This window comes from Rhipicephalus microplus, chromosome 7, assembly GCF_043290135.1.
Source record: "Rhipicephalus microplus isolate Deutch F79 chromosome 7, USDA_Rmic, whole genome shotgun sequence".
Lineage (NCBI taxonomy): Eukaryota > Metazoa > Arthropoda > Arachnida > Ixodida > Ixodidae > Rhipicephalus > Rhipicephalus microplus.
Genome location: NC_134706.1, coordinates 122589432 through 122727110, shown reverse-complemented (window position 1 = coordinate 122727110; position 137679 = coordinate 122589432). Strand labels below are relative to the sequence as shown.

At 46.6% G+C, this 137679-nt stretch overlaps 2 protein-coding genes across 4 annotated transcripts; both read left to right on the top strand.

The window, feature by feature from the left end:
• Positions 1 to 47587: 47587 nt before the first annotated feature.
• LOC119179614 (uncharacterized) lies at positions 47588 to 84116 on the top strand. 2 transcript variants are annotated; one of them, XM_037430731.2, is made up of 9 exons: positions 47588 to 47767; positions 52173 to 52544; positions 60653 to 60724; positions 63300 to 63335; positions 73849 to 73926; positions 76885 to 77052; positions 81836 to 81976; positions 82655 to 82784; positions 83432 to 84116. In XM_037430731.2, exons 2-9 carry the CDS (start codon positions 52173 to 52175, stop codon positions 83488 to 83490), a joined length of 1056 nt encoding a protein of 351 aa, XP_037286628.2. In that variant the 5' UTR covers positions 47588 to 47767; the 3' UTR covers positions 83491 to 84116. The 2 variants fall into 2 exon arrangements, with proteins under 2 accessions (XP_037286628.2, XP_037286629.2); XM_037430732.2 differs by lacking the exon at positions 73849 to 73926.
• A 792-nt stretch (positions 84117 to 84908) lies between these two features.
• On the top strand, positions 84909 to 119222 carry LOC119179470 (putative ATP-dependent RNA helicase DDX5). Of its 2 annotated transcripts, none has more exons than XM_037430547.2 (13): positions 84909 to 85065; positions 91328 to 91499; positions 93357 to 93453; positions 94208 to 94341; positions 95062 to 95127; positions 96350 to 96491; positions 100256 to 100416; positions 100897 to 101069; positions 102837 to 102882; positions 104020 to 104146; positions 105106 to 105165; positions 110673 to 110912; positions 115102 to 119222. In XM_037430547.2, the coding sequence occupies exons 1-13, from the start codon at positions 85043 to 85045 to the stop codon at positions 115674 to 115676; spliced, it is 2016 nt and encodes a 671-aa protein (XP_037286444.2). In that variant the 5' UTR covers positions 84909 to 85042; the 3' UTR covers positions 115677 to 119222. The 2 variants fall into 2 exon arrangements, with proteins under 2 accessions (XP_037286444.2, XP_037286445.2); XM_037430548.2 differs by lacking the exon at positions 84909 to 85065 and adding an exon at positions 85133 to 85586.
• The last annotated feature ends 18457 nt before the right edge of the window (positions 119223 to 137679 follow it).

The window sequence follows — 137679 nt, the reverse complement described above, 5'->3', positions numbered from 1 at the left end:
TCCGGCCTGCACTCACGTCAACTCACGCCTTCGTTTTGGCTGTAGCCGTCGCGCGCTAGTGTCGGCTAGTGCCGAGGCGTGGTTGAGGCTGCACCTGCACTTGCTCGACCGGCGCTGCACGCTCACTGCACCGCTTGGCACCGCTTTTTCTGCACCTGCACTTTTCTGAACTAGTGCAAGCCAAATCGAAGATTCCTAGGGTAGCAGGCCTCTGCCAGGTGGGTAGGTAAGCAACTTTATTGATCCACGACATAGGAAACTCTATGATCCACGATAGAATCATGTAAGGGGGGGGGGGGGGGGGGGGCTGGTGAAGTGGAAGCAGTATGACGATGGGCCCTCGGGCCGCTCTAGGTGGCCGGACACTGCTGTGCTTCTGCGACCCTTCCGGGCCAGCTCACTGTCCGGAGCTGTAACCCCGGTTGCAAGCTTTGCAGAGCAGCCTCCCATCGCAGCATCGCTCCTGGTGGTCTGACCCTTGCCACGGAGGCTTGGGTTTGTTCGGACAATTCAGATATACGTGATGGAAGTCGGCTCTGTTGCTAGGACATAACTTGCAATGAGGAGAGGTTTCGCCATGCGTGAAAAGGGAGAGAAGAAAAGGAGTTGTTACTGCCGCCGTTTGAAGTCTGCGCAGGGCGCACAGGGCACACCGTGCCCTGTGTATTTTGTATGTTTTACTTCATTTTACTTACTTCTGTTCTAACTACAGTACTGCATTTTATTCTTTTTTATAGAACGCAGTCTCAGTGCCTTTCCTAAGTTGAGTGTAAAAATTTGCGCATTCCTTGTACTCACTGTATTGATACTTTGGTATTGTATTTCTTTTTTTTTTTTAGTGTACCATGAGTGCCCTTCCTGCAAGGACCGAATTCTGGTCTGCAGTATGTTATAAATAAAAAGAAACCTCGTCGCTTCTGGAAAAAGATTTATGCGGAGGGGGTACATTAGGTGGGAATTTCGGTAAAATAGCGTCAGATCGTGATAGCTGAGGAGTCGATCCCTGGCACCTCGAAGCAGGCAAGTCGCTGTGAGCCCGGTTGGCGAGTTACTGCATTGTGCTGGCTTCGGAACGCAGCTGCATGCACTCCTTGCCAGTGGCGAGCTGTTTCACTACACTGTGTCCCATCACATGTGATAACTGAAAATCCAGGAAAGCGAACAGGCAGATGCACTAACAAAAGACTTAAACGCATCACTCCACCGTCTCTTTGTGCCGTGCCGTGGATCTCCTCAGACTTTTTGAGGCTCACATTGAAAAGGCTGTTGATGCGCTGCCACCCTAACGATCGTGCGAAAAGGGACCTCTTCCTCCTGGTCTGACCTCCAGGTCTCACCAGGAGGAAGAGGGGGAAGAGGTCCCTTCTAAAGCGTTTACGCATTGGCTACTCCTGGCCTGCGTTCCGGAGTCATCGGCTTAATTGTCAGAGCCTCGTCCCCTGCACTGCGCGCGGGTTGGTTGAAACCATATCGAGCACCTGTTGTGTGTTTGCCCTGCGCTTTGTGCACAACGTCCTGCTCGTCGCACTCTGTCACCAGGGTCTGCCCGCGGCTACACAAAGGGACATCCCCTCCACCCACTGACACCCAGGTCTTCAAGGTGGTTCTTCATTTACTGGCGCACACTGGACTGGACAACGGGCTATAGAAGCCGCCCGCCACGTCATTGGTCACAAACGCCATTTCTCTACATCTGAATTCTCTCTTCTCCACATCTTTAATATCCTCTCTGCCAGGGTCGAATCTAGCCATGCACTCATTCTGGGGGGTGGGGGGGGGGGTTGCCTAAGTAAAGTAACAACGGAAAGGGGGCGTGGTCATGACGTTTTTGTGTTTACTATATACTTGGGGACGACTTTCTGCATAGAGGTGCTGAGCCGTGTTCCCAACTGGGGTTGCAGAAGTTTCCTTCATTTCCTTTCCTCATTCATCATCCTCCTCCAGCAAACGAGCGCGATCACCCATGTGTGTCACCTGTACGCACGAGAAATCCAAATGCTAATTGGCACCCAGTCATACGTGCTAACTCAGCGTACCAAATGAGGCGGTGCAGGACGAGGGGGCTGGTCTTCCTTGGAGGCTCGGGAAGCAGCCCAAACTATGAGCGGCGGCAGAGCCAACTACCAGACGGACGTTGGGCGCGTGAGGTGTATGAGTACATCCACCTAAAGTGCATCAATACAAACGGGGTACTGCGCAGAAAACGCCTGGCGTAGCGTTACGAGGTCGCACCATACCGACTTACGGAGAAACCTCAGCGGGACAGGAGGACCAAGGTACGAGAAGCCATCCAAGAGTCCGAAAGTGCCAACTGGCGGAAGATGGCAGCAGGAAAGCCAGCTTTGAGTTTCTACAGTAAAGCAAAACAACCGATCGAGAAAGTACCGCTGTACGAAAACTTAAAGGGAAGTGGTCTGCTATGCGAAGCCAGGTGCGGCATGTTGCGAACCCGACTTCTGCGGGCGATGTACACACCTAACCTCGAGACGACATGCATCCTTTGCACCCTGGAGGAGGAAAGCATTGAGCACATCGTGCTCTGCTGCCCAGCATTAAAACCACAAGTCTCAGCCACTTCACCATCTGCGGCCGCTACGCCACCGGAACAAGAGCAGAAATTGCTGGCAATGGCGCTGGGTTTCCGGGAGTCACAGAGCAACTACAGTGGGAAGCAGTGGAGGCAACGAAGCGTCAATCAGAACACTAGCGGTGTGCGAACTATCTGCGGGATAGAACAGGTCCGGCAGCGAATACACCAAATCAATAACTAGAGACTTATTGTGCCAGATACGCATTTCCCGGTTGAACGCCCGTCACAAAGGGCAGGGCAAAGAGAGGGGGTTTCCTCTCGCGTGTCCTCGCGAGAGGAAACGATAGACAGGAACTCGAAGTGGAGGACTGTTTACTCAACCACAGCTGCCATTCACTTCTTCGCTCTCGTCTTCTACCACCAACACAGCGTGGCATTACCCTCTCCCCAAAGAAAAAAAGAAGAAGAAGCATCGCATGAATACCACGGCTCCGAAAAACAACGAAAGGTAGTCAGAAATGCCTGTGTCCTTTGAAATGAAAAAGAACGAGATGAAAAATGAAGAAGCAAGAAAGTAATACACAATTGTCTTGAAGGCTATTGCCACATCACAAAGTTCTTGACTTGCAGTCAACGCAAATAGTAAGGCTTCATCCTGGATACGTGAACCACATCCGAGGAACGTGGTCTGCGAGAACGGTGTGACGTGTCTGCTGGGACAACTTCATAGTTCACTTCGCCGAGGCGATGAAGAACTCGGTAGGGTCCGAAGTACCGACATAACAATTTTTCTGAGCGTCCCCGTTGACGTATAGGAGTCCAAAGCCAGACTAGGTCAGCGGGTTTGTATATTACTGCTCTGTGGTAGGTGTTGTATCGGCGAGCACCTTGAGTTTGCCGCGATAAAATGCAAAAGCGCGCCAGCTGCCGGGCGTCTTCGGCACGCTGAACAAACACTTTTGCGTCCGGGGTAATCGTGTCCGGCAGAGTTGGTTGCAGCATGGTGTCAAGCATTGTGGTGACGTCGCGGCCGTAAACCAGACGAAAAGGAGCAAAGCCGGTGGTTTCCTGCAAAACCGTATTGTAGGCAAATGTTATATACGGGAGGATTTCATCCCAATTCTTCTGATCCTTGGCGACATACATCGAAAGCATATCTGCAATCGTTTTGTTAAGGCGTTCGGTTAACCCGTTAGTCTGCGGATGGTACGCAGTTGCTGTTCGGTGCGTCGTGCCGCTCAGCAACAGGATCTGTCGGAGCAACTGTGCCGTAAAAGCAGTACCACGATCTGTGATGACGACAGCGGGAGCACCATGGCGGAGAACGATGTTCTTTATGAAAAAGTCAGCCACCTCGGAAGCAGTTGCTCGCTGGGCGGCTTGTGTTTCGCAGTATCTGGTCAAGTAGTCGGTGGCAACCACAATCCAGCGGTTACCAGCCGTAGACTTCGAAAATGGACCGAGTAAATCCATCCCGACCTTTTCAAAAGGTGCGTGAGGGGGTCGCAAAGGCTGAAGCAGACCGGCTGGTTTTGTCGTTGGAGTTTTGCGGCGCTGACAGGCTACATGTGCATGTCTTGACGTACTGCCGGACGGTTTTCGTAAATTTCCGCCAGTAGTATTTGTCTTTGATCCGCGCCAGAGTACGCGCGAAGCCAAGATGCCCTGACGATGGCTCGTCGTGAGAAGCACGCAAAATATCATCGCGGAGAGCAGCAGGAACGACGAGGAGGTAAACAGTTTTCGTCGAATGAAAGTTGCGCTTGTAGAGGATGCCTTGGCGTAGACAGAAAGATGACAAATCATGCATGAACTGACGTGGGGGTTGTGGGCGACGTCCCTCAAGGTATTCGATCAGTGGTGGTAATTCTAAGTCTTCGCGTTGCTGCTCAGCCACGTTTAATGATGCGAGAATAGCAAGGCAGCTGAAGTCATCATCATTGTCTTCTTCAGTGACCTCGACGGGTGCGCGGGAAAGACAGTCAGCGTCGGTGTGTTTCTGACCAGACTTGTAAACCATCGTTATATCGAATTCTTGTAACCGAAGGCTCCATCTTGCGAGACGGCCCGAAGGATCTTTCAGTTTCGCTAGCCAGCAGAGAGAGTGGTGGTCACTGACGATTCGGAAGGGGCGTCCGTACAAGTAGGGCCTGAATTTTGTTATGGCCCATACAACCACCAGACATTCTTTTTCAGTCGTCGAGTAGTTCTTCTCCGCAGATGACAACGTGCGGCTAGCGTAGGCGATGACGCGTTCCATGCCATCTTGATATTGCACGAGAATAGCTCCGAGGCCAAGGTTGCTGGCGTCAGTGCGGACTTCTGTGTCTGCTTCGGTGTCGAAGTGACCTATGATTGGTGGCATTTGTAGGCATTGTTGAAGGTTGTGGAAAGCGCCGGATTGTTTGGGGCCCCAGACGAAGGCGACGTCATCCTTGACGAGTTGTTGTAGAGGGTCGGCGATTTTCGAAAAGTTCGGCACGAAGCGGCAGTAATAAGCACAAAGTCCCAGAAAGCGGCGTACATCATGCTTTGTTTTCGGTATCGGGAACAAAGCAACTGCCATAGCCTTGTCAGGATCGGGGCGAACACCACTGCTGCTGACAATGTGGCCAAGGAATTTCAGTTCCTCATATCCAAAATAACACTTTTCCTGTTTCAGAGAGAGGCCAGCAGTGCGAATAGCCAGAAGAACCGCCTCAAGACGCTCAATGTGCTGTTAAAAAGTCGTAGAAAAAACGACTACGCCGTCTAAATACACTAAACAAGAGTACCACTTCAAGCCACATAAAACTGTGTCCATCATTCGTTGGAACGTGGCTGGAGCGGAGCACAGGCCAAAAGGGAGAACTTTAAATTCATAGAGACCGTCCGGTGTAATAAACGCTGTTTTTTCTCGGTCCCGTTCATCTACTTCAATCTGCCAATATCCGCTACGGAGATTCATGGAAGAGAAGTAACGGGCGTGTCCCAGGCGATCCAAGGAGTCATCAATACGAGGAAGAGGATATACGTCTTTTTTCGTTATGTTGTTCAGTTTGCGGTAGTCGACGCAGAATCGTAATTAACCATCTTTCTTTTTAACCAGAACAACTGGTGACGCCCAAGGACTGGTCGATGGTTGAATTACGTCGTCGTCAAGCATTTGTTTCACTTGATGACGGATAGCATCTTGCTCCTTCTGCGACACGCGGTAAGCATGTTGACGCACGGGTTGCACGTTGGGCTCAGTGATAATTATGTGCTTCATTAGAGGAGTCTGCCGGACTTTCGAAGTAGTGGCGAAACAGTCAATAAAGGATGAGAGGAGACGGAGGAGCCTTGCTTTCTTAGGTTCTTCCAACTGGCGATTGACGTTGAGGCGACTAGTCACGTCAGTATCGCAGCTGTTCTCAGTCGAGATCGTCGTAATCAAAGGGAAGGCGTCCAAATCATCTAATGCCTCCAAGTAAGCTATGGTTGTGCGTTTCGCAAAATGCCTGTGTTCGCCGCCGAAGTTCTTAACTAAAACCGTAGTCTGGCCATTTCGCAGTTGAACAAGACTTCGAGCAATGGCCACTTCCCGATCAAGCAATAACGTCAGGTTACATTCGGCGATGCCCGTAATCGACTGCTCCCGTGGACACTCAACAAGCACGAAGATACTACTGCGAGGTGGCAACGTGACGCAATCATCGACTACGCGTAAGGCCACGCCACGATGTTCGTTCTCGATGTCAGAATCTGGAGAAACACAGTTATCAAAACTGACAAACAAATCACGCATATTAATTATCGCTCCATACTCTTGCAGAAAATTCATGCCCAAAATGACCGGCCGAGAACAATTGGGCAGTACAAGGAATGATGCTAGAAAAGCCGACGAACAAATCTCAAGCCTGGCGGTGCACCTTCCTATAGGGGATACGAGGTGTCCTCCAGCGGTGATTAGTTGAGGGCCGTCCCATGTTGTCAGCACGTTGTGTAGACGGGTGGCCAATGAGGCACTCATCACCGAGTAATCAGCTCCCGTGTCGACAAGCGCAGTCACCGGATAACAGTCGACGGAAACGGTAATGGCAGCGGACGTTCTGTTGGTGGTTTCACAAACAGGCTTTGACGGCACGTCGTAAGGCAGCGGCGGAGGGTATTTGTCGGTTCGCGTCACAGCGGCCTCACCCCCGGAGGTCGCCGTTTTCAGTTTCCCCGGCGTGGGCTTGCGCCACTGACACCAGGGGACCCAAAGGCGCGTTCGGGCGTGGTGCGTTGATGTGGACGGACGGGGTGATGGTGACCGTGACTGTCGTCGCGGCGGGAAAGGAGCGTGATGACTACCTTCCAAGTAATCCGCAATTTCTTGTGGGCGCTCACCATAGCGTGGACAACGCGCATCTGGGTGGAATCCGCGTAGGCCTATTCGTCGGTAGTAATAGTCGCGGTACATGTGTCCAACTTCGCCACAATGGTAGCACAAAGGACGATTGTCGGGTGCACGCCAGACGGTGGACTTCCGCGGGCCAGGACGAAAATCTGCCTGAGAAGGCAGGCGATGGGCTGGACTTGGAAAGCGTCGGGGGGGGGGGTCCCAGTAGGTTGATGAGCAAAATGTGCCGTTGACGGCGTAGATGCGCGTAGGGCATCCGCGTAGGAAAGCGTGGGAGGTTCGACTTGCGATGGTGGTGAGGAGTGAACGAACTGCCTGATTTCGTTACGAACGACGTCCGTAAGAGCAGCGCTACTGGGAGGGGGCGCTGCATGAAATTTCCGAAGTTCTTCGCGTACAGCTTGCCGTATGAGTTCTGTGAGGACGTCCCTGTTATCACCTCCTGGTACAAGCGAGCACGCAGCGGACATGGCCGTCTGACGCTCATACTGCGACACCCGCTGCCGAAGCATGCGCTCCATAATTGTGGCCTCACGTATGAACTCGGACACTGTCGTAGGAGGGTTGCGCAATAGGCCCGCGAAAAGTTGCTCATTCACGCCTCGCATTAGAAGGCGCACTTTCTTGTCTTCTGGCATGTGGGGGTCAACCCGTCGAAACAATCGCGACATTTCTTCGACAAACATGGCGACGCTCTCGTCCGGCATTTGAAATCGCGAAGAAAGTGCCTGTTCCGCTCTCTCTTTCCGTTCGGGGTTACTGAACGCCTCGCGAAGCTGCCGATGGAATTCCTGCCAACTTGTGAATGAAGTTTCGTGGTTCTGATACCACACTCTTGTCGCGTCTAAGAGGGAGATATACACGTTCTTCAACTTACGGCGATTGTCCCAGTCGTTGATGGCAGCGACCCGGTCGAAATGGTCAAGCCACTCTTCGACATCTTCACTGGCATCACCATGGAATGGGTTGGGTGTGCGAGGCGTGTTGATGAGACGCCTCGCACACCCTGAATGTCTGTCGTGTATTGTTGCTTTGCCAACTTGTGACTGCGTCGGTACTTTGTCGATCCCTCGAGCTTTTAGTTCCGTGCTCCTCTACCTATCGAAAGAAAAGAAATGAAGTCTGTGACCACAAGAACTATAGCTAATTTAGGTGAAATAAAATAGCAAATTTCGCACAAGATGCCGGACGTAGAACACAGTGGTCTAATGTGCACAGGAGAGTTTCATGTGATGGCTTATAACGTTGTGGCGAATGTTAAATTTATTTCTCATTGTCACAGAAAGTCGACATATTATTTCACCGGCAACCCTCTCTGAAAAGATATGGTCACTGACCTCAAAAAAAACTACAGTAATTCTGGCAGCTTGCATGTGCAAGCGGACCATAATCGCAGGCATTTGCAGTGTAAAATATTTGCAGTGCAAATAATTTTTGCTCCTTTAACCTTCACAAGGCCCGCAAGAATCGCAACTGTTTATGGAAACATGGACCTTGCTTTTCCAGGTACTGCAAGCTTAATGCTCCGTGACCTGTACTATCAGCAGAAGCAAACTTTATTTTGACAACAGAACTGAAAAATAGCACTACCATGCTGCAGGAACGACTTGCTAACAACTACAACTCGCACAATTTAAGCAGCAGCTATATTTCTACTCGTATAACGATGTCACAGGTCCCGTTAATTAGGGAGGCAATCGCCGGGCTAATTCCAAGGGCCGAAGTATCGGCCCCCGAACCGCACCACGAAAGCGTGGACAATTTAGAAGTGGTCCTTTTTGGCGCGCCAGCGGACGCCGGCTGTGGCCCAAAGAACAAGTCAGAGCCGAGAGTTGATAAACAAACAAAATTATATTCTCAATAATGGCAGACCGAAAACAATACACAAGTATGCACACTCCACAATAGTTGAGTACAATATGTCACCGATCAAACAACGTACTAAACAGTACAATCAGCCACACTCGAAACAACGGACACAGACAACAATACACACTACAATGCAGTCGCATGCATTGAACAACCAATACACTTAAAGACTAAAGAGATAGAAAACCTATTCAGTCCAAAGTTCTTGGAACAAAAGTCTGGATGATACTCTTCCGAGAATCACTCACTCAATGTCCAGCGTTGTTGTCGTTCCGCGCCCTCGAAGTTTCTCTTCCAGGAAACCTCGCCGAAGTTTCTCTTCCAGGAAACCTCACGTCTTCAATAGGCCACTCTCCAAGCCTCAAACTTCTTCGCCGGAAACACGTCGGCTTCACACACGCAGCTGTTGCCACGCGTCTTCGCTCGATAGCGGTAAACACACACTCTTGCCTGTAGCTCGAGTCGTCACCCCTCAGGTGCAAATCATCTTCTTCTCCCGCTTTGTCTCTACGGACAAAACCTTCGCCAACTACACGGCGGTATACCCTACGCGCTCTGGCGCTAACTTCCGTCTTCTCCTGATCTCTCATCTCCGCTGCTCGGTTAAATACCTTCCGCGCGACATTCCAGAAAGTTCTCGTCATTTCGTCGGCGCGATACGCAGCGAAAGCTGGGAAGAGGGCGAGACGATTGGAATGCCCTCCGCGGCCTATGACTCAACTCGGTATGACCACGCCCCCTTCCATCTAGAAAAATCCAGTGCTTGCTCGGCCGCCGTTGTGGGGTGAGGAGGTTCGTCGGCGAAGCCACGCTTCCGTGGGGAGAGGGAGCGTGCCCAGGGAGCTGGTTTTCTTTTTTTCTTTTTCTTTTATCGTTGACTTCGCGGCGTCACTCCGGCGTTATCGCAAGAATTTGGCGGCGCGCCCATTTTTAGCGCTGGTTCTATGACACTGCCCCCCACTTTCAGAATATTATCTCATAATATTCAAAATCACACAAACGAGCGCGAACAGTCACCACACACTCTGAAAGACTGTAACACAAACCGTCGCTTATGACACTTCACATTCACCATAGATCCCTCACTACAATTGTACATTGTAATTCAATTCCACAACACATGAAATATAGCCACAGGTACATGACTACAACACTTCATCACAAATTCCAAACAATACAAACGTACAAAGTTCTCTCATTACAACAATTATACAACACTATACATCACATCACAGCACAGACACTTCGACACTTGTGACACAGGATAACACAACATTAACACAACATATATCACTCAGCACTGCCAAACACATTCTGATTCGACTTCAGCAGTTATCCTGTGTACTTTGAGCGGCGCTTGCGCCCTTTCTTGCGGTGCTCGCTCGATCTCTTCTTGGGTTTCCACGTTCTTTTTCGGCGAGCCCTTTCCAACGACGATATCTGAGGCAGCGTCTCAGCCATCGTTGTCACTTCCGACCCTGCTAACGGGTCATGACGCTCAACCGATCTTGCCCGGTTATTCACCCGCTTGTTCACGTCCCGACATTTGGCCTGGCTGGCCAACTCCGTCTCCTTTACACTGTCGGTCGGTTGAGTTCGTGCCGACGTAAGTCCAGTTGCTCGGCCCGCGAACTCATTCAACACGATCAACTTCTCACTCACTGTCTCTTGCGCCGCGGATTCACCTTGGGCTCTAGTGAGATCCGTCATGGGATGCTCCTCCACTGTATCTCGCGGTCGCTGGGTTGGCGAGGGCTCTATCTTAGGGTCTTCTCCCAAACATTCTGGATCATTCGGCCCTCGCGCCCCGTCGATGTTTCCGATGACAAGGTCGTAAAGGGGGGTCGTCATACATAGAGCGGTAACCTTCCCGCTGAAGTACGGAGTTTCCACCTAAATCTCTGCTTCGGGAAGCATCCGAACCATACGGTCAATTAGGCAAACCGGTTTCATTCTGCCTGTCAACTTGCTTTCCCGTACCAAATTTCTCCGCACGATAACCGTGGAGCTACCGGTGTCTCTTATAACCGTAATCTTCTTGCCTGCAACCTTTCCAGACAGCGTTGGCATTCCCTTCGTAACACCGGTTGGCTGTTTTGACATTGCAGCACCCACAATAGGAATTTTCCCCCCATTCTTCAACTCTACGAATCCATCGGTGACGGCATTATGATCAGACTTCGGTGCCGCTTCCACACAGGATACCTGGTGAGTTTGACTCACTCCGTTTTGACATGCGTCTGCTTTGTGACAAGTCTGACCACACTTAAAACATTTTACTGCCGTAGGGCTCGTAAAGATCGTTCGACAGTTTTTCGCGCGATGACCCACTTGGTTGAACAGAAAACATCGCGGAATGCTCTCTGGTGCACGCTTCTTTTCTTCGGGAGCCAATTTCTTCGAATCATCGGGACAATCCTTCTTGACCTTGGCCAAATCAGTTCCACCTTGCGCTTCCAAGAATTGATCAGCCAATTCAAGCATTCCTTCAAGTGACTCAGCCTTCCTCTCTTTCAAGTACAGCGACAGGCTTGAGTGGCAACTAGTAAGAAATTGTTCTCTGATTAGGAGCTCTCTAAGCTCATTGTGCTCTGGCGCTGTCCCTGAAAGTTCAATCCATCTGTCGAAATAATGGCAAAGTCGGGCAGCATACTGCGTAGCCGTCTCACCATCAGCTGGCTTTCCTGTCCGAAATCTGTCCCGGAAACCTTCTACAGTAAATCTAAATCGCTTCAGCAAAGCAGCTTTCACCTATGCATAGTTGGCTGCATCGGTCGGCGTCAGCCTACCGTACACACTGAGCGCTTCACCACTCAAGCAAGTACTCAAAGCAGTTGCCTATTGGTGTTCCGGCGAATTCTGGCTCTTCGCAATCGTCTCGAATCGGTGAAGGTACGCGTCAAGGTCGCTCTTCCTTTCATCAAACGCCACGAGCAGCTTGCTTGGGTTCAAGCGGAAGCCATGATCTTCCCGTTCGCTGCTTTCAACTCTAGCTTGGACGGGAGTTTCACTTCGCTGTTGCAAACTGAGCCGCTCGAGTTCCATCTCGTGCTGCCGCTGCCGTTCCCTTTCAGCCATCTCCGCTTTTCTTTCTTCTTTCGCCCTCTCAGGTGCCAGTCTTTCTCTCTCCATCTCCAACTTCAAGTGTTGCTCTCTTTCTTCCTTCAGCTGTCGCTCCTTTGCCTCTCTTTCTTCTTTCGCCCTCTCAGCTGCCAGTCTTTCTCTCTCCATCTCCAACTTCAATTGTTGCTCTCTTTCTTCCTTCAGCTGTCGCTTCCTCGCTTCTCTTTCTTCTCTCGCCCTTTCGGCTGCCAACTTCTCTCTCTCCAACTCCAACTTCAATTGTTGCTCTCTTTCTTCCTTCGCCCTTTCAGCGGTCAGCCTTTCTCTCTCCAACTCAGCTGCCTTTTCTTTTTTGGCCCTCTCAGCTGCCAACCTCTCTCTCTCCACCGCCTCTTTATCCTTCTGGCTTACCCATTTCCGTAGTTCGGCGCCAGAAAGACCCATCTTCTCACCAAGAGCAACTAACTTTTCGAGATCCATAGTGTCTCGCAAATAAAACCTTGCCACGTGTAAAAAGTATCTGCCTAAATCAGTCTATCGGAACACTCTACTGCACTCGTTAACCAGAACACAGAGCAACACACAAAATCGTTCCGATAGCACTATCAACAACTCAAGGCTCTTTCTCACTAAATTGGACACACTGTGCACCAAAAGGTCCTGTCGCGGACGCCAGATTAATTGTCACAGGTCCCGTTAATTAGGGCGGCAATCGCCGGGCTAATTCCAAAGGCCGAAGTATCGGCCCCCCGAACCGCACCACGAAAGCGTGGACAATTTAGAAGTGGTCCTTTTTGGCGCGCCAGCGGACGCCGGCTGTGGCCCAAAGAACAAGTCAGAGCCGAGAGTTGATGAACAAACAAAATTATATTCTCAATAATGGCAGACCGAAAACAATACACAAGTATGCACGCTCTACAATTGTTGAGTACAATATGTCAACGATCAAACAACGTACTAAACAGTACAATCAGCCACACTCGAAACAACGGACACAGACAACAATACACACTACAATGCAGTCGCATGCATTGAACAACCAAGACACTTAAAGACTAAAGAGATAGAAAACCTATTCAGTCCAAAGTTCTTGGAACAAAAGTCTGGATGATACTCTTCCGAGAATCACTCACTCAAAGTCCAGCGTTGTGGTCGTTCCGCGCCCTCGAAGTTTCTCTTCCAGGAAACCTCGCCTAAGTTTCTCTTCCAGCAAACCTCACGTCTTCAATAGGCCACTCTCCAAGCCTCAAACTTCTTCGCCGGAAACACGTCGGCTTCACACACGCAGCTGTTGCCACGCGTCTTCGCTCGATAGCGGTAAACACACACTCTTGCCTGTAGCTCGAGTCGTCACCCCTCAGGTGCAAATCATCTTCTTCTCCCGCTTTGTCTCTACGGACAAAACCTTCGCCAACTACACGGCGGTATACCCTACGCGCTCTGGCGCTAACTTCCGTCTTCTCCTGATCTCTCATCTCCGCTGCTCGGTTAAATACCTTCCGCGCGACATTCCAGAAAGTTCTCGTCATTTCGTCGGCGCGATACGCAGCGAAAGCTGGGAAGAGGGCGAGACGATTGGAATGCCCTCCGCGGCCGATGACTCAACTCGGTATGACCACGCCCCCTTCCATCTAGAAAAATCCAGTGCTTGCTCGGCCGCCGTTGTGGGGTGAGGAGGTTCGTCGGTGAAGCCACGCTTTCGTGGGGAGAGGGAGCGTGCCCAGGGAGCTGGTTTTCTTTTTTTTCTTTTTCTTTTATCGTTGACTTCGTGGCGTCACTCCGGCGTTATCGCAAGAATTTGGTGGCGCGCCCATTTATAGCGCTCGTTCTGTGACAAACGAGTGCATCAATTACTAATTGCCGAAGTAACGTGCTATAGCAGTAACCGTGTTACTTGCTGCAGGAACGACTTGCTAACAACTACAACTCGCACAATTTAAGCAGCAGCTATATTTCTACACGTAAAACGAGTGCATCAATTACTAATTGCCGAAGTAACGTGCTATAGCCGTAACGGTGTTACTTATAACGCGCAACCACCAACACTGGAAACAAGGCGGGCATTCTTGCACTCATCACGATTATTGCGAAGTATAAGATTTCTCACAGCATAGCTTGTCACATAATATACAGGGCGACCATCTACCCCTCGGCGGTGTACAATTCATGGGCGACAGAAACTGCTAGTGCATCAGATAGAAGTCTTTCGTAGTCTTCCTAATTTCATTCCATCTCATTCAGCATTGTTTCTACGGACAGACAGACTCTTCCACTAAGTGATCCGCGTTGCCACTCCTGGGTCTCTTGAAGAGGCTGAGCTGAAGCATAAAGTTTTTCGGACAAGCATAATACAGCAACGCTACATCTACTTTTTCTTTTTTGTCCTTGACACCTTCAGGCATTTCAGAGAAACCCAGTGCAATCGCCGATTGACGAAGTACTTGTAAAGCAGCTACCGACTGTGAAAAAAAATCAGCACACCCGAGGCAAACTCTGCGAAGTGCGCCGCTCACAACCCATGGATGGATGGATGGATATGGCTGTACCCTTTAGATCGGGCGGTGGCTAGCGCCGCCAAGCCGTAATACTTAATAAACCAAAAACTAGATTTATTTTTTTCCCTTTGAATAGTGAGGTTGAGGACTCGTACTTTGCACTGAAGGGTTTAATTTTCAATCATGCCTAGACTTTAGCCACCAATCAGATAACGTCGTTCTAGTTAATTCTACCCGCTTAAATTCTATTTTGCCCTCCCTGTACCTAAACTCCAGTGCTTTTAAGAACTCTGCGCCATCCTCCTGGACTATAGGGTGAATCCCTTTACAGAACATTATGAAGTGTCCGGCAGTTTCTTCTTCCTCTCCACACGCACTGCATACCGTGTCTATCCCTTCGTATTTGGCCCGATATGTCTTGGTTCGCAATACTCCACTCCTGGCCTCAAACCGTAGAGAACTACCGCGAGTATTACATTGATCCTTTCCTCGGCAATTTCCTACTTAAAAGTTCGATAGATCTCTATTGCGGACTTCTTAATCATGCCAATTCTCCACATGTCGGTCTCAGCTTCCTTCACCTTCTTATTAACCGATAATTCTTTTTGGTTTGGCCCCCTGCTGTTTTCTAAGTATTTACTAGTCAATTTTCTGGTTCGCTTCCTCCATTTTGTATCGACATTCTTGATATACAAATAGGTGAAAACCTACCTTTCCCCGTGCTCCTCGCCAATTTCTCTCAATCGCTTCTCAAATTTTATCTTGCTGCTAGCTTCCCTGCGCTCAAATGATGTCCATCCCATATCACCTTGTACTCCCTGATTTGGTGTATTCCTGTGAGCTCCTAAGGCAAGCCTGCCTATTCCACGTTGCTTATTTTCTAATTTTCTTTGATTTTCTGACCTCATGCACAAGACTGCATTGCCGAACGTCAGACCAAGAACCATGACCCCTTTCCATATTCCTCTCACAACATCATACATATTGTAATTCCACAGTGCCCTGTTTTTCATTACCACTGCATTCCTGTAAGTTTTAGTCGTCACGTATGTTTCGTGTTTTTTTAGGCACTCGGCCCCATTGCTTATCCATACGCCCAGATATTTGTATTTATCTGTTATCTCTAGCCTGACCTCCTGTATTCTAAGCTCACTACCTTCATTGTCATTAAAATCATGACTGCTGTTTTTTTTACTGAATCTGAAATCTAACCTATCTCCCTCATTACCGCAGATGTCCACCAATCTCTGCAAATCTTCCTTGTTGTCGGCCATTAGCACTATATCATCTGCGTACATCAATGATGGTAGTGCCTGTTCTATGAGTTTTCCTTGTTTGACGAAAGAGAGGTTGAAGCCCAGTCCACAGCCCTCTAATTTGGCCTATAATCCTTGTAGGTACATAATGAATAATAATGGTGACAGGGGACACCCCTGCTCAAGCCCCCGTTTTACCTCTGCAGGCTTGAATACCTGTTTTTCCCACTTCAACATTACCTTGTTACCTTTATAGATATCCTTTAAAAGATTAGTGACTACGAATTCCACGCCTAGTGTGTCCAGTATTCCCCACAATTCCTCTTGAACCACGCTATCGTACGCTCCCTTGATATCCAAAAATGCTAGCCACAGGGGCCTGTGTTCCTTTTCTGCTGTTACGATGCACTGCGTCAGTGAGAACAGATTGTCTTCCAACCACCTGTGTTTCCAAAACCCATTCTGCAGTTCCCCCAGCACCCCTCATCCTCTATCCATGCCTGCAGTCTTTCCTTTATAATCTGCATCGCCAGCCTGTGGACCACTGATGTCACTCTTATAGGACGGTAGCTGTTTATGTCACCTTTGTCCCCCTTTCCTTTATACATAATGCTCACCCTGCTAAGTTTCCATCCATCAGGGACTTCACCATCGATTATTGTTCTGCTCACTGCCTCTCTCAAAGTCTGTTTAGACTTCTGACCCAATGTCTTTATCAGCATAATTGGAATGCCATCTGGGCCTGTTGATGTACTACACGGAACCCTTTTCTCAGCCCTTTCCCACTCTCGTTGTGAAAATAGAGCCATTGCACCACTTGATTCATCCTTGTCTATTGTGGTGCATAAAGCACTTCTTTGTTGAAATTTTTCTGTCACCCTTGTTCTCATATATTCAAAAGCTTCGTCCCCTTCTAGCCTAGCACCTTGAGCTGTAGTTATAAACCTCTGCTCTAGGCTCGTCTTTTTTTTAGGGAGTTTAGATGGTTCCGAAATTTCGCAGCTGCCTTTCTATCTTTTTTATGTACTTCTGCCTGCCACTGAGATCCCTTTCTTCTAATCTTTTTCATTGATCAGAAGGGATGCATCCCTTCTACAGCATAGAAAGATTTCCCATTTTTTTTCAACGTCATCTGTCGGTTGACCCCGCTGCTTAGCATGTCTGTGTTCCCAAGAGGCTTCCTGACATTTTGCTATGGCTCTCTTAACTTTCTCATCCCACCAACTTATGGGTTCGTGCTTCTTTTCCGGGATGACTTGTAACGTGCCTTAGCAAGCTCTAGCTCAAACAGTCTAATTAGATTCGTGTATGTCCACACTTTTTTATTATCCTCAGTGATTACTTTCTCAATTTGTTTAGTAGCAATTTATATTTGCCTTTCTGAATGAAAATTTTTCTGTAGTTGCTCATCTTGTCTCATTTCCACTTTCACTGCTCTTCCAAAACTTAGCTTGATACGTTTGTGATTACTACCCAGACTTCTGGAGCCACCTTTATCTATGCGCATTCCCCTGAGCTTATCTTACATCCTATGGCACATCAGTGCGTAATCTATCGTCGACTGCAGTCTTCCTACCTCCCATGTTATTTGCTCTTCACATTTCTCGGTACTGTTGCAAATGATCAAGTCAAGCCTTTCAGACATATCCATGATCATTTTGACTGTCGGTCGGTATACCCATCTATATATTCTATGTGTGCATTCATATCTCCTGCTATAATTATCTCGCACTCTCCTCCTAACTCCTGAATGTCATTTGATATACACTACTGTTGCCTGGTTTTCCTCTCTGGCCTTTGCTCCCGTCCACAAGTACACGAAACCAAGAAGTGTCATTTGACCTGCCACTTTCCCTTTTAGCCATAAATGTTCCTTGCACTCCTGCTTGACCCTTTAGTACTTAATGAATGAATGCCCCAATACCACCCCCCTTTCGGCTGCCTTTTGTTATCTTACAATATTCCCACACGTAGTCCGCATTGTTAGGAGGTAGTTCCATGTCCCTGAGATGTGTTTCTACAAAACCGTATACCATCGGCCCCTCCTCCCTTAGCTGTTCTATCTCTTCCCACTTCAGCCTGTTCCTACCACCTTGCATGTTAATATACCCTGTGTCTGAATGGGCTCGGCGCTCGTGGCTACGTCTATTTCTGCCCCGGACTCTACCTATCTTAGATACTGGCACCACTTTGGAATTGTATCTGTCCATACCACCTGTCAAAGAGTCTCCCTGGTTGTTTTCCTCGTTTCCTGCACCCTGAAGGGCCCGCTTGCCCCCCCAAAAAAGCTACTGCGCGTCTTGCAGGTCACCAACCCACCTCATGACCTAGCCGCACATCGAAGTGAATTCTGTCTCGTTGAAAACCGCCCCACCTATATATGCACCTCTCTGTTCATTTCCACCACCTCAAAGCCTTCCTCTCGACTCATCCGCCATATCTATTTGTCTGCTTTGGTAACCACTCTTTGCAGGTTGCCATCACGAACCAGTACCTCCGGTATTGTGCATATCACTACCTGTACCTAGGAAGAAGTGGCGCCCGTGTCATCGACCCCTTTCGCCAGTGTGGTCGCTAGTCCGGCCGTATCTTCATTTAAGACATCGTTTAAACCGCCTTAAATTATCACGAGGTTTTGTCTATCAGCTGTAGTTTTGAGTTTTGCGCTCGCTTGCCTCATGACTGCTTCCAGCTTGCGTCCAGGGAACGCCCCTACGTCATCCCTCTTGTCACCTCTTGCCCTCTCTTCGATGGCTTCTGTGCATCGATTTAAATTTGAGTCCCCGGCGATTATCAGATGCTGTGACTTTTCAGCTGGAGCGTCCTGCACCTGGGAGTTACTTGCACCTGTGACGCCGGCTGCTTTGTCTCCTCCCAGCCCCACCCCTACTTCGCTGAAGCTGGGCCTTGCGACAATTGAACCGGCTGAACCTGTTTTTTCCAAACTTGTTTGCTCTTTCTTTTCCGCTGTTCTGGTTGCCGGTGCCTTACTGTTCTCTCCGTTATCCGCTCCTTTGTTCTTCTTGGCTAGTGCTTACTCGGCGGAATTCAGCCTTTCTCCCATTGCCCTCGTTTTCTCTTGCCTCTGCCGCCAACGCAGTCTCTAGCTCGGTGATTCTCATCAGCAGTTCACTCTGGGCAACCATCGTTTCCTCCATTTTTTCCTCAACCTCACATTGCCTACACTTCGCGTCAGCCTCCTGTTCATTTGCTTCTGCACTTGGGTCTGTTTTCCCGCCCACCTCACATTCTGAACACTTTACAGTCTTTTTAACCATGTCTTTTAACCATGTAACCCTATGACTTGTCGGTTTTACCATGGTTTTAACCATGTAACCCTATGACTTGTCGCACTCAATAATTACAAAACTCGAGCTCTGCCGTACGAAAAAGAGAAAGTCTAAGCTCCACAATAAAAATTTGCGTGTTAAACGCACGTGCACCTACCCCGCGGGGTGGCAAAAGAAAAAAAAACCAACAAGAAAACAAAAAAAGCAAACAAACACACACGCACAAACTAATAAATACCTGGTGACTGAGCCCCGAAAAAGTCCTACAACAAAATAAGTGCTACGGGGTTTTTAACTGCTGCCTTATAATTACAAAGACAAGCTCAAAACATGCAAAACCACTTATCTGCCCAGTCGATCGGGAACACTCAAAAACACGTCCATCCACCGTGACAGTCCAAACCGAACTCTGCGAACTCTGAGAGCGCCACAGCGCAATGTAGTGAGCGTTCTGAGTACTAGCCGTGGCAACAACGCCGATGCGGGGCAAGCCTACACCTTAAGGAGCTTCACCCCTAATGTAAGATGTGGTGCAGAAAGCCTATGCCTCCAATACAAGATGTAATGTACTGCAAAGCCGCGTTAGTTACAGAACACGTTCGAAAAGTGGGTGGGAGGTGGGGGCCGGTACATTATACATTTGTCGCACACAAGAAAAAGAAGTTGGCTTTTGCTTTTGGGTAGGCTGAGGTGAATACTTGACCCACCAGGGTTGTCGAGTGGCTAAGCCCCTCGGCTGCTGACCCGAATGTCGCGGGGTCGAATCCCGGCCGTGGAAGTCGCATTTTCGATGGAGGCGAAAATGCTTGAGGCCCGTGTGCTTAGGTTTAGGTGCACTTGAAAGAACCTCAGGTGGCCCAAATTCCCAGAGCCCTCTACTATGGCGTCTCTCATTTGGTGGTTTTGGGACGTTAAAGCCATAATTATTATTATTCAGAGGCAGATGCTTGGGTAACTCTGTAAGTTTTTTTTTTGCAATCTAGAACAAAAAGAAAAGCGCGCACCTTTCCGTCCAGTATCTGGTACCGTATAAAGAAAGAGTGAGCGGCATCGGCGCGCCGAAGGGCCTTCTCCGGCAAGCGAAAAGCGCCGCGCTCATCACACCTCCCCATTCTAGCCACCCTACCCAAGACATGTGGGCACCGCCATCTTGTGCTGTGAAGTTGATGTTCCCTAGTTTTTGGATATTGCATTGTGAACGGGAACTTAGGCAGGGGTGGCCACTGTTACCCTTGTTATTAATGACGTACCTACAAGGATTAGAGGCCAAATTGGAGGGAAGTGGACTTGGCTTCAACCTCTCTAAAGAGAGGTTGAAACAAGAAAAACTCATTGATCAGGCACTACCAGCATTAATGTACGCAGATGATATAGTGCTAAAGGCCAACAACAAGGAAGATTTGCAGAGATTGATGGACACCTGCAGTAATGAGGGCGATAGGTTAGATTTTCGATTCAGTAATAAAAAAATCAGCAGTCATGATTTTTAATGATAACGAAGGTAGTGAGCTTAGAATACAGGAGGTCACGCTAGAGATAACAGTTAAATACAAATATCTGGGCGTATAAATAAGCAATGGGGCCGAGTACCTGAGGGAACACGAAATATACGTGATGACTAAAGGTAACAGGTATGCAGCTGTGATGAAAAATAAGGCACTGTGGAATTACAATAGGTATGATGTTGTGAGAGGAATATGGAAAGGGGTCATGGTTCCTGGGCTGACGTTCGGAAATGCGGTCTTGTAAATGAAATCAGAAGTTAAAGCAAGATTAGAAATTAAGCAACGTGGAATAGGTAGGCTTGCTTTAGGAGCTCACGGGAATACACCAAATAAGGGAGTACAAGGTGATATGGGATGGTGTCACACCTGTCCCGTTAATTAGGGAGGCGATCGCCGGGCTAATTCTGAGAGCCGAAGTATCGGCCCTCCGAACCGCACCACGAAAGCGTGGACAATTTAGGAGTGGTCCTTATTGGCGCGCCAGCAGACGCCGGCTGTGGCCCAAAGAACAAGTCAGGGCCGAGAGTTGATAAACAAACAAAATTATATTCTCAATAATGGCAGATCAGAAACAATACACAAAAATGCACACTCCACAATAGTTGCATACAATATGTCACCAATCAAACCAATCAATCAACGTACTACACAATACAATCAGCCACACTTGAAACAACGGACTCGGACAACAATACGAGCTACAATGCAGTCGCATGCATTGAACAACAAAGACACTTAAAGACTAAAGAGATAGAAAACCTATTCAGTCCAAAGTTCTTGGAACCAAAGTCGAGATGATACTCTTCCGAGAATCACTCACTCAAAATCCAGCGTTGTTGTCGTTCCGCAGCCCTCGAAGTTTCTCTTCCAGGAAACCTCCCGTCTTCAATTGGCCACTCTTCAAACTTCCCTTCTTCGCCGGAACACGTCGGCTTCACACCCACAGCTGTTGCCACGGGTCTTCGCTCGATAGCGGTAAACACACGCTCTTGCCTGTAGCCCGAGCCTTCACTCGTCAGGTGGAAATCCTCTTCATCTCCGGCTTCGTCCCTACGGACCAAAACCTTCGCCGACTACACGGCGGAATCCCTACGCGCTCTGGCGTTAACTTCCGTCTCCTCCTGCTTTCTCGTCTCGGCGGCTCGTCTCCTCCTGCTTTCTCGTCTCGGCGGCTCGATTAAATACCTTCCGCGCCACCTTCCAGAAAGTTCTCCTCATTTCGTCGGCGCGATGCGCAACGAAGGCTGGGGAGAGGTGCGAGACGGTTCGACTGCCCTCCGCGTCGGATGACTCATCTCGGCGTGGCCACGCCTCCTTCGTTCTAGAAAAATCGCGGGCTTGCTCGGCCGCCGTTGTGGGGTGAGGAGGTTCGTCGATGAAGCCACGCTTCTGCGGGGAGAGCGCGCGCCCGGGGAGCCTTGGCCGTTTGTTTTCTTTTTCTTTCCTTTTTTTTTCTTTTGACTTCGCGGCGTTTCTTCCGCGCGTTACCGCAAGAATTTGCGGCGCGCCTATTTTTAGCGCTCGTTCTGTGACACTGCCCCCCACTTTAAGAATATTATCTCATAATATTCAAAACCACACAAACGAGCGCGAACAGTCACCACACACTCTCACAGACTGTAACATAGTCCGTCGCTCTCGACACGTCACATTCACAATAGATCACTTAATACAATTGTACATTGTAATTCAATTACACAACACGTGAAAACACAACCACCAGCACATGAGTACAACACTGCACCACACATTCCCAATAATACAAATGTACAAAGTTCTCTCACTACAACAATAGTACAATACTATACATCACATCACAGCACAACACTTCGACACTTGTGACACAGGATACCACAACATTAACACAACATATGGCACTCAACACTGCCAAACACATTCTGCTTTGACCTAAGCACTTATCCTGCGTATTTCGAGCAGCGCTTGCGCCCCTTTTTGCGGTGCTCGCTCGATCTCTTCTTGTGCTTCCACGTTCTTTTTCGGCGACCCTTTCCAACGACGATATCTGAGGCGTTGTCTCAGCCATCGTTGTCTCTTCCGACACCGTTAACGCGTCATTACATTCGACGGGTCCTGTCTGTTTATTTACCCGCTTGATCATGTCTCTACATTTTGCCCGGCTGGCCAACTCCGTCTCCTTTACACTGTCGGTCGGTTGAGGTCGTGCCGACGTAAGTCCGGTTGCTCGGCCCACGAACTTATTCGACACGATCGTCTTCTCCTTCGCTGTCTCTTGCGCCGCAGCTTCACCTTGGGCTCTAGTGAGATCCGTCACGGGATGTTCCTCCACTGTATCTCGCGGCCGCTGTGTTGGCGAGGGCTCTATCTTCGGGTCTTCTCCCAAACATTCTGGATCACTTGGCTCTCGCGCCCCGTCGATGTTTCCGATGACAAGGTCATACAGGGGGGTCGTCATGCATAAAGCCGTAACCTTCCCGCTGAAGTACGGGGTTTCAACCTCAATTTCTGCTTCGGGAAGCAGCCGAACTGTACGGTCAATTAGGCAAACCGGTTTCGTTCTGCCTGTCAACTCACTTTCCCGTACCAAATTTCTCCGCACGATAACAGTGGAACTGCTGGTATCTCTTAACACCGTAATCTTTTTGCCCGCAACTTTTCCAGGCAGTGTTGGCATTCCTTTCGTAACACCGGTTGGCTGTTTTGACATTACAGCACCCACAATAGGAATTCTTTCCCCATTCTTCAACTCTACGAATCCATCAGTGACGGCATTATTATTATCAGATTTCGGTGCCGTTTGCACACAAGATACCAGGTGAGTTTGACTCACTCCGTTCCGACAAGCGTCTGCTTTGTGCCCAGTCTGACCACACTTGAAACAATTTACTGCCGTAGGGCTCGTAAAGATCGTTCGACAGTTTTTCGCGCGATGACCCACTCGGTCGCACAGAAAACATCGCGGAATGCTCTCTGGTGCACGCTTCTTTTCTTCGGGAGCCAATTTCTTCGAATCATCGGGACAATCCTTCTTGTCCTTGGCCAAATTAGTTCCACCTTGCGCTTCCAAGAATTGATCAGCCAATTCAAGCATTCCTTCGAGTGACTCAGCCTTCCTCTTTTTCAAGTACAGCGACAGGTTCGGGTGGCAACTAGAAAGAAATTGCTCTCTAATTAGGAGCTCTCTAAGGTCATCGTACTCCTGCGCTGTCCCTGAAAGTTCAATCCATCTGTCGAAATAATGACAAAGTCGGGCGGCATACTGTGTAGCCGCCTAACCATCAGCTGGCTTTCCTGTCCGAAATCTGTCCCGGAATCCTTCTACGGTAAATCTAAATCGCTTCAGCAAAGCAGCTTTCACCTTTGCATAGTTGGCTGCATCGGTCGGCGTCAGCCTACCGTACACACTGAGCGCTTCACCACTCAAGCAAGTACTCAAAGCAGTTGCCCATTGATGTTCCGGCCAATTCTGGCTCTTCGCAATCGTCTCAAATTGGTGAAGGTACGCGTCAAGGTCGTCCTTCCTTTCATCAAACGCTACAAGTAGCTTGCTTGGGTTCAAGCGGAAACCATGATCTTCCCGTTCGCTGCTTTCAACTCTAGCTTGGACGGGAGTTTCGCTTCGCTGTTGCAACCGGAGCCGCTCGAGTTCCATCTCGTGCTGCCGCTGCCGCTCCCTTTCCTCTCTTTCTTCTTTCAGCTGTCGCTCCTTTGCCTCTCTTTCTTCCTTCAGCTGTCGCTCCCTCGCTTCTCTTTCTTCTCTCGCCCTTTCGGCTGCCAACTTCTCTCTCTCCAACTCAGCTGCTTTTTCTTCCTTGGCCCTCTCTGCCGCCAACCTCTCTCGTTCCAACTCAGCTGCTTTTTCTTCCCTGGCCCTTTCCGCTGCCTCTTTCTCCTTCTGGCTTACCCACTTCCGTAGTTCGGCACCAGAAAGACCCATCTTCTCACCAAGAGCAACTAACTTTTCGAGATCCATCGTGTCTCGCAAATAAAACCTTGCCGCGTGCAAAAAGTACCTTCCTCACTCAGTCTATCGGAACACTCCACTGCACTCGTCAACGAGAACACTGAACAACACACAAAATCGTTCCGATAGCACTATCAACACTCCAGGCTCTTTCTCACTACTTTGGACACACTGTGCACCAAAAGGCCCTGAGTCGCGGACGCCAGAATAATTGTCACACCTGTCCCGTTAATTAGGGAGGCGATCGCCGGGCTAATTCTAAGAGCCGAAGTATCGGCCCTCCGAACCGCACCACGAAAGCGTGGACAATTTAGGAGTGGTCCTTATTGGCGCGCCAGCAGACGCCGGCTGTGGCCCAAAGAACAAGTCAGAGCCGAGAGTTGATAAACAAACAAAATTATATTCTCAATAATGGCAGATCAGAAACAATACACAAAAATGCACACTCCACAATAGTTGCATACAATATGTCACCAATCAAACCAATCAATCAACTTACTACACAATACAATCAGCCACACTTGAAACAACGGACTCGGACAACAATACGAGCTACAATGCAGTCGCATGCATTGAACAACCAAGACACTTAAAGACTAAAGAGATAGAAAACCTATTCAGTCCAAAGTTCTTGGAACCAAAGTCGAGATGATACTCTTCCGAGAATCACTCACTCAAAGTCCAGCGTTGTTGTCGTTCCGCAGCCCTCGAAGTTTCTCTTCCAGGAAACCTTCCGTCTTCAATTGGCCACTCTTCAAACTTCAACTTCTTCGCCGGAACACGTCGGCTTCACACCCGCAGCTGTTGCCACGGGTCTTCGCTCGATAGCGGTAAACACACGCTCTTGCCTGTAGCCCGAGCCTTCACTCCTCAGGTGGAATCCTCTTCATCTCCGGCTTCGTCCCTACGGACCAAAACCTTCGCCGACTACACGGCGGAATCCCTACGCGCTCTGGCGTTAACTTCCGTCTCCTCCTGCTTTCTCGTCTCGGCGGCTCGATTAAATACCTTCCGCGCCACCTTCCAGAAAGTTCTCCTCATTTCGTCGGCGCGATGCGCAACGAAGGCTGGGGAGAGGTGCGAGACGGTTCGACTGCCCTCCGCGTCGGATGACTCATCTCGGTGTGGCCACGCCTCCTTCGTTCTAGAAAAATCGCGGGCTTGCTCGGCCGCCGTTGTGGGGTGAGGAGGTTCGTCGATGAAGCCACGCTTCTGCGGGGAGAGCGCGCGCCCGGGGAGCCTTGGCCGTTTGTTTTCTTTTTCTTTCCTTTTTTTTCTTTTGACTTCGCGGCGTTTCTTCCGCGCGTTACCGCAAGAATTTGCGGCGCGCCTATTTTTAGCACTCGTTCTGTGACAGATGGACATCAATTGAGGGCAGGAAAGCAAGTAGCAAGATAAAACTTGAGAAGTGACTGAGAGAAACGGGGGGGAAACGTTGTGCTAGGAAGGTTTTCAGCTACTTGTACATGAAGAATGTCGATACAAAATGGAGGAAGCGAACCAGGAAATTGACTGGTAAATACTTAGAAAACAGCAGGTGGTCAAACCAAAAAGAACTATCGGTAAAGAAGAAAGTGAAGGAAACGGAGACCGATATGTGGAGACTTGGCATGATTAAGAAGTCCGCACTAGAGATCTATCGAACTTTTAAGCAGGAAATTGCCAAGGAAACGATCTAGGATAATACTCGGGGTAGTTCTCTACTGTTTGAGGCCAGGACGGGAGTATTGCGAACCAAGACATATCGGGCCGAATACGAAGGGGTAGACACGGTATGCAGTGCGTGTGGAGAGGAAGAAGAAACTGCCGGACACTTCATAATGTTCTGTAAAGGGATTCACGCTATAGTTCAGGAGGATGGCGCAGAGTTCTTAAAAGCACTGGAGTTTAGGGACAGGGAGGGCCAAATAGACATTAAGCGGGTAGAATTAACCAGAAGGAGGTTATCTGATTGGTGGCTAAAGTCAAGGCACGAGTGCAAATTAAACTCTTCACTGCAAAGTACGAATACTCAACCTCACTTAAATGAAAAGAAATCTAGTTTTTGGTTTATTAAGTATTACGGCTTGGTGGCGCTAGCCACCGCCCAATCTAAAGGGTACAGCCATATCCATTCATCCATCTATTTATGCATTTGCGTTCAATTCTTGCCATGTGATTCTTGCGCTCCGCAAGCGCTGCGAAGCTCTGAGCCTTGCGAGGCCAACTATTGTATTTCTGCATTTTCGGAGTGCTTTTTACTTAATGCTTTATTCTGTAAGAACTACTCGATTGATTTCACAGTTCTGGCACTTTGCAATTCCAAATGAAGATCATTTCATGGCATACAATTCGCCATCCGCTACTGCCTTCAAAAAAAAGGCTGATCCACGTAACTTTGGAACCAATGCTATGCAAGGTGACTTTGTTGTAATTTTTATTAAGTAAAACATTATAAAGTGGCGCTAAATTTATGCGAGAAATGGGATAGTCAACACCGGAACCAGCATTGGCGTTTCACGAACATTTGACTCTTCTTGCAAAGCATTTCGAAGACCTGGCGTGGCTCTGTAGTACAATAGTTGGTTTTCACGCAGATTGATTGGCTTCGATTCCTCTGCTGGAACACAAACGTTGATTATTTGCATTGGTAGGGTCAACGTTGTCAATGCCAGCTTAATACTCACGCGTGATAAAAAGATGTGGCGAGAAGGGTTGATGGCTTACGTGACGGGATTGTGAAATTATTCATGTCGGGACGAGCGAGTCATATTCATCAAACCATCTTACCCGCTCACACTAATTTTGGTTTACCCTAAGTTAAGGGGGTGATTGTGAAGGCACCCAGACGTAGGTGATTTGATAGATAGATAGATAGATAGATAGATAGATAGATAGATAGATAGATAGATAGATAGATAGATAGATAGATAGATAGACGGGCAGATGGACGGACGCACGGACAGACAGACAGACAGGCATATAGATAGATAGACAGACATATAGATAGCCAGCCACACAGATAGATATACAGATAGATAGATAGCCAAACAGAGAGACAGACAGATAGATTGATAGATATTGTCGCGGTACAGCGCAGACCAAAGGCAGATAAACGTTGACACAGCGATTCTCAGCAGCCGAACAGCAAGCTCGCCTTCTTTATCATCGATCAGCCAGAGCTCCACTACCTGGTGTCCGCCAAATCCCCTTATCGTCGTTTTTGGTCCACCAGTTGTCACAAAACGAGCGCTCAAAAAAGGGCGCGCCCCGAAATTCTCGCGTTGAAGCGCCGCGAGGTCAACGATAAAATAAAAGAAAACAAGCATCCAAAAACTCCCAGGGAAAGCGTCCCTGTCCCCTTGGAAGCGTAGGTTCGCCGACGAACCTCCTCACCCCACATCGGCGGCCGAGCAAGACCTCGAATGTTCTAGATGGAAAGGGGCGGGGTGATGCCGGGTTGCGTCATCCATCGCGGACAGCCTTCGACCCGTCTCGCTCTCTCCTCAGCCTTCGCTGCGTACCGCGCCGACGAAATGCTGACAACTTTCTGGAATCTCGCGCGGAAGGTATTTAATCTAGCAGCCGAGATGGGAGATCAGGAGAAGACGGATGTTAGCGCCAGAGCGCGTAGGATATTCCGCCGTGTAGTCGGCGAAGGTTTTGTCCGTAGTGACAAAGCAGGAGAAGAAGAGGATTTCCTCCTGAGGGGTGAAGGCTCGAGCTACAGGCAAGAGCGTGTGTCTACCGCTATCGAGCGAAGACGCGTGGCAACAGCTGCGTGTGTAAAGCCGACGTGTTTCCGGCGAAGAAGGTTGAAGCTTGGAGAGTGGCCAAGTGAAGACGCGAGGTTTCCTAGAAGAGAAACTTCGGGGGCCGTCGAGGTTTCCTGGAAGAGAAACTTCGGGGGCAGCGGAATGACAACAACGCTGGACTTTGAGTGAGTGATTCTCGGAAGAATATCATCCAGACTTTTGTTCCAAGAACTTTGGACTGAATAGGTTTTCTATTTCTTTAGTCTTTAAGTGTCTTGGTTGTTCAATGTATGCGACTGCATTGTAGTGCGTATTGTTGTCTGTGTCCGTTGTTTCGAGTGTGGCTGATTGTACTGTGTAGTAAGTTGTTTTATTGGTGACATATTGTACTCAACTATTGTGGAGTGTGCATACTTGTGTATTGTTTTTGATCTGCCATTATTGAGAATATAATTTTGTTTTGTTTATTAACTCTCGACTCTGACTTGTTCTTTGGGCCACAGCCGGCGTCCGCTGGCACGCCAAATAGGACCACTTCTAAATTGTCCACGCTTTCGTGGTGCGGTTTGAGGGGCCGATACTTCGGTCCTTGGAATTAGCCCGGCGATCGCCTCCCTAATTAACGGGACCTGTGACACCAGTGCGCACGCGTCATTTGCCCCCCTCTTAATAAGCATCGCCCCGATGCTAAACCAGTAGTGCAGTTTTTTTGTCTGCTCTTTAAGAAGTGTCTTGCGCAGTCACTACCTTTTATAAGGCTTCATGCGCACAACGTGAACTTGTTCAGGACGGTGCTGGCGAAGCCTTGTAGTATATTAACTGTCGGGGACGACCTCGTAAGTAACATCACTCAGTCGTCGCAGTACTAGATAATACCCAAAGTATCTCCTTTAGAGCTTTTCAGAGAGTCCTCGTTTCTGTATGGGCGTCCAAACCCATACTCTGTCACTGGTCTGGTAAACGACTGTTCTGCGGCGAGAATTGTAGCGGCTCGCGTCGTACTCTTGTTGTTGCTGGATTCGCAGGCGTGCTAGATGCCTTGCTTCTTCTGCTCGTTCTGTAAACATCTCGGCGTCCGGTTCAATGTCGTCGCATTCGTGCGCTAGCATCGCATCTAACATGGTTCGTACTTCCCTACCGTGAATTATCCTGAACGGGGTCATCCGGGTTGTTTCTTGCTTGGCAGTGTTGTATGCAAACGTGATATATGGCAAGATTTCGTTCCAATTTTTGTGTTCGACGTCTACGTACATTGAAAGCATGTCTTCAAGTGTTTTGTTCAGACACTCTGTAAGCCCGTTCGTTTGCGGGTGGTAGGCGGTGGTCTTACGATGGGTTGTTCCACTCAGCATGAGTACTTGTTCCAAGAGAGCTGCCGTAAATGCGGTTCCTCTGTCTGTGATTACGATGCTTGGTGCACCATGCCGCAGGACAACGTTCTCGATGAAAAATTGTGCCACCTCCGCTGCTGTACCTCTCTGGATAGCCTTTGTTTCAGCATAACGGGTAAGGTAATCAGTCGCGACAATAACCCAGCGGTTCCCAGCAGTAGAAGTAGGAAGTGGGCCTAAAATATCCATGCCAATCTGGTCGAATGGTGTTTTTGGGACCTGCACGGGCTGCAGGAGACCAGCCGGTTTAGTCGGCGGTGACTTCCGTCGCTGGCAGTCGAGGCAAGTACGAACATGGTGTTTTACGGCTATGGTCAGTCTTGGCCAGAAGTAGCGCTGCCATACTCTGGCCAACGTTCTTGTGTAACCCGAGTGGCCTGTAGTCACCTTGTTGTGGCATGATTCGAGTACTTCGGAGCGAAGGGCTTCTGAGATGACGAGCAAATACGCAGATCCTGTCGAAGAGAATTAAGTTTTTTTTTGTATAGTACTCCGCCCCGTAAGCAAAATGATGACAGCACTCTTACGAAAACAGTTGGTGCCTTCTGAGATCTTCCCTCCAGGTAAATAATTAGGGCAAGTAACTCAGGGTCGCCACGTTGTTGCTGTGCAATAGCGGCTGAGTCAAGCACACCGAGAAATGCCGTTTCCTCCTCATTGGATAGAGTTGCCGATTCAATGGGTGACCGGGATAGACAGTCGGCGTCCATGTGGTGGTTCCCTGACTTGTGTACGACAGTCATGTCGTACACCTGCAGCCTGAGACTTCAACGTGCTAATCTCCCGGTAGGATCTTTAGGATTTGTCAACCAACACAGTGAATGGTGGTCGCTGATGACTTTGAAAGGGCAGCCGTACAAATACGGGCGAAATTTTGTGACCACCCATACCACGGCGAAGCATTCCTTCTCAGTCGTGGAGTAATTAGTCTCGGCACGTGCTAGTGTTCGGCTTGAATTGGCGATTACTCTTTCTGTGCCCTCTTGCAGCTGCACAAGCACAGCTCCCAAGCCAATATTGCTGGCATCAGTGTGTAGCATCGTTGGGGCTTTCTCATCAAAGTGGGCAAGCACTGGAGGCGTCTGTAGTCGCTGGCGGAGGTTCTTAAAAGCAGCTTCTTATTCGTTGCTCCATTGGAAAGCAACGTCTTCTCTCGTGAGGCGGGTTAACGGTGATGCGATGCGTGCGAAGTCCGCGATGAATCGTCTATAATACGCACATAGTCCTAGGAATCGCCGGACAGCCTTCTTATCAGTCGGCACCGGGAACTGTGCAACAGCTGCGATCTTTTCAGGATCAGGACGAACGCCTGCGTGACTGACAACGTGGCCAAGAAATTGCAGCTCTTCATAGCAAAAAAAGCACTTTTCAGGCTTCAATGTCAAGCCCACAGACCGTATGGCTTGTAAAACTGCCTCAAGTCTTTTAAGGTGCTGGTCAAATGTTGCGGCGAAAACTACGACATCATCAAGGTAGACCAAGCAAGTTTTCCACTTCAACCCAGAAAGTACGGCATCCATAAGCCTTTGAAAGGTAGCAGACGTTGAGCATAAACCAAAGAGCAAGACTTTAAATTCATATAAGCCATCTGGTGTCACAAAAGCAGTCTTCTCGCGGTCTCTTGGGTCTACCTCGATTTGCCAATACCCACTCCTTAAGTCCATCGATGAAAAGTAACGAGCATGTCAAAGTCTGTTGAGAGAGTCATCTATACGAGGAAGTGGATACACATCTCTCTTTGTCACCTGATTAAGTTTTCAGTAATTTACATAGAAGCGCAGGCTGCCGTCTTTTTTTATCGAGGACTACAGGGGACGCCCAGGGGCTTTTTGAGGGCTGAATGACGTCATCTTCTAGCATTTTGTCGACTTGCTCTTGTATCACTTAGCGTTCCTTTGCAGCCACGTGATAGGGGTTTTGGTGAATTGGTCTCACCATGTCCTCGGTAGTTATCCGATGCTTGGCTAGAGGCGTGCGGCCAACTCTTGATGTTGCCGAAAAGCAGTCTTTGAATTCGGCCAGTAGCTCAAGAAGCCTCTTTCGCTCGTTCTTAGGCAAAGTAGTGCTAACGTCGAGAACTGGTGTTGAATCAAGTTTTGGTGCCTCGTCGACTACTACCAAGCAGCCTTCTGCGTCTGTGATATCGTCGAAGTAAGCGACGGCCATGCCTTTTGGAAGGTGCTGGCACTCATCTCTAAAATTTGTCAGAAGCAAGTCCGTGCGTCCAGCGGCGACACTGACGATACCTCTTGCGACGTAAATGCCGTGTGTGAGGAGGAGCGAGGTTATTTGGTCTGCTACTCCTTCGCCGTCAAACTGGACAGCGGCTGCCACAGAAACAAGCGTGCATGACCGAGGAGGGAGAACCACATCGTCATCAGTTAGACGCAATTGGTTTGGTCGCGGCTGTGTACAATCAGGTGCACCCGAACTGTTGCGTAATGTAATCAAATTGTCCGGGATATTGATGACGGTGCCGTACTCTCGTAAGAAGTCCATACCAATAATTAGATCCTTGCAGCACATGGCAAGAACGACGAACGACACAATGAAAGAAGAACCTCCTATGTGAATTCTCGCTGTGCATCTTCCAGAGGGCATCAATAACTGACCACCTGCCGTCCTTATTCGAGGGCCTGTCCACGGCGTTTTCACTTTCTTGAGGCGGATGGCGAGGTCCTGACTGATAATAAAAAAGTCGGCACCGGTGTCGACTAAGGCTGTTACTTTCTGGCCGTTAAGAAAAACACTCAGGTCGGTGGTCACAATGTGGTCGCTCTCACGTCTTGTCGGATTTACAGCGTCGTGTAATGGGGGCTTTTCGTCGTCATCTTCATGGCCTGCAACCTTACCCCCGGAGGTCGCCGCCCTCAGTTTCCCCGGCGCGGGCTGGGTGACCTTCTTGCGTTAAGGTCCGCGGAGGTACGTTGGTGTGACGAAGGTGAATGAGTGGGAGAAGGAGAGCGGGATTGACGTCCCAAACCTGGCTGGCTGGTAGGTATTGCCTCCTCGTCAGAAGTACGGTATTCGTTAAAGTGAGAACGGGCTCCATGGAAAGAGGCGTCCTCCCGGCGTGGTATGTATTCTTCGTTCGCACGTCGATCGTCAGACCATGCTCGAAGAGGGCGGAACGAATCACTGCGGTGCCAGCAATGACGGGCAATATGACCTGCACCTCCACAGTTAAAGCATAGTGGACGTCGATCGATTGTGCACCATGCGTCTGTTCTTCGGAGCGGTGGACGTCTGAGCCTCCCTTCTTGCGACGATGTCTATGGTGCTGTTGTGGACGCCTGGTGGTACGTCGGTTGGCTTGGCGGTCGGCTCAGGGTCTGCTCTTGCGGTGGTGACCAAGGAGAAATCGGCACTGTGTGATATGGCGGCGATGTACCAGATGGTGAACGTCGCAGAGCATCGACATAGCTCATGGGACGGTGCTCGTCACCAGGAGCAGCGGTAGAAAATGCGTGGCGGAGTTAGTCGCGTACAAGTTCAGCGATTAACGCAACGGGGGTTTGAGCAACTGGATTCCGGAACTTTTGCAGTTCTTCGCGAACTATCTCCCTAATGAGGTCTCGCAGGGAGCTTTGATCCTCAGGTATGGCGGCAGCATTGATTGGGGCGCTGCGAGACATTCGTTGATACTGCCTGCATCGTTGATGGAGGGCCCGCTCGATAGCCGTAGCCTCCTTGATGAAGTCAACTACGGTACTTGGAGGGTGGCGCAGTAGCTTGGCGAAAAGTTGCTCCTTAACGCCGCGCATGAGGGAGCTCAACTTCCTATTTTCACTCTTGTTCGGGTCAGCTCGACGAAAAAGACGAGTCATATCTTCAGCAAACATAGTAACGCTTTCATTGCGTTTTTGAAGCCGTAGCTCCAACAACTGCTGCGCAGGGTCGCGTCGATCGATATTGGTGAACGTATCGACAAGCTGCTGTCGAAAGTCGCCCCAAGTTAACAGACTGGCTTCTCTGTTCTCATACCAAATTTTCGCACCGCCGTCAAGGTAGAAATAGGCACGTCAGAGCTTTTGTTCAGGCCACAGATTAATCTTGGCGACGCGCTCATAGTGCTCAGGCCAGTCGTCCACGTCTTCATGGGCGCCGCCACTAAAGTGATCGGGAACCAGCGGTTGAAAGATGGTTACCTGTGAAGGCTGTGTTGGCGGGGGGCCTCGGGGCGCCGGTTGCGGACTGGCGTTGGCCATTTGGAGAGGTAATTGGCACTTGCAAGGTTCCGTGGAAGGAGTGAACTCTGGAGCGAGGCCTATCAGCCGCCGACTGAACCGGTGCACGGGAGTTGCAATGAGTGACAATGCGTCCGAGCTAGATGAACGGCTCCCAGTGGGAGTATGGAGCATTAGGTAGGGTTGCGTCCCAGCACTTCCGCCAGTGTCGCGGTACAGCGCGAACCAAAGGCAGATAAATGTTGACACAGCGACTCTCAGCAGCCGAACATTTGTTTGTTTGTTTGTTTGTTTGTTTGTTTGTTTGTTTGTTTGTTTGTATCCTCTAATCCATGGCTCGTACCCACTCTGGGGGATTGGCCAAGAGAATATGTAGTCTCATATGAACGATAACTGCATTATTGCTTACAACGAAAAAAAAAAGGCGGGGAAAGTTGTATAGTGAAGACAGTATGTTAAAAAAAAGAAAGAAACCAAAGATTTAGATAGTGAGAAAAAAGAATCAACAACAATGTAGACACTAATAGCTACAACTTGATTTTGGAAGCCGACCAGACAGCTTGTTTTGTCAAACCCGATTAATTTCGTAAGTCACGGATTTATCCAGAATCGAAAATTACTTTTCGACCCGGGTTTTTTTAGAGTATCTGGTAACGTGGGCTTTATGTTGAAAAACGTTTAGAGTCGTGAATAAAATTACACACTGCATCGAATGCATCTCTGTGGTCACAGAGATGCATTCAGAGGCACCAAAACTTAGAACATTTTCTGTGGTTAAATTTAAACCTAGCTTCGCAAATGGAATATCTAAAAGTCGTTTCCTAATTAATGCATAGTTACGACATGAGCCAAAATAATGTTCAATAGTTTCTGATTCTTCGCAGAACGGACAAAGGGGGGAAAGTGTCAGACCAGCTCTGTGTAAATAAAAATTTAATGGGGTGACATGGCACCGGAATCTGGAGATTATAATTTCAAGTTTTTTTTTGACGGACTCCACTGGGCTTTCCATGGAAATTTGAGGTGCTGATAATCTGTCCATTATGTGATATTTTCTAAACTATCTGTAAAAAAAGCGAATTTCTTATATCTAACCCCTGATAAATATTCTAACTCGGGAATTACTGAAATTACTGGTCCATCGAGTGATGCTCGTGCCAAAGCATCTGCCAATTCATTTAATTGTAATCCGCAGTGACCTGGGACCCACACTAATTTGAGGAGTTTTAAATGCGGCGGTGCTAATGTGTGGAACGCTGCTAGGGCACGAGATTGTTCAGAGGTTGTCAGAGCTGCACACACCGAAAGTGAGTCTGTTAGGATGATTGCACTGGTCTCGGTCGTAGGAATTTTACGAAGAGCTAAAATAATAGCTACTAGCTCAGCTTCAAATATAGGAGTCAAATCTGGAAGACTTACTGAAAAATACCAGCCGAAGAAATCAGACGCAATTCCTACGCCTGCCTTTTCATTGTTGAGAGAAGCATCTGTAGCTATTAAATTTTTTGTTTCTGCATGTACCAAGTAATCGTTTAATGTAGTGGTAAAAAATCTAAGAGATTGCAACTTGGCTAGTGGGGGGAAGATTTCATCGTACTCTATTCTAATGTTGATGGAGGAATTAGTCTCAATTACTGTGCTAATGTCTACATTTATGCAATCCAGTTTCTTTTTAACGAAAATTATCTGAGGGGTGTGAAATCGAGGCCAATGTGCAAGAAAAAAAGAGTCAGGGTCGCTGATAAATGCGTACTCTGATCTTCGCGCCGGTAAACTGTAGAACTCTAAGAAGGTTTGAACCATTCGAATGCGGAATCGACAGAGAAATGTTGGCAATCGCGCTTCTTGATACAAAACATTATTCGCCACGAACCTGGGAAGTCTCAGGCATATTCGCAAGTCTTCTCGCTCTAACAATACTAGCGGTTTAATTTTATAACCAGCGGCCCCCGAGAATAATACACACCCAATTTACAATATTGGTCACACATACATTTTATATATCATTAACATCTTGTGTCTGCGCAGCCCGTATTTTCTGTTGCTTAACCTGCGTAATAAACCTAACGCCCGTTGTGCCTTTGCTGTTAGATATTCAACGTGTGGGCTACAATTTAGCTTTTAATTATAAATCATTCCTAAGTACTTGACTGAATCTACTTGTGGAATAGGTTCCTGATTATACAATACAGAAATTGAAACTGTATCTGCTATAGGAAACACCAAGAGCGCGCTTTTACTGATGTTCAATGACAATGAAATGCATGGATTGCAACCAAATTTCTAGTGTATTAATCTATCTTTGCAGTTTTTGATGTAGTGAGTAAATGTCGCTCTCTGCAGCGAAGAACGCGATATCATTTGCATAAATGTAGACACTGACATCCTGAACAATTGGAATAGAACTCATCAGTATATTGAATAATGCTGGAGATAGGACGGACCCTTGGGGAACACCACGTTTCTGTTTGAATTTATGCGAACAACAGCCATCCTTCACGCAATACAATTCCCTTGATTTTAGGAATTCTGCTATCCACTCAGTAATATACTGAGGGAACTTTAGACTCTGCAAGGTGGTCAGTAGAATGGAGTGCTCGACACTGTCGTACACTTTAGCTATCTAGAGTTACTAATGCGGCGTACTGTTTCCTTTTACGAGCAAGCTGTATTCGACTCTCTAAATCCGCATGAGCGCACCAAATTGAGCATTCGCAACGAAAACCAATTTGATTTGGCTTTAATATGACCTTATTCGTCATCCAGGAGTTTATTCGGCCCTTTAGAACCCTCTCTATGAGTTTCACCATGTTCGAAGCTAGCGAGATGGGTCTGATATTTTCTAAGGTAAAACCTTGTCACACCGGTCCCGTTAATGAGGGAGGCGATCGCCGGGCTAATTCCAAGGGCCGAAGTATCAGCCCCCCGAACCGCACCACGAAAGCGTGGACAATTTAGAAGTGGTCCTTTTTGGCGCGCCAGCGGACGCCGGCTGTGGCCCAAAGAACAAGTCAGAGCCGAGAGTTGATAAACAAACAAAGTTATATTCTCAATAATGGCAGATCGAAAACAACACACGAGAATGCACACTCCACAATAGTTGCATACAATATGTCACCAATCAAACAACGTACTACACAGTACAATCAGCCACATTCGAACACAACAGACACAGACAACAATACGCACTACAATGCAGTCGCATGCATTGAACAGCCAAGACACTTAAAGACTAAAGAGATAGAAAACCTATTCAGTCCAAAGTTCTTGGAACACAAGTCTAGATGATACTCTTCCGAGAATCACTCACTCAAAGTCCAGTGTTGTTGTCGTTCCGCTGCCCTTGAAGTTTCTCTTCCAGGAAACCTCGCGTCTTCAATTGGCCTCTCTCCAAGTTTCAATCTTCTTCGCCGGAAACACGTCGGCTTCACACACGCAGCTGTTGCCACGCGTCTTCGCTCGATAGCGGTATACACACGCTCTTGCCTGTAGCTCGAGCCACAACCCCTCAGGTGGAAATCCTCTTCATCTCCTGCTTTGTCGCTACGAACAAAACCTTCGCCGACTACACGGCGGGATCCCTTCGCGCTCTGGCGTTCACTTCCGTCTTCTCCTGCTTTCTCATCTCCGCTGCTCGGTTAAATACCTTCCGCGCCACATTCCAGAAAGTTCTCGTCATTTCGTCAGCGCGATACGCAGCGAAGGCTGAAGAGAGGCGCGAGACTGTACGAGGGCCGTCCCCGACCGATGACTCAACCCAGCCGAACACGCCCATTTCCTTCTGGAACGTTCCAGTGCTTGCCCGGCCGCCGCTGTGGGGTGAGGAGGTTCATCGGCGAAGCCACGCTTCCGAGGGGAGAGCGTCGCGCGCCCGGGGAGCCTTTAGATGTTTGTTCTCTTTTTTTTTCGTTGACCTCGCGGCGTCATTCCGGCGCGTTATCGCAAGAATTTGGCGGCGCGCCCATTTTGAGCACTCGTTCTGTGACAAACCTAATCCTTGCTTTTTTATTAATAGGATTACCTTAGCCATTTTCCAGTCATACGGTATCCAGGCATTCTTTAAGGACTAGTTTATAAAATTGAGGACGTCGCCGGGGGATCGCTTGAATAAAATTTTAATCATAGGAACTGTGATTCCATCTGGACCAGGAACTGACGATGGTAGATCTCGAATGACTTTTGATGCTTCAGACAGCGTTACGTTTTCGAAGTCAGTGCTTATGCTAGACTTTTGCCATTTGAAAGCCATATTCGAAGAAAATCTAATTTCGAAACCTCTGCCAATTGACTCTAAAGAGTTCTTCGTTTCTTCCAATGATAGTTTTTCATAATCAGTATTTAATGTAGACGGCAGGATTTTGCGAGATCGCATATATTGAAATAAAGCTTTCTTATTTTTAGATTTCGAGAGAAAATCGAAATGTCTATTATCATATTCTTCTTTAGCTTGGGCCACCGTGTTGTAGCGAAACGTTGGGGTTGTTCAAAGTTAGGCGCATCGGACGACCAGGGAGACGAATAAGTGTGGGTGAAACTCCGCGGAGGCAATCGATGAGACGTCAACACGATGATTTCGGGGAGCACTCATTGGGGGTTTATTTAGCTAACACAACTTCAATTTACAAAGTGCACTGGGTCACAAAGACAAAACATAGAAAATGGTGACATACCCCTCGGCCTGCATGGCCTGGTCTCCCGTGGTGAGATCCGCTGTGTACCCCGACTCCGCTCTCTTTTCAAGTTCAAACATACTCTTTTTAACCCTTGGTCGAACAAAGAGTCTTCACAAAAACCAATCACATGTTGGGACTCGCAGCATCACAACCAATCACAGAAACACTTTCATAAAAAGCACTACAGTTGTAAAAACCTCCTTACCAAATGAAACACGCAAAGGGATAAGTTCTCCGCACGGGACACTCTCTCCCATACCAGGCCGTGCTGCCTCCTTCGGCCGACTACCGTCGGCGGCCGTTCCCACGCTTGGGCCCCGTAAGTTCTTTCATTAACTGTTGCTTCCCAGAAGCGTCCTTAACAGCGATGGGTACACCATTGCTTACCAGGTGTACATGCGACAGCGAGGCGCCCCGACATCCTAACAACAGCGCGAGAGAGTATGGTCGTTTACCTGCCGCCACTATGTCTCGGTCAGGCTAAGTGGTCGCGTCCCCATGTCATTCTCAATGACACGCGTGCCTGTTAACAATGGCTTAGACTCAGACGGTGGCGCTGGACCTGCCTCTTGCTAGACGCTTTTCCGAGTAAGCTTTCCCCTTCTAATCCCGAACGGGGGCGACCTTGACTGCTCCGTTTGTAAGCCGTAAATGCAGCGTGTAGGCGCCTGTCCCAGGCTGGAAAACACGATTTATCCCACATTCCATTAAAGTCAAAAGCCGAAGCTCTGTAATGGCCAGAGAAACAAACCCAAAGGTAGAAGAGTACAAAGAAAGACTTAAAAAAGAAGCAGAGGAGTTGGTTTTGCACAAATTTCCTGAGAAGATACTGGAGCTGGAAACCTTGCTCTCGCGACACCTCCCCCCTACGAAAAAGAGTGCCCCACTCGTTTTATCTGCAAAACACGACAATAAATAGACTAATTATACAAAAAGGTTTTGCATTCAACAAGTGTGTGAGATGCTTATTTAAAGACACTTATGCGTGTGTATAACAGGTGAGAGGCCTTAAAAAATTACATAAAAACAACAGATGAAAAACAAAACAAAATCATTGGACACAGAAATATATGGGTTCACTCGTCGGTACTGCAATACAATTCAGTGTCCGTTTCGTAAGCACTGACATTCTGTTGTGCGTTGTTATTACTTGAAAATGTCTTCCAGTCCGAGTAAAGTTCAGTGTCCGTGTCGTAGCTTTCGCACTGCTGTACTGGAACACTGGTCTGGGTCCCGCGCACACAATGTTGCGAACGGAGTTCCTGACCCACTCGCGAACTGCACTCGCGCACATCACCATTGGAGCCGCACTCGCGCACAACACTTTGATGCAATCCGTGGTCATCTCTCCTTGCACTGCACTCGCGCACAACACTTCGATGCAATCCGTGGTCATCTCTCCTGGCACTTCCCTCGCGCACATCACCACCGAGATCGCGCACCTCATGATTATCATCAGACTCATCGTCCGCTTCGTCGGCATCGGAGCCCAATCGAACGTGGCAGGGCTTTAAACGCGCCACATTCACAACGTCACGTTTTTTCCCAGTTTGGTCTACCACCTCCCCGTTGTTCTCGGCTACCTGGCGCACAAGACGGAAAGGTCCGTGATATTTGTGAAGAAGCTTTGTCGTCTTCCCTTTCGCCCGGGAGGGAGTCCACAAGTACACCAAGTCGCCCTGATGATAAACAACACTTCGTCGCCTAGCATCATAGCTGCGCTTGTTCTTCTCCTGCTGACGCTTCTCCCGTTCATTTACTATTTTTCAAGCCTGCCGCAGCCTGCGGGCCACTTTCATTGCATCCAGGGTGTAGTCGAATCCGCGTTGCGCGCCCGACCCTACATCCACCGGTAGTGTCGGTTCATGTCCGTGAAGAAGAAAGAAGGGAGTGAATCCAGTCGTCTCGTGGGTGGAAGAATTGTATGCAAATAGAACGTACGGTAGGAATTCATCCCAGTCGCGGTGGTGTGAGGAAAGGTACATGCTGAGCATGTCAGCCAACGTGCGGTTAAAACGCTCGCACAAGCCGTTGGCCTGTGGGTGGTATGCTGTTTTGGTGGCATGCTCGCTACCCACGAGCCGGAATATTTCTTCGGTCAAGTTGGCGACAAAGTGCTGCCCACGATCGCTTATTACTTTCTCCGGGGCACCATGATGTAGGACGATTTGTTCGACGAAAGCTCTGGCTGCTTCTGCGGCAGTGGCCGCTGGACACGCGACAGCCTCGACCCATTTCGTATGGTAGTCGGTAATCACGACGATGTAGCGGTTCCCTGCTTTGGATTTAGTGAAAGCCCCAATGAAGTCCATGCCCACCTGCTGAAAAGGTCGACCTGCAGGTGGGATCGGTTGGAGGAAACCGACCGGCCTCCCCGGTGGTTGCTTTCGTGTCTGGCAGTCGGGGCAGGAGAGAACGTACTTGCTTACGTACGAGAACATCTTCGGCCAGAAATATCGGCAACGAACTTTCTCCCATGTGCGCTTGACACCTAAGTGGCCTGCCGTGGTGGCGTCATGGCAGTACCTTAAAATCTCAGATCTCAAGCACTTGGGGACAATGAGCGCAGCACGATCCTCCTGAAACCCTTTCGCCCTTCGATACAGTACACCGTCGATCAACCGAAAGCTCCGTGCCATTCTTTTAGTTTTCCTGACAACGGGCGCATCCGGGTGCTCGAGGTGCTGCATAATTTCTTTCATCCATGGGTCTGCCCTCTGCTTTTTTCCAACATCCACCTGATCCAGAACCAGCAACGGTAAGGGGTTTTCTTCGCTTACAGGCGCGGGATCATGAGGAGGGCGGGAAAGCGTGTCGGCATTTCCATTCTTGAGGCCAGGGCGGTGTCGCAACGTTTCTGTACCGTTGGCTCGTATGGGGACTCTGAGAAGCTGACCTTCCGACAATGTGCCGATGGGGCGGCCGGGCTGGCCCCCTAGGCCCGGCCGTTCTCGTTTCCCGAAGGATTAGGCTGCACATTCTGATTGCTTTGGAGCTCAGCCTGATCGTTCCTGCCGTCTCGGAACCACTGCCAGCACTCTTGTGCTATGTGACCTATGCGGCGGCAAATCTGGCATTGGGGACGCCCGTCGTTGGCACGGGAAGTTCTCTGAGGCCAAGGCACTGGGGGGCGACGCACCTCGTCTTCGATGCTTTTTAGCCGGTCAGACAGCAGGGCAACCGAGTCCGCAATCGTTTTCAGGTGTCTCTCGCGGTCGGCAACCTCCCGCGGGCAACGCAATTCGGCCGCGGCGCAAGTGGCGACACACGTAGGAGGAGGGTGCCCTGTCGCTGCGGCGGGTGCGAACCCTACGGGATGCGCGATGTTTTGCATCCACGACTGCGATCCGGTGGAATACTGGATGCCAATCGGTTGTAGCCCCGACACACGGCTCATCAAAGCTGCCAGATTTATGCGTTGCAAAATTTGGAGGAATGCAGTGCAGCTCTCCGGGTTTGCGATTATCATTTTCTCCTGAACATCCGGACGTAACCCGCGTATAAGGTGCCGCAACCGATCATCTTCCGTCATAGACGGGTTCACTCTTGCACACAGCTGTACTACGTCATAGTAGTACTGCTTGGGGGTTTCGGACGGCAATTGAGTGCGGTTTTGTAGCCGCAAATAGACGATCTCGACTGAGTGGCGACTCGTAAAGGACGTTTTTAGTAGCGTCGCCCATTCTTCCCATGTATCAGGGGCGCCGGTTAGAATTTGAGTATTGTGCCATTTTTTCGCATCTCCGTCTAAGGCCAGATATAGAAATTTCACCTTCGTGGCTTGGTCCCAATTATTAAGTGATGCTACATGTTTGTAGCAAAGTAGCCACTCGGAAATAGATTCCTCCGGCGCACCTCTAAAGACTGGTGGTGCAATGAATGGTTTAGCTTGGGGGGTAGACATAGCAGAGAAGAAGGTATGGGGTTCCGTCATAGTGGAGCTTTCAGAGGTAGGTTCCTTATATTTGTTGTTGACTCGGGGCATAATTTCGGAGCGGGACTATCGTTACCGAGCAACCTCCACCACTTTGTAGCACTTTGTAGCGAAACGTCGGGGTTTTTCAAAGTTAGGCGCATCGGACGACCAGGGAGACGAATAAGTGTGGGTGAAACTCCGCGGAGGCAATCGATGAGACGTCAACACGATGATTTCGGGGAGCACTCATTGGGGGTTTATTTAGCTAACACAACTTCAATTTACAAAATGCACTGGGTCACAAAGACAAAACATAGAAAATGGTGACATACCCCTCGGCCTGCATGGCCTGGTCTCCCGTGGTGAGATCCGCTGTGTACCCCGACTCCGCTATCTTTTCAAGTTCAAACATCCTCTTTTTAACCCTTGGTCGAACAAAGAGTCTTCACAAAAACCAATCACATGTTGGGACTCGCAGCATCACAACCAATCACAGAAACACTTTCATAAAAGGCACTACAGTTGTAAAAACCTCCTTACCAAATGAAACACGCAAAGGGATAAGTTCTCCGCACGGGACACTCTCTCCCATACCAGGCCGTGCTGCCTCCTTCGGCCGACTACCGTCGGCGGCCGTTCCCACGCTCGGGCCCCGTAAGTTCTTTCATTAACTGTTGCTTCCCAGAAGCGTCCTTAACAGCGATGGGTACACCATTGCTTACCAGGTGTACATGCGACAGCGAGGCGCCCCGACATCCTAACAACAGCGCGAGAGAGTATGGTCGTTTACCTGCCGCCACTATGTCTCGGTCAGGCTAAGTGGTCGCGTCCCCATGTCATTCTCAATGACACGCGTGCCTGTTAACAATGGCTTAGACTCAGACGGTGGCGCCGGACCTGCCTCTTGCTAGACGCTTTTCCGAGTAAGCTTTCCCCTTCTAATCCCGAACGGGGGCGACCTTGACTGCTCCGTTTGTAAGCCGTAAATGCAGCGTGTAGGCGCCTGTCCCAGGCTGGAAAACACGATTTATCCCACATTCCATTAAAGTCAAAAGCCGAAGCTCTGTAATGGCCAGAGAAGCAAACCCAAAGGTAGAAGAGTACAAAGAAAGACTTTAAAAAGAAGCAGAGGAGTTGGTTTTGCACAAATTTCCTGAGAAGATATTGGAGCTGGAAACCTTGCTCTCGTGACAGTGTGTTTAAATACAGCGGCAAGAAATTTATAATCTGACCAGTTCTTAGGGGACTGATTATGTATTAGCTTCTTCCAAGCTGCCTGTCTTTGTCTGTGATCTCGTGAACAGTCGGAATTCCACCAGGGGCTATAGGGTACTCTCTTCGCCATTTAACAGCAAATTCAGCGTTTTTGTATGCCCTTTTGATTACTGCGCTTATTTTCATAGCTTTAGTGTCATCTCCATCCTGAGAAGGAGCGTCTAAAGCAGTTTTTAGGTCGTGTTGAAGTTTTGCATAATTTATATAGGTCCGGGCATGAAAGCATGATGGTTTGACGGGGCAAGCGATCTCGAACATTATTGGAAAGTGGTCACTGTTGGAGGCGCAATCAAGGGCTGCCCACGATGTACTAGCAATGGCCGAGCTTACAAAGCTTAAATCTAAGGCGGAGCGGGAATGACCTCGAATAAATGTGGGAGTTCTAGCGTTAAGGCACAATAAGTTGTTGTCTACCGACCAGTCCCACAATCGTTGTCCACACTGATCTGTTCTAAAACCCCAGCAGGTATGGTGAGAGTTGAAGTCGCCAACTATATTTTTTTCTTTACAGCCTGAATTAGCAGCCATATCTAACAATCTCGTGTCTTGAACGCCTACAGGAAAGTAGACGTTTATTAGCGAGAAAGGCAAGTATCCTGGCAAGGTAATATCTAACGCGAAAACTCGCACTCAGAAGACATACATTTGCATGAGTTTTTGACTTTTAAACTAATTTTATTGTTTATAAAGAAAGCTAAACCTCCACCTTTGGATGGACGGTCTAGACGAAAGGTTTGAAAATTGGGCAGGTGAAATAAACGATGTGTGGATAGCCAAGTTTCTTGTAATGCAATAATAGCCGGATCGAATTTGGAAGACAGGTATAACAGATCTGTTATGTCTGAGTGAAGAGATCGGCAATTCCAATGAATAATTTTAAGAGACCCTATGATTTCGTTAAAATGGTTTCGGCAATTACCTTATCTAAAATACTTTTTTTTAGAAAATCGGTTTTTGAAAGGTTGTCTTTCTGGTATTTCTTGCTTTTTACATGTTTCGGTGAGCCAGGTTTTTTCGATACAGGGGATCTAGAACGCTTTAGGCGTTTGATATCTATGTCCATATCTTGTGTGTCCTGAGAAGCTTCCTGTGCACCCTCGCTTTGCCTCTGAACGCCTTCTTCAGAGGGCTCTGCAGACTGTGCATCCGGTGGAGTTATCTGAGATTCTGCCTCACTTGTCGGGTGTGCAGACTCAGCATTTTTTACAGCCGTACTTATATCTATCTGTGCTCCATAGACTTGTGCGATTTGGTTATTCACAATGTGCGACAGCGACTCACATAGGGTGGTAGCAAGGCGTTGCATAGCCTTATCCACAGCCTTTTCGATCATGTCTGCAATTGACAGGGAAAATGATGCTTCCATTGCTACGTTATGGCGGGCAGCTGCTCCTGCATACCCTTGAGTTCGGGCTTGGATTTCAGCAATGGCATCCTTTCGGGAGCATCGCCTGCTGTCTACAATTTCAAGGATTTGGATTTCACGTGCCTTGGCTGAGCAGTTTGGGTTATCAACGCAGTGTGCTTCAAGGCAAAGACAGCACTTTTATTCGTTACTTTTACAGTCGTTTGAGTTGTGCGTCTGACCACAAATTCTGCATCTAGGTACTGACCTGCATCTTTTCACTGTGTGCCCATAACGCCAACACTTAATACACTGTAGGGGACGAGGTGATAGTGGCTCCACTCTGTATATTAAAGGCCACGCTTTGATTTCGGTTGGGCGATTCGACCCGGCAAATGTAGCAATCACGGACTCCGTTGGGACCTTGTTCTTGTCCACAACTCGACTACATCTATAGATAGCTATCACACCTGCTTCTGAAAACATATCTAATATCTCAGTTGGGGTCAAGTTGACATCGACACCCCGAACGAGGCATTTGAGGCAAGCTAGGTGAGGTGGAATGAATGCGCTCACCGGGTTGGTAGCGAATACCGAGCATTTTAGTAGGTCTCGAACACAGAGCTGGTCAGACGAGAAGCAAAGAATGCCACCCTTGCCGAACTGCCTGACCTCTGTGATGCTTTGGTAGTGAGTTGTAGCGGCTCTCAACTCCGTCCGAATCATTTTTGGATTCTTCATCCGTATAATACCATCGTTGCTTGGGACCAATGCCACAGGAACGGATGAGATGCCATTGCGTAAAAACAAGTCCACTGGCAATTCTTGTGAAGGAAGAGAAGCAGACCAGAGGAAAGCCCCTGGTCCAGGTGAGGAAAACGGCATCTGCCTGGTCGTACTATCTGAAAATACACTCGCTAATCAATTAGGACACTATAGAAACGCTTACAAAAAAAAAGAATAAACAAAATCAATCACAACTACTGAATTCTTGGCCAAACCCTCAGAGCAGGCAAACGTCAGTCGCTGATCGAAAGCTCGAGCAGATCGAGCCGAACAGCAAGATCGCCTTCTTTATCTTCGATCAGCCAGAGCTCCACTACCTGGTGTCCGCCAAATCCCCTAATCGTCGTTTTGGTCCACCAGTACACGCACGCCAATATATAGATAGATATGTGCTAAAAGTGGTTGCAGTACTCAAAGAAATTAATTTGAAAAGCCATTGACAGTATATCAACCAGAGTTATTTTTAAAAATGTGCTTTGTTCTTGAGAGCAAGATTTATCACAGAAGACCCAAAAACCTTTACCTCTTAGCCTGCATTCTATTAGGATTCGAGTGAAAACAAAGAATAATAACACGCGAATAAACAATCTGACACTCGCCGCATATGATACTCAAAACGTTGTTGGAAAGAAAGTGACATTAAAATGGGAGAAAAACTGTGTGAATGAAATTTGAAAGGGTATGTTCAATTTTTTGAGATAAATATTGATATTTGAAATTATGCCTAAACAGTGATTTCGTTCCCGACACCGTTCACCCTAATTCGGAAAGATAGTTCGATGGAGTCACTCTCAGAATGCTTTTCTCTCACGACAGCTTTCGGAGTCAGCCTTCTGTTTGCTCTCTTGATCCTACTTTTTTTTTAGGAAACCACGCTGGATCCGTTAGTGCGGGCAACAAGACACCTTTTCCTTGTTCGACCTACAACTTCTTTGACACAGCGGCACAACACACGTCCTTTCTTTGCATTGCCGCTTAGCTCTTAACATCTCAGGATGTTGCAGTGTACATATGGCACCATCGAGCTTCACAGTAAATCAGATGGCAGCTGTCACACACTGATTTTAAACGTGGCGAGGTTCCGGCAGCAACAGGACGAGATGAATTTCGCGCGTTCGTGCACCCTCTCGACACGCAGCGCCGCTTGTGGCATCTGAGTGCAGCCATCACATGCGGGGCAACCTTCTCTCGTGCGGAATGCGCGCGCTGAGCACACTAGCCAGTATATTTCTGGACACTGTACGATAACTTTGGCATAATACACTTTTTGCCACGGAGGAAGGAAAGGTTTCTTTCCTCCGGAAAGGTTACCTTTCCTTCCTCCGTGCGGCTTCACAACAAGTTACATCAGCAGGGCCTCTCTTAGGTCCACGGTGCTTAGGTCCTACTTAGAAGTGTGGCAGCTTGGGCTAGTTGGTATGACATGACGATAGTTATAGCGCGAGAACAAAACGACTTTCGTGTGTCCTTCTTGTCTCTGTGTCGTCGTTTTGTTCTCGCGCTCTGTGTCGTCGTTTTGTTCTCGCGCTATAACTATCGTCGTTAGGTCCTACCTTTTCTTTCTCCGTTTTTTTATTTTGCTAATTTTCCGCACGCTCGATGTGCCCTCAAGTTTACTTGTTTACTTACTTTATCAAGGAACGCTAGTAGAGATTGGTGACCTTACACCCTTTTTCCTTCCTCCGTGCCTTACACCAGTGTATGCCATCAAAAGTAATTTTTCAATGTAGTCAAAATAAACATAAAGAATTACTACCAATAATGAAAAAGTAGCTAACGTGCAAAAAATAACTGTTTCTTGTGGTTTCAATAAAATTTTTAGTAAAACATGTTGAAAGTTTTCATAAATCTTACGCAAATAAACTTTAAAAAAAGCGTTATTTCTCAAAAATACAAACAAAAAGACATAAAATTATATATAAAGAGTTAAAGAACCGGCCGAAGTCGTATCTATAGTCGTATCCAAGGCATTGTTGTAGCCGAAGTACGCCGAAAAAGCAGGGTTGCATCCATCCGCGCGTAGTTGAGTAGTCCTGCCGTATTACGGTTCCCTTTGAGCGCAGAGATTTCGCCGCGACCGCTCGCCCGAGAGGACCGTTGAAGGCTTGACGCCGGCGTCAGGCGCTAAGCTAACCCGCAAGCCGAGGTAAGTTTGCGTACCGCCCTAACTTGGCGGCGCCGCCAGCTCCTCGCCTGCAGCCGCTGTCAGCACCCACCAATTTCACATCAAGCCACGGTCGCTTTTGCTTTTTTTGTTTTAGTATTCTCACAATTCCACGGCACAGTGTTGAACTTCGCAGTGCTAAGAGAAAGTGCTCGTGATTTCGCACGACTAGATTGAAGCCTCGCTTTAAAAAAAAAAGGGGGGGGGGGGGGATGCAAGGACTGCGCCGCATGTGCGGACATCGTGCCGTAATACTACACGAGGTCTTACAAATTTACGACCCGTAAATACAGCTTTTCGTATTGTTCGACTCGGAGTTACTACCGTCTGTATGCTAAGCAAATCGCGTGGCCTTTTCCTCCCCTTTTTTTGCACGTTCTGGCTTTTAAAGGAAACTCCACGACGTGCCACAGTCGTACACAGCTAAGTGCCTATCTTCGTCGATGTGCATTGCGTTGCTTTGATTCCTATTTCGTGCACTCAAACATTACGTTGCGTGCGTTATGACGTTCAAGTAATTGTTTTTCGCGGTTGCAGGCTGTGTGTCAATAACGAGTCAGTTTCATTCAAGAATTTAAGCATTTTACGAAAATGGTCCTTGCGTTGCCAGAGCGCATATAGTTTTCCCCTTCGATGAGCCTAGTGTTTAGTGCGTTATGTCAAGCAGATGGGTACTGCCGTAGTACTTCGTGCAACCGAAAGCCGACTCGCTTGTTAGGAAGCATTCAGACAATTCGGATGCTAGTCCACTGGGCACGGTTTCCTAAGCGGTGGCTTTTTCGGTGATCTTGCCACGACCTTTGATTATTATTATTATTATTATTATTATTATTATTATTATTATTATTATTATTATTATTGCTTCACGAAACAGGTGTGTGTTGTTTTCACCTTTACCAAGACATGGGTTATTGGAGTGGAGGCTATTACCATAAAATTATTTCTCGCATGCCGGGGAACAAATTCGTTATGTTAGCAGGCTGTGCACAACACCGGTAAAAAAAAGGGGGCTTTGAGATTTATGCCTTCAAATTCTCTTTACTATTGGAGGCACTTCGTTGCTGAGCAAGTCAACCTGTATTGGATCCAAATGTGGGATCGGTGTGCAAAATGAATGACGAAGAAGTTTACACTAACTGGGTAAAGCTTGAGAAATAGCGAAGCTCGTTGATCTCAAGGGGCTTACGTGGTCTTCTTGGCCGACACTGGGTCTTTCCAACAGTGTAGAGTCGAACCACAGCCTCTCGCAGACCACGCAGGAATGTCTGAACTCCAGCATCAAAAACTAACGTGCAAACCTGGTTCAAGCACCCCCAGTAAAACCGTAGACCTTTTGTCTTTCGTACTTAACCTGTGCCATGCCGGGCAAACTCGGCATGGCGGCTGTGCAGACTGTCTCCGTCTGTAGACATGACTTAGTGGCGGCTGCTCCTAGGCGCATGTGTGGCTAGGCGTCGTTAAAGCTAGGTGTTGCACATCTGTGGCTTTGTTATTGATTAGCAATGACGTGGAAGGTTATTTGTGGTTTTCTTCAAGCATTAAAAACTTTGCTCTTAAAAATGTTAATGATGTTTCGCTTTGCGAATACAAGAGTGAATAGGTGCGATTACCTTGTGCACTGCTTATAGAATATCTAGGTTAATGAGGATGGCTGTGTGATCCTCAGTGCTGGTGGGGGGCACATCCATCCTTAATTGGTGGCCTGGCTGTTGTTTTTCACTGGGTATGAATATTTGGGGCCCATTGAGCTAAACCATTCATTTCAAACTTTCTTGCATCAGGAACCCGTATGATCTCGTCTCGTTAAAGAGACCGACAACTGATTTTTTTCGACCCAGTTTTTTCCAGCGCAACAGAAAGCTTACCCTTCGTAGTGTCCGTAGATGCATCAGTTAATCCCAAAAGCAGGTAAATATTTTATAACCAGTATTTTTCGATCTGGAAGGCTCCAAACATGGATGTGTTCTTTTGTCCAGCAACACTGAAAACTCATAGCGATGCTGGTAGCCCTTCTAGCGACTTGTGCACGCTGTCATTCTGCTTTTGCAGGAGCTCCTGCAACTATGCTTAACCATGTTTATTTTGAACTTTACCACTATTTCTGAAAATAACAAGGCGTTAGGTTGAGACGATGTGTCTTTATACAGCTTCTCTGTATTTATAGTGTTGCCTGCGCCGAAGGTTATTGCGCTTGTTTCGTGTACGGCCTGTCTCGTCGTCATTGCTCTCTCGACATACGAGCCATGCCAAGTTACTGAAAACATCACTGCACATATGCACGGCCGTGCTGACTAGCAGTACATGTCACTTCTGAGACAAACTGTATATAGAAAAACTACGTCGCTCCAATACCATAGTGACCCTGAAACTGCATGCACGGTTTCATGAGCATGCAGGAAAGTTGCTCAAGACGTGCTGACAAGCTTGGTATGAGTACGTCATGCGAAGGCAGCGCCACTTTAAAGGAGCACTGACATCAAATTTACTCATGCCAAGATTTTTGCGTCAGCGAGTAGCTATAGACCCCGTAGCAGCGATTCGCGTCCTAAAATGCAATTGATGGATGAATAGCTTTTATTGATTTCTATCACTAGTATCCAGCACTATTCAAAACTGACGGCAATCTGGCCATTTTTAGCGCTGGGAGCACCAGCTGTGGCGCTACCACGCGGTCACCTCCAGATCACGCCGCAGCTGACCACTTCTCCACTGAAAAGAGCGACGTCAGACTCAGCTGCTCCGCAAACATTTCGTCTGCTAGGCGAACACATTGTCGTGCCTTGTCACCTGCATTGCTGTCGTCGCCGTACAAAGGGTCAACTCGGGTTCAATACGATAGTCTTGAGCTTGGAATCCCCGCTATTCGCGACGTCGCGAATTATTTTTGCTTCGATCGACCTTTTGCAGAGCAGTGATTCCGAAATGGACGCCGTTGCAAGCAGCACTGCATAGGTGCCCGAGGATGCACGCTTCAGCCTTGTTCCCTCGTGTCTCAGCTATATTGGTGTGTTTTGGCGTGCAAAGCATTGAGGTATACGCAGAGGGTCAATGCAATATAGCTATCGCGATTGAGCATCAGCGGAGAAATAGAATGAGTTTCCTGCTTATCAGGTTCTTTTATGCGCCTCCAGATGGCCCCACCTATCCAGCCTCTCGTGGTTAACACGGTATTACCACTTTTACGTGCACGCAAAGTCTACAGATGAACTGAAATTCAACGATACCTGCATGTTACGTGTTAGCGATGATATCTGACTATACGCTGTTCCACTTTTGATAGTTTGTTGTCGTGCTGATGTGTAACACATATGTGATATGAAAAGACACCTTCATGGCGCTTTTTCCGTGCTTCGAACTAGACGACTGCGACTCAGCTGCAACCCACAATTCCCCGACATGCTGACCAACAAGCACCTGTTTAATCATGCTCTTTTCTTTCACCGTTCTTTTAAAGGTGGTTTTTTCTTGATAATTTCACGAAACCATTCAAACCGGTGCGATGAAGATTAGACTCGACGAGCGAGTGCGTTTCTGCGCTTCGGCGCCAGGCGGCGCCACGATAAGAACCCTCGGATAGTACACCTCATCACTACTAGGGCATCGTCACTCAGGATGGTATTTGTGGAATGTATCGCATCGAACACGTAGCACTAGTGTCGATGTCCCAAAGCAGTCTATTTTCCGTTTTTTCTCCTTAGCTTTTTTACGCTGTTTGACATTGAATGAAAATAACTTCCACGCGACGTATGCCGTTCAAATTTGGCCAAGAAGACCTATGCATACCAAATGATCGAATGATGGGCACATCTCGATCTTGAAATTTGATGTCAGTGCTCCTTTAAAGAAACAACTGGTATTACCGAACTAGTAGCACCAATGTTTTGTTTACTTATTGGTTGCTCCAGTTTGACCAACATGTGTAGAGAAGTATATATTATGCTGAGTGCTACTATTTTATAGTCGCTCAGGTGGTGACATGCTGTGGAGTGCGGGACCGCAAATTATGATTTTATTGGGGACATACTGTGGCGACATAGTGCTTGTATTCCATGGCTTTTGTTAATGCACTCTGTGCTTGCTCTGGCGTAGTCATGGCTGTACCTTCTTTTTTTTTTTCAAGGGTGAGTGAGGGGTCTGTTATCATGCGTGTGTGTGTGAGTAATGTATAACATGCAATGCATGAAAATTAGTTTCAGGAGTTCATGTTTGAACTACCCAATCTTGGCCGTGCCAATGTTCCCCAACATGGCTTGTGAAACAGCTACTGCGGTGCACGATATCTTTCTCACAGGCTTTGAAAGCATTATTCTTGCCAACCTTGAGTTGTAAAGGTGCCTGCCAATATTTGCCCATGCAAGCACTTGAGCGGCTTCCTTTTCTCTTGCAGATGGTCAGCAGCCGTCTGGCAAACCGTCTCGGCGTTGCCGGCGGGCCAAGGCGTCGTCCGGTGACAGACGCTCGAGAGGTTCTCAATGCGCGAGTAGGTCGCGGTGCTGCCGCCTCTACGCTGGCAGCGCGCCGTCTGGGTGTGGCCTCGCGCGGCGCGACTTCACGTGGCAGGGTCGCACGGGGCATCGTCAGAACGGGCATTCGCACGGCCAGAGGTGGCCTTCGCCTCAACACCATGCGAAGCGACCTCATTGCTGGCGGCGGCGGGCTCCGCAGCGACCGTATTTTGGCGGCCACCCGCGCCAACATTGTGCCACAGACGCGGGCCTCGCCGAGGTTCCAGTTGAGGAATCTAAGACAGACAGCACAGGTTTTTCATCCATTTTACTACTTTATATTTGTTTGTACTCTTTGTTCTTTACTTTTGCTGACAGTTCTGCAGACACGCGGAGATCCCTCTGCAAAAAACCCTCGTGGCTGAGGGATTGCGCAGCTAAGCATGGGAGCTAATTTCCTACCCATGTTTGCTCTGTCTTGATCGGGTAAACTGCAGAGACATCCTTGGGCCTATATTTTGAGGCACATTAATGAAACACTAAAGCGAAAAGTGATTTTTGTGGAGTTCGTTATTTGCTCTTTTACAATACAGTAAAAGCTCATCCATTTGGATTTCACGTGACCGAAAGAGCTGTTCTTAATAACCAAATGCGGAATTATCAGAAGTATCAAGCAAGCACTAACAATAACATTGAGCAAAAAATAATGTTTCCAAAATACAGAAGAGCCACTTTTAAATTGTGGCATCACATATAGTGATTTCGATGCTAATTTTTGGAACAAGACTTTGGCCCTGAATCTTCTTTACAACTAAAGCTGCAGTGGTGAAATTGATGGCAATGGATTTTCTGGAGTGTGTAATTCATTAGTTTAAACTGTTTTATTGTATCAGTTCAGTGTCTTTTGAAAGAATCCAGCTGGTCAAAAATAGATCTGGAGTACCTTATTAGGATCTCATATGTGTTTAATACTACCTGATAACAAATAATGTGAGGTCAATAACAATTGTTAAGAAAGCTATGAATCCGTGAAGAAACCACATTAAACACCATTCATCATTGTAACTTCTTTTCTTTTTTAACATACCGCCGCCCACCAATACCTTCACTCAATTCAAGTCTGTACGATTTCTGTACTAGTTTTCTGAAAAACTTTTCGCCTTGAGCTTCCACTCGGCAAGGTTGTATTGTGCCATCTTGTCCAGGGTAAACGTCTGTGATTCGCCCAATGGGCTAAACTCCTCTAGAAATGCCAAGCTCTTCGATGATTACCACATCATCTACTCTAGGGCAGCTGCTGGGATGTGCTGGGTGTAGGTGAAGGGCCCGTCGTTCTAACGGCAGTCTGTCAGTCAGTCAAGGACTTTATTATATGGTCCTTAGGAATTTCAGCCACCAGGGTGTCCACGAGGGACACTCTAGCAGCCACTACTGTAGGCGACGCCCTAGTCGCGGCGGGAAGGTGGTGGCGTTCCGCCAGTCTTGGGCCCTCTGGACTGCCTTTTGTTGGTTTATGAGACTGGGGCTCCTGAGTGCCTCCTTCCAGTCGGACTCACTGGTGAGAGGTCATCGAGGTAACGCGGGACATTGCCAGAGCATGTGTTCGAGTGAACAGTACACTTCTGAGCAGTCTGGGCATTGTGAATCTATGTCCGTGTTGTAACAGCTGAGTTGGCCCCGTGATGGGTACGATCTCATTTGTAGCATGCGAAAAACTACCTCTTGCGTGCGTTCGAGCTTTGCATGTAACAGATACTCTTTTTTCCATCGTATCCACAAGTGGTCTGTGAGTTCCTGCCGGTATCTCAACTACTTGGTGATGTCCCTTTGATTAACCTGAGCGCTAATGGTATCATAGTTTTTGTTGCTCTGCTCCGGAGAAGTTAACAATGAACCTACAATTAGATAATCTGCCAGATGTATCGGAGAAGGCTCTTTGGGATACGTATAGGTCAGTGGTCTTGAATTAACAACTGCTTTTACCTCGAGCAGCATCGTCTTAGTTTGTTTGCTGGTGAGCTTGCTCTTTCCCATCACCTTGCGCAACGATAGCTTGACTGTTCGAACAAGCCTCTCCCACCGACCGCCCACCAAGGTGCATCTGGCACGGTAAACTTCGACTCTATGCGGTAGTTCAGCTGAAAAGATGCGAATGGCGAGCTTTTCATGACACTCCAAATGTTCCTGAGTTCTCGTGACACTCTCTTGAAGACAAGGGCATTATCGGAGTACATTGTTGCAAGTACTCCTCTGCGAGCCAGAAACCTCCAGAATGCCAGCAACAAAGTGCTGGTCGAGATCCCGCTCGTCAGTTCAAGGTGTACTGCTCTCGTCGTCGCATAGGTGAACAGCAGGATGCATGCTTTCGTTGTGTCACCATGAAGCTCCTGTTGCTTTATATACAGTGGACCTGCGAAGGCCAATCCTGCAACATCAAATGGCCGTGACAAGAGAAGGCGGTCTTCAGGCGTCGGTGCGTGTTTCACATTGTACTTTCGGCAGAGAAAGCAGGTGTTGATGATTCGCTTCACTTGTTGTCTAACGCGGATGATTCGATACCGCTGTTGTGTTTGCATGGTAGTGCTTGCCACACTACCATGCAAAGCTCTGCAGTGAGCCTCAGTCACTACCAGAGCCGTGAAAGGATGCCTCTGTTGCAGTACGACCGGATGTGTTTACTCATATGTGGCGTCCACTCTTTCGAGTTGTCCGCCAAGCCGAAGCTGTCCATTTCAGTCCAAGAAATGGTGCAGATCGATCAGCATAGACTCTTCCGGGAGAGTGAATTCAAGCTGCTGCTGTTCTGCGTCTTTCGCGAATGCTTTCAGTTGAACATGTCGTACCCAAAACCTTTCAGCCCCGCTTAGTTTCAGTCTCTAAATCGTTTCAGTGTCGAAGCACAGGAGCTTCTGCAGGTCTCTATGCTTACTCATATCGATCACCGTGTGTAAGTTCCATCATGATGCTTGAAGAAATAGATGTTGCGGGTCAATCTCTGGCTCTCTGTCGATGTGCACTGGTTAGGTTCTGGAGGCCAGCTCGATTTTGGCTGGGACAACCATTCAGGTCCAAACCACCAACAGTGGCATGCACGTAGAGTCCTTATAGGTATACCGCTACTCAGTACATCTGACGAGTTGTCTTTGCCCAGGCAGGAGTGGTTCAGTAACTCGTAGTATTTCAGTCACTTTGTGCTTTACAAACTGACTCCACTTACTAGGGTCTCAGCGGATCCTGCTCAATGGGACCATAGAATCAGTCCACATGACGCAATGGAAATGCTTGAAATCCCACGAAGAGCAAATGTATTTTAGCAATCTTGCTCCCACTACCGAGGCCGTAAGCTCGCGCTTTAGCAGCGTTAGGGCCACTTTCGAGTTCGCTACTATCAGTGAGGTGGCCGAGTTCCTGCCTTCGTCAAATGCTCTGAAATAGGCACACTCTCCATAAGCCTTCAGGCTAGCGACGACGAATACGTGAAGTTAAGCCTCTTCAACTGCTCCATGCGGCTCGTCTCTCATGCAGCACGTAATCTTAATGTGGCCAAGCTGGATCACGTTTGCACACCAGGCGGTGATCTCTGCGGGGAATTCATCATTCCAGGAATGGCCTATAACCCAAAGGCATTGAAATGAAAGCTTTGTAGTGATGGTGAAGAGCAATAGAATGCCGGACAGGTCATAAATTCGAGAAGCAACTTTTAGTAGGGTGCACATAGTGTCAAGCTGGCCAGCGACTAAGCACAGGACCACAGATTTGGAAGGAAACTTGAAGTAGCCATCTCCTACAGCTTACTGCATTCCCATGACAACAGCTGCTTCTCTCCATGCTCCTTCTACTTGCACCTCCTGGTTGTTGAAAATGTTCTGCAGCTGATGGCCATTGCTCATCTACTTTCTGAAATTCATGCCTGCATCTCTCATAATTGCCTACGACTGCTTATAAATGCGCAGACCTTCTTGGAATGTGTCCACACCCACCAATAAATCGTCGACATAAAGTGCCTTTTTAATGTAGAAGCAAGCTCTGTGTCTTGCAAGCATTATCTAAGTGGTAGCGAATAGTTGCAACCAGCAAGAATTGACTTGATGTTGATCCAAGCGGCACCCATGTCATACGCCATTCGACGAGCTTACGGTGTTGACTTATGGAAACAGTCAAACCAGAAAAACCGGAATGCATCTCTGTCCGTCTCTTGTATCTCAATTTGTAGGAATGCCTTTTCGATGTCAGAGTTGATGGCGACAGCGAACCACTGAAAGCAAAGAAGAACTTGTAGTAATTCTGGATTGAAGTTCACTCCTTTCTGCTAGAAATCATTAAGGGATAGTTCATCTTAGGTGTGTGATGATGCGTCAAACACTACGTGCAGTTTGGTAGTTATAGATTCCTCTCTTATGACTTTTTGATGTGGCATATAGCATATGTACTGATCTTGATCCAGAGGAGTATTTTTAGGCCCCACTTCTGCTTGACCCAACTCCAGATATTGTCGATTTAATGTATCATATCGCTGTAACAGTTTTTCCTTCATCAATAGCCTGCATAGTAATGTTTGTAGACGTTACAGCACGATTTCCCCGTTCTTCCCTAGAAGCTGTTTCTTATCTTCTCTCCAAGGCAACACCACGATGTATCTGTCCTTTCTTTACTAATATTTTCATGTAATATTGCAACAGACTCATGGGAGGAAGGTTCTGTCGAATCAGCGATGCCCATTGCCAAAAAGATTGCAAGATCTGTGAGGTTGATTCGTCAGCACCAATTGCTTGCACGTTCAGAATGAGGCTGGAGCTGCAGTCAATCAAGGCTTTTTGGTGACTGGGTCCTTGTAGCGTCCATCCAAACGCTGTATCGATCACAACCAGTCCTGGAAATTCTGCTTTCTTTACGATACGTCCCGACATTATTTGCCAGAGATGGTCAGCACCGATGAACCAGCTGAGGTCATTTTCCATCTTCCCATAGAACGTCTTTTCGTCCGCAGTGACGTTGCCTCAAACATCTCTCGGACATACCTTGTGTTGTTGTTTTGGTGGCAAAGGCGTGAAAAGTCTGTAGGTATAGTACTTCATTGTGATTTGTCGTACCCCCTCTCAGTGAATTCTTGACCCACAGCATAACTGATCGTGACACCATCATTCTTATTGTGCTGTGGGTGGAGTTCAGTGGTCAAGAATGTGTCATCAGGTTCATTCTATAGTAAGGGTCACACATGGTGACAACTCGAGCAGGTGAGTTTGACGTGGTGAGAACGTGCTTAATGGCCTCGGGACATGCATTGATAGCACCGGTTGTCTTTTACTAGCATTTCTTTTTTAGAATCGGAGAGGTTGGCGTCACAGGTGCGTGTGAGGTGTTTCTTTGATTTGTAGAAAAAACACTCACTCAAGCTGCTCGGTGCGTCGCGTAGTACGGAAGCGGTGCTGGTGCTGCCGCTTCGAGTTCTCTGTGCATTGTCATCCACTGGTTCGTCAATAAAGGGCTTACACAGCTCCACAACTTCTAGCTCAATACGTGTAAACGTGTGCAGCTTTTACTCCATACCAGATGTAGCAACTGCTACGACTGGCTCGAAAACGTTTGCAGCAGACTCGTTTTGTCTTAGCGCTTGACTGCACTTTCCTCGTCTATAGACCGAAATGACGTCGTACGGCAAGGCTGTCTGTAAGATGTCAATCAGCATAGCCGAAAAACTGAGCATGGGAACGTTTAGCGCAGTTAGACACCGGATGTTCAGCTGCACAGCATTGTAAAGTCGCCTGAGGCCGCAGACGTCGCTTCCCGACTTTTTACGAGGTACATTGCGAAGCGCTGAAAGGTGTTGTTGCTCGATACGATCACCAAAGCATTCTTTCAAAAACTCAATGGCGTCCACGTAACAGGCTTCGGAAGTCTGAAAACCACATACCGTATTTACTCGACTCTACCGTGCCCTCGATTGTAACGTGCACCCGGTTTCCACGACGAAAAAAAAAAAAAAACATCGATTGCAACGCGCACCCATTTTTCTCATTGGCCCACACGATCACACCACTCGAGAAAAAGACTCCTTTCGGGAGCGTCTTCCGTTTAAATATGATGTACGGCGGAAGCTTGTGCCTATCTGACGTGCAACGGAGCATTGCCGTCACTCTAGTTTTACCGTTGCCCGATGTCAGCACGCGAACTTGCTTCGCCCACTTCTTGTCGACGGTTGTGGTGCCAGGCATGTCGAAGTAAAGAGGCGTCTGATCGGCATTCCCGATTTGCCCAAGCAGGGAGCCATTGTTGTGCCGCAAGTTTAGGACAAACCTCTGAAAACTGAAGCTTTTCTTCGTACACCTCTGGCAACTTTTGGCATATGCCTGTTCGCCTTCAGAGGGAACAGCCTTTCCTCTTCATAAAGTTAGTTAGCCAGCACCTGCTCGCTTCAAACTGGCTCCGCATTAGCCCTTTTTCTTAGGCTAACTGCATAGCCTGCACTTGGAGCAGTTCTGTCGTCACGGGCCGCTGTGCCGCTCACTGCTCAATCACATACTTGCCGAGCAGCTCTTTAATTTGCGGAAACCGACCCTGCTGTGGTCCACTGAAGCCTTTGCGTAAATATTTGCTGTCGACGACATTCTGCTTTTGTTTCCGCCAGTCCCGCATGCCGAACGACCGCGATGCAGCCCGATTTACGTCCGTTTTGGCACACGTGATGACTTTTCTTTTAAAAGCCGCGTCAAGGTGCACTTGTCGAGTTTTTGGAGTCGGCCCTTTCATGCCGTCGATGCTAATGCACACCAAGATGACAAACTTCTCAGCACACGTACGAAGTGCCGCACATGGGAAACACATAGGCAGAAATGGCCGACACGCCATGCCGTCTCACATAGGGGGCGGCCATTTTATTTATATTTTTATTTTTTATTTACAGATTACTGCGGTCAAAAGACCAAGCAGGGGGCATAATAAAAACTGATTCACAATGTAACTTAAATAAAAAGAAAGTTCAAGCAAAAAACATGTTAAGGCAGTAGAACACAGGATAACATTTGAACAAAGTTAAATGGCAGCAAGAAATGACCGTACATGGAATGCCGATGGCAATAGAATGACCGTATTCATTTTTTTTCGTACTCGATTCTAACGCGCATGCGATTTATGAACTCGCTTAACAGGAAAAAAAGGTACGCGTTAGATTCGAGTAATTACGGTATCACCTCTGCCGCTTCAACTGCAAGATAATGGCCCCGCCGCGGTGGTCTAGTGGCTAAGGTACTCGGCTGCTGGCCCGCAGGGCGCGGGTTCAAATCCCGGCTGCGGCGGCTGCATTTCCGATGGAGGCGGAAATGTTGTAGGCCCGTGTGCTCAGATTTGGGTGCACGTTAAGGAACCCCAGGTGGTCTAAATTTCCGGAGCCCTCCACTATGGCGTCTCTCATAATCATATAGTGGTTTTGGGACGTTAAACCCCACATATCAATCAATCAAATCAACTGCAAAATAATGACGTAGATAGAACTTTTTCGTTGTTAACAAAGCGTTGTTCAGGTCGACAGTCTGCTTGAACTGCTCCCACAAAGCTCCCGCCTCGAAATGTTGGCCTGCCAAGGTTCGGCAGTCTTGAGCCAATTTTGATCGGAGCATCAGATTATGGTATAGCGTTCTGAGATGCAGTCGCTGTGGTACTGTCTCCACATCCAAACTCTCTATTTTGCAGTGCATCTCGGTGAGCATGCTAGTTGTTATACTTGACCGCTGCGACATACTCTGCTTCAAGCTCCTCGTCAGCTAAGTGCTCTTCGAGTGCCTCATTGATCTTTGAGAGCTTGTTCTTTGCTAGCTGACCAACAGCCATAAACAGCTAAAAGCTTGGGCTTGTTTGCAGTAGAATCTGTGAGCAGCGACCTTGCTTCCTGCAGAAGCTTCGCGTTTTGGGCTCATCGAGCCGAGCACTTAGTCTTGACGCGATCCACCGGATCCATTGTTTAAGTCGATGAGCTCTGGGTCGATGCCGGTCACGAATGATCCATTGTAGTCCTTGTTGCCCGCAGCACGACGCAGTTAAGTAGATGGTCCTCTCAAGTCATGTGATCAAAGAGACGTGTTCACAAGGGGGGTTTTGGGCGCCACAATGTGAAGAAAGCAATGAATTAACGAAGATACCACACAGAACGCCCTTCATTGTTGCAACTTCGTCTTTTTTTCTGATGTTCCTGACGTTTAACTGTTCCTGACGTTTAACTGCATCTCTAGAAACAGTCACTTGTAGCACAAAGATGGGCACTGCGTGAGAATCGGATGCGTGCATGGCGCCACCATAAATACAGGCCTGTTTTGTCGTATTTCTTTTCGTAACGTTTACGAGGCTGCCCCACGACAGCTTCACTTCACTGAAATGACAACACATGCATTGTACCTGCCTAATTATTCTTTTTTTGTGATACTGTTTCCAGGTTGCTAGTGCGGGATTGGTTAACCAGAGGCGGGGCCTCATCAGTGGCACAAGGCGACTCGCTGCAATGCAGGTAGGTTGTGTGAACTTGTAGCCCAAGCTTTCCTTCACAGCTTCAAGGTGCTTTGCCACACACTTCCATGTAACCGTCTAATGTCTTCGTTAAAAAAGCCATTGCCTTACAAGCCAGCTGCCATAGAAGTGTGTAGGATTCGTCAACTACAGGTGGGTTTGCAGGGATTGGTTGCAAGCTTCAAATGCTTTCTCTTTCCTTTTGTACTAGTGAATACGCTGAAAGCTTTGAAAGAAGGGAATGACCTCGGAGGAAGATGATGCATCCCTTCGTCAGCGCGCGTCATTGCCTTAAGCGCTTACCTTTGTTTTTTCTTTGCACGCGTGGCTTGTACAGAGTATAATCATGGGTGCACATACGGCATGTGGCGCCATCTTGACGCAGTCACGGTAATCATGTATCTCGCGATGTTCACATCAGCCAACGCTCGGGGACTTTGGGTATGTGGCACAGTATGGAGAAAGCGCTTGTCCTCTCTTCCTTTCTGTTTATTCGTGCGCTTGAACTGACAGTTATACCATGCATATCCAACTAGCCCAACTTTCGATTCTGTGGCACAGTAATTTGGGTATATGGCATCGTTTGTGGAGAAAAACAGGAGTGGTGTCTAGCTGTCTTTGGGAAATAATTGTAAATTCCAGAACACATCCTGCGCTATAATGTTTGGCGCTATGATAGGGGGCTACAACTACCGGTCGGTCAACAGCGTATGACCACGCTAAAAAAGTGTTGCAAGGCCCCTTCCACATTCACAACTTCACCCTCTAGACTGTTGGATCTATGAGACAGAGTCAAATGTGTGTTTTCAGCCTCTTTGAACTTGCGTGCTAGAGAATTTTCTATAAAATCTAAAGTAAGCAGATTTATCTCTAAATATCAGTCTTTTACATACCTTTTCTTCCGTGTTAATGTAATGTTCCAGTTTTTCCGGCTCACTGGCATATTCAAGGTCTCAAATCACATGTTGCGTGTTTATGATGTACAAAATCTCTTCAATTTTTGATGCAGTCCTCTCCAGTAGGGTTCTCTCTTTTTTCTTTAGAGCTTATTACGTTGTGTTCTTACAACACCATTGTGAGCTACACATGGAACATGTATTGATTTCACTCAATATTGGCTGATTTATGTGTGAATTGCACAGTTCAGGATTGAAATCTTCTGCCACCTTTTCAGTACCATTACAATTGGTAATAGTATTGCCTGGTTCGTAATAGTGTTGCCTAACTGTGTACACTTGTAGAGAGCTTCCAATTACAGTCAAACCTCGATATATCGAACACGGATATATCGAATTATTGCCTATATCGAACGGTTCCTATATCACGCGGGAAATCGCATGCATTATTGATTTTTTATTTCGAACAAAGTTTCAATTATATAATGGATATATCGAACTCAGCCACCCCAAACCGCCCGCGCTCCATTGACAGGCGGCGAGCTTTCCCGCAACTCTCGAAAGTAGGGGTAGAGCGACGGGCGTTTACAAATGCTGCACACATCGATGGCGCCGGGAGCGCCACTTTAACGTAGCGGCGTACGCGCGCCGCAGCCTCGCGCTGTGGTGCGCGACAGGCCTAACTCTGAACGGCGGAGCTCACGTATGTGGAGATTGTCGCTGAAGCTACTGCTCAGCAGCCAAATGAAGACTCTGCCGAGGTAGATCCTGCAAGCGCTGATGGTGCCTCGCTCCCGATATCAGCTCAGGTCGTAGCTACCTTGGCCCTTGTGCGCCGCCACTGCGGAGCGATTGAAGGTACTGGCCTATCACTTATGGATCGCCTGGACTATATTGAGGACGCAGTCATCAAACACGCCATGGCCAACAAAAAGCAGGCTACTCTCTTTCAATATTTTAAACCAACTCAATAAATACTATGTTTGAATCTTTAAGTGAGTATTTACTGCACCACGCTTGAACGGTTCGTTGGTTGTTTTCAGCAAGCTGTTGACGCATTTTTTTCGTGATTTTTTTATATCGAATTCTGTACATATCGAACTATTTCGCGATCGCCGCGCCGTTCGATATATCGAGGTTCGACTGTAGCTGCTTTTGAATGCTGCCATTTCTGTTTCGTTACTGCTACTTCTATCTTTATGATGTCCGTATTTCTAATCTCACTGACTGTTCCCTTGTTGATAGCATTGACTGTTGAGCAAATTCTATTTTATTTCTTGAGGTAGAAACCTTCGTCTATTGTCGATTCATTAAAGTGGAGCTTTTATGGTTATTTACTTTTGAGTTTGATTTCTGCTTCAGGCAGAAATTAGTTTACCTTATTTATAGTTTTGGTAATTCTCTGTACTGATCATTGTACGGGTCACCATTCAGAGTTGTTTCTAAGTTGACAGAGGCTTTCCCGGAAAGGCTCAGAAACTTGAAATTGACAGTGGAAATGGGGCATTCATTGTAGCTTTATGATGTCTTCTGAGCCTCTTTGAAACTGCTTTGCTGAAATTGAATGTAGGGTTGCAACTCAGTTGTAGTATATGCAAACTGCACAAATTGCTGTGCTTTAAGAAAATTTTTTAATGGGATAACAAAAAGGGGTACCTTTTTTTTCTTTTTCTGCACCAGCAAATACAAGCAGCCCAGGGCGACATAGACGAACGTGTGAGTACTCTCCTTTGTTTGCTTTCATAGTGTCTTGTTATACCCGTGTTTTTTTTTTCATTTTCCCCACCCTTCTGGTTTCTACTAAAGTCTAAAGTGCTTTGCAGGTTAACATTAGTACAGCATTCAACATTTTGGATCCAGTACGTGTATTTTCCCCCTATAGGTTGTATTATCAGCGTCAAATGAAACACGAACAGGGGCAAGCCTTCGCAATGGTATAGTGCTCGCCGTCCACTTATCACAATTGACAGATGCACGCATCCTGTTTTGCAGTTCTGGGCATATATGCGTGCCTGTCCACGGTAATAAGTGGACGGCGTGCACCGTACCATCACGAAGGCTTACCACTGTTCGGGTTTCATTCGATGCAGATAGTACATTCCACGTAAACAAGAAAAATTGCTGAAGACTCACCTCAAAGATATTCGAACGGCAATAAAGTTACACAGCGAAAACATTGAACTGGTTATTTCAAGGAAGACTACACATAACCCAACAGTTTAATTGCAAAAAGAATGTTGTCTTGAAATCGATGTGCCTGTCGGTACGCCTCAGTGTCAACAACCACGCACCGACGGCTGCTTAGATGCCGTTCAGAGGCTACGAACGACGAAGCTTTACCTGCCCTACGACCTTGCCCTGATTAGCTTCAGTGTGGTACGAACTACAGTAGACTCTCAGTAAACGGAACCTGAAGGGGCCGTAAAAAAATGTTTCATTTAAAATGGGAGTTCCATTTACTGAGAGGTGGACAAGGATACACAATACAAGCCCGAAATCGAGCTTTGCAGAGCAATAGTTCCGTTTAAGCAGTAGTTCCGTTTAACAGATTTCCGTTTACTGAGAGTCTACTGTACTAGGTTATATTGAACTTAGAAAATTTCAAATTACCGTATTTACTGGATTCTACCGCTCCCTCGATTGTAACGCGCATCCGATTTCCATGACGAAAAAAAAAAAAAAAAGGCAAGACATCGATAGCAACGCGCACCCATTTTTCCTGCTGGCCCGCACGATCACACCACTCGAAAAAACGACTCCTTTCGGAAGCTTGTGCCCATCTGACGTGTAACAGAGCATTGCCGTCACTGTAGTTTTACCGTGGACCGATGTCAGCACACGAACTTGCTTCGCCCTCTTCTTCTCGACGGTTGTGGTGCCAGGCATGTCAAAGTAAAGAGGCGTCTGATCAGCATTCCCAATTTGCCCAAGCAAGTAGCCGTTGTTGTGCCGCAAGTTTAGGTCGAACCTCTGAAAACTGTGAAGCCTTCCATCGTACTCCTCCGCAAAACTTTTCGCATATGCCCGTTCACCTTCAGAAGGAAAAGCCTTTCCTCTTCATAAAGTTAGTTAGCCAGCACCTGCTCGCTTTAATCTGGCTCCGCATTAGACCTTTTTCTAAGGCTTACTGCATAGCCTGCACTTGGAGCAGTTCTGTCGTCACGGGCTGCTGTGCCGCTTGCTGCTCAAGCACATACTCGCCGAGCAGCTCTTCAATTTGCGGAAACCGACCCTGCTGTGGTCCACTGAAGCATTTGCGTGAAGCTTTGCGTTCGACAATGTTCTGCTTTTGTTTCTGCCAGTCTCGCGCTCACGTTTCAGGAACTCCGAGCGACTGCGATGCGGCCCGATTTCAGCCCGTTTCTGCACACGCGATGACTTTCCTTTTAAAAGCAGCATCGTGGTGCACTCGAGTTTTTGTAATCAACCCTTCCATGCCGTCGATGCTAATGCATTACAAGATGACGAACTCCTCGGCACACGTACGAAGTGCCGCACATGGGAAACACATAGGCAGAAATGGCCGACGCGCCATGCCGACGCACTTAGGGGGCAGCCATTTTGGAATTGCCGGTGGCAATAGAATGACCGTATTCATTTTTTTTTTTCGTACTTGATTCTAACGCGCATGCGATTTATGAACTCGCTTAACCGGAAAAAAGGTGCGCGTTAGATTCGAGTAATTACGGTATGGTAAACTCCCAGCAAACAAAAATTTTTTAAAACAGAACTGCTGTGTAAATGGAACAAATACTTCTAATATGATTGGTTTTTTTTATTTGAATTCAGCCCTTTGTTCGTCTCTCAGCAAGTGTAACTTTCTGCGCGTATAACTTGCATGCTTAGCTTGAAAAAAACATTTGGGAAGTCGCAACTGCACAGTCAGAATGTCGTTTTCAAAAAAACTGTATTTTCACGAAAGAACTTTATTTAGTCCCATCGAAAATCCACGCCTGGCCATGAATCGCTGGACACATTCATGGCTCGCACGAAACTCGCGTGAGACGCTCGCGGGCCAACCTCGGCGCTTCTTTTTGCACCATCTCCATTGACACAGCGTAGCCGCGACTCCTCCACTCCTTAATAAATTTGACTAGCTGCGTCTCAAGAAGGGGCCATGAATGCCGTGAATGAACACCAGTATTCGGGCCATGAATGCTTGCTTCTCCTTGCGTGCACTTTCAAGAGAGGCCTTTTTTTTCTTTGCCAGTCCCGAGTGCAGGACTCATCGACGTCGCGCCTCCTTGGAGCTCTGTTGGCAATTTCTTCCGCAGCAGCTATTATCTCGAGTTTTTCTTTCGCGGTCAAAAATTGCTGCCCAGACCCACTCATGGTGACTCATTAGACGAGGCTGACCAAGGGTGCAAACTGGGCGCACCTGACTTGGAGACAGACGCTGTCAAATCGCTGTTGTGACGCTGTTGACCAAATCAAACAAAGCACGCAAAAATTGAATAAACATACTACGAAGAGAATTTGTTTGTTGCCTGTGTTGGTTTTTATTGGCTTTGCACCGGACAATACCGATAAAGATGCAGACTGCGCCACTGGCCATACGTTGGCGTGAAGCCAACCTCTGCTTCCGGATTATTTGCTGTTAACCCACACCCCCACTTTTCAGGTGATGTTTATTTTCAGTTTTTGGTGCGGGCAATATGCAATAAAATACGGTAGTCAACAGAGCTGTCGCCAATGAGAGCCTCGGAATAAATGTCAACAGCAATGGCATGTAGAATCAGGGGAAGCTGGAATGATTATAAAGCAAATTATCACCCACTTGATGCATTTAACGCTGCAGTGCTTCTGTGCTGGCACGTTGTCACAAGTCCCATCATGAAAGTCGGCAGAGCCGCACTGTCGGCTTTGCTCGCTGCCAACATCGGTGGATCAGCCGAGCTTCAAGCAGAAAGCAGGCTGCTGCAAAGCTTAATGGGATACCTAAGATCTTTTGTCACTGAGATATTCAGCGCTGTTGAAAGCTCGAGTGCTTAAACTGGTTAACTAAATCTTCATTTCAGGCAGAAACTGGAAGAAAATAATAAATTTACTGCGTTTTTCACGAACTTTTGTACCCAGAGGCCACGCTGTGATCTAGAAGAGATGAGTGCTCCGCACCCACTAAGACTACTAGAACCGGTATGAACGGCACTTGCAGGAAGCAGTCCTGTGCGGGGCATGACTCCTTCTCATTGTAGAATGGGGAGAGGGAAATGTAAAGAGGTGGGGGAAGGGAATTAGCAGGACAGAAACGCGTACTAAACCCTGATTATGCCATCAGCCTTGCTTTACGTCACAATAGTGAATGCGCAGCTCGCAATGCACTAGCATGCAGGCACCACTCGCTCAAAATCCTAAAAAAAAATACAGCCAGCTGTTCAGGAATACAGTGAAATCTCGATACAATAAATCTCAAGAGACTGTTAAAAATTATTCATTATTTTGAAAAGTTGTAGTTAAAGTAATAAATATCAACCGCATTGTGCTCTAATAGGCGAGAAGGAACAAACACGAAATGTGACGGAACCAGTGCACGTTTATTTGAGGAAGAGCGCTTATCTCCATGTGGGCAGCTCGACTGCCGAAATACAAACTCTTGAGCGTGCGCATCCTTCTTACGCGCTTCAAAGCATCGGCGTTAAGTGCAGATTCTTCACGTCGGTGCGTGCGCGCTGTTTCAACGTCGTCTTTGCACTCGTTGACGTTTTCTTATCCCGACATATGGTATGGATCATATCGGTCGTCAGCTGCGCTCACGTGCGTGCTTCGTCGTTGCAGTGTGTGCAGTGTTCGAGCATTAGTGAAGCATACACAGGGAATCATCGCAGACTTCATCCCATAGGTCACCATAGGAAGATGCTAAGCTACGCGCCATGGCGGCGTGTATTTTAGCATCTTCTAGTTGTCCGGCTACAGTACTATATGTAAAAGAAACACCCTATAATAGTGCTTGTGTAACATGGCATCCTATAATGTTTGCTTTCTTTGACATTTTTTTTCGTTGCTTTTTTTTACGAGTAAAACATACATTTCACTCGTCAGTGTTTCCCTTGTGCATTAAAACTCGTGCTTTTCGCATACCCAGTGTTGTAAACGTTGTATAATCATTTTGTAATACTTTGGTAGCCGTTTAGCAACGTGTGCATTGTTTCATGATTGACCGCACGCTGTTTTCTTTTGTTTTTTGTTGTTTTTCTCTCTATGTGGTTTGCTTATTTTATGTAAACCTGAAACTGATGTAATTTTGATGCATTTTCTTTTTATTTCCTAATTTATTGAAGTTTTGAAAATCGACGTCAAATTGTTTTTTCATGTTTTGTGCTCTGCTGATTTTGTAATGCCAAGTGAAAAGGGGTAGGAGCCTCGTCAAGCTGCTAATATAGCAGCTTTTTGCTCCTATCCTTGCGTTTTCTTTTTCGCAACTCTGTGAAGAAAATGTTCAATAAAACTGAAACTGAAACTGAAACTCGCGTCGCATTTTTCACTGTCATAGCATTCCTTTTTTGCTGCTTCTGGAGCTCATCTTGAACGTTCGGCCACCAACCAATAGGCTAGAAAAGAGCTATGTGACACGTGTGCAGCTAAAGATGCTTGACAAAAATAATGGTTATAGGGTGAAGCCTGACTACTCTAGCCACAGCAGCCTTATGAGAAAAACAACTGGCAGCCGATGACGATGGTGATAGAGGGCTAACGCACATTTCAATAGGGCAAGCAGATATAAATATATGCGGGCATTCTGATGATGGCGATTATAGGGGCAGGTACGAAGCTGGACATTATTTTTAGAGCTGCAAGTAATTTTTTAAATTCGCTATTATTTGAAGTGTTGTGGAGATATAAAGGGGGATAAAATTCGGTACACTATTCTTAAACATTCGGTATTCTCAAATTTGTAGTAGTGAAATATTTTTACATTAAACTAATGGACATTTGGAGGGGATTCTTCAAGAAAGTCAGCAGTCTGAAAATAATCGTTAATCTGAGGTTCGCTGAAATGAGCTTTCACTGTATGTGGAATAAACTTTTTATTCGAAAGGTCACGTCTTCAGGGTGGACTTTTGATGTTTCCGTCATTTTTTTCTTATTTATTGTAGTATCTCTTTAAAAAAATGTGTGGTATGTTTCAGAGAACTACTTATTTAACTGAAAGCAACGAATGATGGGAAAATTTTGCGTCAAGTTGCTCAATTCCGGAGATTGCAACTTGGTATTTCTAGGCAGAAAAGTTTCCCTGCTGCCCCACAGCTGCTCGACTCACCCATGGTGTTGGCGTCCGCAGCATGGGGTTTTCTATCCTGCCGCCGAACGCAACATTTTTGCTGTAGCCTGAATAATTGCCAGGGTTTTATGTGCCAAAACCTTAATATGATTACAAAAAATGTGGAGCGGAATTGCCCAAAAATTTCGACCAACTGGGGGTTCCTCAACGAGCACCAACATTGCCCAGTACGCATGCCTCCGTCGAAATAGAACCGCTGTAGCCGCTGTAGCGAATAGAAGTGCTGTATCCACTGTACCACAGTGTTCTAGCCTTCAATGTTATCACTCCACATTAGTCAGGAGCTCAAAACCAACTTTCTTGGTTCTACATTACCATGATGAATACAGCATTATAGATTATAGCTGAAGAAAGAAAAATTTTTGGCAGATCCCACTTGCCAAAATCGATATTGTGAGAGGCATGTGGAGGTGGCAAACAACTGTACATAACTGAAGATCTATCCCCGAATGTGCGCACCTTACGAAAGAAACTGTGGGACGTAACTGCCAGTTATCGAGATAGCGGATCCAGAGTAAAACTACGGTATGATGATGCCTATATTGATGACGTGCGCTACATCTGGGACAATAGTACAGATTTCTTAAAGCGTGATCTACTGGCGCCATTAAAGAATTGTTTGCTTCAAAAACTAAAGCACCTTCTCGTTGACTGCCAGGAATTTCTCAAAAACTAAGTATTTTGTATTTAAATGCCAGAAGCATTGTTAAAAAGTTCGTGCCTTTACTTGCCCTTGTTGCGTCGTACTCTCCCCATTTAGTGGCCATAACGGAAACCTGGCTACATGATGGAGTGTTTGATTGTGAATTTACCCCACCCGGTTATGTAGCAGTACGCAATGACCGATCACATGGCAAAGGTGGTGGTGTAGCACTACTAATTCGTTCAGACATTAAATTTTTTGCGCTCCCCGACACACCTGATGTTGAACTAGTTTGGTGTAAACTATGTTTAAATAAACTGTCAATAATTGTTGTTGTATGATATCGTGCACCAGGTTCTTCCTTAGAATATCTACAAAGGCTTAGCACATTTGTGCACAAACATGACTTCGGTGCCTCAGAATTTGTCTTTATGGGCAAATTTAAAGCACCTGGTATTGACTGGCAAACAGAAAGTTGCACTGGGCAAGAAATCTCTATTTGCAGGGAACTCGTATCTATGTCCTTAACTCTGGGCCTCACTCAAATTGTACAATCTCCAACTCGCCATTACGCTCTCCTAGACCTCGTTTTCCTCAGTTCTCATTTAGTTCAAACAGCATTTCAGTGCGACGTCATTGATGGCATTTCTGACCACAAAGCTGTGCACATATCGCTTCCATCCCATCTAATTAAACAGCAGCTTAGCGTTACGCAGTTTCATGATTTCGTTCATGCTGATGACGCCTCTACCACAGATGTGCTAGCTTCGAACTTTGATTCTTTTCAGGCACTTTGTAGTCATGGTCATGTTGACACTTTAGTTAGCGCATTTGAGCATGTCGTGAAGTCATGCATTGATCAATTCGTTCCTCTCAAGACCAAAAAAAGAAATCTGCAGATTCCTTGGATGAATCGCAGCTTGCTGCAAACTTCACGTTGCGTTCGTCGTCTGCGCCAATTGAAAAAGACAGGTAATCCAGACGTTGTCAGTCGCTTTAACACTACTGTGATAGATCTGCGTAAACAAATGGAATGTGCTAGGAACTTTTATTTGCAAATTCAACTTCCAGCATTATTAAAATCTAACCCGCGCAAATTCTGGTCTTCTATTAACCTCGCTAGAACCGATACAGTTTCCTTTATATTAGACAGCAAGGCAGTTTCAGACCCCATTAAGATAGCCAATGCGTTCAATACCTATTTTCAGTCAGTATTCACGAACGACAATAATGCTCTCCCTTCGCTTAGAACTTCAAATCCAGAGCTGTTCATCGACGATCTGGTAATTAGCACAGATGGTATCCTAAACTTGGTTCTCAATTTAGATACGAAGAAGTGCACTGTCCCCGATAATATTCCAAATAGCTTTCTGGTGCGATATGCTCTGTGGTGTTCACATTATTTGACCATCATTTTTAACCAATCTTTGTCTTCAAGTACAGTTCCCGAGTCCTGGAAGTTCGCCAAGGTCCTGCCTCAGCATAAATCAGGAAACAGACAACTCCTCTCCAACTATAGACCCATATCACTTACCTCCAATTCTGGAAAACTGCTCGAACACATCATTCATAAACACATAACTCAGTTTCTTGAAACGAATAATCTTCTGTCCTACACACAACATGGATTTCGTCGCGGCTTCAGCACAATAACGCAACTGGTGGAATTTTCGCATGATATTATCAGTAATTTAGACATTGGTAATCAAATTGATGTATTATTTATAGATTTCTCGAAGGCTTTCGACGCCGTCATACACAGCAAGTTTCTAGGTAAACTACAGGTAATTTTAAATAATCCTCAATTGATTGACTGGTTAGCAAGCTTTCTAAACTCGCGCTCTCAATTCGTCTCATTCAATTCCAAGTCGTCCTATATTCAATTCCAAGTCGGCCGTATAAGTCACATCTGGTGTCCCCTGGGCTCCGTTCTCGGTCCACTTTTATTTCTGATTTTTATAAATGACCTTCTCAGCAATATTAGGTCCTAAGTTTGCCTGTACGCCGATGACTGTACTTTACCAGGTAATTAGTTCTCCTAATGATCATGCCCTACTTCAGGATTCTTTCTCGCAGTTTTGTTCTTGGTGCTAGGACTGGCAGATACGCATAAATTTCCAAAAAACAGTAGTTTTGTCCTTTACTAACAGCCATTCACCATCGCGATATGCATACTCCTTCAACAACATCGCAGTTCCTCGAGCACAGACGTATAAATACCTTGGCGTTATGCTCACACACAACATGCAATGGTCGCATCATATAGACTACATTACGTCTAAAGCATTAAAAAGTTAGGTTACTTAAGACATACATCTTCTGAATCGCCAAAATCGACCAAATTACTAATGTACAAAACACTCATCCGCCCTATATTAGAGTACGCTTCGTGTGTGTGGAATCCATACAAAGTGGGTGACGTGAATAAAATTGAATCTGTCCAAAGGAAGTCTGTTCGCTTCATTTTTCATCGCTATGACCATGATTTTCCGCCCTCATCTGCAATGAAATCTTTGAAGTTATCTCCAATGTGCGCTAGGCGTGATATTGATTCTTTGAAACTTTTGCACTTTTATGTTCACTCATCATGCCGGCTTTCTAATGATAATTACATCGTGTATTCTAATGCTCTGCCAACTAGACGTGGTCACAATCTTAACAAAAGGCCATTCTTCGCGCGTACTATGTTCAAATACAGTTTCTTTCCGAAAATTATTGTCTACTGGAACGAACTACCAGGTTCGGTTCGTGAAATGAATATGTCAGATTTTTTAGAGGCACTGGAATGACATTGTTTTTTTTTTTTTTTACCCGGTTGTGCTTAGAATGTGGCGAAAATTGTTGTGATTTGTTCTGATGAAGAACTTGTTTTGATGTTACTCATATTCTTTCCTATTGTATGTACCCCACTCCTACAATAGCCCTGTATTGGGCTGCAGTATTTGAAAATAAATAAATAAAACGACTTGGGGCGGCACGTTATAGCTTATCTTGTTAACCATCTGTACCGAGTGATTGGCCGGGGATTGAGCACGTTCATGGTGATATTTTCCATCTGCGCTACAGGGCGAACTTTGACGATAAGAGCTCTGCTAATACAATGAAATAATTCAAAACAACTTTTGGCATTGGGGTGTTGACACTTCCGGCGAGGCTTGTGCCAGCTCTCCGGCTGGTGGGGTGATGACTCCCTTGAGGAACTCGAAAGGTTTTTGAAGCTAGCTGTCAGATTTCGCGGATGCAGTTTGTGGTGGGATGGAAGCAACTGTGTCCATCGATGATGATATTGAGGCTATGTGAGAGCTGGCCAGTGAAGATGCCCTTGCTGGTCTGACCAGATTTGTCCCTTGCCAGTGGCGGTAGTGAGGACTCAATGTGTTACGATGTGCCCACGCATTCCAATCCACTTCGTGCGCTCAAATTTCTCCCACTTCTACTGCGTGTCAATACGAGACAGCAGTGTCGGCTCTTCTGAGTCTCTTGACAAGGTTGAAAGATGCTCGCTTCACGTTGCTTTGAAAATGAAGAAATATTTGGGGAGAAGGTTGCATAGAAGGGAAGGAACAGAAAAAGGGGACAATGGAAAACTATATTTATTGCTTATTGGCCTCCGCTGCATGCTTTCAGAATGCAAGAATGCTTCTTGATGAGATGCATTTTACAAATTGGTACATGCTCTTCCAAACTGTTATAATAAAGCGTACGAATTTATTGAGGTAATTGCTGTTTCTTCTATTGCATTGAGATAAATGCCTCGGTTTTACTGTAGTGCCACCGATTAAAAACCAACTCAACCAAAGTGAAACTCCATCACAGTTGGCCCTTCCATGTCCTGGCGCTCTTTGGCCATCAAAGGGCCCTTGTGTCATAAAACGCCATATATGTATCATCATTAGCAATTGGCCCTTCAGACAAGCTGTTCAGAAAAAAACTTGTTAATTCCTATTATCGATTCTAAAATGATTTTCAGAGCCCGTATTTGTCACTACACTTCATATATAAGCTACAGCCGTAACTTCAGCTCTACAGGGGGGGGGGGGGGGAGTAAAAACTAATGTAACCAGCATCCCTCAATTTTCAAGCTCATTTTATTTGTTTTGTGGGGAAGGGGGTATAGATTATACAAGTGAAAGTACAGCATTTAATGCACAAGTTAATTTTGGGGGAGAAGCAATTACTTGCTTTGCCTTTGCCTGACTCAATAACATGGGGAACCTTTTTAATTTGTCGAATAATTGATACAGCAATCAACAGTAACAAATAATGTTGCGAGGCACGTGGGGCATTAAGACAACCTGCAAACGCAGATCCCGTTGGCCAGGAACAAACGGATCCAGGTGAACCCGCACGGCATTTCAGTGACGACGGCCAACCAGTTTGTGTCGGTAAGCAGCACTCGTGCACAGCCCAGTCAGCTCCCGCTTCACAGTTGATTCGCCATTTTGCACAAGTTGATATGTCTGCTGCGTAGGTAAAATTGACAGATGTAATGGGCCTGAAGCCTTGTCACGCAAGAGATTGTTGTTTTTTAGACTCACTGGCCTCTGGTTAAAATCTAATGCTGCAAAGGTGATACCTGTGATCCAGCCGGTAGCAGCAGACATGTGGTAGTCGCATGCTAAACGTGGCACACGTTTGGGGGCAAAAAAAAAACGCAAGACACCACACACAAAAAGCGTTTGCAGGGGACCTTGTGTATTTTTCTTGTGTTTTGTGTTTTTTCTTGCACTGAGAAATTTTTTTTTATGAGAGTGCACCAACCATGCCCTCTAAAGGTTCTTTTAAAGTTAGTCATAATCATTTTTTTGTTTGTTCATTTGCGTAAGAAGTACAAAAGTCGAAGGAATATTGAGGGTCATAAAGTTCTGTGGGATCGTGAATGTTTCATATGTGGACTGGGCATAGTTGTTTTTTTTGGGTGCTAAACACATTGATGTCTCAGCGAGTAGCCACACAGGAATGTGGAACATCAGAAAAGGCTTTACTGTTTGTTGTTTCGCACTAAAGGAACATTCAAGGAAAAGGGAAAGCTTCCTGTGGATGACGGGCACAGCCACGCCCGACATCATTTCTCGCTCAACATTCGTTCCTTCCTTGCGAATGACTCCAGGGCTCAGAGGGTCCTTGGCACCCTTGAAAACACTGGACGTGTAGAACTGCAGATTCGAGACCTTGAAAACCCTGAAATTTCTCAATGTCCCTGATTGGCCTTGAATTTCATCTATGCAGTTTTGTTCAGCCAGTTTTCAGCAGTTGCTTTTCAAACAAGGCTGTGCGAATATTTGAGTGCACATTACAGTGGCTGAGTTTACTTGGACAGTAGTGTGGAATTTGTAAGCACTTGAAGCGAACGAATAAATAAATCTGCCGCATGTAACCTGCCCTGAAGATGCTTTCACTGCAGCACATGGGAGCAGTGCTGTGAAACCACTTTTTCAAAGAAAATTCGCTCCAAGAAAATATGCTTCTGCACTTCAGTCATTTTCCACCGCGTCTTATAAGGGCATAGTATGAGCAATTTTAAAGCTTATCGTGTTTCACTTGGTGTAACAAGCATTTTACTGCTTTTCAAACTCTTATCAAAATATACTGTTTACCAATTGCTTTGAACTACGATTTTGTTGGCACAAGCCTACTTTTTGAACACGTGTAACAAGAGCTTGATATTGTGGGGATGTGGAGGGCGTCTCAATCCTTTGTAAATGTGTGCTTGTGTGGTGTGTTTGTAACTGGTGCGTGTTTGTGCACGTGCGATATGTCCATATTGCAAGGGGAATCGGTTTAGGCAAACCAGCAAAACAATACTGAAAGGGGATGGGAGAGAGTAAAGCATAACCCGCCATGGCGGTCTAGTGGCCCAGACACTCGGCTGCTGATCTGCAGGTCAAGGAATCGGATACCAGCCGTGGCAGCCGCATTTTCGATGGAGACAAAAATGCTCGAGGCCCGTGTGCTTGGATTGAGGTGCGCATTAAAAAAACCCCGTTGGTCGAAATTTTTGGAGCCCTCCACTACGGCGTCTCTCGTAATCGTATCGTGGTTTTGGGACGTTTAACTCAAAGAATTATTATATTATGAGAGTAAAGCGTTGTACAGGAAGAACGAAAAAGATGCAAGTAGAAAGAAAGGATTGCAGGAAGAAAAAGAAAGAGAGTGAGAACATGAACATAAGAAAGAAGTAGAGGGAGACTGAGAAGAGAGAAATAGAAAGGAAGAACAAAAAAGCATTGCGTCAGCTAGTGGCGAGATACCGCACCACCCAGTCGAGCTATGCACACCGATAGGCCTACCCTTCACTATGTAGTGCATAGCCTGGCTGAGCACGACTGTGCCGAGACAGCCATGGGGCGTCCTAAGAAAGTGCGTACTCCTGATGAGAAGGCTGCGAATCTGAAAACTAGACATGTCGGTTGGTGGAAAGTACAAGCTGCGAAGGGCCTGCGCTTCATTGGGTCATGCTTCGTGCAACTTGGCGGACACTGCCCGCATTTTTTTCCTTGATTCTTTTTTTGTCGAATTCGGGCGTTTATGTATATTTACGTGCTAATTTCAAGCATACAATGTATTTTCTTGTATAACGTGCAGTTTTTGGTAATACAAAATATTTCATGTGCCAAACTGAGTTAACAAGTAAACTAGCATACCAAAATAATCAGGAATCATAGCTGCGTGCAGTCCAATAAAAAATGTATGTTCTGTACTCGTTAAAACAAAATTTATGGTAAGCTGAACATTTGCTAGTGAAATCCCACCTCTAAACTTACTGTTTCATGAATGTTCAACCTATAATTTTTGTTTTAATGAGTTTAAAACATCCAATGTCTTGCGATGCACGCGAATCTGGTTATAAAATATTGTGATATAGTGGTTTACTTTGTAACTGTCTGAGTTTATAAAAAGCTTTGCTTTTTAAAAAGCATGTGAAATACTATGCTTTGCAAGAACTACACATTATATTACAAAATAATTGCATATTAGCACACCAAGTTTTGTCAAAATCAATGAAGAAATTAAAAAAAAAAGAGTACTGTCCACTCTTGCGTTTGTACGCATCGTAGAGTACATTTCATGCTGTTTGCCTGCGTCTTCATCAGTGCATCACCCGCTGCAGTGGTTAAGTGCTTACGGTACTCGACTGCTGACCTGATGCCTATCAAATCCCAGCCACGGCGGCCGCATTTTCAGTGAAGATGAAAATGCACAAGATCTGTGTGCTTGGATTTAGGTGCACTTGGGTTGTTGAAATTTCCGGAGGCCTCCACTAAGTGTCCCTCGTAAACATGTTTTGTTTTCGGGACGTTAAGTCCCAACAATTATTGTTATATTTTTGGTGCACGCTACAGACCCAGCGGGGCCTGTTTGGGGGCCGTGCCAGCCTGTTGGAGGAGGAGGACGACGACCTCGAGCGGCTTACCCTGGACAACGTCCTCGGAAGGTCGCCTTTCCGAGCTGCCACAGCGGCTGTGGCGGCAGCCACGGCTGCAGCGCTCTCAAGGTCTCCCAGGGCAACGGTGAGTCTATGCACTGTCTTCTGTGTTTGTGACTACCATCAATCAGGTGTGCGAGTAGGAATGTGGCGAGTAGGAGTGTGGCGAGTAGGAATGTGCGAATAATCAAGATTTTCTAATAACAAACAGAATGGTGTTCTATTCGTTATAGTACTCAAAGCTTACTGCACTTCACACAATTGCACCATTTATTTTTGTTGTTTATAGAATCGTAGTGTTCCTTTTTTTAAAGCTTCTGAATATTTGTTTTCAAATAAAATTTTGTGAGATTCTGTTGCTTTTTTGAGGAGGGTTACCTTACGATATAAAAAAGCATTCCAAGGAGTACAGTCAAACTCGCAAATAATGAATTATTGTGTGTACCAAAAAGCTGTAAAATGCTGTTGGGATATTTTCGATATATTAAGTGCAGTCGAGCCCGCTTATAACGAACCTGAGAATGGCGCGGCATCCCTTCGCTGTATCCTGAAGTTCGTTGTAAATGAAACATGGTTTTTAAAAAGTTGCGAGTGAAAACACAAACTTTTCTGCCCGAAAAAGTCCGTGATGCACGTGTTTCGAAGAGCAGAAGTGATAAGGGCAGTCTCGAGTTCATTTAAAACGGCAGGGGACTCGTTCGCCGAGGTCCGTGGCATAAGCTGCATGAGGCACTGGCTCCAAAGTTTCGCCGTTCTCACAGTCCGATTCCTCCCAATCGCTCTCGCCACGTACTTTATTCATAATACCCTAATTCTTGCACGGTTCCGCAGTGTCGGTATCATCATTGGCCGTAATTAAACCATCGCTACAGATGTCCCACCCGCTCTTCTGGTTGGAGTCGACGAGGCGCTACCACAAATCGCTGCCGGAGCGATCCTGTTCGGAAGCTTCAGGCTCGGCATCGGGCCTGACCTCGACGAAGTCGGCCTCGTGAAGATAGTTCCGCGCATGTAGTCGTCACCACTGCCCACGAAATTTTCACCATCTCCAAAGCCGAATACCGGGACTCCCGAAGCGGCAAGTTCGCTGCCAGGTGGTCAGCAGCTATGAGCGAGCAAGCGCTTTGCAACCCGGCACCTAATGCCCGGATTACGCTCAAGCCAAGCAGTAACACTTTTGACATTTTGTTGAGCAGCAGGAAAAAGCGTGCAAGTCCTCCAATGTGCCATCCTGACCACACACGCACACCAAGAGTGAGCCAGACGTGCACACGCGACACACATGCCAGAACGCGTGGAACAGCTCTGGGCCCGCTTCCAGTCAGAAAACAAAACTAATTCGAGCTAGCGTGGCGGGCGTCGCGGAGCGGTGGAGGTGGGCGAAGGGGTTGTGATCAAGAGAGGAAAGCAGACTTGTGAGAGAAGGGCAAGGAGTTGCGATAAAGAGAGGGGAGGATGCAGCAGGAGGGCAACCTTGAAAACCAAAACACATGGGAAGGAGGCAGGTGGGGCAGCTTGCTTGAAAGGTCTGCGAAACGTACAACTCGCACGTAGAGAAACTCGAAAGTGTACCTGCACACGCAGAAGTCAAAGCACGGTCGCCTGAATCGGTGCGCGCGGCAGTGTTTAAGGAATCGGCGGTCATGGTCTAAAAACATTTTGTTGCGCCGGCAGGTTTGCATGGCCTCACCAACTTCGATATTTCACGATTCGTTCCGTGCAAATTAACAGCTATTTTTACGCTTCCGCACGCGTGCAGAGGGCATGTTGAGCTGAGTGCGAAGAGAACGAGAACAAGTCCTAAACACGAAACGAATCGCAAATATCAAAGTCGGTGGGGTAGCATAAGCACGTGCACTAGACTCGGATGATCCGATACAGTCGGTGGCTGATGATATTTGGCAAATGGTCCGGTCGCTGTAGGCTGCCGATGCCAACGATCAAAAACAGCGATCAAAAACAGGGTTGATGGCCAAAGATAGGTGGCGGTGTGAAAAAGCAGGTCTCGTCTGGCGATGCAGGGTGCTCAGAGAAGCGGGGGGGACAAAGGACGGGGTGGTGGGTAACAAAAAGCAGTCGGGAAGAGCAGCAACTAGAAGGGCGCGGAGGCGTTTAACAATAAGAATGTATAGGCACCTCCCCGATGCCTGATCTGGTTTCCAGGGAACTTGGCAGAGTGCCTACTCCGTTCGCTGTAACCGATCAGCGGCGCTCGGAGACGTTCGTTGTAAGTGCGATTTTATGCCATTGAACCAATGTATATTTTGGCGGTCACGCAGATATTGTTTTTTTTAAGCGAAAGTTTGTTTTAAGTGGGGCAGTTATCTGTGGGCTCGACTGTACATACCTGCCAAGTCTCCCCGATTGTCCGGGAGAGTCCCGGATTTCGACTGTTTTTTCAATTTGTACGGTTCTCATGAAAATTTCCCGCAAATCGAAATTTCTGTATGTGATCTGGCCGCATTGACAAAAGTACAGGTCTATCTGCTCCAGGCTTTTTGCGAACGCACCGCATTTTATTATAAAAGAATTTAGGAGGCGGCCATGTAAACGTAGTCGAATCTCAATGATGTGAAACTGCAGCAGATACGAACTCATGAATTTCCCCAGTGAAATTTCACTGTGCTCATTGGGCTGAAATTCGAATGTTTCGACACTCTTCGTTATCACGGCACATGATGTGAACTTTAGTGCCGAAACCATCAAACGAAGGCCAACAGCAGCGCGCTCGAAGCTTTGGAAGTACCCATGCAACCAGCACACGCACATTTTTCTGCAATGCGCGTGGTTGTGGTTGCCACCATTGCTGTCGACGAAACCGCGGTCGTTGTTGACACTATAAGCGTCCTGTGACACGATTATGTATGGAGTGTGGGTGGGTCCACCTAGCAGATGCGATCATCAATAGCATAAAACAATTTAGTTTTGAAGGTGCGGGTTAGAAACGGAACTACCGTTTGCCGCAACTGTCACGCGCGAAACCGCGGTTGTGACAACGCAATAGCGAGCAACGAGAACAGAGGGCACGCAGATAATGCAGCGGTAGATTAAAGGGAAATAAGGTGTTAAAAAAAAAAAAAGGCTAGAAGCGTTTCGGCGTTCCGGTCAAAAAAATCTAGTAGCGAGCAAAGCATTGACCCGCACTTTCGTGGCAGGCAGCTGCGCCATCCCGTACATTCCTGCGTGTCCCAGGAGAACACACATGAGTAGTTTTGACGGAAACCGATTTTGCTTGTTGTTTTGATGACGCCAAATTTCGGGAGTATTCTCGTTGCCGCTTTCAGACTTTCATCGTAGTGGGAAACCCTACCCTCGTGTGTATAGCGGCCACTCCAAGACATTAAATTACCTCAACTAGAGTGGCTCATTCTACCCACCCTATCTCAACGCCGATGTTTACACTTTTGATTGGGACCTCCTCCTCCTCCCCCCCCCCCCTTGTTTTCATGATGTTTTTGTTTTGTTGCCCCCCCCCCAAAAAAAAAAGGGGGAAAATAATTCAGCGTTGCACCCCTCCCCCCTGTTACGGAAATCTCCCGGATTCAGAATCTCTGAATTTGGCAGGTATGCAAGCATCTTGCACATCAAATTCATCATCATTATCAGCCTGACTACGTCCACTGCAGGACAAAGGCCTCTCCCATGTTCCGCCAGTCAACTCGGTCCTGTGCTTGCTGCTGCCAATTTATACCCGCAAACTTCTTATTCTCATCTGCCCACCTAACCTTCTGTCTCCCCCTAAGCCGCTTGCCTTCTCTGGGAATCCAGTTAGTTACCCTTAATGACCAGCGGTTATCCTGTCTACGCGCTACATGCCCGGCCCATGTTCATTTCCTCTTCTTAATTTCAACTATGATATCCTTAACCCCAGTTTTTTCCCTAATCCACTCTGCTCTCTTCTTGTCTCTTAGAGTTACACCTGCCATTTTCCTTTCCACTGCTCGCTGCGTCGTCCTCAATTTAAGCTGCCCCGCCACGGTGCTCTAGTGGCTAAGGTACTAGGCTGCTGACCCGCAGGTCGCGGGTTCCAATCCCGGCTGCGGCGGCTGCATTTCCGATGGAGGTGAAAATGTTGTAGGCTTGTGTGGTCAGATTTGGCTGCACGTTAAAGAACCTTAGGTGGTCGAAATTTCCGGAGCCCTCCACTACGGCGTCTCTCATAATCATATGGTGGTTTTGGGACGTTAAACCCCACATATCTATCAATCAATCAATCAATCCTCAATTTAATCTGAATCCACTTTGTAAGTCTCCAGGTTTCTGCTCCGTAGCTAAGCACCGGCAAGATCCAGCTGTTATATACCTTTCTCTTGAGGGATAATGGCAATTTACCTGTCATGATTTAAGAGTACTTGCCAAATGTGCTCCATCCCATTCTTATTCTCCTAGTTACTTCAATCTCGTGGTTCGGCTCCGCGGTGTAGCTCAGTGGTATAATACTGGGCTGGCACCCAGCGGACCCGGGTTCGAGCCCCACTGTGTCATTGGTCATGCCTGCGTAAGGCAAGTTTAACAAGTTATAAGCCCCGGCGTAACTCAGTAGTAATATATTTGGCTGGCATGCAGCAGACCCAGGTTCAAGCCCCACTGTCTCATTAGTGCAAGATACATCAAATTATCTATAGTATATTGAACTTGTTTGCGATATTCTTCTCATTCGACATATGTGAGTTCGACCGTGTTCAGTTCGGTGTCATTTCTATTTACACAACCATAGTGTTGATTGAAACTTAGTCACTAGACTCAAAACATGATTAGCAGTTCTTTGTAACATACTTTTTTTCTTTCTTAATGCTTGTTCAGTCCCTGAATGGTTTCTGCAAAGGTTGGGATTACGTGTCTCCCAACTGTTGTGTTCATTGGTGCAGTCTTCGCTCAGCCGAATTCAGCACAGGCTCGATGGCGGGGGACTGGCGTCACCAGCGGCTCGTTCAACATCGGACCCAATGCCGGGGTGCTCGGTGCTTGTCGCCAACCTTCACCCTCAGGTCACCGAGAGTGATATTCGGGTGAGTCGGTGGCAGTCCTCGCTGTTGTGAATTCACGAACGCATGCCGCATTGTGTGGCTGCTTTGACTCAACTTTTCTTGTCCGTTGATGCGTAAGCTGCCAATGCTGGATATTGTTACGGGGAGAAGAGGGGCGTTGCCAAATGTATTTGCAATGTATGTGCAGCCTAAACAGAAAAAGATTGGCACAAGCCGGAGCGGCAGGGTTGCGACACGAGGTATCGTTTTTTCCCAAGCAGGCCGATGAAGGTGCCGGGCACACTGCATTCTCATAAGCAGGGGGGTGGCCAGTAGAAATCACTCCAATAAGCAGCTTTTTCTGGACAACTGTGATAACGATACGGGCTTACAACTCTGGTGAATGAAAGAAAAAAAATCATGTGCATATTCGCATCAAATGTGACAAGAATAAACGAGGTGAAGCCCAAACGTCGTCGTAGCTCTTGTTAATTACCCACTCGTTTCAGGATAGAAGTGACGTAATTTCAGTACCATTAAATTGTGTGGGCACCTTCTGCCTGCATCGAATGCTGCTGAAATCGACTGAACCGTATTTGAATGAACAGAAGGTCGCTCAATTTGCACAAGCTTTGTTCGACTGGATGTACAGTATTTGTTCAGTGGGATGAATCGAATCTCTCCCCCTTTTCTTTTCCCCTTCGCCTTCTTTGTGTGCAGGATTTGTTCCAGTACATAGGGCCCATGCACGATGCCAGGATGGTAGCCGTAGGAACAGCCCTGGCTACCTTTCACCGCCAGTCCGATGCCATGAAGGCGTTCAAGGCCTACAATGGGAGAATGCTCGATGGTAAGCTATTGAAATCTAACAGGCAAATATGCCAAGGAAAGAATATGGGATGTTATTAAAGTAATTGTAATGCAAATGTGAAGAAAGAAAAGCGGACGAAAAGATAACTAGCCGTGGACAGGGATCGAAGCTGCGATTTTCGAATAACGAAAATCGCAGCGCGCCTCACTTAGTGCGCGGCGACGGCGTGGTCTCTCTCGAAACTTCGGCAGCGGCGGTGCACAGCTCTAGCCTCCGCCTCCCCTCCTGCCAATGGCATCACCATTTCATCGGGCCATCACGGCCGACTGCCTTTGCACCACGCTCATGAGAAGAATCGAGTGTATTACAAAGCGGCCGCAATGCCATTGGCTGGAAGGGGGTCCTTTGACCGCGAAAATCTACACTGCTTGTGGCTTGTAGCCCAGTATAGTCCGACCACTGTTTTCGTTTACAAAAGCAAACGTTTGGGTGAATTGGTATGGGTAAGAAGCACCGCATTGTCTCACACAGAGAAAATGGAATGAGACGAATGCATTGCGCCCTCTCTTGCAGCCTGGATTGCAGCGAACCGAGCTTATTCTGGATACGGGGCATGCACTATCACTCAGCATTAGAAGCCATTAGCCTCTGGTTCTGCCTGAATGCTGCGGATACTTTTCGTGCAGGTCAGCCTATGAACCTGACTGTGCTGACGCTGGACTTCTTGCAGTCCAACCAGAGGTGATGGACTGGGCCAGTGACGGAAGAGACGTCATCCGTACACATAAGCCACACAAGGCCCGCTCCTCACTTGCTAGTAACATCGTTCATTTTGTTCCATTCAGCCGTTTAACTTCCCTGTCAAAATTGCTTTTGAAGATGCAAGACCCCTTCTTCACGTGTTGATCAGTTCAATACTTTGGTAATCGTACTAGCTTTTGCTCCCCAAACCCCATCCCTCTGTTTTTTTTCTCTCGATATTTCACGTTCTGATGTTGTTCTTAGTGCGCGCACACCCTATGAATAAGAGTGCGTGGATAAGCAAGGGTGTAAAGGTGTCGGCTTTCAACTAATTTTTAAGCTGCTTGAACATGTTGAAACCAGTTTTAAGACTTCTCGGAAGTCGGCGCCTTTTCACCATTTCTGCCCCCCTCTTTTTTTATATATTTTATTTTATGCGTGTGCTGTGGACGGCGTCAAAACGCAATATCATTGACCCACCCCAGTTTCAAACCTCGCTACTATATTTCGCACTTCGAACCAGTGTGCCTCGCGTACAAAGACCGAAATGTGGAAAATCGGCCAAGGCTCCTGTCGCATTTCACCTTGGCACCTGGGAGAGAGCTGAGGAAATAAAGAGCACAACCTTGATCAATGGTCATGCTTTGTTTTTTATTCCTTTGGGGACAACACAGAGGTCTGAGCCTATTTGAATGGTGGCAAAAATGCATCTCTGATTCAGGTAAGTGTGTGCCACATTCGTAAATGATCACTTCGATAGACAGTGTCGCATGGCATGTCATGTATTCTCGCTTGGCTAATGATTGAAGCAATTCATGCCCGCTCTTTCTAAACTAGCCAGTCAGCGCGCACAGAAATTTGCCAAAAGCGGAACTCATCAGAATGCTGGCCGGTTTGACTCCCGACCGCATTTTGGATGCAGGCAGTGTGCAGTAACACGTTTGATTCGCGATAGCGAAGACATGGTGGTCAATCTTGTGCATCCAATTACGGCATACCCGGTATTTATGCCTTGGTTTGGCTCTTAAAACCGCAGGACTTATTTTGCGCATTATTCTGATGGCTATTAAGAAGTAGTCATTCCAACAATGGGCTAAACGGGTCAGTGCTTTGTCGGCTGCGCTAGGCATAGGCCTGCAATCCACTGCAGTTGTCTGTGGAATATTTTGATCATTTTCTTTTGCACTTATTTGGCAAAATGACCGCGCCCTCACAACGCTAATATTTCGAGCGCTAGCGCTACGAAAAATAGTGCTGCCGCTTGGCACCGCACAATTTGCAACAAGTATAGTTTTGCCAAAACACACGTTGGGACAGCGTATATCGGTTTTCGTTTGGAAGGGAATTGTTCGGTTTTTTGAAAACACTATTTTTGACAACTGTACATGACCGAGTACTACACATAGGTGTTCTGTGGTACTACATTCTGTAAACAAGCGTGTTGTTCCGCGTGTCAGTGTATGGATAAGCACAGACGCGGAGCAATTGCAACTAGCGCTGAATAACTAGTTCATTTTTAACTGTTCGCTGACTGATTGACGCTGTTCCGATCAGCAATGTCGTTCAGAGATCCCAGAGGGTAAGCGGAAACGTCTTTCGTCTTCGCCCATTCGATCGCAGTGTGCAAAACCTGGCCGCGCACTGAGCCGCACGGTCGGCGTCGTAAAATGGCTGCTCGAGCCTTCTTCCTGCCGACGATCCCTCTCGCGCTCGACTTTTCTTTCGTGATCTGTCGGATCGCAAGCGTTACAGCTCGCAAGCAGCGAATGAAATAAAAGACGTCCACCACCACCACAGACTACCCGCATTGCTGGCATTTGATGCGCAACTGGACCGGGGTGAAACGGGTTATTTTGGGTCGAGGTTCATTGGTTTGCTGTGCGAACCGGTTTTTACGTTTTTTTACGGTGCTGTGAAACACCCGAGGTTTTCACTATGCATTCCCATTGGTCAGTAATAAGCATCGCTGCTGCCCTCGGTCCCATATCCGAAGGCTACGTGCACAGTCTTGCAGCCGCCGAGGGCGTCGGACTACGTGAGGAGAGATAGAAAAGGAGTTAGGCCTAACTAGTTCTTTGCGCACTGGAGGACATTCGCAGGGTCAGTTGTTTTGGCTTTGCGCAGCTGTTTGCTCTTAGAGAAGCTTTGCAGTGCTTTGGGCGATTCCAGTGTTGTGCGCATTTGTGGAATCGGGGAAAATTTGCCCACAAGCTTGGCTTGATCCTGTGAGCGTCAACACTGGGATTAATGAAGACGCAACCACTCTTGCTGTGTTGAATACTGTAAACACGCATTCTGTTGTTCAAGCTGCGGAGAGGAAAGTTTTGTGTGCGGCGCCGTCACGAAAAGCAGCTGCTTCGCTTGCAGTGACATATCCTTGCGATTTGTGTTGCCACCCCAAAACCTTCGATAACCTTGTTTTTATCTGTTTCATTTGTTTTCAAGTGTAAGGGTGTTGGTACATTTCTTGTCGTGGCATATTACAGCTTCGAATCGCCGTGACGACTCTGGCGGTTTTATTCATGCGTATACAATACGCAATAAAACGATGCTAGACAACTGAAAAAGTCATGTTCTGCCGGAATTGGCTCTGACGACCTCGGCTTATGTGATGCAAGACAAGAATCCGTCGAATAGCTTCTCTAGTTTCAAATTTAGTGGTAAACTCTTAATTTCAAATTTAATGAAGGACCTTCAGGCAATGGGGCAACGTACGTGTGCTACCATCTAAAGAGCAGCGTTTGCTTTCAATGTAGCTTGTTTCTGGCACATTTTCGGCGATGAAATGACCATATATATGGCTATGAAGTCGTGTGCCTGTAAATGCGAGCCATCAGATCTACATATATATTATATATGTGGTGACAGATCTAGCTGTTGGTAGAACTGCCAGCAGAATAAGCATTTTATACCCTAGAAAATGTGCTGTAACTTTGAGCTGACATTTCTTAGAGATCTGTGTATTTTTTGTGAACATTTTCAAACTATAATTTCAATATTCCCATTGATAAGGGTGTTGCTCGTGCTTTCTGCTATTTTGTAGATAAGGTGGCACTGCTTCCAAGATCGAGTATAATGCAACACCTGATAATGCATTCCACAGTGAAAATGCAGAACACGTGGATAAAAATGTTTTCTGGGATCATTACTAATGTGTTGGAACACTGGCATCCGGAAAGCAGCCAAGGACTCTCAGCACAACACATTGTGTATACAAAGTATTTAGCAGAGCCTGCTACTCTTTACAATTAGTTTGCGGGCTAGAACCTGGACCACATTTTCAATGGAGCTGAAAATGCTGGAGGCCTGTGTACTTGGGTTTAGGTCCAGGTTAGGAAACTCCAGGTGGTCGAAATTTTTGGAGCCCTCCGCCATGACATTCCTCAATCATATCGTCGTTTTGGGATGTTAAACCTCAACAATATATATGATATTCACGATTAGTAATGCTCCTAAACACCAGACCATAATTATTAATATGAATAATGTATTTGGGAAGTTCATTCGAGCTTTACTTGCAGATTTCACGTCAGCAGGATTGAGGAAAGCATCTGTGGCACTAAAAAGGGGGGCGGTAAAAATGTATCCAGTGATTCATCATATAAACTAGAGTTAAGACTAGAATATATGTTAGAATGTTAATCTTACAAACAGGCACCATATTTACTTTTATAACGCAGGCGTGATATGTCTGAACTAGGGTAACCCACCTTCCTTGCCTAGTCACTGGGGTGCATTGACACTGCTGATGAGAATTTAACTACAAAACATGTTTATTTCACTTATGGCAAGAAATTTTCTCTTGCAATATTTCGTGATCTCTGAAATTAATTATTTGTTTAAGTCAAGTTTGGTACCTGTGTGAACAAAGCTATTTCATATATGTTTAATAGGCCCAAGCACAGTTATTAATATCAGCAAAAACTCGGTAGCTCGGAAAATGGTCATTCACTGGTCCTTCACTGAAACAGCTGTGGCTTATTGTCCACACTTTGTGGTTTAGGAGCCTTAGAAATACAGGACTATGCTTGTTTTACATTCTTGAAGCCATATATTTCGTCCTAGCTTCTTGGAAGTCGAACTTTTGTTGGCTGCGCCAGAAGCATTTGTCGCCGTCATGACCGAGCGGCTAGTGGCTTAATCGGAAGCTTTCATCGCTGAACTTCAGGTGCTGCCAAAGTAATGACAAAGTGAGAAATGTGTGACATTTAGAGCAGCGCCATTTAAGTTGGCTCTAAAAAGCCTTGCTGTCCGCAGAATACCACAGGGCGGCTACATGCCACAGAAATTTGGCTAGCGAGCACAGCAGGTTTGAGAATTTAATGAAAATTCTGCTCGGCGAAACGTGTGTGAGAGAGATATATATAAAAAGAAAACACTCAGGGAATGAAAACAAAAATTCAAAAAAATAAAGCAAGACTGAAATTAAAAGCAGAAAGGTGGAAAGAAAGCATAGAAGCATACACAAAGAAAAGATGAAAAAAATAGAAAGGGAAAGAAATATAAGAGCAGGAAAGGGATAGAAAGCAACAGGTATTAAAATGAGGTACAATAAACAGGAAAAAAAAAAAACAAGACAGGCCATGGAGCACAACTTTACCTTGAAAGTTGGCATCAATAGTGCAGAGGGTTTTTTTTTTTTTTTCTAAGATATTCGTGTCTCTTGTGGGACACAGGACAATAGCTTTCCTGTGATTTGGTAAGACTGGGCTAATTGGTGCGTGCCGACTGAAGCACAAAAAAAGACGTGCGCCGTTAGGAAGAATTTGTTTTCTTTTCCGACTTGTATTCTCCCATGGTACGCGTCTTCTTTTTTTTTTTTTGCATTTAGCGGGCCCTCAATGCGGGGACAGTCCTCTGAGTAGCCAGATGGGTGGTCACATGTAGTTGACTAGATGTCCCTGCCTCCATCTGTAAAATTCTTTTGTACACGAATGGACCTCTTTAAGAAAATTCACCTTACTTTCGTGTTTCATTTGTTATTCATTTGCTGCAATCAGCTCGGTTGCACATTGTAAAAATAAAGGTCAGGCGTTTCTTTATCCTAAAAAAACGTACAATTCACGTGTCATTCCTTCTCACCTCGCCGTTCACCCAGTACTTTCACTTCACAAGCGCTGCACTATTTTAGCCCTGCACTATTAACCCTGATGGCATTCTCCTTAAGATTCGTTGTAAAAAGTGTGGTATTGTTTTTTTCTCTCGTGTCTGTGTTTGCAAGTGCGGCCTTCGTTTACGACAAATCATTATCGACTATCTGAGCCTTCTGTCATTCACACCTAAAATAAAAATACTTGGCTGTCGCACACTTTTCAAGAAGGGAAATGCATCCAAGCTGTGTGATTATTACTGTTGTGTTATAGCAAAGACTCTCCAATCAATGCAAACCGTTTTTTGATAGTGCACCGAGCCATAGGCAGTAATAGACTTGTAGCAGGTGTAAAATGATCAGTGGATAATGGAGGGAAAGTATAAGTTGTGTCGACACTTTCGTGTAGTCAATGCAGTATCGTTGCAACATTGCAGAAGACAACATAAAACCCAACAAAGAAATCAGTAAAGTGTGTGTGAGGGGTGTAACTAACTTCAGTGTTACATTGACCGAAAAAAAAAAAAAATGAATGTCTCCTCAATTCTGTGCAAAGCACTGAAATTTATGGGGCTCAGCTCGAGAAAATCGTAGTTTGCTCGCACAGTAATAAAGGGGCCCCTGAACCACACATGGTCGAAAGGCGAGGCAGTAGTTTCTTTCTCGCCTTCGCTACCCTTCCTGCAAGTGCCGTCTCCTCCTCTCTACCTACTTAGTCATGAAGCGCGGGGAATGTCCGCCCTAAGCAATGAGCCAGTTGAGATTTCGCGCATTTCAACTACATGCGGTCTCCACTTGCGCAACGGCAAGTACAGAGAACAGAACGAATCGCTTTGTCGCCCTCAGTAGTGATACGAGACGACGCAGAACAGGCATGCAGCTGTATGGCAAAGCACTGCAGGGTAGAGGACAGTTTACGGCAGATATCTTGTACATGTCTACTAATAGAGAACTCGTCTCATCCTGACATCACGAAAAGAAACGGTTAGCAGCACTAATTGTGCCGCAAAAGACAGGAAACGCCAAAGGATAATGTAGCTATTGTTCTTCGTAGTTTCACTTGTTTTTAGGGGTCCTTCAACAGAGAGTATTTCAGCGTGCTGCTGCCAATCAGTAATTATACGAAATGTTGGCATCTGTTTGCAAATGATAAAGTTGCAAGCATAGTGTCGAGTTTGCCTGTGCAGAAAGAGTAATTGACCACGGCAAGTTTTGTCTAATCGTGCATTTGTGCATGGCTAGCCTTCTGGAGCCAGAACAACAGAATGCACCGACTATCTAGTAACTGTTCGCTCCATCAGTAATTCTCTCTCTGTGGGTGCTGTTGGGATCAGAATCGGTCTGGGAAATGATACGTGTGACTTGTTAAAAAGCAGTTGAGGCAGTTAAGCCAGTCAATTATTTGTGTCATCGGCACAACCAGTAATGCTTTGTAGCTATTTATTATTTTTTTGCTGATTGTTAATAATTTATATGTAATGGAGTGTTATATAAATAGCAAACACTATCTGCATGGGGTACTGGCATAAAAGCACACCCTAAATGGTCTGCGCTCTTGACTAGCATTAGTTGCGAGACCAAGTTAAGTCTCAGAGAGTCCTTTTTGTTGAAGGAAGACTGCTCTGGCTCAGCATCTAGCTGCTCAGTCTTTTCAATTGCAAACCAATCACATGCACAGAAACAGGACATCAGCTTACATAACATAACAGGGGCATGTGGAATCTAATCTAGAAACCATTGGCTGATGGAAATGACTGTGTGCTATGAGGGAGGGAACGAGAATTGAAAGGTGTTTTGCCTGAGTGCTGGCAAGAGGGCATTATGGATTATAAATGAAATCGCTGGCCTATTACTAGACATTGAAAAAGTGTAGGAGTACGTTGCAGAGCATATTGCAGATGGCCTGTCATGGTGACGAAGGAAAGTGCGGCCAAGAATGGCAGGGAATCGAGTGTTGTGATGGAATTGGGGAAATTTTGCAGACATTGCATGGAAATGCCTTACTAGCAGGTGTGGATGGCATAGAGCTTCCTATAAATACACCGGAGGGAAGTCTGGCACTGGTGTTTATGGGAGGTGCAAGGTAAAGCACTTCAGCCACCATGAGAATTATGTGTAGTACACGGATTTGGCTAATCTTCGTACTTTCGGCTCTGTTTCGCTTTGTCAGCCACTTTGTCATTAGACGACAATCGGAAAATGTTCAGGGGTTGCACTCCACCTCCTTAACCTTTTTAGGCTCGTTATTTCGAATCGGCTCAGGTAGTTCAGAATGGTTCATTCGAAGCAAAACCAAGACACAACAATAAACAAAGCCCCTAGTGTGTTCAAAACCTGCAGGCACAAAGACTGAGCAAATTTGTGTGCTGCCCATAGGTCAGCAGCATCAAGGAAAGCATCTGTGGCACTAAAAATGGGGCAAAAAAATGCATCCAATGATAGGAGATGCCATTTGTCATATACAACTATAGTTGAGACAAGAATATATGTGAGAACGATAATCTTACAAACAGGTACCATATTTGCTTTTATAATGCAGGCGTGATATGTCTGAACTAGGGTAACCCACCTTCCTTTCTTAGTGACTAGGGTGCATTGACACAGCAACAATTCCCATGGTTGCCGGACGATTGCAGCGCCGGAGTCCCATCAAGTTAATTTTAAGAAACTCTACGGTTAATTGGGCACGTTCAAGGAAGGCGCTTTCTTCGGCTGTTGTTGGGATCAGCACCAAGGGACTGACTCCCTGCAGGAGAGACAACATGAACCGTTGGGGGCGTGGTGGTGACGACGGCCCACGAGGCAGCCTCAAGGGCCGCCAACCGGGAGAGCGCCTGCGCAAGCCCAAGTGGGACCTTTCGAGGCTGCCTCCTTTCCAGAAGGACTTTTACAAGGAGCACCCCACCACCGCCCACAGGCCCAAGGTGAGGGGAAAGAACTTAATTACTGTCCATTCTGTAGAATACAGGTCTCAAACATTCCAGGGTGATATAGACCTACCACTAGTTGCCCTATCAGCACCTGTCCATCTTGTTCCCGCATTTTATTTTTTTTTTTTTTTCGATGATGCGAAGCACTTTAAATGACCCCTAAATGAGCCACACCAAATTCAACGACAAGGCAGTGTTTTTTTTTTTTTTTTCCTCGCCTTCACACTCCTTCCGACAAGTGCTATCTTCTCGCCACTTATTTCGTCATTAAACTCGTGAAATTTCGACAGTAAGCGTTCAGCCAGTCAGGATTTAGCACTTTTCTACTACACTCTGGTATGTCCGCTTGCACCGTTGCGGGTGCAAAAACAAAGGGCAATCAGTTTATCGCACACGGTAGCAATGCGAGACAAGGCAAAACAGGCATTTGACTGTGGGGCGATGCAGGGTAGACGACAATTTGCAACAGATTTCTCTCGTATGTTATCCATTCGGGAGCCTATTGCATCCCGACGTCACGTGAGCGAACCGCTCGCATCGCTAATCGCGCCGCAAAAACTTGGAAATGCTGGGACACAATAACATGCTAATTCTTCGTATTTTTAGAGGTGGTTCGAGTCCCTATGAAGGCTAGATTTGTCACAGTATCCTGTCATCACAGTATGTCATGCAGTCACGGTCCCATCACAAGAACGGGTATGTGCCGCAATGGGCAGATCCCACTACGTACGTACCATCGGTCCATTAAAAATGAAGGAGGCAGTGTATAGCCCAACAAATAGTCAACAACGTAAGTGGAGCAGAAACACCCTTCTCAAATGCCCCGGGAAACTGATACTATGCATGTGGGGAAGTAGCACCACCACTTCGAGGTAAGCTGCGTTCGGACACTGCCCTCCGCTGACGTTAGCGGATTGAAAACAACTTTTCCTGCACGCCTGATTTCAGGCTTGGCGCCACTAGTGCCTCATGAAACATCTTTCTCTAAACACTGCATGTAGCTTCACCCCTCCCAAGGTCATGCTAGTAGAGCCGGAACACCATTGCATACATGCGCTTCAACCCCTTTTTTCTTTTATTCTCTTTGTAAGTAATCCGTAAGCTTTTAACATGCAAGGGACAGCTCAGCTGCGTGCACCAGAAAGGAACTTGACGTGCTCGATGGAATGTTTCTGCAAGCGTGACAGCGCACCGCATGATGGCAGAAAGCACAATCTGTGAACACCCAGGGCACAGTTCTGACTATCGACGCTTTTTAGCACTGAAAAGGCAAGGCACATGTACGTAGGCAAATAGTGAAGCTGTTGTGATTTTCTGCCATGATGTTCATAAACCAGCTAGCTCATCCAAGAACCTTTAGCAGTTATTTTGCGCTTCTTGAGGAAAAAGTCTTATGCTTTGCTGAGTGCTACTTGATGTTCTCTCGCCTATTGTGATGTTAAACTGTTTGTTTGGATGAGTTACACAGGCATGAATGAACCAGCTAGCTCATCCAAGAACCCTTAGCAGTTATTTTGCGCTTCTTAAGGAAAAAGTCTTATGCTTTGCTGAGTGCTACTTGATGTTCTTTCGCCTATTGTGGCGTTAAACTGTTTGTTTGAATGAGTTACACGGAAGAGAGGTACATTCCAAAATCGCAGTCCAGATTTTCGTGTTGTGCTAAAGACGGGTATCGATGTGCTCCTTAAATCCTGGCGCCAACTTTCGTACATAAATTGTCCCTATATGAGAGATATGGGAAAGGCCTTTTACAATTGCCACATTAGCTGAGACTTTCCTCGCACGCTGTCTCGTGCTTGCTGCTTTCCTTCTCGGTGTTAACGTCAGGCAAAACTGTTCTCTCGTCGACAGCACGAAGTGGATGCATACCGGAAGCAGCACGACATCACCATCCGCGGCAAGGACGTTCCCAACCCTATTCTGACATTCGAGGAGGCTAACCTGCCGGGTGAGTGGCACTCAGTGGTGTTGTACTGAAAATGCACTGTAGTGAAAGAGTAGTCGCAACTTTGTTTAAAGAGATGAACCAAAGGGGTGACTAACTCGGCTCACTTTTTATTCCCTTGGCTTGATTGTTTTGCATGCTGCGGATTAATGTTATTCCTCGTTTAGTCGCGACTGCAAATTGTGGGCTGGACTTTGTCTTTGTGCCTTATGATGGCATTTGAAGGTAGAGGTTATCAACAGTCCACGCTGACAAAACATTTGAGGGCACTTCGATGACACTGTGAACAACAGAAAGGCTTGCAAAGTCAAGTGTTTCACATCCATAATTTAGGGGGTGAAGCTGAGACAAACTGCAATAACTGAAAAACAGGCTGCTGTGAATGACTTTGTTAGCCGATCCTGAGGATCTTCGTGTAGATATGTCTAACACACTTTGATGGCAATGTACAATAAAGTAATCTAGTCGTAGTCCTCTTCTAATTTTTCATCACAAGGCACCTTAGTTAGAAGAGACATGTCTTCTGGGTCCCTTGAATCTCTCTTGTAATATCATATTACTATATCTGTTCCTGCCTACATAATTGAAAGCCAGTTTAGAGTTGGAACACAGACACTATTCTTGATGTCATGATCTTCGCTACTTGTATGATTCTTTCGTGACTGGACTGAGGGCTTATTTTTTTTCACACCTGGATTCTTGTGGATCCACTTGCTGACAGTGTCGTGCTTTCTTTCTCCCGTGATTGGCCTTACAGATTTCTGCATGTCGGCAATCCGTCAGGCACAGTACAACACGCCGACTCCCATTCAGGCGCAAGGTTGGCCGATCGCCCTCAGCGGACGGGATATGGTCGGCATTGCTCAGACCGGATCGGGAAAGACACTTGCCGTGAGTTTACAATTCATTGCCAGGACAGTCATGGCATTGTTTGTAGGGCGAATCACAATTTGTCTAATCAATTCAGAGTGTGTAGAGCTCATCATAATTGTTTGCAACAAGGAAAAACTATTGTGCATGGCAGGGGGCTGCTTGCTTATTTGCACTAAATATGAAATTTTAGATTGCTAACCTTTTAATGCTCTTAACTCACTAAATTTGCAAATTATCAAGAGATCAACCAGATCTGAATATCTACTATTGAGTATCTTTGAGTGAATCTGCTCTAAGTATTTGCTACCAAGTATTCGATACAAGCCTTGTAGAAGGACCAACTAACTTTTCTAGGCTGTTTTGAATGCTTATATAAATTGGATGTTAGCATTCAAGCAGATGTCTCTTGTTAACAAAAACTCTACCTCAGCCATTCTACAGAGGAAGCAGTAAGACGGCAAGTTGGGCCAGTTGTTGGGATTCATCGTGAACTTGGTTCACAGTGCAACACCAGAAACACAGACACAGTAGTCCTATAGAGGAAATTGTTAGTGTCGGCTTGGCAAGATGTACTTTGAACATTTTATTTCCTAGAGCGATCGAAACATGTACCAGAGTTCTCTCTTTGTGGTAATGATGGCCCATGATGGCTGTGTCTCACAATTGGTGCTTTCATTAGTGCATGCATGCGCATGCTCATGTCTTTTATCTCAGCAATTCGCTCCTTTTTCTCTGCAGTACATCCTCCCAGCAATCCTCCACATCAGCCACCAGCCATACTTGGAGCGTGGTGATGGTCCCATCGTAAGTGATCCTTTTAAACGAAACTTTGGAGATTAATTTTAATTTCTGCCATTGGTATATTCCCAAGGTAGCAGTCTTCCCCGAAACTTTTAGCCCCCCCTCCCCCCCCCCCTTCTCCCTCGGTGGGTTTATTTTGGGACTAGTGTGTAGCACTTTACAAAAAGTGCCCCTTTCAAAACAAGTTCGCTAATTGGGGTGTGAAACTTGCAAGGTGATAACAAGCTCTTAGAGGTTGATGGAAGTCGGCCACTGTAAATTCACTGAAGGTTGCCATGATTGGAAAACAGTCTTTAGCATGTTGTGGGCCTGCTCTGCAATTGGAAATAAATCATCATTAATAAGTGCATTTGCATGACACAAAGCATGTATGCTCACGGCATTTTAAAAAAATTCATACTTTTCGCGCTCTCTGAAATTAAAAATTTAAGAACTGGCGGTTGCCATTATAGCAATGATACATGACGTAGCTGTGGCATCCTGTTCCTCTACTGCCTTGAGCACAGCGGTTGAAAAAATTGCACTCCAAGGACATGAACAAAGTTCTTGCACTTAGTACCTAATGCTATAAAGAGAAACATGAACGAGAAACACAAGAAAGATGTTACAGTAACACACAAACTGTCCAAAACAAGAAAATGAAAAATGGATGCAAATAAAGAGAAAATTTAAATAAAGAAGTATGTTCACATTATGTATGCTTGCATATGTTATACTAGTTTTATGCGGGCACCTTTGATTGCGATCTGGTCAATACAAATGAGGCTCAGGCTTGATCGCGTGCTGCTACACAGGTGCTTTGTAATGTGTAATGCTGTGTTTCACTGGTTGATCTGGAGTGGATGCTGAAATATTGGAGCAAGTTCTCAGACGTTGTGAATACAAATTCGTCATAGGAAAGTAGGGATGCCTTGTGAAGGAGTGTGCAGGCAGTCTGCCAACACTTGCCACGAACCGGTAGCAGAAGCTTTGTCGTAGACCAGATGTGACGGATGTGATGCCGGCTATTTCTGGTTGGTGTTCGAGCAAAGAAGAGCAATTGAGTGTGAAGGGGTTAGATGTGAACCAGATCAGTGTAAAGCTCAAACCTGCTTTTAGTTGACCTGTGAAATTCGGATTGATGGCTGTGGACCAACAAAACGTCCTCTGGATCAAGCAGTGAAAGATGTCATAACTGTGATGTGAAAAAGAGCTGTAGGTGTGCTGTGTCGTGCTTTTTTTACAGGCACTGGTGGTCGCCCCCACCCGAGAGTTGGCCCAGCAGATACAGCAGGTGGCATCGGAGTTTGGCAGGGCCTCCCGCATCCGCAACACTTGCGTCTTTGGCGGCGCTCCCAAGGGACCCCAGATCCGAGATCTCGAGAGAGGTCAGTACTCCCTCCTGCCTTTTTGAAGTGCTGTTTCTTTTCTTCGTGTAGATAAAAAACAGTCCTGCTTAGGCTTGTGAGAGCATATTCGAATATGTGAATGAGTATTAGAGCATTCGTATTTGTACAAATTTGTAGTGTCTGAAATTTCGAAGTATTCAAAACGGACAAGTGGACATATTTGACCTCGTTCAAGCCACCCGAGAAGGTGCTTTCACTGCAGCATACGACCCGAATGCCATGAATTCAACAGTTCAGGGATGATTCACACTGCTGTGATACAATTTGCAGTTGAGGTGTGAATTATATGCAGGGTGTTGCACAGAAAAATACTGTACTAATGTGCTCAAACCTCAATATACAAATTCGGATGTAACGAATTATCTGTTTTAAGGGGGGACGTGGCAAGTAAAACTAATTTTTTTATTAATGTACTGTTTGTGATGAAATTTGGTGTGTGTATGTGGATGATTGTGAGGATTCCAAATATGAAAACCGTTTTCAAATACCTCTTGTACTTTTTGAGTTACAAGCATAATTATACTAATTAATGCTCTTCACACTTAAAGAGATAATTATTGCTAAATGAAATTATTTTTTCATATTATTATGTTCCCAAAGCATCAACTTGTGCAAAGAAGCTATTAGTTGATTTTTCTAGTTCTTGTAACCATAAATAAAATTTCCAAAACATGGATGTTGTTTTGCGCACACATCGCAGTAATTATAAAATGTGTTCTAAAAATTTTAAATGATGAGTAAGAAGAGAGATAAAGCTTTATTGCACTGCTAAAGGCCTCCTGAGCCTAGTGCAAAAAACGGAACGACTCTATCAGTCTTTGTTAGAAAATGGCAGATGTTCTAGCGAAGGCACATAGGCGAAAATCAAGAGTTGAGAAAACTGACTTTGAAAGTTCACTCTTGTTTGGATGTTCACAACATGCCTAAAACACTCAGAATCCTCCTGGGCAGTAATCCTGAGATGCTGTGGCCTTGGCCTCCGTAGAGCGCAACCCAGTTTTGCGCTTCTTTGTCGTGGAACAATGCGCCTTTTGAGCCCTCTTTACCCTTTTGGCATCCTTTTCGGCTGCTCGCCGCAAAGAGCAGTCTCCTGGATTGAAGCCCAGTTGAGCAGTGATCTCTTGCAGCGCACTCTTGCAGCCACCATTGAAACGGCAGACTGCATCTGCAACTGCACTTTCCACACTTCGAAGGGACGCGAACTGGCTCTTGGACTGGAGTGACCAAATGAGGCTGTTCATACTCTCCACAGCGTTCTGGGTTTTTCCCTGCGCACACCTTTCAAGGAGCTCTTTGTTCGAGAGGCGCTTGTAGATTGGCAGCAGTGCCACTCGCACGTGAGGGGGCAGTTTATGTTTGTGAGGCGGCAGCGGCTCTCCCTTGGCCAATGCCTGATTGTGCGGGCACCAGGAGTCAGTCCCACTTGGGCACAGGTCGTGGTGTGGATCCTGGTCTGTGGATGTTACATGGTAATAAGTGGCCATGATGGCCCTCTCCATGCCAGGAACATCGTTGGGGTGGCTCTTAATGGCCCAGCCATAATAATTCGTCAACTTCTTTATCAGGCCCTGCGTCAGCCGGCCTTTGCCACCCATGCTCAGTCCTCGGCCTTTGGATTTGTGCTCATCAAGAAGGTTGCGCAAGGAAGTGCCCATTCTTTTTTTCACATGGTTCACACACTCCTGTTTCTTAATCACCATGTAGCCATACACCTTGTCTTGCGTGAGGGCAAGGTACGTACGGCTGTCACCGTCGCAGAGCACATTGATGTATCGAAGCTTGTACTTGGTAAACGATCTTTCAAACATGATCCTAGCTGCTTCTACTTCCATTTGGCCTGCATTAGCATCGGTGTTCTTTTGGCACTGTGGCTTGTGTTTCTCAAGCCACTCCTCATAGTTGTCGTCACCAGGCTTGGGGCCAACAGCACAGCCTTGGCAGTAGTTGGACAGGACACAGTGGTCCAAGACCAAGCCTGTGTACAGCTCGATTACACAGCCCACGCCAATATGACTTCTGTGCCCCCTCGTCATCCACGTGCCGTCGTAAATGACGTCAATGTTGCCTGGCACTCCTCCTAGGTCCTTGTAGATGTCATGCACCTTCTGTGCACTTTCTGCTTCAATGCGGGTGGCAGCTGATGTGGTGGCAGGGTGGCTGTACTTCCTTTGCAGTCTCTGGTAGGACTTGTGGTGCAGTGCTCGATGCGAAATGTCCATCGCAGAAAAAATGTCATTTATGGCAGATTGTTTTCTGCCAACTGACTGCACAGCCCTCAAAGCACGCACGTTTACCTCAAAGGGGTTCGTTTTTTGTTGCCCGGAGCACCTCGGGGACGACCACGCACTGTTTACTATGCCACAATTGTCACAAAAAAGTCCCATCCTCGCCGCGAGTCCAAGGCAGTGCGTAGTCTCGAGGCGTATCGACCCTTCGTCGCACTTGTTGCACTTTACTGACGAAAGCAGACCGTTCAGCATCTTCTTATTTACAATGAAGAATGTGGAGTCCTTACCGCCGTCATTTTCGTCGCAGCCTTCGTTCAGAAGCTCGAGCTTCCGCTTTGAAGCGGACTTCGATGCTACGGCATCCAAAACATCCCGCCTTGTCTGCGCCCGCTGCGCGATTTCTTCACTGCTCGGAATCTGGGCCGAAACTCGCGATAGAATGTTCGACGCGCGCACGCCCGGAGTTGCAACGGCTGCCGACGCGGTGCCACCGCAATCGGGTTCGCGAGAGCGTCCGTCACGGTCGACGGCATCCGGCGGTCTGACATACGACGATGTGGCACCTTCCACACTCTCGGCCTCACAACAATCAGCGAAGGGTCTGAGTAGAGGCTCCGTGACGCTTGAAGAGCATGCTCCGTCCGGAACTGCGACAGGGACGGCAGCCGCAGTCGTCTGCCCTTTGTTCCAAGCTTTCCGACGCTTGCCGTACTTGTGGACGCTCCGGAACTTTTTTTGCGACAACATAGCACCGCAGTATGAGCAAGCACTCAGAAGAGACCACCGATGTAAACAAAGCTTGGTAAAAAAAGCACGCGAACTATCACAAAAACAGCAAACTGGCAAAAAACGAAGCGCACGCCGGATGATTCTCGACACGGCGGCCGCAGATGCGCTCGCGCTTCCAAGGTTGCCAAGGTGCGCGGCGCAGCTTTGACCAGTAAGAGGTCGCGCCTGCTACCACGTGACCCGCGCAGCCAATTGCCGTTCTTCGTTTTCGTTTTTTTACTTGCTCCTCGCGCTTTTATTTTCACTCGGCGAAATACGAGACCGCGACCATCGGGAAGCCGGCTTTCTCCTCTTTCCAAAGCTACCAAAATGGCGGCCCACAGTCAACAACTTGGCGCGTTTGTGCGGCGTGAACAACACCGTTTCAGGGGCTTTTTTTTCGCACTTTTCGGCGACTGGCCTCGGCAAAAACACTATTTGCGGGATTTGTAGCGCACGTTTCGCTGTAATATTTTAGAACAAGGAAGTTGAAGGTCTGAAGATTACGAAAAAAAATAAATCAGAAAATCGCATATTTTGACCAAAATCGGCACTTTACTTGCCGCGCCCCCCCTTAAGAACATAAGTGACGAACAGTTCTCTTCAAGATACAGTGCTACGAATAATTGTTTATACCGAATTTTTGGATATCACGAAGTATTTTCGTGGCAGATGTAACTGTTATGTTGAGGTTTGAGCACTAGTTGCCTGACCTCCGGAAACCCTGACCCTGTCCTGTGTTCCCAGGAGTGGAAATCTGCATTGCGACCCCCGGTCGGCTGATCGACTTCCTGGAGGCGGGCAAGACAAACCTGCGTCGGTGCACCTATCTGGTGCTGGACGAGGCGGACCGCATGCTTGACATGGGCTTTGAGCCCCAGATACGCAAGATCGTCGAGCAAATTCGGGTAAGTGTTTTGGTGGTGAATGCTTGGACGGCCAGCTCTGTTTTGGTGACAACCCCAGTGTTAGTCAATTGTAATAGACCCCTCTACTCAGGTCAATGTGTGATGGGAATGATTTGTGATTTGTGAGCTTGGGAACCACAAATTGCAGAGGTGTAGCGTGGTTTTGTGAGACAGAACTAGAATTTGGGTTCTCTGAAAGTCGTTAAGTGCACTTTCAACACGCAGGCATGCGTGTTGAAAGTGCACTCGGTTTATGCTGAGGCCTGATGAACAAGTCGAATTTGTGAGATGCACGTTTTAACTGTTGATAGCTTTGTGTTGGTGCCTAACACTGAAGTTCATTGTGTGTTGCTCACGGTGGTGTGCACCTTCAGTTCCTGTCACCTATCGTAGACTCTTGTTCGATGGTCGCAAAATTGACTCTAGCGCATTAGGTATAGCTGGCTGTACTGCCAGTGCTGAGTGCGACATACCGTGCAGCCGGATCGTCAAACCCTGATGTGGAGCGCCACCTGGCCCAAGGAGGTTCGGTCACTGGCCGAGGACTTCCTGAAGGACTACGTGCAAATCAACATCGGTGCATTGCAGCTGTGCGCCAACCACCGCATCCTGCAGATCATCGACGTCTGCCAGGAGTCCGAGAAGGACACCAAGTGAGGAGAAGAGAAACACTCCCTTTTTTATTTTTATGTGAAAAGACGCAACACGTGCGCACGCCATAACCGTTCCTCAACGTGAGCTTTTTTAGCAAAAGCGATGCATCATCGTTTGAATTTAAAACTGCGCCTCCTCTAGAAAGATGCCTGTGGCGTTGCTCCCTATTCTATTGTAGCTTTCCTCTTATTAGTTGTGGCTGCATGCCAAGCAATGGTGCCACAGTCTCTCCTCTTCAGTTGGGTTAGGGGTAGTGGTGTGCATGCACGCATGCGTTGCAAGGGGCATGCATTGAGCTCGCTAGCTAATGCCTCTTGTAGAAACTAGGGTAATGGGAAGGACAAGAGGTTTTTTGGTGAACATGGCGGGCATCATTTTGTTTAGAGGAGGTGTTGGCGTAATGCACTCGTGTTGCAGTTGAGTACAAAAGGAACTTACATGAACTGGCAACACAACGTGCTCCATGCTACTCTGTGACGGCGATCTTATTCAAACTGCCGTTTTGATGCCTGGCTGTCGCCAAAGCATGAATGCAGTTTCGGTGTTGTATTCATTTGTAATGTGCAGGCAATTTTCGGGCTTTGCAGTAAACACTTTCAGACACACATTCAAACATAACAATGAAGTTGCATTCAACACGAGAATAGCTTCCTTAAGTACATCAGATAGTTTTTATAAACCTATATTCGTTAGGCTGTTCACAGGGACACTTTTTCATTGCCTCGATATAACTGATAATTCGTTGCGCCCAGTTTTATTATATGGAGCTTTCATTGTAATCTAAATCTTGCATTTTGTGCCCACCGCCACTTCATTTGTTTATTGTACGGAACTTGTTTTGCCAGTGACGAGGGCTCTGATTGTGCGATGCTCCCTGATGATGGCTTTTGTTTTTTTCTCTCTCTCCCATCACCATCCCGCACCCACACACGCGAGCGAGCGATGGCGCGTATGCGTGGCTCTTGCACCCTGGCGCCTGCTTTCGGCGTGACAGACTGGCCCGTCGTGCCACCCGCGGCGACGCTGTCTCGCGACGGCACCGTCGCCTGCTCTTCGCTGCTCTATTTGAAGGCCTTGGGAAGGAAGGCTGCAGAGGCTACCTCCTCCAGTCCTACCCTCCCGACTTGATGCCATTGCATGCGAGCCAGTCTGCCACAACAAGCTGTTCACTTTTTTTTTGCTCATTACTTTTTTTTTCATCATTTTTCAAGGGGGGTACTAGTGCAGTCATGTGTGGTTATGTCGTTGATCCTATTGCGAGGCCCTCACAGCTATGCACTGCAGTTTTTAGAAGGTAATTGACTGTTGATTTAGTGCTGTTTAGTGAACTTTGAGATGTTCTTTTATTCGATTCGTGTTGCCGCAAAAAGTAGTAAAGAGCACCTTTGCCAGAATTGATCCCTGCGGAGCAAGTCAGACATTATTTACTAGGGTGGGGCTTCTGAAACCACTTGTTTAACGCTCCAATGATAACGCTAGGATTAGTTAGCTTTATGAATTTTGAAACAAAGTTCAATGTTTCTGAACTAAATCTCAACAGTTTTGACTGACATGTTCTTTGGGTTGTTTTGAAGTTTCTATCTTTAGCTTACAGTAATTAAATTGGTGTCAACAGCTAGGCAGCCAAAATTCCTTCTCCATGACTGAAGTGTCCCCCTTGATTGTTAATTTACCTCACTCTCTGCGTGGTCTGCAATGTGCCTCTGGTGAGGCGGTTGTCGGATACCTTCGGTTCGGTTTAGTGACCTTAGCGTTGCTCTTTCCAGGCTCCTCAAGCTGCTGCAGGAAATTATGAATGAACGGGAAAACAAGGTGCGTGTTAGCCGAGCCTGTGCGCAGCAGGTCGCGCTCTCAAATTTCTTTTCCTCCTTTCTTTGTTTATTTCTCGCTTACTCTTTCTTCTTTGCTATTGAGCACTGGCACCCGAATTTGGTCTTCTGGAAATAGCTGTGGAAGTTCACGCCTATCAGTCCACTCGCTATTTTTAGAAATCCAAAGCTAATTGCAGCACACCTTAGCTTCTTTCAAGGAAGAATTTGCCATCACTGGCATGGTCGGTGTGTGTATGCTTTGTGTTCACTACATTAGGAACACACGGTTGTTAAGGTAGTGGAGTTAATCTACTTATCATAGCTATTGTATTAATGAGCTGCAAGGTCACCATTGCGTGTCTGAAAGCAGATAAGCATTTTTGCACTATTAATTTCAGTGTCCTTAATAGTATGCCAATCACAAGGCTGTCCTGTCAAAATTCTGCCTTGCATGAAGTGGTGTCAGTGCTGCGGCCTCTCTGTCCTTGTAGCCGCGGGAGGCAGCGAGAATCGTGGGGGAGGGGGTGCATCGAGGTGGAAGCAACTTTTAGAGAGAGAGAGCTCAAACGTCGTCGCTAGACAGGCACGTCCGTGATCGACCGCTGCCCCCCTCCCTTTGCGCTTCCGTTCGGTCCAGCGAGCTTCAACGACCGCGCTCTTACCATGTTGCGGGGCAGGCGCCTTCACAGTCCAGCCAAAGGGTCTACTTATCAGTCTTCATAGTTAGCTTGCTGTGAAATATGCTATGAAATAGCTTGCTGTGCTTTTTGCACCTTAGCCATCGTTGCAGTTGAATCGCTAAAAGAATGTAGTCTATAAAGGGCTTCCTTTGATCAGCCGAGTCAAAATTGTGCGCCAGCTATATTGAGTAGTGTCAGATAGAGTAGTAGAGATTTTGCAGAGTGAAGCATTCGGTGCTCTGCTACAGAGCATTGCAGATTTAAATCGCAAAGAAATATACATAAAAGAGCTTTGCAGTATGCTAGTGCGCAGTTGTGTTGAAGGGTGGCGTTGTTAAGCCGAGGTCGCGTGCACAACACCCCGCAACATGGCGAGCCCTCCGAGAGAGCAGCACAAAAGAGTGTAGCTGGGATTTCCGTTGCGTGAGTGTGTCCCGCCTCCATGCGTCACGTTGCAGACCATAATATTTGCCGAGACCAAGCGTAAGGTGGACGAGCTGACGCGCAGGATGAGGCGCGATGGTTGGCCTGCCATGTGTATTCACGGGGACAAGTCGCAGCCGGAACGAGACTGGGTGCTCGGAGGTAAGTCTGCCTCAGTACACGCTACTTCACAGTCTGTCTGCATGGCATGCCTGTACCACTTGCTTCACCCTATATAGTGTTCAAAGCGATAGAAGCGCACAAGTTATTGAGATGCAGGTTATTTAACGTCACTGCACGAGATGCTGGCATAAAGGCAGCAGTGTTTCTGCATGCTGGCAGTGTTTCTTTTGTTTCTTTGCCAAATATGACAATTCCGCACTGTCCCAGGAGGGTGGTTTCGATCAGCGATCTATGTATACTTGATGTCATCTGGTTCCACGTAAGCGAAGTTAGGTGAAGGTTCATGCATAGGAAGGACTGTGCAGTGCTCACAAAAGGACATTGCACAGTCTGCATGAATCCATACCAACTCGCTCAATTTTTTATCCTAAGTTAGGTGAAGTTGATATTCTTTGTATCCCCTATCTGAATACTGACTCGCTCAATTTTCTATCCTAAGTTAGGTGAGGGTGATACTTATTTGTATCCCCAGCCTGAATACCAACTCGCTCAATTTTCCATCCTAAGTTGAGTGAAGGTAATATTTATGTCCCCAACCTAAATACTGACTCGCTCAATTTTCTATTCTAAGTTAGGTGAAGGTGATATTTATTTGGAACCCCAGCCTGAATACCAACTCACTAAATTTTTCTATCCCAAGTTGAGGGAAGGTGATATTTACTTCCTGAATACCGACTCGCTCAATTTTCTATTCTAAGTTAGGTGAAGGTAATACTTAACTGTATCTCCAACCTGAATACCGATTCGCTTAGTGTTCTATCCTAAGTTTGGTGAAAGTAATAACTATTTGTATACCCAACCAGGATAGCAACTTGCTAGATTAAAAAACCAGCTGGCTAGTTGAAAGGAGAAGTGATCTAGTCTACTTGCAGGCAGTAGTCAAAGCATCTTGTCCCCATCGATGCACAGTCTTAGTGTCTTTCTTTTCTCGCGAACAGAGTTCCGGAGTGGGAAGTCTCCGATCCTGGTCGCTACCGACGTTGCTGCCCGAGGATTGGGTAAGTAGTTTGTAAACAGGTGAAGCTGCAAGCGCGTGATCTCCTAGTAGCTGGGGACGTCAGTGCTAACGCATCACGACACAGAAAGCAGCTGCGCCCACATGTAACATGGCTTCCACAGACTTGACAAGCCACATTGGCAGCAGGGAGAAATGCAAACGTGTGGCGGACAATGGTGGGGTTGGCGGCGTGGCCGCGGAGCGGATTGGTCGGGCAATCTCAAGACAGCGCCACGGGTGGCCCGTAGCTTCTGGATACACCTTAGCTCATTTGTGGCTTCTCATCAGCTGGCACGCATGGTGCCCAAATTCAAATTTCTAATGCTGGGTTGCCCTTACTGCTGTCTTTTTACTGCCGCGTGTTTGGGGGTGGGCGGGGCCTTTTCCTCCCCGTGGTGGTTTCGAAAGCGGCTCTTTTATATTTTCTGTTTCTTTCTCTTTCAGAGGCACCGTAAACAGAAGCGAGTGAGCGAGACAGGATGATCTCGCAATTGCGCATATTGGTGCCTCTGTGTGTACGGCTACCTACGGCCGAGGGCGCGCACACTTACTCGAGACGACCACGGAGCTCACGCCCCCCGCCGTCGTCGCCAGGCGGCGCTGCGGGGAGACTCGGGAGGAAAGCTATCGCCGCCGCCACTTGTCACGTGGGCGGGACTCGGCCCGGCCGGCCGCTCTGCAGATTTAAAGAGCGAACGCGCGAGGCCCGCGAATACCCCACCGCCTCAAAAGGTGGCCGAGGGCATCGCCGCCACCGTCTTGAAACGAGGAGATGGAGGCGGCGCTTCGCTCACGCCCCCACACTGTTGGGCAGGGCTACTACGCATGTCCCGGCCTGCCCCGACACTCGCCCACCTCCTCTCGTCGGGAGGTGACCCGGCATACCACCGGGGCACGGTTTACTGGCATAGGCCTCGGAGGACACACGCTGCTTCGGGCCTGGCATCAAAGGAGTGGCGTCAGTGAGAGCCCTACAGAGAACCGTCGGGTCGCGCCTACATGGCAAACAATCTCAAGTACCGGAGTTGCAGGCCATGTGTGACGTGCCCCCTCCAAACATTTTGCAGCTTAATACGTGCTAACGATTGCTAGAGGGGACAAGAGAAAAGAAAATACTACAGAAAACCCTTTATCTGTGGTTTCGGTGTGAGACTTATGCGCTCATTAGAGAGAGAGGTCTGGCACTGTGCGTGCGTCGGCTGGCAGCGGTGAGGTGTGGAGAGCAGCGACGTAGAGGCATTTGCGAGGGCGAGACGGAGGGGGCGGCACGGCAAAAGGGGGCGAAGTGGAGCATCCGTGCCCCCGCCACCCTCCGAGGCCAGGCCCCTCCTGCTGCCGCACGACGACAGAGCAGGTAGGGGGGCATGCAACGGCCGCCGGCGTCACCCCGAGCCCCTCCTCCCGCCACTGCTTGTCGAGGTGGCCTAAGGGCGCCCGTATGCCGCCCTGTCTGTGGCGGGTGCCTCTCCACCGATCCCCGGGCTGCCTCCCGCGCACGCCGAGGATGGGAAACCACAGGTAATGACAACGCGAGCTTCTCACTGCAGCCCTTTCTGCCCGGCTGCACCTGCAGGCCCATGTACAGTGGGGTGTCCTAGAGTGGAATGTGGTGCGCAGGAAAACTGTTAGGCTGACACGTTGCTGGTGCCAGAACTCCCAGCTTCAAGCAGTCAGCGAATGCGTCCCACTGTTGCTAGCTACAAGTGTTAATAAAAATTCCGGTTCAAACCTGCCTCAAACAGGAATGTAAAACTGTACTTTAAGAACTTCGACAGAAATCCACTTGAATACACTAAACAATTCTCGAGTGTAAGGTTGCAGCAGTTGGGCGTAGAGAACCCTATGATGTGTGCCATTTCATGAACCGATCATATTGTAAGTTTCTTTTCTCTAATCTATACTCATTAGTTTCTTGCAAAGAATGCCATGTCATGCTGATAACAAGCATGCTGGTATTTTTTGGTGACAAGATAAGTCCAGAAAGGTGATAGGACCTCTTGTTAAGGTGAAGTTAACGATATTGGTACCTGGAAGTAATGTTAGACATTTGAAAATAAGAATTTGATGCACTTGCGAATCTGTCTGGATTTGTGAATGAAGAGCTCGATGGCCCCACCCGTGAGCACACAGATATAGTGTATGCACACAGCTTCCAGGTCTCGTCTACCATAAAATGTTTTAACCATTTAAGGATTGTGATGCCCGCAATGCTTTGCCTTCAGTGTTTTTGCTCTGTAACACGCTTGTCAGGCATTTCCTTTGAGGCAACATATGCATCTGTTTTATCAATGGACAGAGGCCCCCTCTCCTGCACACCATTTGCCACTCTAGGTCACCTTCACCGGCTTCGCTGGTGGACTAGATGAAAAAAGCCAAAAAGCAGCTTAGATAAAGAAGTTATCGCACACTGTGTGCCTTGCCTATGCTTAGCTCTTGTAACACTAGGCTAGCATCGCCCATGGAAAGTGGTAGTTAGGGCCACAACAGAAATGGCTTGTGCAACCTTTCTAGGCACCGAGATGGGCAAGCCTATAATACTGTATGTAGCCCGATATAGCTTCAGCTTGCGAAATTTATTAGACATGCTTGGTAGTAAGCAACTTCATGTAAAAGTAGCTCTCAATCTTGGTATACTGCAATGCTTATAAACAACTAGTAGAGCCCCAACAGGAGTGACTTGCATAAGCTATATTTTTCAAGCGAATCAGGCTGCTAACTCTCTGGAATATTAATCTTGCTAAATGTATGTGACCCTATTTCGTCTTAATGTAGCAGCAATTTAGACGTTTTCTTGCTGCTGTCTCAATACAAAGGCTTGAACACTTAGTGGAGCCACATCGAGAATGACGATGATTTCACAATTACATAGCACTAAATGGCTGCAAATCGGTAAACCTATGAGACCCTATTTGTCTAAACGTAGCTGTAATTAGACATGCTTTTGCTACTGCCACACTACCATGAACCCTCACAAACACTTAGTGATGCCACATCAGGAATCAATCGGGAATGGCCTGCATAGATTTAACTTTTCATGGCGATAAGACTGACAAGTTTACAAATGTTATGGTGCAAAATGATTCCAACTTGCTATAAGTATTAACGCCTGATTTCATCTGAATGCAGATTTAAAATAGGAATTCTTTTGCTACTGTCCCACTAACGCAAATGCTCATGCGTACTTAGTGAAGCCCTGTTAGGAATAGGTAGTCAAGTTTAAACTTTCAAGGTGATGGGACTGGCAAGTTTGAAATTAAAGTGCGTGGTGGTCCCAGATTGCAAAATGTATTGACTATACCTTCATCAGACAATATTTCGGCCAAACATAGCTGTTATTCAGCGATAGCTTGCTTAGATTCGTACTTCTACAACGTTTCAAGGAATAGAAACTGCGAAAAGTTCACTATATTTTTTTTTATCTTAGGAAAGGCCTCTAAAAATGGCTACCTGTACTAGACAGTCAGTCTGTGTGATATGGTTGTAATGATAGCATTACATTTGTACAGTTCCAGCCGTAACTAACAAGGCTGGTTAACATAGAGCTAGTTGAGCTGCAGCTGCGTAGCTGTATATTTGAGCAATTTCTTGAAGCACCCATGAAACAAAGCCTGCTTTATAATTGCTGCCAAATATAACTTTCACCTTAACCAAGCTAAAATAAGTATTTTTTGTATGTGTTTGTAGGTAACAGTGCCTTTTAAAATTAACCGTTCTCCGTGGTTGTATGCTTCCCGAACTGAGTACTTTCGGTGCCTATGGAACGTAATACGCTTGTATAACCTCATAGATCAGTATGTAACCATCCACTATGGCAGTAGCGAGCACACGTTAAATTGGCCCTGCAACACTTCTCGAAAGAATCGCGGAATGACATAACTGTTGGACTTCATCGCCTCACGAAATGACTGCAGCAAGGACTTATAGAAACCGTCATATATGAGCAAACGGACAGGGACGAGCAAACGGACAGGGACGAAAAGGGGGGTGGACAGGGACCTTTTATAACGGTGGGCGCACTGAAAGCTGCCTGGAGAGAGAGGGTGGCAAGAGTGAAGAATTTGCACGTTCGTTTGTGTCAGCACACCTCATGACCTTGGGCTTCATTTTTTTTTCGTTTTGTTTTTCATTGGACACACGACTTCCTGTCGGCTGTGGTGTAAATCATATATTGTGCAAAATTCAAGTGCTATAGAGCACAGCTTGGGTGTGTGATGGTGTACCACGGCAATTGTGGTGTGTAGCTCATGATGCTCAACGCAGCTCGTGGCTGTAAGCCAAATTGATGTCATAATTCAAGGTGAGCCGATGGCATCGTATGTCGAGAGTAGAGAGAGCAAAGGCTAGCCGACTTTGAAACCCAATTGTAAGTTCCGTGCAGCATGCTGCTGTATATTGTATTGCTCGTACATTTGCAGTTGCTTGTCTACTGATCAGTAGTAGTGGCTTGCCATGTTAAAAAAAAGTTGCAGAGCCCCTTTTAAGGTGTGAAACAGTTCCAGCCCAAGAAAACAACCTGAATATCGTTAAATCCTTCTATTTTAGCTTTATTTCGTTTGTTAGAAACAGTTTAGTAACAGTTGAAATCGGTTTTCCCAACCTTCTTGAAATAAGTAGTAGCTCATTCTTACTCGCAGTAGCATAGTTAGTGACTCAGCAGCAAGGAAAGGTTGTAAATGTAGTGCAATGTACTGTGAAAACAAGTGCTGCTGTTGCTGCCCACGTGCATTTTGCTGAAGCAGGGTAGTTATTTTGGGCTGCCTTATTCAGCTTAGAGGGGGTGTACGTAAGGCTGCTCTTACAAAAAATACTAACACAAAACAAAAGTTCTTAATTGAAAGGGGAAGAGGCACAGATTCAAAGGTAAGTATATGGCCAACATTTTGCCGCTTCTTTGGGAGGTGACAGAAAGAGTAGGCGAGGTGCACACTCATCAGATGTTTTTTCGAAGGAGCACATTGTTAGATGCATATCTGTAATGTTTATTGGAAAGCTAGGATATTGAACTTTGGTGCGTGATAGCGTTGGTCGAGGCAGGCTGAGCTGCTCTTGTGGCCGTATTCTTGTTGGGTAATAATAATTGCATAGATAGGGGATTAATAGGTTGTGAATAATTATCCTCAGCTCCCATAGTCACCGCTTCATTACCATGTTGCTTTCGTGTTAAACAAGATGTCCTAGAAATCAGCCAGAGAGCTGCATCATTAAACCCGTGAAGTGGTTAGTTCACATCGTAGCTTCGTGCACATAAAATTTAACGTGGCCATAAATCTAGTATGTAACTAACTTATATTTCTAAGTGTATTCTAAGGTCTGTTGTATTACATCCCAGTCTGGCTGGTTCTCAAGTTATCGGGTTTTTGCTTTTTATAGACTGCTATGGTGTTGGTGGCAGGTATGCTATTGAAATATGAGCTAGAAAACAAAAGAGGAAGCCTGCTGATCTCTCTCTTCTGGCCCCCTTCCTCCGCCCCCTCAATTCTCCCCTTTCCTGGCGTGTGTGTATAACAGATGTGGATGACATCAAATTTGTCATCAACTACGACTACCCGAACTGCTCGGAGGACTACGTACACCGCATAGGGCGGACGGCTCGCTCTAACAAGACGGGCACGGCGTACACTTTCTTCACCCCGGGCAACTCCAAGCAAGCCCAGGAGCTCATCTCAGTCCTCAAGGAGGCCAACCAGGTGGTCAACCCCAAGTTGTTCGAGATGTGCGAGATGTCCCGCTCCTATGGAGGACGTGGCGGTGAGTTCGCTCCTCGCTTTTTCTCGTGTGGGAGTGTGCCACCATCAGATGTTGAGCTTGAAAGAAGCAAGGGTGAGACAGAAAATTGCCAGGGCTTTTATTTCCCACTGCAGGCGGTTTGACTGCCCTTGCGAAGTATAAACCCATCATTACATTCCCAGGTGTTGCATTTCCATGGCTGCTGCATCGTGTTTTGCGTGCGTGTGTGTGTGTGTGTGTGTGTGCGTGTGTGTATATGTATATATATATATATACATACCACTTTCAACTTAGCTTTCATAGGATCTGTTGTACTGTATGCTCTCAATAATTCGAACTTGAGGGAGACCCCAGGCACGTGGTTGAATCCCCCAGGTGCGTGTTCGAACTTGAGGGATACCCAAGGTGCATGTTTGAATCATCTAATTTCTCATGTGTGTGCGTGTGTGCACGTGTGTGTACCAGTTCCAACTTAGCTTCCATAGGATCTGTTGTACTGTAGACTCTCAATAATTCGAACTTGAGGGAGACCCCAGGCACGTGGTTGAATCCCCCAGGTGCGTGTTCGAACTTGAGGGATTCCCAAGGTGCATGTTTGAATCATCAGAAGTTCTCATGTGTGTGCGTGTGTGCACGTGCGTGTACCAGTTCCAACTTAGCTTCCATAGGATCTGTTGTACTGTAGGCTCTCAATACCGCATTTATTCGAATATAAGGTGGTCACGATTATAAAGCGAGGGGGAAGTTGAAGGACCCAAGAAAAGAAAGAAAAAAGGCAACTAAATTCCTTACCTTTCAGCAAAGCAGACACCAAATATTCATGAACTATCTGTACACAAAGATATTTATTCGGAGCGAGACGAAAGTGCAACTTAGAAACTATCTTCAAAGGTGGTGGTATCGGAATCTTCCTTATCACTTGCGCACTCAAAGAGGTCGTCATCCTCGGTGCCGTCAAGAACATTTGAAATGCAGCACTTGCGGAACGATGCCGCAACTATGGCTTCGGGGATCGCTGCCCAAGCGTCGACCACCCACTGGGCGAGCATGGATGGGGACGCCCGCTTTAGACATCCCGACGGCGTCAGGGCCACAGTGTCAGACGCCATTCATTCATTGTACAGCTGTCTGACGTGTGCCTTAAAGGGCTTGTTAAGGCAAACGTCAAGTGGCTGTAGTTGGCTTGTCAGGCCTCCCGGGATGACGACCAGCTCCGTTCGGTTGTCGATGAGCTTCTTCTTCACACCTTCCGTGAGGTGCCCGCGGAATGCGTCGAGGACCAGCATTGACCTCCGGGCCAGCAGTGCCCCAGGTCTTCGGCACCGCACCGACTTTACCCAGTCCAGAACAAGCTCTTCCGTCATCCACCCCTTCTCCTGGCAACGAATGTGGACGTTCTGCGGGAACACCTCGTTCTTTGGCATGGTCTTTCTGTTCAGGATGATGTAGGGGGGCAACTTCCGCCCATCGGCGTTGCAGGCTAACATCACGGTTATCCGAGCCTTCTCGTTGCCTGTAGTGCGCAGGATCACTTGGCGATCACCTTTTTGGTGAATTGTCTGGGCCGACGGCATGTAAAAAAAATTAGTTTCGTCGGCATTGCCAATCTGCCCGAGTAGGAAGTTGTGGTTCCGGAAAAAACAACGACGCACGTCGTTTTCCGGAACGTCGAACTTCCGACCCGCTGCGCAGTTTCCAGTGGCTTCCATCTCTGCTATGACTTTCCTCTTGAAGGCTGCATCGTAGTGGCAACGACGACTCGCCATTGCGCTGGTCGCATAAATAAGAAACAAGCACTGAGAAAGAAAATCTTGCAGCAGGGACTCCAGCACTCCAACAAAAAATGCAAAATGGTGTCCCGGCTTGTTTACAAGCTTTGCGGCTGCGGCTACTACTGGCTTGGAGCGGCTGCTGCTGGCTCAGCATGTTCACATGGTCGAAGGCGCCCGCTGCCATGGCCTCTGCTGTATCGCGAGCTATTCAATAACCTTGCAGCGACCGAAACTCGGTATTTACTATTTGCAACCTGCGTTTGTGTAAAATTTTATGCGTTTTATTCTGAAATCTCTTTGTTACATTTCCAACATTGTTGTCGGGCTCTTTTGGAAGCTTGGAAATAGTTGAAAAGTGGAAACCAAAACTGTCACACCAAAATCGGCATTATGGTATACTGAGCTTCAAATATAAGGCTGGGTATGACTTTGAGACTACGCATTTTGGAAAAAAACCACACCTTATATTCGAATAACTATGGTAATTCGAACTTGAGGGAGACCCCAGACGCGTGGTTGAATCCCCAAGGTGAGTGTTCAAACTTGAGGGAAACCTCAGGTGCGTGTTTGAATCATCATAAGTTCTCATATATGTGTCTGTGTGTCATGCACACGCATGCTTAGAGAGTTGAAACTAAACGAAACCCAATTTTAGAAGTAGTACTCTGATTGAACTGGCAAATTCAGATTCCTCCCGTAGTTACCTATATTTATTTTTTTTATTCCCCCCGCCCATTTAACTAAGTTCCCGATTCAACAAAATAATTCATACCAACTGCACGAACGTACCAATTTATGTTGTCATTTTAACACGAAAATGTTATATGCCGTGGTCCACCATGAATCTGCGAACGTGCTTCCCTCACGGAAGTGACGTTGAAAAAAATGTACTAAAAGATTGCAATGAAAAAAACTAAACAAAAGCAAGCATCTGTCTAGCGACATCGAACCAACAATCTCTCAATTCCCAGCGTGCGGCACTAACCACTACGTTACAAAATGTAGGTTGTCTGGAGTGCTAAAGGCAAGCTATATATATATACACACAATAGACCATTTGGCAGCCCTCAAGCGTTTCGAAACAACGTGTTTTGTTACCAGTGGCGAGATGGCGCAACGGCCTCACGTTAAGGGCGCCCTATAAGTCGTCGTCGCCTCCACGAAGCATGCTGCCGATGACCTTAAGGGGGCGCCATCATGCATGCGCTATTCAGACTTGTAATGCTGCAGCGCGCGCGCTTATCAGGCTTGTAATTCGGCAGAGGACAAAGTCACGGCCGCATTTACGATAAAAGCGCACTGCTGACGTACAGGAAGAATTGTGACAGTTGTTCGCACTTGTCCTGTGTATACTTGGGCGCTCGTTTCACGCGAACAGTGCACTTCAAGTGTCAGAATTGTGACAGTTGTTCGCACTTGTCCTGTGTATACTTGGGCGCTCGTTTCACGCGAACAGTGCACTTCAAGTGTCAAGCTGTGACAGTTGTTAGTCTGCGCTTGCCCCGTGTATGCTAATTTCGTGCGTGCTTTGTGCTTGAGGCGTGCGCTGCAAGTTTCGAGCTGCTTGCCGTTTCTAACGTGACTTTGTAATTTGTTGCTATTGCAGGAACAATGCACAATAAACACACAACTACCTCTATCAGGACATGTTTCACTTTCGGGCTATACCGATTCCCATATAGGGGGATCAGCATAAAGTTTCTCACAAATACCTTGAGGGAATTGTGGCGCCACCGGCTATGCAAATTTCTTAAGGGGTGACATTGGAGCGCTGGGAATAACGGGATATGTGTCTGCGAGGCTTGTGTAAGCTTGTGTTGAGCGAGGTTTTGGCCCAAAAACGAGTACGACTGCCGAAATAAAGCTTCTCTAGAACAAAACGTTTATCAGCGGATCTCATTCACGCATATTATATTATAAAATAAAAGTCCACTTACTTTGACGGCACAACCAAACGGCGAAGGAAATAAACAGACGGCTTAAACGCGGCAGAAAGAGCGCTCACTTTGTCGTCTGCCTGCCAGGTTTAGCGCCGTTGGTTACTTCTTACGCTTAGAGATATCTCTTAGAGAGTGTCTTAGAGATATACAAATCCGAGTCAAGTTCGAAGCTCAGGTATACTATCCTTCCCTTGCATCCAGTAGCTCGCCTGTGCCACATTTTTCTTTGGGTATGATTGTGAGAAACTCTATGGGGATAAGCCACGATTCTTTATTTTTTATAAGGTCCACAGCAGCGTATATTCACCTGCTATACCTGCACCACCAGGAGTGAATTTTTTATGGGACGGCAGTATCAATGGCAATGTTGTTTGGTCTAAGTAGGTTAATTTTAGTGCGCAATAGTAAAAAAATAAATAAAAATATAATACTTGCTGCAACATTCAGATTTTCCAACATACCTTATAAATGACACTTGCATTCTTAATTTCGTTGCAGGTCGCAACCGCTGGCGCACATCGGGCGGTGGCGGCGGGCGTAGAAATGACTACGACGATGACAACCGCCACGGAGGGCGTCGCTATGCCACCGGGGCCAACGCCTACAACCCGGGCAACAACGACTACTCCACATCCAACAACTCAGACCTGCCGAACAGCAACTACGGCTATGGCATTTCAAACTCAAACCAGTCGTCCCACCAGTCCCACCAGCAGTCACACCAAAACTCACACCAGAACTCGCACCAGTCTTCGCACCAGAACTCGTCCTCCCACAACAGCCACCACGGCAACTCAAACCAGTCGTCTGGTATGGGCAGTGGTGGCGGAAGCGGATCAATGATGGGAATGAATTCCATGGGGCACATGGCTCCCATGACGCCCATGATGGGCCACATGATGCCCGTTATGAACATGTCCAATGGCCAGTCGTACATGATGCCACCCATGCAGCAGCAACAGCAGTCTGGCGGGGGGCAGCAGCAGTCTGGTGGGCAGCAAGTTCCTCACAGCCTGCTGGGACCTCCACCACCACCCCCGCCACCACCAGGCGTCACAAATGGCGCGTGGTAGAAAAAATCTTGTTCTGCGAGCTGGACTATGTTTTTATTTTTACCTCATGGTTTTTAGACCTACATGCAACATTAGGGACAGTTGCGGTGGCTGTTTTTATTTTTACCTCATGGTTTTTAGATCTACATGCAACATTAGGGACAGCTGCGGTGGCGTCGATTTGTTGCGTTCAGTGCACCCTGATGAGGACGAGGCAACTGAACTCTGTTTTATTTAAGACCCTCCCCCCACCGCAAGAACCACCAGAAAAAGCAGTTGTGACGTGGCGATAGGAAATGCTTTCTCCCGGCAGTCCTGTCATAATCGCTGGACAGAACTGGCAGTTGTGTTTGATGTCCCTCAGCCCTTTGTAGGAGATGTGGGCGTAGCTGCGAGCAGGAGCAAGACCACTACTCTGTCACTCTTGAAACGAGTGATAGTTACGCCATAAGGGAGCTTACTTTCTTTTTCATCCAAAATTCAAGCACACACTTCCGCTGCGTGCCGAAGTGGCTAAGCAGGTAGCCGTAAATGGGTGCCGAGCCAAAATCGCAAGCCTCTATTTCACCACTGGCAAAGTTCCTCGAAAAAAAAAAAAAAAAAAAGAGAAGATAACGGTAGAAGGGCGGCTATCAGTGTGCATGGTCGCAGCTGTCAGCTAGTGTTGGTGCACAGCACACTCGTGTTGCCACTTTCTTGTTTCCGAATGACCAAACCTAATTTTCAAGCACGACCCTTTGAGATCTTGTGTCTGCATCATCGTGTGCTGGTGCGATGAAGAAATGTTGTCTACTGTCTTGCAGGTTCTCATCTTTGCATTCACTTATTTTAATGAAGCAGGTGACATAGCTGTTTTGAAGGTAACACCTGCAAACACTGAAGTCTTTTGATCATTTTGCTCGTTTCTTGGTTGTCATGTCGTTATGCTTTTTGTATTCTGCACACCTCTTCATGCGCCACTGCGTTGGCAATATCGCTTGCTGCAGATGAAATCGTGGTTAGAGTTGGCACATCTACAAGGTGTGCACACTTGGCCTTTGTGACTGATTCAGTGTTGCACGTCTCAAGCATCTCGACTTTGCGGGAAACTCGCTCTAGCGTCGTTTCAAGCAATTGTCTTGTTTGCAACACTACGTTCATCCAGCATAATTTGCACAGATTTGTGGTCAGTGGCTGTCTTTCAGTAACAACAGAATATACGGAAGGTTTCTGCACAGCTATGCCACTGGTTTATCGTTCAAAAAAAATATTTGTGTCTATTAATGAACTTTTGTTCTACTTGCCCAGTTGTTAGAGCTATGTGTTTTTTTTATATATGCGAAGCAGCTTTTTGATCAGCCTGTGTAACGCTGTCCGTCCGTCCACACCACTCTCCTCACTGCAGCTGTTGGAGCGGTGTTAAGGAGTTCATGCCCTCCTAACAGTGCGCGGTGATGTCTCTTTCTGTCTCTTTCCCTTGCCGCATGTCGGCTCTTCCTCGCTTCACCCTCTCCACCGCACACAACACTCAAGCCCATCCTCACAAGGGCATCATCTCACTTTCGCCACCTATCTCTATCTGGCGGCTAGAAGAAGCCAGGAGCTGGCGGGTGCGCACGCCTCGAGAATCTTCTGGCGCCGGCAATGTTGACAGCGTGCATGCTGCACGATCACGCCGATGGGTGAGGTGCTGTCGCGGCATGCTTCCCACTAGTATGTGCGTTCCTTTCCCGGCTGTCGCCGGCATTGTGAAGATTAGCGAAGCCAATGGCTTTCGCGAACAGAGACGTCAACACTGATGAGGCATGAGCCAAGGAAGCCGAATGCAAGTGTCAGCAGTGGAAGAGCAGCAAAACTGACGAGGTGTGAGTCAAGAACACTGATCATGTTCAAGAATACAGACGGCGCGCGGGTAACAAGGAAGCAGACTGCAAGCGTCAAGGTATCCTACCTCCAGTGTTTTTGCGTTTTAAACAAACGTTTACTTGAATAAGCGCTACACCAAGTTTCGCTTTAAACCGTTCTTCCAGCACCCGCGTCGACGTCCGTTTCAACTGGGTCAATGCCGTGCGCACCACTGCTGCTTCGCATCTCATCAGGGTTCTTTTCGGAGAAATGGTCCATAGTTTTTTTTTTTTTTTTAAAAGGGCAAAGCTCCTTATAGCGGCACCCGTTCGTCCCTCGTAGTCGTAGTGTGTAGCCAGTCTTACGCTTTGACATCCAAGGTGGTGCCAGTGGGAGATTTCTCCTGTGCGTTGTTGAACAACAAAAAAATTTCGCAGCGTCAACTAAAAGCCGAATTCTTATGTCTCTCATTCCCCATTATCAGCCATTGGCATGTTCCAGTAGGAAACGTTAGTAGAAGTAGAAGTGTTAAAAGCAGACTTCTGCTGTCTCTCATTCCCTGTACAACGAAAGACGCCAGATGTTTTCTAAAAGCAAAATGAAAAGACGGCAGATGTTTCTAAAGCAAAAAAAAAAAAAAAAAAAAGACGCCAGCTGCTTAACGAAAGACGCCAGGTGTTTTCTAAAGCAATGGTTTTATAATCAAAAACATATCGATACAGGTTTGTAGTTGCCGATGCTCGTTGCCGTCGGTGTGCGCTCGTATGGATAAGGATGCCGAAAGGCGGGCGCGCAGGGCAGCGGCGGTGCGCGCTCGTAGAGGGGACCCTGAAGTGAGAGCATGCGAGGCAAAAGCGCACCGGGAACCTGCGCGACGTCGCTGCCAAGATCCTGCTGTACGGGAACAAAAAGCCACATCAGCAAGGCAGCGTCAGCAAGATCCCGCCGCACGTGAACAAGAAGCTGTTGCGGCAAGTCAGCGTCGGCAAGATTCTTCCGTACGGGAACGAGAGGCCGAGGCAGCATGTCAACGTCGCGAAGCAGATCTTGAAAACGTTCAACAATGGGAAGCGGCGAGGAAGCGCGCATATCGCGAGGCGAATTAACGGAAGAAAATTTCGCCGTATTACTTCCAGGAGCTTCGCCCAATCTCATTATCATCCACCTCGTGGATCTGCCGTCAATTTTTTTTTTACATTTGCACAGTGATCAATCTTTTTTTTTTTTTTTCAAGCTTGGAACATCAGCATTGTCTTGCCCTGGTTTTTTAGAAGCTGCAATGTTTTTGTTTGTTTGCTTACCTCGCCTGTGATGAGAATAGCAGTTTAAAAATTTTATACCCCCCGCCGGTGCCATTTGATGCCTACATTTCTCATGTGCTGGCAGTTGAAAAATAATGTCCATCAATTTTAATAACAACTGCACTGATTTAACAAGTCATGTCATTGCCACTAGCTTTGTCAAGCAACATTTCGTCACCTATTACCTTTGTATATTTAGTCATTCAAGGTCTGCTGCATGCATGTTTTTTTGCGCCACTATGAGAATAGTAAAATGTGGTACATATAATTGTAGTGTGACACCTGTAGGTGTTTGGAATTTAAGTATTTGTCAATTTATGCGAGCCACTTCTAAAGCTGTCAACATTTGTTTATCTTTTCCACCATGCAGACTGCTCCCTTTGTAAGCCTTTTGTATAACCAGTGAAATTGGCACAAAAAATAAATCCTGTTCTTATTGTAATTTTTGTCTGTCTGTCTATTGTATTGTGTATGGTGCTCTTGACAAGAGTTCTGTCGCAGCTTGTTGTCGTAAAGACTTTGTTCCAGTCATAGTAAATTACAGTAATTTTTTTTTGTAACGAAGAGGTGACACTTGAAACCGTGACTGTAATAATGTTCTGATTGTTTTCTAGCTTTAACAACGAAGCAATAGCATTTCGTTCTGCGGTTACGTTCAGGCTGTTGAAATCAAATGAAAAAAAATGCCCCCACCTCACCGAAGAAAATCATGAAGAAATGTGAATGCATTGCGTAGCATCCATTACGGCGTTTCACACTCGAGAACCCAGCGTTAAGAAGAATGTTTTTTTTTTTCCTTACACCGTGCAGCCAATAGCGCAATTTGCCGCACGTGGCATTTTTCTGTTGCGAGAAATGTGGTACGTGTTTCCAGCGCTAGTAGCTAGCGTGCACGGTTGAAAAATACTACGAAGTGAACAAAACAAGCAGCGTTCTCGACTTGGTGTTGGTGTTTCACAGCGGCGTTTTGAGAGCACATTTCCGGATGTTCGTGAGAGGTGCCCAGCCAGCGAGCCGTCGAGAGTGAGGTACGAGCGGAGGGCAAGAGAAAGAGCGACGAAGCACTGCACCTGTCATTGTACCTGACGGCCATAATGCCAGTGTCTTATCAACACAAATGCGTTGCATGCACACTGCATTGATGCGGTGGAAAGTCGGGTTCAAGTCAACGAGGTGGGAGCGAGGATAAGCGCATGTGCTTGCAGCGGTTGTCAACAGCTACTGACGCCGAAGCGTGACATGGTGGGGGCTCCGGTTGCTAGGGGTGGGCGCGCCCGCAGCTTTTGCCATGGGAAAGGGCAGTGGACAGATCCCAAGAAACGCCTGACATAGCCCGACTAAGAAATGCATTTGCATTTAAAATTACTTGTGTAGACAAGATTTAGGGTGGCAACACGTCCAACACTTTGTTTCGGACACACATACGTGTACTGTGGCAGTCAGCTTGGAGATATCCAAGGTTGCAGTTTGTATTAATTTAAGCTTGTTATATTTGCAGAATCACTTGCGTGCCAGTCATGTTTGCACATCATGTTAAAAAGAGGTGCCGGCCATGCCATGATTTTGACCCAATAGGATGTTTGTCCTGCTCTCGAAAGACGCAGCATTGCCTTTGAAGCACCCTATGAAAGCAAAGTAGCGCATAGGTCTATCTAGCAACCACAACTATGCGGCAAAGCTGCACACTGTTTTTGCAGGTGACATGTGTAAGCGTGTCCTGAATGACATGCCTGGTGTGCCAATGACTGGCAATGAAAGTAGAAACACCTTTCAGGACTGCCATTGGAGTGCAGGAGTACAAAGGCCGACTGCCTCGACAATAGATTTTTGGCCGGTCACCCATTTAGGAATAATGGCGGTGCAAAGGGAGTCCTCTTGTGAAACTGGTTCGGGTTTGCGGCTGGGAGTTCTGCATATCGGCTTCTCCGCAGTGGACGGTTGCTAGCAGCATGTGTAAAATAGATGCAGAACTCTACGACCTTACTGTAGCAGAGTTGTGCATCTGTGCAGTAACTCTAATTCAGACCATGGCCTTCGAGATAGCCGGCAACACAATTTGTGATGGAAAAAAGCATTCCGCCGCATTTTTCACAGGACCTTGGGTTTTGATCCTTCACATGACCAAACACACACTGGAAGCCACGTGCACACTACTATGTGTTTGTTGTAGCCATTTTTAATAAGACGATATTCTCTTACTCCTACCTATCTCGTCAACTAATTGCATTTGTCTGTTGTATCAGGACAACATCGTTGAAGAGATCGCCGACACGTTCAGTTGCCCTTGGGACATGTGAAGGGTCGGATGCCTGTCGTACGCACCAAAGAGAAGCAGTGGCAGCACGAGGAACAAGTGTGCACGGCGCGATACAGCCAATGCTACCGACGATCAAACGAGTGGCGCCAAATGCATGCTCAGCGCCACGACGCCGGTAGGCTTCCCCAATAGGCCCATTAGCTTCTCTAGACTCCCCTCATTACACGCACTTGGAAGGGCACTGTGTTTCTAAATGCAGAGCACTATAGAGGGCACGAAAACACAGCAGAAAGTAGACCATGTGTCACACACCTAGTTTGGAGGTCCCCCTAACAAAATCCTACTCATGCTGGGGAAACCACACATGCTTATCTTACAGCAACCTGAGGGAAGTCACTGCAGACACACATGAACAGCTGTAATAAGCAGGAAGTCAAGAAAGTGCGGCAGAAAGTGGAGCCAGTGTCACACACCGAATTTGCGAATACCCTTAGCAGGATCCTTCTCCTTCTGGGGAAACCCAAAATGCTTATATCTATCACTGGCATCATTGATACTTTGGTAAGTGGAGCAGTGAGAGCTCAATAAATGGGTGTCACTGCGTGACAGTGTTACGCACTTAAGGCTTCACTGTAGTAGACCTGCCAGATAACTTGAGTTGACAAAGGCACTGCAGATCGCTGCAGATGAAATTCAAAACGGGATTGGTGCACCCAAATAAACTGACTCGCCATTTCGGCCCCGTGAAGATGGGACATTTGGCAAAACTGTTGAGAATTGCAACTGCTGAGAAATAACGTTCATTATTGATGTGACATCTAATAGCCCTTGAGACAAAAATGCAGCATGACCAGCAGATGGTACTAAAACTTGTGTGACCAAGTGTTGACATTGTATTTGACCGTGTCCTCACCTAAGGCAGCACTGCCTTCAGAATCTGTGCGCACTTTTATTCGAGCATCAGCTCCAAAATAATATACCCATGGAGTATATTTTGTTTCACACGTCGGGTGTAGCTGTGGAAGCCATGGAAGAAGTCTGGTCAGCCGCATGTCTCGCGCTTATATTTTGTTGTCTTAAACCTGGTCTCTGCAGTTGGCTGTAGCTGTGTGCTACAGGAATTAGTCGTGGACCCCACAACTGCCAAATGGTTCAGAATGACTTATCAAAAACCATATAAATAATCGGGTTTGTTTATTTCTTAGGCACAAAGCATTTTTGTAATTACTGAAAACAAAAAAAGTGGTAAAATCATTTAGCCATGTCTTAGTGCAAGCACATCTACTGCAAATAGTCTCGCTAGCTTCCGTAGCATTGTAACTGATGTAGTAAACGGAGCATTGAGCCTCTCATGAATTCACAAGATGACATCTCAGTTGCATGATGTCACTTGTGATGATATAACGTGACGCTACACTGCATTTGAAATCTATCTGCGTTTTTTTCTTGGGCACGTTGCTATAGAAATTGCCTACAATTTGAGGCTAACATGTCACGAGATTACATCACATCAAGATCTGTCCATATTTTCTAGCAAGCTTGATAACGAATTCCCATCAAAAAAGCCTCGCTTACCTTTACAAAACGACACGGTCATTACGTCATGTACCTGTGGTATGTCTTCCCGTAAAGCTACACACTGCTTTTGGGATATGTGCACATTTTCTGTGAGCATGATGCCACAACCCAATTCGTACTAGAGCCTAGCATGATGTCACGAGATGACATGGTCACATAAAGCTGCACATCCTTTGGGATCTGTCCACATTTTGGCACAAGTATGAAGCCATGACATGTTCCCTCCAACTGGAGTCAAACATACCTTCACGAGATCACTTCATACAGTCACGCGATGTACTTGTGATGTCATTGTGTAAGACTGCACTGCCTTTGTGGTCTGTCCAGAATTTTCTGCACCCATCGTGCCAAAAGAAGTTCCCACCTACTTGAGGCCAGAAGCTTTGATATAAAATGTGTGTGTTTGGTTAAAGATGTGTTGCTATGTAGCTTCAATGCAAGAAAAAATACTGTTGCCATAACTGTCTCTCAATATTACATTGAAATGTTATGCCAAACGCAACCACTTTGTAAGTTCAGACGCTCAATGGGGGGGGGGGGGGGAGAGTACATTTGGTATGTATTCATGTCTGGCGGTAGGGGGTAGCCAGAGAATTTCAAGAAAGGCAATCTCCCACTGGATATGCTTTTACTAGGCAGGTGTGAGTGAGTTGCCAGTACTTGAACTCAGCACTCTTTCGTGAAGCTTTTCTAATTAGTATTCAGAGAGGAAGGAACCTTACTACTAAGATCCCAAGTAGAAATGGAGTGGCTGAGGAGTAATGTTATTTTTAAATGAGCAGTCGTTGAACAGCAAATTCGCAAATATATTTCAGCGTCAAAACTCAACAATGCAATATGACTTGTGCGGTTGTGTGTTTCGACCACAAGCAAGTTCTGAACGTGCTAAAAAATCTGAACCACGAAGCAGTGCTAAACATTCTCTAATGCCAAACAAAAAGTCAAAACTTTACATGCTTGCATGTTAACGTTGATAAGAATAAGAGTTCCAGGAAGCAAATTCTTCAGTACTGTGAGGCAGCTGCCATATTTACTCGCGTAATGAACCCACTCGCATAATGGACCTCCCCACCACCTTGATCCTTGAAAAAAAAAACACTTTTTAAAATGTATCTGTTCATTTTATTTCAATATGATGACCAGTGCCATTAGTGATCAAAACAACGTTAAATCAAGCCATTTTATGAAAAATAACAATGCAATGAAAGCCAAAAATAGTTCTGCAATCATGCTAAACAGTTGCGAGCAGCGCGAGCGGGGACGACGTCAATCAAAATTTGAAAGTCACGAATGGATAGATGTATCCAGTTCTGCCCTTTGGATTGGGTGGTGGCTCACGCCATGTAGCCATAAAGTTAGGTACTATCACTGTGTGTTTAAAAATTGAATTTCACTCGCGCCTCGATTGTAACCACCAATCAGTTAGCCTCCTCCTGGTTATTTCTACCCTCTATTTTGACTTCACTGTGCCTAAACTCCAAGGCTTTGAAAAATTCCGCGCCATTATCTTCGATTATAGGGTGAAGCCCTTTACAGAACATTATCAAATGTTCAGCCGTTTCCTCCTCCTCTCGACAAGCACTACATAACATGTCTGTGCCTTCGTATTTTGCTCGGTACGTCTTGGTCCGCAATACTCCCATGCTAGCCTCGCAGAGCAGAGAACTACCTCGAGAATTATCGTAGGTCTTTTCCCTTGCAATTTCCTGCTTAAAACTTCGGTAGGTCTCCAGTGATGATTTTGTAATCATTTCCATCTTCCACACGTCCCTCTCTGTTTCCTTCACCTTCTTCTTAATCGATGTTTCCTTTTCGCTTGGTATTCTGCTGTTGTCTAAATACTTGCTTGACTGTTTTCGAGTTTGCTTCCTCCATTTAGTATCAACATTCTTCATGTACAAGTAGCTGAAAACCTTCCTAGCCCAATGCTCCTCCCTCATTTTTTCTCAATCGCTCCTCAAATTCTATCTTGCTGCTAGCTTCCCTGCACTCAAACAATGTCCATCCCATGTCACCCTGTACCCCCTGATTTGGGGTATTCCCGTGTGCTTCCAAAGCAAGTCTATCTATGCCACGTTGTTTAATTTCCAGTCTTGCTTGAACTTCTGATTTCATGCACAAGACCGCATTACCGAACGTCCAACCCGGAACCGTGACACCTTTCAAAATCCCTCTCACAATGCTATACCTATTGTAGTTATTTATTCATACGCCCAAATATTCGTATTTATCCACTATTTCTAGCGTGACTTCCTGTATCTTATGCTCACTGCCTTTGTTATCATTGAAAATCATGATTGCAAATTTTTCCCTACAGAACTTCAAATTTAACCTATCTCCCTCATTACCACAGATGTCTATCAATCCCTGCAGATCTTCCTTGTTGTCAGCTATTAATACTAAATCATCTGCATACATCAATGCTGGTAATGACTGTTCGATGGGTTTTTCTTGCTTGGCAAAAGGGAGGCTGAATCCAGCTCGATTCCCCTCTAATTTTGCTTCTAGTCTTTGGAGATACAGCATGAATAACAAAGGTGACAAAGAACATCCCTGTCGAAGCCCACATCGTATCTCTATAGGTCCAGATACCTGTTGTTCCCATTTAATAACTACCTTGTTACTTTTATAGATATCCTTTAGAAGATTAGTTATTCCATCTTTTACATCTAGTGTGTCCACTACTTCCCACAAGTCTTCTTGAATCACACTATCGTAAGCTCCCTTAATATCTAGAAAATCCAACCACAGAAGCCTGTGTTCTTTTTCCGCTATTTTAATACGCTGCATCAATGAAAACAGATTGTCCTCCAACCTCCTTCGTTAACGGGACCCATTCTGTAGTTTTCCCAGCACTCCCTCATTCTCCACCCATGTCTGTAGTCTTTACTCTCTGCATTACCAGCCTGTAAACTAGTACTGATGTCACTGTTCTAGGACCGTAGTTGTTTGTATCGGCGTTATCTCCCTTTCCTTCATAGATCATGCTCATCAAGCTTAGTTTCCACCCATTGGGAGCTTCACCAACCATCATTGTTTTGCTCACTGCCTTTCTTATTGTTTGCTTAGAGTTTGCTCCTAGCTTCTTCATTAGCATAATTGGGATGTCGCCAGGGCCTGTTTATGTGCTATTAGGAACCCTTTTCTCTGCTATTTCCCACTCTCGTTGTCCCAGTGGAGCCACTGAGCTAATTGGTCCATCCTCATCTGGTACGGTGCATGCAGTGTTTCTTGGTGTTTAAATTTTTCTGTCATCGTTGTTTTTATATATGTATTCCATTGCCTCATCCCCCTCTAGTCTGACCCCTTGAACTGTAGTTATAAACCTCTGTTATATACTTGTCTTAAACCTCAGAGAATTGAGATGGTTCCAAAGCTTTGCAGCTGCCTTTCTATCCTGTTTGTTTACTTCCACCATCCATTAGACCCCCTTTCTTCTAATCTTGTCACTGATCAAATCAGACGCTTCCCTTCTGCACCTCAAAAAGTTATCTCATTTTCTTTTGACATCATCTTCCGGTTCACCCCTCCATTTAGCATACCTGTGTTCCCTGGAGGCTTCCCAACGTCTTACTATGGCCCTCTTAACTTCCTGATCCCACCAGCTCTTGGGTTTGTGTCTGCTTTTCCCAGTTGATTCGACTCGTACCTTAGCAAGCTCCAACTCAAACAATCGAGTTAGATTTGTGTACATCCACTCTGTTTTAGTATCTTCTGTGATTATTTTCTCAATCTCTTTAGTTGCTATTTCTATTTGCCTTTCTGAATAAATATTACCGTGTCGTTGCTCGTAATCCCACCTTTCCAATTTCATTTTTCTTCCAATAGTCAACTTGATACGTTTGTGATCACTACCTAAGCTTCTGGACCCATATTCATCTATGTTCACCACCCTTAGCCCATAATACATCTTATGTGACATTATTGCGTAATCTATCATCGACTGCAGCCTTCCCACCTCCCATGTTATCTGCCCTTCACATTTCTCTGTGCTGTTGCAAATGATTAAATCATGCTTTTCATACATATCCATTAGCGTTCTGCCTGCTGGGTCAGTATATCCATCCATATCTTCTATGTGCACATTCATATCTTCTCATATAATTACCTAGCACTCTTCTTTTAGTTCGTCAATGTCATTTTCTATGCACTGCCTCATTTTTTTATTTTCCTCTCCGGCATTTTCCCCTGTCCACAAGTATACAAAACACAGGAGTGTCATTTGCCCTGCCACTTTTTCTTTTAGCCATAAATGTTCCTTGCACTCCTGCTTGACCCTTTGCCAGTCTGTACTTATATGAATGAATGCCGCAATACGACCCCCCTTTCTGCTGCCTTCTCTTCTATTCCCACGTGTAGTCCTGAGTGTTAGAAGGTTGTTCCATGTCCTTATTAAGATGTGTTCCTACAAAACCATATACCATCGGCCTCTCTTCCCTTAGCTGTTATTCTACCTCTTCCCACTTCAGCCGATTCCTGCCACCCTGCATGTTAATATACCTTACTTCTGAATTGGCCCGAGCCTCGTGGCTACGTCTATTTCTGCCCCGGACTCTACCTATCTTAGATACTGGCGCCACTTTGGAATCGCATCTGTCCATACCACCTGTCAAAGAGTCTCCCTGGTTGTTTTCCTCGTTACTAGCTATCCTGCACCCCGAAGGGCCCGCTTGCCCCCCAAAAAAGCTACTGCACGTCCTGCAAGTCACTAACCCACCTCATGACCTAGCCGCACATCGAAGTGAATTCTGTCTCGTTGAAAACCGCCCCACCTATGCACCTCGCTGTTCATTTCCACCACCTCAAAGCCTTTCTCTTGACTCATCCGCCATATCTCTTGGTCTGCTTTGACAACCACTCTTTGCAGGTTGCTATCACGCACTGGTACCTCCGGTATCGTGCATATCACTACCTGTACCTGAGGAGAAGTGGCGCGCATGTCATCGACGCCTTTCGTGAGTGTGGTTGCTAGTCCTGCTGTATCTTCATTTAAGACATCGTTTAAACCACCTGAAATTATCACGAGGTTTCGTCTATCAGCTGTAGTTTTGAGTTTTGCCTTCACTTGCCTCATGACTGCTTTCAGTTTGCGTCCTGCGAACGCCCCTACTGCAACCCTCTTGTCACCTCTTACCCTCTCTTTGATGGCTTCTGTGCATCAATTTCAATTCGAGTCCCCGGCGATTATCACATGCTGTGACTTTTCAGCTGGAGCGTCCTGCACGTGGGGGTTACTTGCACCTGTGACGCCGGCTGCTTTGTCCCCTCCCAGTCCCACCACTACTTCGCTGAAGCTGGGCCTTGCGACAATTGAACCGGCTGAACCTGTTTTTTCCAAACTTGCTTGCTCTTTCTTCTCCGCTGTTCTGGTTGCCGGTGCCCTATGGTTTTCTCCGTCGGCCGCTCCTTTGTTCCCCTTGGCTAGCGCTTCCTCGGCGGACTTCAGCCTTTCTCCCATTGCCCTCATTTTTTCTTGCCTCTGCCGCCAACGCAGTCTCCAGCTCGGTGATTCTCATCAGCAGTTCACGTTTTCTCCATTTTTTTCCTCAACCTCACATTGCCTACACTTCGCGTCAGCCTCCTGTTCATTTTCTTCTGCACTTGGGTCCGTTTTCATGCCCACCCCACATCTTGAACACTTTACAGTCTTTTGCCCCAATACCACCCCCCTTTCTGCTGCCTTCTGTTTTATTACAATATTTCCACACATAGTCTGCATTGTTAGGAGGTTGTTCTGTGTCCCTGAGATGTGTTTCTACAAAACCGTATACCATCGGCCCCTCCTCCCTTAGCTGTTCTTCTATCTCTTCCCACTTCAGCCTTGAACTTGTATAGCGCATTACGGGGAAGAAGAAACGGCCGAGCAGACCGACACAAGAGGACAGAGCGCTATGTCTCTTGTGTCGTCTGCTCGGCCGTTTCTTCTTCCCCGTAATGCGCTATACAAGTTCAAGTACGACGAACCAACTCGCCCAATCTTCAACACTCGTGGAATTCATTTCTTGTACATCGGGCTCCTTCCTACCTTCTTCCGCAAATGCATCTTTCATTGGTGACCTTGTTGCGCTCGCCGTGTGTCGTGCGCGTTCTTTTGCGTACTGCATTCGAGTCAAGATCCTTCCACCCGATGTTAAAGCGCTCCTAGCAGGTTAGCGCTCTGTCCTCTTGTGTCGGTCTGCTCGGCCGTTTCTTCTTCCCCGTAATGCGCTATACAAGTTCAAGTACGACGAACCAACTCGCCCAATCTTCAACACTCGTGCACTTCAGCCTGTTCCTACCATCCTGCATGTTAATATATCCTATGTCTGAATTGGCTCGGCGCTCGTGGCTACGTCTATTTCTGCCCCGGACTCTACTTATCTTAGATACTGGTGCCACTTTGGAATCGTATCTGTCCATACTACCTGTCAAAGAGTCTCCCTAGTTGTTTTCCTCGTTACTAGTTATCCTGCACCCCGAAGGGCCCGCATGCCCCCCAAAAAACTACTGCGCGTCCTGCAAGTCGCCAACCCACCTTATGACCTAGCCTCTCATCGAAGTGAATTCTATCTCGTTCAAAACTACCCCATTAATGCACCTCTCTGTTTATTTCCACCACCTCAAGGCCTTTCTCTCGACTCATCCGCCATATCTCTTGGCCTTGTATCGTGCCTTGTACGACAAAGCACCATCTGTCGAATGCAGGAGAAACCTCTTTGCTGACAGCGCCACGGAAACAGAGCGACAAAAAAACAAAGCACGTGGCATCCAAAATGGCGCTTGCCCTGCGCCATAGAACATGTGGCACGCTCGCCATCTGGCACCTATACAAAGCGTAACCACACCCACCGGGCCGATGGCGCATTGTGCACCCGCAGCATCTCACACAACATTTGTGCGCTGCCATACGACGCTGCGTTTTTGCCATTGTGAACTTGGTTGGGACACCTGCTGTGCAGCGCACGTTTGGCCGGTACGTTAGCTACACGGCTGGTTACTAAAAGCATGCGCTGGAGCATTGGAACCGAGCGGCTGTACCTTTGGCGTCTATCCATGCACTTTCGTTACAGGATGAAATAAAAAGAGATTCGGCTTACAAAAAAGATCTGTCGCGCATTTCACAAGTCGAAACAAGCAAAGTCATCACCCGGAATTTGCACTGTTATAACTCCCATGACTTTTTTCTCCCGTGTAATCAACCCTCCCCATAAATTGGCGTCAACTTTTCTGAAAAAAAAAAAAGTGGGTTCATTACGCGAGTAAATACGGTATTCCCTTATTACTAATTTAACTTCAGTGAAATTTCTCTGCAGTTTGTAGTTGCTCTTGATCCTGTGAGGTTGCGTAAGAGACTATTTTAGCACAGTGATTACTGTCTACTCTGCACAATCTGGAATACCTAAAGTCTTCACTTTCACATTTCGGGAGCACTAAAAAGCCTGTGTGCCCAAAACTGCTCTTATAACATCATTTTATCTTCATTTACAAAACATCTCTTCTCATAACTTATTGTTTGCAAAGTACAAATTAAATAAAAACTATAAAAAGAAACAATAATGCACAGAGTACACACTTAATGATAAAAATTTATTAAAATAACACTGCACAAAGTTTCGTGATATAGTTAAAGATGTGCTGTTCTTACAATAACTTATTCAGAAGTCTATAACTGCCCATAAACATCATACACTGCACAAAAATGCATTGTCACCAGAAAAGGCATTGCCATGAAATAGCGCCCCAATAACACACCGAGCAGGCAACAGCATCCAGACTACAAAGAGGGAAACATAAGAGCCACCATCCTGGTGACATTGTGCTGCACACACAACCTTCTCTATTACAGTTTCGCTTGCACTTCTAGATGCCCGACAACTTCTTGACTAGAAGCACACCAATCAAGGAATAAACATTCCATTCCAATGTTCACCAATACTGTTGTGTGAACCCGAGTTACATGAAGTAAATGCTTGAAGGCCAGTTATTCAAAGACAAAGGCTTCATTAAAGAAAGGATTCACGATGTAGATTAAGCTGAGAATAGGACACAACGAAAATAAAAGACAGGATGATTTAAGCTTTACATGCACCAGTGAGAAAGAACTAAATTATTATTCTTTTAAGCCTGAACGTAATGTATTGTGGAGGTGCTGACACCCCTTGTAAAGTTGCTTGTGCTGCGTGGTGCACGTGTCTAGCCCTAAAGCCGCATTTAGGGTTACAACCACCGGGCGGTAGGTGGCGTTGTATTCGCATTGGGCACCACTATCATCATCATGGTTGTTACAGTGGTAGCGCCGGCGGTAACCCCTGGCGGAAAGCAAGCCTTGGTGACGGGCCAGAGTTGAGCGAGTCTCTTCTGCGCGTGACGGTTGTCGCGGACGGTTGTCTCTAGTGTGGGTCCCCGGTGCTCGGCACCGCGGGTCGTGCGCCGGAGGCCTTCGTAGTAATTCAAGCGTTGGCGACGCCGCCTTGGGTGTGTTATTGTGTCTGTCATGTTATAGTGTGTTTGTTGTGTTATTGTGTTTGTCATGGAGTGTATGGTAATAGTGTGTACGGATGTCCTAGCGTGTTGATAACGACTGGTGTATCGATTCAGCAGACGATATGGTCATCTAAATTAGTTGAATAAATGTATGTTCTTGTTTGGTTTGTACTGACCGCGTCTACTGTGTTCGTTCACTCCAAGAGTGTGGCGTGACGCTCGCTAGCCAATTCGAGACCCCACAGTATATATAAAAATATTCGGGTCGGCCAGCTAAAATGAGGCAATAACTAATGCTATGAATATTTGTCGGAATAAAACAAAGCAGCATTCACAGTAAATTGAATAGGCAATAGCATTCTTGTTGATGATGGTGGCAGTTTGATGAGTTGTATTGTTAACTTTATACGGTCACAAGCAGCCACTTAAATTATAAGCTAGTAAATTCAATAGCAAAGTATAATATGCATGCTCAATTTTTCTAGCTGCATTAAGAGAAGGCTCACAAAGTGCGGTAGACTCTCAGTTAACGGAACCTGAAGGGACCGGGAAAATATGTTCCATTTAACAGGAGTTCAGTTTACTGAGAGGTGAACATGGGTGCAGAATACAAGCATTGCAGAGGTCATAGTTTTCTGTTTCAGTAAACAGATTTCTATAGAGTCTACTGCATAAAAAAATTTAGCGTGGTTATGTAATCACACCCATAAGAATTGCTGTGTACAAAAAGTATTGCAGAAGGTATTCAGTCATTTTCCTGAAAGCATCGCATTTTTATGTTTCTTGCAACTGTCGATAAGCCCCTCATTCGCATTCCGTCAATGAAAGGGAGACACTGTACTTGAGACGAAATGCCAGATATTTTCATGTGTTCATAAAGAAAATTCACAGTGTGATTGAGTTTTTGATGCTGATTTCAAAAATGTAATTACTGTTCCTTTAAACCAATTAGTTTTTGAGATATCCTAAAATTAATTACCTATTGTATGCCGGTATATACACACAAGAAATTTGTATTGCAGAGCTACTATTGGCACATGCCTGTGTACTAATGAACATAAGCTACACAACGGTAGGAGTGCTTTTTTTATTTGATAATTTTAGCAAGGTTTGTCGCATTTTGCATTTCAGTGTTGCAGACACATCCACTTTATGCTCCGATTTCTGGCAAAAATTAAATTTTTTGAAGATCTCAATCAAAAATTCACACCTACCATTGTGTCAACTAAAGATACAGCTACATGTCACAATAAAAATGACAGTGCTAGCTGCTCTGGAGGCAGAGATATCTTTCAGGCAAGTTTGCAACTGCAGCAAAATTTTAATCCTGAGAAATCGTGCAAAAACACAAGTCCATTTTGGGCAGACAGTTGCATGGAAAAGCTGTTTATTTACAATGATTTGCAAATCCAGCTTTCTCAGTAGACACCAGGCATGTAGTCCTTCTGTTTTCTTCGTTCAGCGAACTGGGAGCGCAGAGAAAAAACACAAAGGACGAAGCGAGGAACCACACAACACGAGCGCTCAACTATCAACTGATTTATTTTCCACATCGGAAGGACATATATAAACACAAAATGCGCATGTCACAAGGATTATGACGACATCAAGGGCAGCATGCGAAGCGTGTAATCCAGGCACATGTCTAAGGGTTATCTAGGTAGCTGAATTCACAGTCAAGTAGTGAGAAGGAAGGATGACTTATACATTGGTCCGTATTCCTGGAAATGTGATAGGCTTCAGAAATTTCGCGCGTAGTTTGATGAGGATGCCGGAACAGAACAATTGTATTCTCAAACAGAGGTTGGCACTTGCACGAAACGCAATGTGACGCTAAATGGGAGTAAGGTGTATTTTTCAACGAGCTTCTGTGTTCCCTGAGACGCACGTTCACACATCGGCCGGTCTGGCCAATGTACATACGTCCACAAGAAAGGGGTATCTTATATACTACTCCGGTGATGCACTTAACAAACTTAGTTACGTGCTTCTGGAGGCATCCTCTACCTTTAGATGCATTATGTGCCCTCCTGTGCACCATTGAACATATACTGGCCAATTTATTGGGTGCCGAGAAAACCACGCGCACACCGAACCGGTTTCCCACGTTTTTTAACCCATGGGCCATTTTATGAATGTAGGGGATTACTGCCGCGCGCTTCTTATTCTCTGAAGAAGTACATGTGCGTTTTTCATTATTTTTGACCGTACGCAAGAGCTTTTCACAGACTGAGGCTATTACGTAGGAAGGGTATCCCGCACCTATCAGCCGTTCCAACTGTGCCCCGAAACCACTTTGCAAGGTATGCAGGCAACATTTTCCGAGGGCTGAACGTAAGCATGACATTACGATTCCGCGTTTAACAAGCTTGGAATGTCCGGAAGAGTAGTCTAGAACGGGTTTTGCAGAACGAGGATTATATCGCCAGCAAAGGTGCTTATCACCAAAAAACAGGGAAAGGTCTAGGAACTGCAATTTGTTATCTTTTGGAAGCTCGGAGGTGAACCGGAGGCCCATGCCTTCCTTCTCGAAGCATGCCTTCATACTTTCAACGTCCACTGCTGAACACTTTTTGATGATAATCAGATAATCGTCAACATAACGGAATACTTTTGTGCCAGGTTGAAGTTTAGTGCTTAAGGCTGCATCCACCTTCCCAAGAAAAATTTGGCTTAACACAGGGGCCACACTTGAACCTATACACACACCTGATTTTTGCATGTACAGGTTCCCAAGCCATACGACGAAGGTGGACTTCAAATAGAACGTCAAAATTTCTAGAAAAGACTGAGTCGAAATTCCCGTGCTATTCCTGAACGATATCTCATCATTGTCTTCCACAATGCACTGCTCTACGCTGTTTAACAGTTGATCATGCGGCAAAGAATAATATAAGTCGACTACATCAAGACTAAAAGCTGTAACACCGGAGCATTCACATTTGTTGAGGTAATCAACCACGACACCAGAGTTTTTTGCGTGAAAAGGGTCATTTACGCGCAACGCAGATAGATGTTCTTGCAGATACTGAGATACAACCAACTGCCACGTACCCCTTTCTGAAACAATCGCGCGCAGCGGCATTTCCGGTTTGTGTGTTTTAATGGAGTAAAAAAGTTCTAGCTCTACACCTTTCGCCTTTTCTACTGAAGAGCCGAGTTTTTCCAGGTTAAGCCTTTTCAGCAGCGATATCGCTCTAGTCTTTACTTCCTTGCTTTTTACAGAGAGTGGTTTAAAATTTCTTTCTAAGGCTTTCTCAGCCTTCTTGAGAAAATCTAGTTCATTAATGATAACGAAGAACCCTTCTTTGTCAGAAATGAGTACCCTTAGCTGATTGTTCAAACAAAACTTAACAACTGGTTGAACGCGCAGTTTTCTACTCACATCGCTAACATTGCTCGAAACTGCTTGAACACATTCTGTTACACACCTATGACGCTCTTCCTCCTTGGCCAGCTTGGATACAGTCCTTGCTGTGGCAATCTTTTCCTCAGGTCGAAGGGTAGGTTCTACGGAGAACTTCGGGCCTTTTTGCAGAACCTGCTGAATTTTTTCCGGCACAGACACATCACTTAGGTTCAAGAAACGTCCCTCACTTGAAGCTTGTTTTTTCCTGGTAGGTAGTTGTGGTCTGATCCAATTCCACAAAGTTTCCGTGACGGATTTCGAAGTTTTGCACCAGTCGCGATACGAATCGCGGTTGCTACGTCTATGAACGTCTTGGTCACACATGACCCTCAGTCAGTTCTCCGTAGAACCTACCCTTCGACCTGAGGAAAAGATTGCCACAGCAAGGACTGTATCCAAGCTGGCCAAGGAGGAAGAGCGTCATAGGTGTGTAACAGAATGTGTTCAAGCAGTTTCGAGCAATGTTAGCGATGTGAGTAGAAAACTGCGCGTTCAACCAGTTGTTAAGTTTTGTTTGAACAATCAGCTAAGGGTACTCATTTCTGACAAAGAAGGGTTCTTCGTTATCATTAATGAACTAGATTTTCTCAAGAAGGCTGAGAAAGCCTTAGAAAGAAATTTTAAACCACTCTCTGTAAAAAGCAAGGAAGTAAAGACTAGAGCGATATCGCTGCTGAAAAGGCTTAACCTGGAAAAACTCGGCTCTTCAGTAGAAAAGGCGAAAGGTGTAGAGCTAGAACTTTTTTACTCCATTAAAACACACAAACCGGAAATGCCGCTGCGCGCGATTGTTTCAGAAAGGGGTACGTGGCAGTTGGTTGTATCTCAGTATCTGCAAGAACATCTATCTGCGTTGCGCGTAAATGACCCTTTTCACGCAAAAAACTCTGGTGTCGTGGTTGATTACCTCAACAAATGTGAATGCTCCGGTGTTACAGCTTTTAGTCTTGATGTAGTCGACTTATATTATTCTTTGCCGCATGATCAACTGTTAAACAGCGTAGAGCAGTGCATTGTGGAAGACAATGATGAGATATCGTTCAGGAATAGCACGGGAATTTCGACTCAGTCTTTTCTAGAAATTTTGACGTTCTATTTGAAGTCCACCTTCGTCGTATGGCTTGGGAACCTGTACATGCAAAAATCAGGTGTGTGTATAGGTTCAAGTGTGGCCCCTGTGTTAAGCCAAATTTTTCTTGGGAAGGTGGATGCAGCCTTAAGCACTAAACTTCAACCTGGCACAAAAGTATTCCGTTATGTTGACGATTATCTGATTATCATCAAAAAGTGTTCAGCAGTGGACGTTGAAAGTATGAAGGCATGCTTCGAGAAGGAAGGCATGGGCCTCCGGTTCACCTCCGAGCTTCCAAAAGATAACAAATTGCAGTTCCTAGACCTTTCCCTGTTTTTTGGTGATAAGCACCTTTGCTGGCGATATAATCCTCGTTCTGCAAAACCCGTTCTAGACTACTCTTCCGGACATTCCAAGCTTGTTAAACGCGGAATCGTAATGTCATGCTTACGTTCAGCCCTCGGAAAATGTTGCCTGCATACCTTGCAAAGTGGTTTCGGGGCACAGTTGGAACGGCTGATAGGTGCGGGATACCCTTCCTACGTAATAGCCTCAGTCTGTGAAAAGCTCTTGCGTACGGTCAAAAATAATGAAAAACGCACATGTACTTCTTCAGAGAATAAGAAGCGCGCGGCAGTAATCCCCTACATTCATAAAATGGCCCATGGGTTAAAAAACGTGGGAAACCGGTTCGGTGTGTGCGTGGTTTTCTCGGCACCCAATAAATTGGCCAGTATATGTTCAATGGTGCACAGGAGGGCACATAATGCATCTAAAGGTAGAGGATGCCTCCAGAAGCACGTAACTAAGTTTGTTAAGTGCATCACCGGAGTAGTATATAAGATACCCCTTTCTTGTGGACGTATGTACATTGGCCAGACCGGCCGATGTGTGAACGTGCGTCTCAGGGAACACAGAAGCTCGTTGAAAAATACACCTTACTCCCATTTAGCGTCACATTGCGTTTCGTGCAAGTGCCAACCTCTGTTTGAGAATACAATTGTTCTGTTCCGGCATCCTCATCAAACTACGCGCGAAATTTCTGAAGCCTATCACATTTCCAGGAATACGGACCAATGTATAAGTCATCCTTCCTTCTCACTACTTGACTGTGAATTCAGCTACCTAGATAACCCTTAGACATGTGCCTGGATTACACGCTTCGCATGCTGCCCTTGATGTCGTCATAATCCTTGTGACATGCGCATTTTGTGTTTATATATGTCCTTCCGATGTGGAAAATAAATCAGTTGATAGTTGAGCGCTCGTGTTGTGTGGTTCCTCGCTTCGTCCTTTGTGTTTTTTCTCTGCGCTCCCAGTTCGCTGAACGAAGAAAATGAATTACCAACTGGCCCACATTTTGATCCTTTTGTAGTCCTTCTGTTTTACGTCACCTAAATGGCGTTTTTTAAATGCCTGCTGCATGTTTTCCGCGAGCTGATGCGGTCGCCGTGTGCTCGTCTGTCGAGTAGGCCGCTTATTAGTTCGGTGACGCCTATGTGCGACGAATGTGCGCACGTAATCTGCGATCCGTCGTATAATAAAGCGGTTTTCTGGCTTGTCCAGATTGAGTTGTTGATGTCGCAGACCAAACTCGTGCACTCGCTTATCAATTTCAAGGCTCCAAGAGCAGCGAGATGTTAGTTTCCTTTTCACGCAAAATTGCCACTTTTTCGAGTGGAGGCCGTGGCGCAATATTGGCCAGTAGTATTTCTGTTGGATTCTGGCCAATGTGCGTGTGTATCCGAGATGACCAGACGTTGGCTCATCGTGGCAAGCACAAAGTATCTCCTCACGAAGTGACATCGGAACGACAAGTAGGTGGGTGCTTCCTCTGGGGGAAAAGTTCTTCTTATAGAGAACACCACTACGTAAGCAGAATGACGGCAGGCTCCTTGCAAATCTTCTAGAGACGGTTGTTGTCCGGCCATTCAAAAATTCAATAAGAGGAAGCAACTCACTGTCTTCTTTCTACTTGCACGAAATCGTAGTGGTGTCAACGACTCCTACAAACGCCATGCTCTCATCGTCTGTGTCATCGTCGCGCTTTATCGGTGACCTTGATAAGCAATCGGCGTCGGCGTGCTGCCGTCCGGACTTATACACGACCGTCATATCAA

Excerpts from the sequence above, each read along its gene's own strand:
- LOC119179614 (XM_037430731.2), top strand. The coding sequence starts at position 52,173 with ATGGTCAGCAGCCGTCTGGCAAACCGTCTCGGCGTTGCCGGCGGGCCA. Across the intron at positions 73,927-76,884 it reads CGGCCAACCAGTTTGTGTCG|ACCCAGCGGGGCCTGTTTGG; the intron begins GTAAGCAGCACT and ends TGCACGCTACAG. Across the intron at positions 82,785-83,431 it reads CAATGGGAGAATGCTCGATG|GTCAGCCTATGAACCTGACT; the intron begins GTAAGCTATTGA and ends CTTTTCGTGCAG.
- LOC119179470 (XM_037430547.2), top strand. The coding sequence starts at position 85,043 with ATGTCGTTCAGAGATCCCAGAGG. Across the intron at positions 91,500-93,356 it reads CCACCGCCCACAGGCCCAAG|CACGAAGTGGATGCATACCG; the intron begins GTGAGGGGAAAG and ends TCTCGTCGACAG. Across the intron at positions 96,492-100,255 it reads GATCCGAGATCTCGAGAGAG|GAGTGGAAATCTGCATTGCG; the intron begins GTCAGTACTCCC and ends CTGTGTTCCCAG.